Here is a 140349-nt window from a genome sequence, read left to right as displayed (position 1 = left end):
AAACAGCGGTGGGTAGTTTCGCCAAAACTCGTTATAAACCAAACATGAAGAGTAAACTGTTCTATGTTATTACAAATGTATTGACATAAGATAGCGTTATGCTGATTTTAATATTTATGAACAATCGGTTTAGTTACAAAAACTCAATATAAAACATTGTGATATAAACTATGATTAATATTTTTAGCGCAACAAACATCTGCTCAAGTCATTATTTCAGATTTATTAAGGGAGTCTTTAATAACTTGTCAAACAAACTCCACCTTTATAATCTTGGCATTTGGCAAAAATTTACACTTTACGTCTATGTGTTGTATTCACTTTTATATGTTTTGCTTTTGAAAACATCCTTATTTGATGTATCACATGTGATGAAATTTTATTACTCTTGTTAACACTTCCATAATCCGATTTGATTAACACATGGCATGGATTTTTCAAAAGGCTCGGTCAAATTAATCTCTATACTATGCATGTTGGTATTCTTACACACGTTAAATGACAGTGCATTGTTTGGTTATAAAATAATTTACCTTATTTGCAAATTCATAAGTTTGTAATAGCTCAAAGAGAAATACAATTTTAGTCATCTTTATATTTTGTAATCACTATCAATTTGATCAACATATGTCGCAACTTTTTTCGAAAGGCTTAGTCAAAACTAGCCCTATATTAATTAGGTTGGTATATTTACAAACGTTAAATTTCACTAATAAATTGTATGGTGCACATTTTATTTGCATTATTTGCACATACATAACTTTGTATTAGCTCAAAGACAATACAATTTTAGTCATTTTTTATTTTGTAACCACTATCAATTTATTCAGTATATGTCGCGGCTTTTTTCGAAAGTCTCAGTCAATACTAGCACTATATTAATCATGTTGGTATTTTTGCAAATGTGGCACTTTCAATGCATTGTGTGGTGCACAATGAACTTGCATTTTTCATAAAAACATTACTTTGAATAAGCTAAAACAATGAAGAATTGTAGTCCTTTTTTAAACTACCTTCTCTCCCATGTATATGTGTCGCAACTTTTCTAAAAAGGCTACGTCATAACGAGCTCTATACTTAACATGGTATTTTCCCGTGTATGTAAATTTGTGTGGTGCACAGTTATTTGCCTTATAAAAGGTCATTACTTTTTTATAAGCTCAACGGAGTGAGGCAATTTCACTAGGTTTTTGTGCAAATGTCGGTGGTCTTTTTTATAAGGCTCTTTTATAAAAAGCTCTACCTTCAACCTCTAATGTTTAGCTACTTAACATATTATTTTCACCTTATCTGATTTTTCAAATGAAGCAATCTATAACGGTTCCTTCCACTAATTCATTTAGATAAGCGTATGTGCCCTTTTTGTGTTTCTAGAAACTCTGTGAGAACTTGAATTTAGGCTATATACAAATATTTTAGACTGGCTACAACATGACCCTGAAATTGTTTGAAAAGCAGCAAATACTCATGTGATATAATAGTGTTTAACATTAAAAGTTGTTTGATCTATAAAATAATTTGATTGCTTGTGTACTAAGGACAGACACATGAAGATACAACAGACCTGTGAATACTTGTGTATGGTTGAATTAGCATATTTATCTTTTGTTTCAATAGTAGTCATTTTGACTTAATTTATATCGTTATATTGCAAATACTTTCGGTTTAAAAAATCATCTTGCTTTATATTCTCAGTGCGATTAAAAAAAGCAAAAATAGGGTCTCTTGCTCTTAAGACGGAATGTTAGACACCGCAAAGGATACAAGGCATGACGCCAGCGAAACTTACCTAACTTGTACAAACCCATGTCATTTCCACATTTAGAACTGATAATGCTTGCACAACATGGTATACTTGAAATAGTGCTGACATACATGGATGATCACAGCTATGCCAAGGATACTGATACTGATTCAAGACGTACCTTGACCATCCCAGCGCTACGATGATGATACTGGATAAATGTCTACTAGATTAGCAGTGGCGGACAACAAACTTTACCAACCTTGCCGAAGACCGAAGGGAAAAGAAATACAAATCTGAATTAGTTTTAAATATTCAATTGATTCAATTTAACTGTTTGCGTTTCTTTTAAAAAGAAAATATCCAGCAGTTTCTGCTTACCTCAAAAGTGACCTTTAGATCTTTGATTGTGTTCATCAAAAATGTGTTCCCAGAACCCATGATAAATATAAATTTCCAAACTTGTTTAAAAAGTTGATTTGGTATTTTTTTTTATCAGCTTTTTTGTATTGCTGTAGATTTTAAATAAATCTATTAAATCTACTGCATCATCAGCAGAACCTTAGTTTTTTGTTGTTAAAATCATACATAGAATATTGTTAGTCATATAACTAAGTTCTAGTTCACATTGAAAATAGTTACTTGTGCACAACCTTGTTAAAAAATGTTATTTGTTTCACATGCTATTGATTTGTTTTTAATATTTTCTTTAAATTTATTAATACTACAATGAATTCTCATTACATTTGGTAACATGATTTTATTGTTAGTTGTATAAAATGCTTATGCCGTGCTTGTGCACGTACGTGATTTTTATCAGAGCAACATAATTTCAACTTTCTTATGCGCGATGACATGAAGTAAATACTAGGATCAGCTTTCTTTATACCTTCTTGCGTACAAGATTTCAGAGCATAATTTAATACATATCCGGATGATCGATAAACATCTCCTAGTGAAGTCGTAAATCAAGTAAATAAAATTCCCAACCACATAGCAAAACATAAACAACGGAATTATATTTCGACAATAAACCTGTAATTTTATATGAGAACATGTATTATTTGAATATAAAGTTGAGAAACGTATTTACAATTTATGAACATATTAGCATTAACGCATTACATAAAGCTACGTTATTCGTTTTAAAAGTACATAATTAAAATTACAGACGTCTAGATTTATATATTGCAAAACCCCGTAATGTATCCGTCACCAAAGTATTAAAACAACCGATGTGTATATGATAAGGCCAGGCGATGAAAATTAAACAAATTATTGCTTTGCGTATAACGTTGTCAAATGTACTACAGAACCCCGCAAAAGTAAACATCTACAAATAGCATTAATTTATTATAATAGGGCCTGTTCACCGTTTTAAAGCACAGCCTATCCCATACACACTATATGGTTAATTGTGTTTATTTTTTTCGAATGCTATCGACAACATATGCAAGACGCTAATTTAAGTAGTTGATCTGTCAGTTACTGTCATCAGTATAGTTTGTCATAAAAACTAAACAAAACGTAAGTTTAATCGGAGTGGTATGAATATTAATAAATATGGCGATAATTACAGAAACCAAATCAAAAGGTGTAAACAGCCTTTATAAACGTGGACACAAAAAGATGATGTTATCGAGTTTTGACTGCGTATTAAAACAAGTATTCAGTTATGTTTTTGAGCGCGGGCCCTTCGTCCGGCCTTCATCATATTGAAAATATATGATGATAATACGCGATGACAGATAATGATTGAGGAATTGCCACATATTGTGACTTGGGATATATTTCGCCAACTAAAGTAATTACATTAGTGATATCTTGTTTTGTGCTCTCGCTCGAACTGGTACGAATTATGGCATAGCTAAATTAGTTGAACATGTTTTTATCTAAAAAAATTGACATCCGTATGTATGGTCAATTTAAAACATAACAACATTTAAATGTTATTGTGCAATCAAGCGGATTGTTCGTGCATTTGTTGTTTATTATTAATGTTACAATGTCAGGGTCTTTATGTATGCACAAGCCGTAAATAATCATAAACTAAAGAACGACGCTTCGTAGAAATATTTATTTGCAACTGGCAACCAAAATACAACAAATCTATAATTGATTCATGAATTGAAATTTTAAAGACGAAATTGCATCGATAATAATGCCTATAAAACAAATAAATTTACTAAAGCTGTTTTGAATTTGTATGATGAGCATGTTGTTTGCATAAGTGTTGGTTGGTTGTTGAAAGTGATGTACGTAGGTAAATCTTACAGCGTTTGTAAAATGTGTCATCATGCTATGAAAGGCCATCGTTTTCGTGTGGTATATTCCCGTATTTGTGCTGTAAAAAGTGTTTCATATACATCTTCACAGGTTGAGTGAAATCATTGTGGTTGTCATGTAAATACACATGACTGCTTTGGTTATCAAATATTTCGCATAGGTTTGTATATGAAAGTTACATATTTTAGAGTGAACCTGCACATTATGCTATTTATATGATATTACATAAACAATGTAACCAATGTTCGGAACGCTGCAATTCCTATCTCCATTGTTATATGCCCTTGTTTCCAGTATTTGACCATTTTTTTAAATGTAACTGTTCTCAATAACTGTTTATAGTATTTATACTCAGTTTACTTAATTGTCGTGTTCTACCCACTCTACTGACACAATGAAGCTGCTGTCATAAAATGCAACTTGCCAGACGACTATATCCCGGACGTACGCTACACGCAGGATAAAGGGCGGGTTGGCAATAATGGTTTATCCCTCCTTGATTTTTTGTAAATAAACCGTTTTATGTATTATTAATGGCAGATTTGATACAGATGTGCCCGGTAAATATACAAATGTTGGTTTTGTCTGAATCTAGCGTTGTTGACAATGTGTTAACTAACCTTTATTTACAATATTTCAGCTCGATTGCATTGAAAGCCTCATGCGTATGAAAATTCCCTCGAGTCAATTCCTGGGCCTATAACTAGTTCTTGCTCTCTTTGTGGAAGATCTAGATAACGCTCCCCCAGTGGGGATCAAACCCGTGACCTCACGACTGCTAGGCGGTCACCATATACATTACGCCCTGGCGAACATGGTATATAACAAAAGTATGTGTACATATTACAAATATTGTATCTGATCATTGTTAAGTACATTTTTCATTCTATTTATTCAGCCAGATTATAGTAATGTATTTGTTAATCAGTATCCTTCAGAAAGATGTGTTTGGAATAGCGATAATAAGGGTAGTTAAATAGATGAGTTGTCATCTGATAATGCCATGCATCAAATTTATGGATGGATTAATACCGTTCGTATTTTCAGTTCTTCAAATAAGAAAGGTTCATATATTTCACAATCTGGCGATTTTGTTGACGAAGTTTTTAACACTTCATTTAAGAGTACAAAGATGACAAATGCAAATTACTTTACCAGTGGCTAAATTGTTTACCTGCATTGTCACAGGTTAGTATTGATAGATGTTTCCAGCCAAAAGGAATAAAAAATGCAAATTACGTTCGCTAATGTGGAAATAATAGATGATTTTCTTCTGAGGTAAAGCAGAACCGTTATATGCACGCGATACAATTGAAACCCGATAGCGGACATGTCGTCCAAGGACATTGATAAGTGGACCCAGTTGCTAGATTGTTAACCTGCATTGTCACAGGAAAGCATTGATAGATGTTTTCAGCCAAAAGGAGTAAATGACTATTCGGCAAAGGTGGAATTACATATGTGCGTTCATTGCCATGCCATCAGCCTAACAGATAATATCAACAAGAAGAACTGAATATATAAATATTCTATTAAGCAAGCTCAACTTATATGATAATTTCTTCAAAAGTATTACTAACCCAGACAGCTTGTTCTTTTCTCTTGATGAAGACGTTGTGTACTTTAAGAAAGGTATGAACAGCATGAGTTTAGTTTTATGTGTCAATAGAGGAAATTAACGAGGCTTTCACGGAACTAAGCCCAAGCAAGAGTTCATGCCTAGATTAAGTATACACCATATTTACAAACGCTATTTAACAAATTATTTAAGTTTTAAGGGTATTTTCTTTAGGAAATGTAAGATGGTCTATGGATTCCTTTACAAAATACAAGCAGTATAAACGACATTTTTACATTTTTATTTTCGATGTATTTAAATGACTAAGAGTCAGATTTTAATAACATTAGCAGGTATTAATGTAAACGCTTTTTAAATATTCATATTTATTTATGCTTATGATATGATTATTTTTGGAAACACGGCGATAGAATTGCAAATAGGTACTATATTTACTTTAAAATTATTGTAAACGCTTGATATTTCATTGTTAACACAGAAAAAGAAAAATTCATGATTTTCAGAAAAGGTGGGTGAAACAGTTCTAAACAATTTTCAATATTTGTATATTGCTTATTTGTCCACCAACCCAAATATGAGGACTACCATGGACGTCTTCAAAGTCAAATTGAAGTAACGAAGTTGGAGGCATGATATCGCGAGTTCAACAACGCGGCATGATCCTTCAAATATTCTCTCTGCTGAACAACGAATTTTGGCCATATATATTTCTGGTCAGGGACCATAAGGTGCTTCACAGATGGCGAAGGGTCCCGCGGTTACCACACAACATAATATAACAGCGTTATCATGCTGAAGCACTTTCATTTGCCATGTCATCAGCCTAAGCAGTGCTTCCTTTTTTGCTTGCTTGAATACACGAATTTTAGTATACCCATCTTGTTTTTAGACCTTCCTTCATTTTTATGTCCCCAAGTCTATACTTGGGGACATATTGTGTTTGCCCTGTCTGTTTGTTGGTTTGTTTGCGTCAAACTTTAAAATTGGTCATAATTTTTTGCAAGATTTAAGAATGCAACTTGATATTTGGCATTTAGCATTTGGCATTTATCTCATGGAGCAGCACATTTTGAGTGGTGAAAGGTCAATGTTAAGGTCATCCTTCAAGGTCAAAGGTCAAATATATGGGGGGACATAGTGTTTCACAAACACATCTTGTTATTGTTTTTAGAATACGACTTGTTTATTATGCCTTCACTTTCTGCAATTGCTACTCCTGGTTTAAGAACCGGGATGATAATGATTGGAACTGCAGACTCTATCGTTTAAGACCGGTTCACAAAGCAATAAATCACTAGCGTAGTATTGATCGAATTTGCCTACTCTTTGCGTTTCGGATAAGGAGAAAGCTTGCCTTTATGCTCCGTCATTTTAAAAACTTACCAAGGTTTTATGATCTGATCTCACTAATAAATAACTGCCGAGCAGATTTTGCCGGAAGTCCGGAATGATATAGACTATCACGACAAGCTCTTTTTAAATAACGCAGTAGTTCCATTTGGCCTAATTCAATTGACGGATCTACTTATCTATGTAGTCCTATGAAATATCGGTAAGGGCTACATCCCATTCTTTATTTATACTAAACTATTTTGTTGTTTGCAGGCGGGTGTGCGCCATATCGGTTTTCTACGAGAAACACTTGTACTAATGCTCTTCATTTTATGTATGTTATTTCCTTTAAAAATGTCTTAAATACTTAATGCTAAATTACCTTACGTTTTGTTGCTTATGTTTGGAGTATGTATTAGTTTTGTTTTTGACAGGCACTGGCTATCTTCCCTCGAAAATTCCGAATGACTATCAATTTCTGAACCATATCTAAAAGACCGATTTCCAATGTCGAGTTGAGTCTATCGTTGTCGTATGAAATAGTATTAAACACAATCTCGCTATATCTGTCCTTTGTTATGACAGTTGACAAAGTGTGTACGTATCACGGATGTGTTTAAGTTGAAACAGATCCCAATTCAAACACTAAAATGTTGTTTCGGGTAAGGCTGGTCTCTGCACGACGTTTGCATACCTTTTGATGTCGTTTAATGATTACTTTCGCTACTAATTCTATTTCCGACGATGATAATAACAGCTGTTCAAATGTCGCTATTGCTACTGACACTTCTGCTTCTGTAAATGATTAGATTTTAAAAGTTGTATTGGCACGGTCGCTATTATCGCTGGTGATGATGAAGGAGGCAGTGTTTGGGTTGATACATCTTTCATAATTGATGGCGGAAGTACATAAATACGCTGCAGAGTTTGCTGTTGCTACTTTTTACGATGGCGGCGTAGCAACCGGGACTGCTGGTGTTTCTGCTGATCCTAATTATGATGTCGACACATTAACCAAAGTTACAGCTAATGATGATGATGATTGTTAAATGTCATGGTCGTCGTGTTTGTAGTTTGTAGTGTTTATAAATTGTTGATGTTGTTGATCATTCCAAGTCCAAAAGGATGTTCAGTGTAACGTTTTAATTAACTTAAAATATAAGATGGCATATCCAATCCACGAAAGTCACAAAACAAACAATAACAAGGTGTTATTTCACAACCTTTTAAGAACTGATGGTTGTCAAAAACAAACAAAGAATTCAAAGATGAATACATATGTAAATTAAATAATATTGAATGCGACATTTATGTTAAGATTCTCATTTAATACGGAAATTTTTTAAGTCAAATACGTTCCTATACAAGTTGTAATATAAAGATTGCTACGAAAATTACGAGCAAAATGTCATGGATTCTGGGCCTACAATGTCGGAGTCTACGTACAATCACGTGCTAGCTATTTATAAACCCATACCAAATTGTGTTGTGCCATATTTCAGTTTATTGTGGAATACAACAGACTCTTTTTGGACGCCTCAGTTTCTTGTTGCTTTCCACCAATATTTGTAGAATTACAGTTTTCTGTGGCGCATAAGACTTACACCACAACAGATTGTGGTACATATGTTCGCGTCAAGTATTATAACAATTACTCACGATACAAGTGATGTTGGGTCATTCGACCTTTCATTTGAAAATTTGATGATAGTGTGAAATAAATTATTTACTGGCAAATCTTGTGAATTGAAAAGATTGTTTCTTAAGTGTGTTAAAAAGTACTTCACTATTCTTTTGGTTCAGTCAGTGTCAATGACAACATTAAATAAAAATAAAAAGCTATAGAAAAGAATAAATTGGAAGGTAATTGGGTGACTGTGTTTAAAATCATGTATCTTCACTTTGACTCTCAACAATATCGTGACACGTAAACAATAGCGCATGTATATACGCAATTATAATACAAAACAATGAAACAAATATGTTAAGCAGTATTTGGAGTCTTGATAGTTCAGAGTGTGAACATTTGAATAAATGGCTATCCGAAACCACAAACGATTCATACAACTATTTGTTCGAAGTAAGAATGACCCAAAATATTATATTTGCAAATTATTTTGTATCGTCTACGACAAAATGTGACTACGACAAATGGACTTGTTGTTGAACAGAAACAGGCACACATGTTCATTTATTTTTGAAACGTAATACAAATGTTATTACATAATTAATTAATAATAATTGATTAACAAAATAATAATTATAAAATAAAACAGATTTCATTCATGTTTGGCTATTGCATTAACCCACCTGTGATTGCACAAGGGAAGATATCTAGTTTAAGAAAATGTGATTGTGATATTGTGTCCAACAGCCACAAATACTTAAAAGATGTCAACATGTTTACGGCACGACCTCATTCGATGACATCCGAAGGTTTGGCTTATGGTACGATGATGTGTACACATGCAGACGCTTAGTGATTTGCTTCATTTATTTGACGTTATTGCGCCTTACGATATTCAAGTCTTCAATTTAAGGACAAGTTTAAACGACAGAGTAAAACAAGAAAAATGAAACTATTCTTTGAAATATATGTACGCACACCAGCTAACAAAATTAACAGCATGTTTAGAATATTTAATGGAAATAAAGCTTATATTTTTTGTTTATGTTGATTAATAAATGAAATTGAATACAAAAAAAAAAGTTGTATAACCAGGTGTCGCCGACTGAACAGAAGTTAGTTTTACGCTCTATAATCCATTATTTGTATGTGGTATAAGATCAAAGTATATCTGGTATTCAAAACGGTCTTCCATCCAGTAATATTCTAAGTATTTTGATTTTATATTGGGCGACGTTTAAATGCTCATTTTACAAACTACACTTGTTCAGAACATGAGGAAATAACTCTGACAACGTTTCTTTACATCTTTCATAGAATCTAAATGTATTACAACTACAAACACCCAACAATAATAGGTATTGAAATAAAACCATTCATTATGCTTAATTATTATGTATTCGTTTTACTTCCGGCATAAAACTAGAGAAAAACTGACTTATGTATTCATATGTTTATTGTGTAACTCGGAAAACAAAATGATCAACATTGGGGTGGTTTATTGCCCCTTCCAAGGGGATTGACTTTCCTTGTGACACTGGAACAATATTGGGAATATTGTCCCACCTTTTGCAAGGCTTTCCGCAGCTTCATCGTAGGATCGTACGTATGCAGTTGCGTCTTCTGGTTTGATCCACATTATTCCTGTGCATGGTTTATACGATGGTCCGGTTTCAGTGTTGAAACACATTGGCTTGCACATAAGCCCGCATCCGTGACTTGCGGTAACCATGGAAATAGATGGCCCGACCTCTGGAGCTCTTATGGCAATGATTGCATTGGCAGATGGAAGAGTATTACTGATGTCTACTACGGCAAAGTCGGTGTATTCTCCCAAATAATTGAGCCCTTGTGCAGACACTTTTATAGAAGTAGATATTGCGTCAGATGGCAGACATTTCATACTCGGAGTCTGGGCATTGGTGTCATATCCAACAACGTTGTACGACAGATGAACAGGAGCAAACAGCCAGTCAGAGGCCGATGATTTTGTAATGTAAGAGCTAGGGTTTTTCATATATAAATCTAACGTATTCGATACCGGTACAGGTACTAGTGACATCGGTTGTGCGACTGGGAAGGCTTTTCCTGAGTACACGTCTTGCATAGAGCTATTATCATTTTTTCCTAAAAATACACCACTGGCAATATTCCTACCCAAAACATCGGATGTACGACCATCGGATTCTGGTGCAAGAAACTGTTCTCCTACTTCAAGCCGTTTTTCTCCATTTTGCTGTTGTGAATCGTTTACACCAGCTATGTTAGACATCTTATTATACTGCTTTAAGGCCCTCTTCCGACGAACCGCGCTTGCTTGACCCATCTGCGTTCTTAGTTCAGCTGGAGGAGCGTCGAAAACTGTGCCAATATCGAGCAATGCGACTTGCGCTCTTGCTCGAGAAACTTGCGGGGATAAGGCATTTCCATCAGCTGCCATAGCCATTCTAGAAACAGTCACTGCCTCGTCAGGAGCGAGCGTACGTTCAATAGACACGCACACTTTGCGAGCCGGGTTGCATGTTAAATATGGGGAATTGCAAACTGGACATGTTGGAGAACGTTCGTATCTGTACCAGTTTTGCGTCCAGTAGTTGCGATAACCATCAATATTGCGATATCCTGGCAACCCGTCCATAGCTCTGGTTGAGAGATGTTGACCAGTGACCACTGGATAATCTGAACTTGGGTCTACTCGACAGTCAAAGAATTGGTGGTTGCGAAACAGTTCCCAAATGTAGTCTACAAATGCGTGGTGTAGGAAAAATACGGGATCGTGGGCGGCTGTGTTCAGACCAGACAACTGCCCACCGACCCAAACATGAGGACCACCGTGGAAAAATTCAAGGTCGAACTGAGGTAACGCAGTAGGACGGGTGATATCGCGAGTCCGACAACGCGTCATTATACTTCGAATAATCTCTTTGGAAAACAGCTGACTTCCGCCGCCGATATTTCTTGTCAGCGGACCAATAGGAGTTACCCAGTTTGCGAATGGCCCCGTGGTAACCTGTCCGTCACCGTTTCCAAAGAACGCCGCTGAGAACAGGATTGTGTTTACCGGATTGTCCATATCAAAGTCAAGCGTGGAGTCCCAGTATGGAAGGGGAAATTTGCCTGTTAATTCTTCGTATTGCTTCCTCGAATCTGTTACAAACAAAATGCAAAGTGTTTAGGCATTGAGATAATTACAGCGGCGTTATGAAATAATAATATTACAATATGGTAATTTCATAATACCTTATATGAAATACTTTTTCTCCTTACAAAGCTAGATAGACTCTATGCCACCCGAGAAAATTTGGACCCCGATGGGCGGACGTTTCCACAATACCGCGGTGAAGGTTGGCGAACGTGTCATACTCACCATTCTGAAAGATCAAGTAAACACACAGGTAAAATATGAAAAGGATATCGTACGCAGAAATTAATGAGTACACTAATTGCTTTCCTTGAAATCTTACTAAGTGTTCAAGGAACGATTTGAACCAGAAATACATCTCACAGAACAGCATACGGTTAAACCTATTGGTTTAATGGCTACCGTTCACTAAACATTGGATGATTTATTATAAAAAGGCACGTGACCAAATGTCTGTAAAATACAGGTCAAATATAACACACACAATATAGCATAAATGAAATTGATTAATTCTTATGATCACCGTCGTGAAACGGTTCACGCAAATGTGTAAATATTTTTGGAAGGCCTGCTAAACTTAATATTTCTGTAGTCACCGCTTAGTAACGTTGAATGCAACACAATTGTTTCGGTTTTAACCGGTTGGATATCGCGGCGAAAAGCCATTTAGCTCAAAATGAATTATTAACACCAACGCGTTTTAATTAACATTAACATCAAAGTATATGTAATGAAATACAAAACAACTATAACAGATAATATTAACATATATTTTTGTCAGTGCACTTGTATTACTCGATGGTTTAATAAACAACAGAACAATAGAATCTCAATGTTTTTGTAGCACATGACAGAAAAGTATCGTCAGCGAAAAGACGGATAAAACTAATAACATTTTCTACAGTATAATTAACATAAATCAGGAAAAACAACGACCCTAATACTGAGGGAGACCGGTATTTACTTGTAATTACACAGACTATGCTGAGCCAACAAATACTTTTTGAGTACGGTTTGACAAGTAACTTTCTTTTCAGTGTGGTATATTTTCGCTAATGCCACTTTGTTTTAGTTTCAATAAGGCCTTACTGCCAAACTCGATCAACGGCCTTGGATATTCTCGTTTACATGAATTGAGAACATAAAATTATGTAGCACTAAGCTCAGATCAAAATAATGCATCTCAGCAGGAAGCCGTTATGCAGTTTGAAGAAATCCGGAATACAAGGCTTTAATATATATACAGCTTTAATATATACTATATTAATATACACGCAGCTTGTAATTTTAAATTATTCACAAATATACGTGAACAGTAATGATTCAAGTAAAACTTACTGATTAGACTTGAAGATTTGTGTAAAACACAAGCAATATCTTTGTAGATAAACTTAGCCCTGTATTGCATCCTTCCAAAGAATTTTTGAAGGCAGGTTTAAGCTCGATTGTCACACTAATCAAAAGCAAATGGGACAATGACCTTGTTATATTGAATAGTATGCTACATTCATAAATACCATACCGTTTTCATCGTCTGCAATACTGTATGAAATGCATTTCTTTCTCCGTCGGATATCCGTCTGTATTCCCGTCGAGTTCTGAATCCTGTCGGTGGAAATACATTTCCTGTACCATTGGACTGACTTGGACCATAGTACTGACGCTTGCTTCTTGCGTGCTTTACACCTTTTGGTTTCATCATCTTAACATGTAACATTTTTTAAATAATTTATTAATTCATTATAATTGTGTGTCAAAGTATATCAAATCGAATAGGGAAGTTGAATCGTGCAGAGAACCCTATACTAGTCCACCATGATACTTACACTCCACATTTGTTTTGAGTCAAACAAAACGCAAATGTTGTGATATTAACTGACCGTGATGAGATTTCAGTATATTAATACATTTATGGAAATGACAACTCATCAACACTATTGAATGTTAAACATGTTAAACATGTTATTGCAAGAGTACCAGTTGCGTTGCAAATACTACTACCGACTTTAAACAAATCATCTAATAAAATAAATAGTATTATGTAATTCGCAATGTAAATGGTGTATTCTAACCTTGAACAAATTCCTTGCAATAGCAATAGGATTTCTCATTGTGATGCAAATAATTTCAACTTATATTATTAATCTTACAACTCTTTTGAACTCCTAAGTAGTGTCTTATTAGTTTATTGGTATAAAATCATCGCTCATATAATTTAACTCCTGACTTCAATAGTAAGATGAGTTTCAATCAAGCTCTATGTGAATGACATGATTGAATACACTTTAAAATCTTGAGGCTGTCATGATCATGTTAGCTTACGGATTCAAGAAGGCCGTTCACGAAGTCTATGTCCGTCTTTGTGATGTTGTAGTCCTCCCATCGCACCATGTCAGCTTTCCACACGAACTGCTGAATACAATACATGTGTACATCTTCTGGCGTCTCCAGTCGTGGCACTTCGGTGCCTGCGTAGTCGATTGCTATTTCTAAGCCAGTCGGTTGTTCGGCATTTTCCCGTGTTTTGATGTCTAGAACGGATACCGGAGTGTTTGGAACAGTGGTTTTTACTAACGTTGAAAGACTTTTGACACAGTCAGCGAGCTCTGGTAGAAGGAAATTGTCGATCTGGGCAGCATCAGCATATGTGAAAACCAAAACACACAAGACCGCTGAGATTTTCTGAAAATGTATCATTGAATACTGACAACTTTTAATTTAACGCCAAGTTTTCTCTGTACGTGTTTCGTGTTCTAACAAAGGTTATGGTTTAAAAATGTGGCTGTGCAGAATGCAGCTATTCTCATAAAACGTGATGTCGTTTGAATCAAATTGCTAATAGTTATAATTCCTATAATTTAAATACCTTTCTTTCTTATGTTGATAAAAATACTTAGGAACTATGTTGATAAACTATCAATTATTGTTGTTAAAATGAAATGTTTTCGTTTTATATACATTGCATACATTATCAGAGTTACATCATTTTTTCTAAATGTTTTTAACAGAACAGTTCTGTTCTAATGATTTTAACAACCCATATGAAAGATAATTATGCTTATTAAAAATTTAATCACACAATCACACATAAGATCAACAAAGTCTATATTGCCATTAATTTACTTTTCCAACAAAATGTACATGTTTCGATCTTAACAATTTCTTAATAATAGTTTATACAATAATGACTTCATTATGTAGATGGCTAGGTCAAGTTGTTTCACCTAAAAAATTCAAAAAGTATACGATACCAATGCAAACAATTTATTTTTACAAAGTAACAGCTCGATTAAATAAACGGTTGATTCGTTGTGATCATCAGTTCTGTTTGATTATCGGAGAAACAATTCACCATTTCTCACCTGAACTAAGAACTACTTTTTGGAAATTGCAATTTGATTTGACTTTGAATTCCTTGTTACATTGACCATAGAACATCATCAAAACGAAGTTAAGAAAAATTGAACAAAATTTTAATAGTCTCGTCTATGCCTACAAATTAAATGATATATAATAGTCTATTGGAAAACGTTACATATAATTGTATTCAAAACCAACTACTTCTTCAATCCACTCGCATAGGCTTTCTCAATCGCACTAAGCCGATATGGCAATCAGACGATTTTTCGAGGATACTGTTGAAACCCACAAGACATTGATGCTAATTATCTAGTTACAAAAAAAACATTATTCTGAAGTTTATTATTATACTAATCATGTAGTTTTAATCCGAATTTGGTCTTATCCGAATCATGTTTTCTTAATCTTCTTGCTATAAATGTGCTTTCGCAGAGAACTTGTGCATTTGTTGTTGTCGTTGATTGTATTTCAATGTTTTGTTGAACGCGTATAACCAAAGCCATCTGTTTCCATATATTAATACTTTGTAATCTTTTATTTATATTTTGGCGCATTAGATATTCGTCATTACATGTTCCTATCATTATTCGCTGTGCTATCTGTTAGTAAAAAATACAAACTTACTTGCAACACATCCATATCAATAATGGAGATACTGCGCTTCGTTTTTTTTTGGACGACTAAAATTTAAAATCTTAGGTTGGGCGAAGGACTGGATAATATATGCGAAACACATCATTGTAAACGCCCCTTTTACACAACATCCAGTGGCATAGCCATGTTGGATATGTCGTGTTGTTTTTTTTTTGCAATTACGATACTCAACTCAATATAACAAAATGTAAATTGTTGCAAATGACATGAATGAATAAATGAGTATAATGTTTATGAATACTATACAATGTGTAATTTCGGAATTTCCGCTCCATGAAGAAATTATACAAAATAACTTAAGGCAATCTTAGGTATTTTCAATAAATATGAATCCTGAAAGTACAAACATAATATAAGAATAATTATTTGTGTTAACAATTCATAGAATGGGAACCCTTTGGCTATTACGATGTAGAACAATACATTTAAAACTACATAATGCATGAAATACAAACTACTTAATTTAGGGTCATCGCACTGGAAAGGTCCTTACAAAAAAATTGGTTGTCAAAAGGTTGAAAGCTATTTCGAACTTCACACTTAGCCAGAAAAATATTTGTCATACACAAGAGAAAAATATAAAATAACTAGATATCAATTTTATAGCATGGCAGTTATAAATACAACGCAATGAATGTTCTAAATCGAAATTTCATGACACAATTGTTTGATATTGAGCTCAGCAATACAATTTCACACTTTTGATACACGATTGAATGAAGTAGACACAAGAACCAGCTACATCCCTGCTGAGATGGTTTTATTTGTAAAATATTTGAATAAAACGTAATGACAGATGATCTATTAACTGCTCAAAAATGGCCGACCACATAGAAAGACATAAACAACGTAATTAATTTTGGCTGTTATTTTATACGCGAAAATGTATTATTCAGACATGCACAGATTTATCATTGAATAACCTTTTAACATTTACGCATTAAGGAAAGCTGCGATCTTGAAGTTGAAATTGAATGATTAAAATTACAGTTCAAGCTCGAACGAGTATCCTTTTTGCTCATAAGTTGACGCAAATGAAATAAAAAATAAAAAATCCAAAGTCATGTCATCTCGTCGTACAGGACTTGAATAAGACGTTAAGATTAATGTGGCAAACGCCGTTAAGTATCAGACACAACGGATTAAAGTAGAAAATGTGTAGAGAACTAAAGCAGTCGTTTAAAGATACAAAATGTTTGGCAAATAACGCATTAAAATATCAATACGAACAACAAAAGATACACTGAATCTGGGAAGAGCATTTATTCCTTTGTTTAGAACCCATCATTCTAGCCATCATATTTCATGGACATTGGACGGTTATTTTTTCTTGATTATTCTGATTCGCTCGAAAACATAAACACTGGGCTGATTCAAGTAGTGCATTTTTAAGTAATACTGTCCACAGTATATATGTCTTACAACTTAACAAAAAGTAAGTTTAACAATTGTGATATGACTTGATTACTGTTTCAGGCGGCGAAACGTTCATAATTGGATTAAATCTTTGAACAACGTAGATGCAAATACTTGTGGTCAAAGTATTTAATTTATTATCATAAACATTATTCAAAAGTGTTTATAAAAGTGGGTTCTTATCCGGTTTTTAACAATTAAAAAAATAAACAATAGGTGACAGATGAATGATGGTACGAATGATGAAATAGCTTACTCGCTTTGACATTTTCTCACGAGGAAAAGTCTATTATATCCGGTTGTGTGGTTAATTTAAAAACCAAAACATAGAAATGTTTTAAGCAATCGTTCGGATTGTTGGTGCATTTGTGGTTTACTTACGACGTCTCTAGACTAAATTATATCCGGGTTTATTTTATCTGGACAGGCTACACCTATATCATGCAATACACGTCGGGCCATAGTGGTTACACATTAAAATCCAGAGGGCGACGATGCGATAGTGCGATTGTACGATGGTGACAATGCGATAGTACGATGGCGACAACGCGATAGTACGATGGCGACAATGCGATAGTACGATGGCGATAATGCGATAGTACGATGGCGACATTTCGACAATACGATGGCAACAGTGCGATTGTACGATGGCGACAATGCGATAGTGCGATAATACAATGACGACAGTGCGACAATTAGATGGCGACAGTGCGATAGTACGATGGTGACGATGCGATAGTGTGATAATACGATGACGACAGTGCGACAATACGATGGCGACAGTGCGATTGTACGATGGCGACAATGCGACAATACGATGACGACAGTACGACAACGCGATAGTACGATGGCAACGATGCCATAGTACGATGGCGGCAATGCGATGATACGATGGCGACAGTACGATATGACTATCGCATTCTCGCCATCGTACTATCGCGACGTCGCATTGTCAGCATCGTACTATCGCATTATCGCCATCGTACTTTCGCGTTGTCGAATTTTCGCCGTCGTACTATAGCATTGTCGCCATCGTATTATCGAATTGTCGCCATCGTACTATCGCACTAACGCATTGTAACCCTCTGGATTTTAATGTGCAACCACGATGGCCCTAACGGTAATCCATACGTAGACGATTCGTCGAGTTGTATGTTTTTACAGCAGTCAACAAAAGTTAAACAAATACATATTATTGCGATTGGCAAAAAAAATCATTAAACGAATATTACGAAATGCAGTTACGCCTTTAAAAGAAATAAAGCGAAAGGTTTTAATGATGATTTCGAAATTTGTGTTGTGATGATTGTGGTAATAGTGGTGTTGGTATAAGCGATGATTGATTGTTGCGATGCTTTAATGTCGTTACTCTTATACTGGTTGTGGTTTGTGTTAAGGCGGTTGCATTAAGTTTGTTAATGCTGTGTAGTATCTTTGGTAGCAATTTTGTTTATGGGTATCGTTTACAATTTCAAAAGCGATGTACGTTTATTATGGATTTTTTGTACATATACATTAATGTTATTGTTGTTGTCGTTAAATATTTTGTCTTTGTCATGTCTGTGTCTTTTGCTACGCAAGGCTGATTTTAATACGTGTTAACATATAGTTGTATATTCATTTCAATTCATATTCAATATGTTCAGAGTAAACATGCAAAATATGCCATTTTATATCCTGGCATTAAATACAAATCAATCTCAACAATGCCTGATACTCTTCGATATTATTTCAATAATCGTCTCCCTGGTCTCCAGTGTTTTTTTATTAATATTTCTCAATTAAATTCAGTAAATGTGAGCTCAATGTTCTTAATTGTGATGTTCAACCATCGTGAAAAATATATTCCTCACCCACCCACCCCCACACATCCACCCCCGTGCGCATGTGTATTTCCAACCCTTTTAAAATATTGGTCACACTTTGTCATTAATGTATTTTCTTGTAAATACAAAAATACCTTACGTGTATTAATTGATTGTATGACGAAAGGATTCGTGGTCGAAATAGATGCTTTGCGTTCTTCACTGCTACAGTATAATTTCCTCCCTTAGTTTTAAATTTGCCAGGTAAACAATATGAAAGAGTAACTTGTTCTTCATAAAGTAAGTTAAGTGTATGGCTAAAAATAATGTATTAAGCATTTAAAGAATATACGATTTTTAAGGGATGTTTCTAGTAAAATCCTGCGTATATATTCGGCTTGTTTCTGTGTTAGTGAAGGAGAAATGCTGATCGATAATCTCCGTAAAGTGCGGAGGGAATTCGGAAACGGCGGTAGTTTCCAGATCGTGCCTCTCCGTTTGCTAGGTGGCGCTCTGTTTGCCAGTATATCAAGACGCGCAGATCGGCAAGTTGGTGAGTTCTCCTGTGTATGCGAGCGCATCAACATCAGAAGAAAAGGGACGTTACTCTAAAAGAACAGTGCTCTGAAGCATTTGGGTATTTACGTTGACTTCGAACGGTGCTGCCCGGGCTGCAGAATTCCTGTTTCTTGTAGAGGGTTTTCAGAGCGTTCGAGACTACGGACGTTGTACAAGGCAGTGACGGAAGCTTCACCTAAGGGGTGACGAAGAGCCAGTAGCTTCGCGGAACCAAGGAGCCTCACGGAAGCGGTAGCCAGTAGCTTCACAAAAGCCAGAGTGCTCGTTGAAGGCTCTTTGGTCGCATTGTAAATATTCGTAGCGACTCGATTATTTTAAGTTCCTAATCAAAAGGCAGGCAGCTTCAGAAAAATTCTAAATTATAGTGTACTCAAAGAAATAGTTAGCCTTCCGAGGGTTTCGGAATGCACATCGTGTGTTTGAGGTCGCGCACACAGCGCTCGGTGGCGGCCTCAGGAAGTCGACGGCTCGCGCTACATAAATTGGTGGCAGCGGTGGGATAGGGTACAGAAACTTATCGACAGTTCTAACCAGTCAAGTCCAGGCCTAAAAATGACTCAAGGTGGTAACTCAAGTCTTAGTGAAGCAATGGAGCGGTTGAAGCGGGAAAATGAGGCCCTCGTCGCAACGTGTGAAACGTCGACGTTGGAGAAGGAACTTGATACATTTGAACGTGACAGAATCCGGCTTCTCAACTCCCGGTCTAGAAACAGAGACGCCTAAGCTTCTATCAAAGTTATTTCTTCCCGGAGAAAACGTTACAACAAGAAAGAAGACTTTATTGAAGCCTTCAGCTTCCGTGAAGGCAGCTACGTATGATGGTCAATCAGCGTGGCGAGATTATAGAGCACACTTTGAGACGTGCGCTGAGATTAACCAATGGGACTACAACGACAGGGGATTGTATTTGGCAGTGTCGTTGCGTGGCCAAGCGCAAGGGGTATTCGGAAACCTTGCACAAAATTCAAGCGATTATAATTCACTATTGCAAGCCCTGGAAGAACGTTTTGCGCCCCTAACCAAACGGAACTGTACAGAGTGCAGTTACGCGATCGCAGACAGAAAGCATAGAAGACCTTGGGAGAGCTGGGGCAAGACATTCGCAGATTAACAAACCTGGCATACCCCTCTGTAACAGCAGATCTGAAAGAAGCATTGGCCAAAGAGCTATTTCTTGATGCCCTTCATAGTGCGGACATGAGACTTCGCATCCAACAGGCTCGACCAGTAAGCCTCAATGATGCCATCCGACACGCTGTGGAGCTCGAAGCTTTTAATCGTGCAGAAAGAGCGAAGTCCAGTGGCCATGTGTCTGCGGTAGCTCCAGACGGTAGAAAACCAACAAAGCAAATCGATGAGCTTCAAAAGATGGTTGATATGCTCGAAAGATGGCTTAGTCAGTTTATGGGCACTGCGGAAACCCCACAACCCAGAGATGGTTCAAGGCCAAGCGTCTTGGAACGACAGTGTTATACCTGCGGCTCAAAGATTCACTTGAAGAGGCAGTGTCCTGATAATCGACGAGGGCCTCGCGATGTAGGAAATACGATTTCAGAAGATCCAAGTGTTTTTGACGCAAATGTCTCTTTGCGGGAAAGCTCGTCATTGAAGCCTTTTAAGGTTGCTGGTGTAACAGGGTTTGATAGTCATGATTCTCCATCGGCCCATGCAGAATGTTTCTGTTCCTCGTCACAACAGATTAAGAAGCTGGGGATGGTGGTCGAAAAACTTGACCGAAGATTGAATGAGCTCGTGCGGAAGATTGGAAGCTCAAGCCCTCCGTATAGGCACAAACGAAATGAAAGGGAAAAAGATCGACGATGCTATCTGTGTGGTTCACAGAAGCATCTGAAAAGAAAATGCCCTAATTACCGGCGTAGGAAACACGGTCAAAACGTGACAACTTCAACGAAGCCAGGAGAGCTTCAAAGAGACATTGACCATACTGTTGGAAGCCAGATGGTGCCAAATATGGGTGCATCAGCACAGGAGAAACGGATCCGAGGGGAAAGTCGGATTGAAAAAAACATTCAAGAAGGCGGTTCAAAAGATAATAAGCTGAGGAAAACAAAGAAACCTCTGCGGTCTCAGCCGGCATATGAAACTGCCGATGCTGGTACTGCTTCAGTGAAGTATGAAGCAGGTATTAAGAAAAACACAGCGGTTTTGCTGGGTGATTTGAAGGGGAATCAAAGCATTGTGATTCCGAAAACTAAGACATCAGTACGATCTCCAGCAGACGTGCAATGTAGACACCTCCTGTGTATGCGAGCGCATCAACATCTGAAGAAAAGGGACGTTACTCTAAAAGAACAGTGCTCTCAAGCATTTGGGAGTTTACGTTGACTTCGAACGGTGCTGCCCGGGCTGCAGAGTTCCTGTTTTTTGTAGAGTGTTTTCAGAGTGTTGTAGACTACGGACGCCGTACAAGGCAGTGACGGAAGCTTCACCTAAGGGGTGACGAAGAGCCAGTAGCTTCGCGGAACCAAGGAGCCTCACGGAAGCGGTAGCCAGTAGCTTCACAAAAGCCAGAGTGCTCGTTGAAGGCTCTTTGGTCGCATTGTAAATATTCGTAGCGACTCGATTATTTTAAGTTCCTAATCAAAAGGCAGGCAGCCTGAGAAAAATTCTAAATTATAGTGTACTCAAAGAAATAGTTAGCCTTCCGAGGGTTTCGTACATTATTACTTCGTATGAACATATAAACATCAAACATTATATTTGATAAAGAAGATAGCTTAAGGGACTATGTTTAAGGGATGTTTGAGTGGAACAACCTCGGTAAAAATAGTAAAGTTTAGTTACTTACACGTATGTACTTTAGGGTGACCTAATTCATTCTTATCAAAATGAACAGGAGTCAGTAACACTTAAAGCGAGATTATACGATTTTTTCAAATATTTATTAATTTATATAAAATGTGTAAAAAATTATTAAACATATATTTCAATATAAAATAAAAGTTAAGAAGAACATGTGTCGAAAATGCGAAATAAGCAAGATATTTAATTCTGAAATCGAAAATGGCTGTACAGTCAAATTCGCCAGCATGTAAATCATGCATGTACGATGTGAATCTTAATTTAGTTTAACGGTTCTTTTTAAATTCCTGCAACGATATCTATTCAAACGACACACGAACACTAACTAAAAAGACGAATGCTTCGGTTATTGTTGGAAAACACGATCGAAATATCTTCGTCACAATCGGCTTGGGCGCTAATTTGTCTTTGCTGTATTTTATGAAATTCGTCTTCAATGTATAATTTGTCTTGCCTATTTTGTGTTATTGTAACATATTTTATCAATATATTACAATTTAACACATTTCGTATAATCTCCCTTTAACATGTTTTGTCTTGTTGTTCTTCTCCTTTAAAAAATGTTCTTTTGGTCAAATTGTGATTAAACTGTTTTAGTTTAGACTGAAAATATTCATTTTAATAAATATAAGTTAAAAAAAGGATTACATTTACTAAGAACCATAGACATATTAAGCGTCCACAACCAGACAACTGTGCTCTGTCTATAATTATATTCAGGCATTTTTATGCATTATGTTTGTTAGTTTGTTTAATAAGTTTTCGCCGTTTTCAACTGAGTTAAAGTCATATCATGACTGTCAGTAAACTTACTCAAACTTGATTGTTCTATCTGGTTTAAACAGTATTTAGAGCACATTCTACGCTACTTGAATCAGAGATAAATGTAGAATGGCCGTGTATAAGATTTCATGACCAATCACTAAACAAGATGTGTTGCCAACTGAGTAGCCAGATGTTGTAATACATCAGTGGACATGTTTCAGTAGTTGAAATACGGAAACGCAGTGAGTATAAATAGGTTAATTCTACATATTCTTACATGGGTTTTACCTTAATTATGCCGTCCATTTGACTTCCGAAGTATTCACGTAAGTGAAAGCTTCATTTTGCTTACAATACCATATGTAACGTAACTTAAGAGCCTGACTAAAATCTTACAACTGAAATGTTCAATCTTGACGCCGAAGAAGATAGGAATGAAGAATTTCAGCGCCATTTTCTTAGGAGCCTTAGGAGCGGTGAGGTTGAGGCGGAGGCGCCTTCGATAGTGTTGAGGCCATTTTGTTAGGAGCGGGTCAAGTTGAGGTCAAGTCAATAGTCCAGGTGTAAGGTGGTTTTCACCTGGTGCCTGTAATGCATGTATTCGCTTAGGGGTATGTTAATAAATCCGTGTTTATTGTTGTCGGTGTAATGAGCGTGAATTCACCTGCGAGTTATGCGAGACTTATTAGAAGCGATTCCATATCGGAGCGCTATCGATTTGGCGCTTTTTTTACGAACCCGATATAATTTTGAATGTATTTGAAAGCGAGCGGTATGGAACCACAGACGCGCAAAAGTTTTACATTATTTGGCGCTTTTTTTGCAAACCCGTTATAATTCTGAATGTATTTGAAAAGCGAGAACTTATTTGGTATAGTTTTCTACAATGTTTGTCAATAGTTATCCTTGATTACATTTCTCACAGTCTGTAGACAATTTTAAATTTTGTGAACAAGAAAGTACCCTTTCTGGAATAAATAGAGATTCCACAATACTAATTTTATTGTTATTTTCGAATGAGAAGGTCATGGTGGTAAATCACCATCGCAGATACAGAACCATTTAGATAAACATTACCTGTAGTCTAATTATTGGAGGCTAAATGTGACTTTGAACACAAAGATGATGTTTTACGTAAATACGGTAAAATCCGATCAAAAGTATGGTCACAACATCAAAATGGTCTATAAGTTAAATTATATTTACACTTCCATTAATGACCATGTTACTTTCACTTTAAAGCAATAACATCTGCTCAGGAAAGCCCTAAGGCTATATTTAGTTTACTTTACGAATGCCAACAGTATGATTTGAAGCCGAAATTAGTTCGTTCAGTTGTTTTATTCTTTTGTTAAGTCTGTTTTATGTTATGCCTCTAAAATATTAGAGTTTTAATAAATTACAAAATATCAAACGCATTTGTTTATTTTTGGCAAAATATTGTTTCCTATTAAAGTAAAAATATACAAACGTAATACTGCAATATATGTTGAGTTAGGCAGATAACCTTTATATGTAAATATATGTACGAATATTTTAAAAAGTGGTATAACATATAAATAAAAATACCATAGTACAAGCTCTTAGCATTTAAACAAAACATGATTTTTTAATGGATGCAGAGATTGGGATGACAACGTTCAATACTTACAAACAAATAAGGATTTTCAAACTTTGAATAAAACTAATGTTCTAGCATTTGTATGTGAGTTTAAATGCACAATCATTGTTATGTTCAAGCAGGATGTTTTTTCTTATATGAATATTCATTCTTTTTAATATAATGTAAAGGAATAATTACAACTTCTAAGTTCTGTATTACCTTTTTTAAAATGAACTAGACATAAAGAATGATTTCTATGAAAGGATGTAATGAAGCAATAAAGATAAACACAATTGATAATTAGCTGGTTAGTCCTTAAACTTGTAACAATGGCCCCAGTTTTAATTGTTTATCGGTCCCATTACAACTTTAAAGTCGATTGCTATGTTTGTATTAATTTTTATGAATAATCTTTTGAATTTATTCAATATGTGATGATTGTTCTGCTATTAAGCAATACGTAAAATGCATATACATACTAGATTAAAACAGAATTGATGCAGTATATAAACACGCAAGATGAAAATTATTTTTGTTTAATGGTTAAAACCTATTCGTATTCAGATATTTTCGTTCATATTAATAGTTATTGTTATTAATTTAAAGCTGTTATATCCGATTAAATTTAAGGTTGTAAGGGAGATAAGAATTCATAAAGTATTAGCGAGATTTAACCTTATAAGACCTAAATGCAATTATTCGACAGCTACAGCAAGCGATGTTCTCAGACAATTCTTCGAAAAATTATAAAAACAACGCCAAACAAAGAAGAGCGGATAGGAGTTTATTGTTTTGATATATACATTCCCACCATGATATGCATTACAATGTAATAATGCTTTCCTGTGTTCACTCGTGCAATCTTAACACTGCTCCATTTATATGCCTAGAATGCAATATGCTATCCAGTGATTAAAAATGTGAAACGTTTTCTCTGTTCTGTTCTTTATTAAGGCATTATGTAACTTATGTGCCGATTTTTAAAATTTAATTGTGAAAAATATGATATTACTATGATAATAACGAACTCTCAAACTTAATTTGTTAAAGCATGAAACGTGTGTTTTTGACAAAGTCCCTTATTTTCATACAAATACACTTGATAAAAAGCGAAACGAATGAAGGTGGTTGAAAATTTAAATGTAAAAATTACAAAACATTAATGAGGGTAGTTGAAAATTTCACAAACTGTTAAAATCGCACAACGATTTAAGAGACTTTAGGCCTGTGATGTACATATCGATAGATTATCGATGTAATTGTGTGTCTATTGATAGTTATTGTTGCCGAGAGTTTTCTTTGTTTTGTTTGCGCTCACTGGTTTATATTCGATCTTTCATGTTAACTAATACGCATGTGATACAAAACATGTTGTGATTGTAATTGCATTAAAAAGATATATTGTAATGTTTCGATATATTGTATAAATGTATTATTATCACTGTGATCTATAATAAATTTCATAGTATATGAGATAAAAGTAAAAAAACACACACGGTTAATTGGTTTTGTTTTGTTTTTGTAGTAGCCAACCTCTAAGGAAATTTAACTTGTACGTTTATTCAGTGTATCCCGAGCCTGCATTATGTGAGAACGATCTTCATGATTGACAAAATGAATGGTTTATATTATAATAACGTAATTTTTCATGATTTCAGACTTAAATTTATTTTTCATATGTATTTACAAGACGAGAATACGAACATATGCGATTGATTCTGTTTGTTGTGAGGTCAGAGAGAAAAAAGATGAAATCAGTTCTAAAATTGTAGTGTTTGAGGCATGCATAAACAGAAACACAATATGGAACTAGTTGCGAGCACATAGTATTTAACTAAAAACCAGAAGATGTATCTGTTGTTAAGTACTGAGGACAATGACAATGTATGCAAGTATATAGCACTTGAAATATAACAAACACGTGTGAGATCAATATTTGATCAGCAATTATCATATTATAAATATCCTAAACAACTTATCGTACAGTCTATTTTGATGAAAAATACATGACTAGTTCACAACGATTGGACTTGAACAAACAAATATGAGATCTTTATTTGATAAACAATTATCACATAATTAATATCTAAACAATTATAACTGGTTTTGACAGTTTATATCAAATAAAGATGAAACAATTTTAGAACATTGATTTGATTTGATTTGTACAAGATAAAAGTGAATTTGAAAATACCTGAATGAAAAATGTTAAGCAAAAAGTTTTGAATAAAATGTTTTAAAAAATTAGTATAACTCATTAAAGCAAAATGATTTTACGAAAATAATTTTACATATGAAAATAATTTTAAGAATTTGAAAAGTAAAAAAGAAAAAAAAAGTTAAAAGGAAATATTTTTAAGGTATTTGTTCTAGAAGAATGTTTTTGAAACTCTCTCTGATAGGCGTTTCTTGTTTGATTTAATTATTATTATATTTTTTTTAGCAGTCACATAAACAACCAAGCTATGTAATATGGAATTTTTACACCCATTATTGCTGCTTCTTCCTGTATTTGCGCGATGATTATCTGAGATATTAACTCCATGACGCTATATTCTCAAATCTTTTTCTATAAAGAAGGAATGTAGTCGACAATTGTTAATAGTTTTATTTGATCGTTCGTCAAAAAGTTGTAACTCTATTACTCTTGTATCTTCAATGCAATTGAGTAATTAAATAGTAATTAAATTGAATGCGTTTTAATTCCCTTTTATTATTGTTTAATTTGAGTTACAATGCTATGACGTTAAATTTTATTTACACTTAAATGCATTATGAATATTGCTGGGCCAAGTGTGAGGTTGAGCGCTCTATAAACAGGTTTAAACCCCCAATGCTTTGCATTGACCGTTCCAAGGCGGTGACCCCAACTTTATTCATATTTTGTGTTTATGTTGGTTTGTATTGTGCTGTATTGTGCTGTTTTGTACTGTTTGGGCAATCGGTCACTTGCCTTAAATAAAGGACCAACTAATTGTTTTTAATGAAAATTCAATACTGCTCCAGCAGCTGGAGTTTCACTTCTTTATATTTATTTACGAGTGAATTATTTTTTTTAGAAAAGCAATGTTTTAGGAAAAAGATTTTGAAAATAAGTTAAAGAACTTTTTTTAAGAATGAAGTTTAATAAATAATGTTATGACTAAGAAATAGTTTGAAGTAAAAATATTTTTGAAACAGTAGTTTAAAAAAATTAAGTTGTAGAAAATAATTTAGACACTCAAACAAAAGTTGACAAGAAAATATTTTAAGGTGAATGTTGTTGTTTTTTTTCAATAAGTTAAAGACATTTATTTAAGAGTGAAACGTTGTTTAGAAACACAATGTTAAAGAAATTTTATTTCAGTGTGAAAAGTTTTTTTAGAAATGTTATTGAAAAATCTGTTATAAAAAAGTTGTTAAAAGTATTTACAGAAGAAAAAAGAAAAGATTTGCAAAACAAAAACCAAACATCTATAAAGCATTAACACAAAAATTATTTAAGAGTGAAAAGTTTTATAAAAAATATTTGATAGAAAAAGTCTTGATGAAAAATATTTTGAAGCAGAAGTTTATGAATAAAAGTTGTGAAAAGAATTTTACAAAAAGTTCGTGCTTTTAGATTTTTATAATGGAAAACATTTAAGAAAAAAGTTTTTTTTCATAATTTGAATTTGAAAAGTTATGCACATTTTTTTAATATGAGAGACTGGTTTTGAAAAAAAAACAATTGAAGAATTAAATTAAGAATGAAAATTTAATCAATTTTTTTTTATATCAGATTAAGAAAAAATTTAAGATGACAACACTATGAAAAATATTTTTTTTTAAATGTTTTTAAAAATTTTAATTTTTGAAAAGTTAAATAGAAAAAAGATAATATGAATTTATTTTAAGGTGAATATTTTTGAATATTTATGTTCATGGAAAATATATTTTGAAAATAAGTTTAAGAAAGTAAGTGTAGTAGTTACCTGACACGCCACGCGGGTTTAACTTTGAGTGTATATTATCAATATTTGTACATCAATCGGCTCGTTCGAGTTTATTATGGCTACCAGCCTTTCCAGGGACACGCCGGGTATGCGAATACTTCGTTTACGGATGGCACTTCACATACAGAGAACAACAAACGCCACGCGCGAGAGGTGAGTTCTTCAGCTTTTTTGTATTTATGTTCTATTTATTTGGTTTTTAGACACAGAACATTGTTTGGGTGATTAATGGTATAGCACTTCGTATTGCGAAGAAAGAAATTCTCGAAAAACGGTGAATTATTTTTAAAAAAAAACGATAAAAGTCCATCGATAATCAGCATGAATTGAAAGATCAGTACATATTTAAACAAAATAAACATACTTGGAAATAAATCAAGAACGTGCTTACAATTCGAAATAAAAGATCAATATATCCAGTAATGTTACAACATGTTACATTTTAGTTTACTAATGTATTTGATAAAATTCAAATGTTTTAAGAGTCGCATGCACATTTTTCATCTGCACTTCGTTTACCGATCATCTAAAAAACAATGGCACTTCGTTTCCCGACATCTAGACACTTTTTTTCCAGATATAACACACTCGTTTTTTGTGAATCAAAAATGCAGAATTCGCTGTGGAATACGGTTAAAGTAAGCAGGCAATAAATAAAAATGTATGTACTAAGTACGCAAATAAAAAACGAATTACCGAAGCATGTTCTTATCCCTTTGAAATATGATTATGATTTGGTATAAATGTGAAAGATAAATGTTAAACAAATTGGATATGTCTAATGAGTAAAATCTATATGACCATATATTTTAAATTACGTTCTAAGCGGTTGATCTAAAGCATTTATCTTTATGTCCAAATGAAGGTACTAAGGCTATTTACTTATATATTAGATAGCATGTCATGAATAATCACTCTGCTTAAACTGCCTCTCAGAGATTAATATCAGCAGCGATGCAGGTTCGAAATTCTATTGGAACTTTTTGGCTCAATGCCAATAAACGAAAATAGCAATAAAAGAATGGGCGGGGTTGATATAATCACACGACAGTGGTGTAAAAATTATGCATATCCGTCTTTGTTTTTAATATAAACACAACACATGCTGCATATGAAGTTCTATCCAATATAGCACCCTAAACTTCGTTTGTGGGGGTATACTAAGTACTGACTCCATAATATGACATTTAAACATTTTATGTACGCATTCCTTTTTTCCATAATCAGTTGTTTTTACGATTTAATTTTAACCGTGATTCTTAAAACTCAACCTATACAGTGATTTAGGGTCAGGTGAATCGCACTTCGAGCAAACGTTAGCGTTGCGTAAAGGGAAGTGCTCCCTATAAGCATGGCTCAAAATTAAGGGAGTTTTACCATTCTCTTTTTAATTGTGTTGCTACGCATAAGTATCGTCTTGATGATGCGATTCAAATAAGCACAACCGACAAAGGAATTTATGAAGGACAAATGTGTATTTGCCTCATAAAGACCCCTTCACTACCGTTATCTAGAGCCCTGCTATAAGTAAAATTAAACACGATTGTGTTGATCCGCATTATCCGTACACATTTATTTAATAATAAATATTATCTTATTTGAAAATTGCAATTATAATATACATAGTATAAATTAATAGTAATGTGTTTTTTGAAAAATATATTTTCAAAATGTTTCGTATGAATAGCCATAATATAAATAAATGCATTTAAGATAGAAGATAAAACTCAGTTATAAGAGTGCCCGCTTTGTTGAAAGTCTCCGTAATCTGAAGTGCCCTTTATCGGTAAACAAAGTGGCTGCAACTTTATGTATGCCACCTTTTACAACATGCACTATCTTTGTTTATATTTCATTGAATGCTATCAAAATTTCAGTATTTGAAGCACAGTGATTACTCTACATGCTGGAATAGCAAACAATTTCTTGCAATAATTCTAAGTAGTTTTATTTTGTTAAAATGTTTACTGTTCATTCAGTTTATGCTGTTTTCCGATTGAATTTTCTATTTTTTTGGGCAAAACTGTACCATTCTTCCGTGAAATTGTGTATTCCCAATACAAAAGGATACACCATTTATCAACTCGACCATGTGTCTTGTCTTAAAAACTAGTCTTTAGGATATAACTTTAAATAAAACAGAGGAACTTACCTCTAGCGCGTGGCGTTTGTTGTTCTCTGTTAGTGAAGTGCCATCCGTAAACGAAGTATTCGCATACCCGGCGTGAGGGAGAACATTTCTATTAACAATTGTGAAAATCAAGCTCAGGAGTATGTTGACTAGGTATTGGGCCCTTCATTTGTGCAGCAAGTGTTAGATTTGGATTATTCTGTCATAGTGTCTCCAAAGTCGAGTAAGAGTCAGAAAAGGAAAATGGATGAGTCAGTTGATGAGGATGATACTTAACTAAAAAAGCCACGTAGAACAAGGTCTAAAACTATGAAATCGGGTGCTCAAACCAGTCAAGGTAGTGCAGGTAAACCACAGGAAAAGACTGTTGAAGTGTTGCTAGCTAACATGCACGCAGACATAAATATGCAATATATGGCATTGAACGAAAGATTTGATAAGTTTGAATCAGGCTTATAAACTAGAATATCGAACAAAGTGGCGCAGATTCTGGACAAGCGCATAAACAGTGTTACTGACAAGATGGAGAAGAAACTGACATTGGCGGTAGATAATAAGGTAAACGCTATGAAAGATGAAATAAAAGCTGAAATTATTCCAGAGATAGAAGAGTTAAAATCGTTTGCGAGTAGTCAGTCACAACGTAACAATATTGCGCTTAACATATGTATCAGAGACCTACCTGAAAATGAAGATGAGAACACGAAAAGTAAAGTGGATAAGCTTATAAAAGACGGTTTGAAAATCAAAAATGTAACTTGCTTGAATGCGGAAAGGAAGCCAAATAGATCTAATTCCAATAAACCTGGTGTTGTAATTGCAACAATGCGGTCACAGGATGACAAGAAACAGGTTTTGACAAATAAATCAGATCTGAAGGACAATAGGCAGTATGAGGATGTGTTTATTGGGCATGATCAGACTGCAGTGGAGAGAAAGATTAATGAAAATTTCAGGACGATATTCAGAGCCTTAAAGAATAATAATATCCAGATTCAGAGTACTCGGGGCGTCCATAATGGCTCACATCCTGGAAAAGGAGGGGGTAACCGTGGTTCGAGAGGTGATCATCGTACAGGCCATGGTCCAAGTCGGGATTTGGGCCATGATCTAGGAGGTGCGAGTGGGTGCAGGAGTTCGGATAGACGAGACAGTACGGAAAGTCGTAGTGGTCGTTCAGGGCCCAATAGTGATCAAGAAAATAGGAATCATATTCATTCTCCAAGTAGTGACCCTAGATCTAGTTCTACTAGAGAGAATGATAGAAAGACTAACAATTCTTTTTTCAGGCATAGCGATAATAGTGACTCTAGCTCAACCTCTAGAGGTTTTCAAGGAAACAGTGGCAATTCTAATCATTTCAGCAACAGGGGTCGTGGGAACAGACAAGGTGGCGGCTTTGGTGGAAACAGAAGGCACAACTACTAGATAAAAGCGGGTTTCTGGAATGTACGAGGATGGAATGCAAACCCTGACTCTGACAATTTTATTCTTCGTGATACATGTGCACAATTATTTGATTTTGATATCCTTGCTGTTGCTGAAACTCATTTATTGTATGAAAATGTTTGAAATGTAAATAATTTTAAATGGTTTGGCCAAAACCGTAGTAATATTCATAGAAATGCCAGATCAGGCTCTGGAGGCATAGGTTTTTTAATTAGTGATACTTTACTGAAGGATTTTAATGTTTCAATTCTAGACAGTTCAACAGAAGGATTATTATGGTTGAAACTGTGTCATAAACAGGAAATTTTTTGTATCATTCCATGTGTTTGCTATTTACCACCAGAAAATTTATCTCGTTTTTTTATGTTTCACTTTTCTATGATAATTTAATTGCAAATGTATATGAATTCTTAAACAAGGGTATTATGTATATCTGTGGTGATTTTAATAGCAGATGTGGTGATATGGATGACTTTATTGTTGGTATTGATTATATTCCACAAAGAAATGTCTGTGATTTTAAAGTTAATAGATATGGTGAATTATTAATAGATTTTTTGACAAATGCAAATATGTGTATGTTGAATGGTAGAAGTTCACATGAAAATAATGCTACATCAATTTCTGTCCATGGCTCGTCTGTGGTAGATTATTGTTTAGTTGCACATGATCAATTATGCAAGTTTAATGATTTTAAAGTTTCTCTTACTATTGATGTTATAAATAGATGTGTTAATTTAAATATGGGTAACCAAACTGCTATTCCAGATCATTCAATATTGTCTTGGTCAATACCATATAATGTGTGCTCTGCCGTGCTATGGATGATTTGGCATCGGAGGACGATGGATTTGATAAGTTTGATTTAAGGCAGATTCCAGATGACTTTTTGTCCGATCCATCGGTTCTTGAAAGTATAAATGATCTTGTTGCACGACTAGAGCAGGATACTTTAAATATAGAAAGTATAGACTCTATTTATAGACAGTGGTGTGATATGGTAAAAAGTGAGATGTATGAACATATTCCTCATAAAAGAGTAAATTTTAGTAGCTCGTTTAGGAAAAATAGAAGGGGTAAGCCATGGTGGAATGGTAAACTGTCTGAAATGTGGAATGAGCTATGTTTTGCAGAACGTAAATGGCTTAAATGTAATAATAAAAATGATAAAGTTACGTACAAATCTACATTTGTTTATATACGTATATTGTTTGACAGGGAAGTTCAACGCTGTAAGCGTTTACACTGGTATAATATGCAGAATGAAATTTTAAATGAGTGTAATGTTGACCAAAATAAATTTTGGCATTCTATAGGTAAAATTGGAGTTGCTCATACTAAGTGTAACAATATACCCGAGGAGATATTGCTCCCAAATGGTGATATTTCTACGTCATTGTCTGATGTATTGCAAAAATGGAAAAAGGATTTTAGTTCCTTGTTTCGCAATGAAGTACTGGAGGATGCTCAATATAAAGAAGTGAAACTCCAGCTGCTGGAGCAGTATTGAATTTTCATTAAAAACAATTAGTTGGTCCTTTATTTAAGGCAAGTGACCGATTGCCCAAACAGTACAAAACAGCACAATACAGCACAAGACAAACCAACATAAACACAAAATATGAATAAAGCTGGGGTCACCGCCTTGGAACGGTCAATGCAAAGCATTGGGGGTTTAAACCTGGTTATAGAGCGCTCAACCTCACACTTGGCCCAGCAATATTCATAATACATTCAAGTGTAAAAGCACTGAACCGCGATCCCTGTCAGCGGTGCACCTATGATTCTGGGTTTAACGGTAGCATTTCTATCCTAGAGGTGAGGAATGCTATCCATAAAGCCAAACATGGGAAGGCGGTTGGAGTGGATGAGATTCCTGCAGAGGTGTTGAAAAATGATACTGAAATATTTTTTCTTCATAGTCTATGTTTTGATAATGGAATAGAACCAACTATTTGGGGTAAATGTGTTATAAACCCAATTCCCAAATCGTCTACGTCTGATGCACGAGACCCGTTAGCTTATAGGGGTATAGCTTTGGCTTCAGCGGTATATACAATTTACTGTCGCATTATCAAGCTGGGCAGAGCGTGAAAATTTGCTAGTTGATGAACAGAATGGGTTCAGGAAAAAAACGTAGCACCATTGAACACATTTCCTCTTTAGTTGACATTGTTGATACACGAAAGAAGCAAAAACTTTCTACTTTCATATCTTTTATTGATTTTAGTAAAGCGTACGATTATATTACCCGTTCCAAACTTTGGGAACGCTTGCAATCCAATGGTATCTCAGGCAAAATGTTGGTGGCACTACGTTCACTGTACCACTCAGTTTCATCTTGTGTTAGAATAAATAAGCACAAAACAGATTGGTACTCTGTGCATTTAGGCTTAAGACAGGGCTGTATTTTATCACCTCTCCTGTTCAACATGTATATTAATGATTTAGCAATATATTTAAAGTCATTGGATATTGGTATTGATATAGGCAATGATAAGATCTGTATACTTTTATATGCGGACGATTTAATTTTAGTAGCAGAAAATGAGCAGAATTTACAAACTCTATTAAGTGCTCTCAATGATTGGTGTTCACAAAATGATATGTCTATTTATATTGACAAGAGCAATATAGTTCATTGTCGTCCACAATCTTTTGCTAAATCTGATTTTGTTTTTACTTGTGGTGACCACATTTTAAACTATACCGACAGATACAAGTACTTAGGTTTAGTTTTAAATGAACACTTGGATTTCTCTGTAACTGCAAAAATGGTGGCTCAGAGTGCTAGTCGTGCGTTAGGTTTAGTAATTGCCAAGTGTAAGCAAATTGGGGGTATTCCCTACAATGTATTTACAAAGTTGTATGATTCAGTAGTTTGGCCGGTTATAGCATATGGTGCGGCTATTTTGGGGGGACAAAAGTTTTGCTTGCATTGAGGCTGTTCAAAACAGAGCCATGAGATTTTTCTTGGGGGTTGGAAGGTATACGCCTATTGCAGCTTTGTATGGTGAGATGGGATGGATCCCCCCAATTGTCCGGCAATGGAAAGTTATTGCAAATTTTTGGGCACGAATATCATGTACCAATACATCTAGGCTTAACACTCTGGGCAGCAGGTAAACCTGATAGACTTAAAAACTGGTATTTCAAGGTTCGTAAACAACTGAAAGATAACAATTTAGATTGCTATTGTAATATAGTTATACCAATTTCAAAGTTGTTGCTCGCATAAAATTTAGAGCAAAGTATGTTTAATAAGCATAAGAATGATTGGTTTTTAAATGTTAATTCTGTAACTGGGCCCTCACAAAGAGGAGGTAACAAACTCCGAACTTATTGTATATTCAAAAAAGATTATAATGTTAAACAATATTGTACCATGATAATGCCCTTAAAGCATCGTTCATCTTTTTGTAAATTTAGATGTGGAGTCGCTCCTATAAGAATTGAGACCGGTAGATATGAAGGTTTACCGACAGATCAACGTTTATGCACTTTTTGTAAAGTGTTAGAAGATGAAAAACATGTCATGTTAGAGTGCTCATTATATGATGATATAAGATCTTATTTGATTGATAAGGCAATTTCTATGGTGCCTGAGTTTCAGGGTTTGCATTCTGTTGATAAAATGTCAACTTTATTCACTAATGTGTCACTTATAAGAATTTGTGCCAAAACCTGCTATTTGATTTTACAAAGAAGAAATTTTTATATGTGTAAATAAGATCTTAATTGTTGTTTTTTTTTGTTTTGTTTTTTTATTACTTTTTTCTTTTCTTTTTTTTCTTTTTTTTTTTGTTCGGCCAGCTATGGCATGGTTAAGTGCCACTGCTTAACATTTGATTTTACTATAATACATTAGACCTATGTAAATAAGACCTAAAGATGTAATATAGTGGAGAAGGATGACGTGGCATAGTCAACATCTATATTTGGTTTGTTGTAACTTTACTAGATGTCAGTTCACAATAATTATAGTTGCTTATCACCCTGGTATGTTCTAGGTAAATGATGTTTTGGATCCTGTGTTTATCTGTTTGCCATGATCTAGTAAACCATTTGCTTGGTTAAACCTGCTATTTTCTTTATTTATTTATTATTTTTTTTTATTTTTTTTTGGCAATGGCCAATTTGATCAAACTCGGTAATTAGTATACGTTTTATACAATATCCATGGGTGGATTGTAACAAGTCATCGTTCTTCACGAAAATAAAAATAATAAAAAATGAATAATTACTCTTAGCAATATGTGTAAATAGGTATTGGCATTGTTTTATACTTATTTTATTATGTATTTTGTGCAAGTTGTGTCAAGCAGTAAACAGCTCTCTATGTTGGGGCTATATAGTGGATGACATAATTTGTACAACACTACCATCTCTTATAGCTCAGAATGCTGAGCGGCAACACACGTGTTTTATGATTATATAGTAATACTCTGTGATGTGTAATATTGTGTTGATGAGATGTAAATAAACTATTAAATCTAAATCTAAATCAGGAAAGCATTATTACATTGTACTTCATATCATGGTGGGAATGTATATATCAAAACAATAAACTCCTATCCGCTCTTCTTTTTTTGGCGTTGTTTTTTTATAATTTTTCGAAGAATATCTGTGAACATCGCTTGCTGTAACTGTCGAATAATTGCATTTAGGTCTTATAAGGTTAAATCTCGCTAATACTTTATGAATTCTTATCTCCCTTACAGCCTTAAAAAATCGGATATAACAGCTTTAAATAAATAACAATAACTATGAATATGAACGTAAATATCTGAATAAAAATAGGTTTCAACCATTAAACAAAAATATTTTTCATCTTGCGTGTTTATATACTGCATCAATTCTGTTTGAATCTAGTATGTATATGCATTTTACTTATTGCTTAATAGCAGAACAATCATCACATATTGAATAAATTCAAAACATAATTCATAAAAATTAATACAAACATAGCAATCGACTTTAAAGTTGTAATGGGGCCGGTAAACAATTAAAACTGGGGCCATTGTTACAAGCTTAAGGACTAACCCGCTAATTATCAATTGTGTTTATCTTTATTGCTTCATTACAACCTTTCATAGAAATCATTCTTTATGTCTAGTTCATTTTAAAAAAGGTAATACAGAACTTAGAAGTTTTAATTATTCCTTTACATTATATTAAAAAAGAATGAAGATTCATATAAGAAAAAAATCCTGCTTGAACATAACAATGATTGTGCATTTAAACTCACATACAAATGCTAGAAAATTAGTTATATTCAAAGTTTGAAAATCCTTATTTGTTTGTAAGTATTGAACATTGTCAGCCCAATTTTTGCATCCTTTATATAAAATCATCTTATGTTTAAATGCTAAGAGCTTGTACTATGGTATTTTTTATTTATATGTTATACCACTGTTTAAAATATTCGTACATATATTTACATATAAAGGTTATCTGCCTAACTCTTCATATATTGCAGTATTACGTTTGTATATTTTTACTTTAATAGGAAACAATATTTTGCAAAAAAATGCACAAATGCGTTTGATATTTTGTAATTTATTAAAACTCCAATATTTTAGAGGCATAACATAAAACAGACTTAACAAAAGAAAAAAACAACTGAACGAACTAATTTCGCCTTCAAATCATACTGTTGACATTCGTAAAGTAAACTAAATATAGCCATAGGGCTTTCCTGAGCAGATGTTATTGGTTTAAAGTGAAAGTAACATGGTCATTAATGGAAGTGTAAATATAATTTAACGTATGGACCATTTTGATGTGGTGACCATACTATAGATCGGATTTAACCGTATTTACGTAAAACATCATCTTTGTGTTCAAAGTCACATTAAGCCTCCAATAATTAGACTACAGGTAATGTTTATCTAAATGGTTCTGTATCTGCGATGGTGATTTACCACCATGACCTTCTCATTCGAAAATAACAATAAAATTAGTATTGTGGAATCTCTATTTATTCCAGAAAGGGTACTTTCTTGTTCACAAAATTTAAAATTGTCTACAGACTTTGAGAAATGTAATCAAGGACATTACCATCCTCTATTGAGACTAATATCATAAATTTCCTATTCAGATGTACATGACTTAACACACGAGTAACAATTAGTATGCATATTTTTAATTATTCTAAATAATTTAATGTGTATACCATATTTTTCTTGCTAAGCAAACTTTTGAAAACAACAGGTCCCTAAAGTTTTGGATTGTATTTAACTTCTACAGCAAAGTTTCGGTACAGTTTACTCGGATATTTCCAATTGTCATTTAACATAAGAGAGAGTATCGTAACTCGGCTACTTAATATTACAATTGAGTGTAAATTGGACTGGGAATGATCGCTCTTCAAATACATACAGAAATATATCGGGTTTGCACACAAAAAAGCACAAATACGTAATGTGCTTACAGTTCTTTTGGTATATTTAAAGTGCTGAATATTTGCGTGTATTGTCTTTTTCCTCAATACTACCTTTATGTGATTAGTTTAATACTATGTGCTTGCAGCTCGCTTCCTGCATTCTCAACACATATCATATGCCTATTTATCTAAGGCTCAACAAATAAAACATAATCTGAATTTATCTTGTTTTTTTCTATAACTGTCCACTAATGACAAACATTGTAGAAAACTATACCAAATAAGTTCTCGCTTTCAAATACATTCAGAATTATAACGGGTTTGCATAAAAAAGCGCCAAATAATGTAAAACTTTAGCGCGTCTGTGGTTCCATACCGCTCGCTTTCAAATACATTCAAAATTATATCGGGTTCGTACAAAAAGCGCCGAATCGATAGCGCTCCGATATGGAATCGCTTCTAATAAGTCACGCATAACTCGCAGGTTAATTCACGCTCATTACACCGACAACAATAAACTGGGATTTATTTACATACCCCTAAGCGAATGCATGCATAACAGGCACCAGGTGAAAACCACCTTACACCTGGACTAATGACTTGACCTCAACTTGACCCGCTCCTAACAAAATGGCCTCAACACTATCGAAGGCGCCTCCGCCTCAACCTCACCGCTCCTAAGGCTCCTAAGAAAATGGCGCTGAAATTCTTTATTCCTATCTACTCGCCGAATGTTTGTCTCGGGACCGTTTCGGAATGTTTGCTAACAATTGCCAACAAAACGGAATGTTCTGGAACCCATCGATAATGACTCGGCCTGTTTGAAAAGCAATCTCCCAAATGTCTTAACATGTTATTCAACTTGGTTAGAACCTGCAAATCTTAATGCAGAAATTTAAATAAGGAGTCGAACGGAAGAGTTCTTTCTTCCATATAAACCACGAACGTTTGTCGCAAAGCTTGTGATGAAAGGTGCCGAAATCCATGCAATCGTTAGTGCAGTCGCCAAAACAACTATTGTCAGCAGAAGGAAAGCCGAAAGTTCAAAAATATTGAAGAAATAGATCGAGGGTAAAGCCGTTTGTAAACCGTTAGTTTACTTACTTACACAATCGACATCAATCGAATACTTATCATGATGCAGGGCATTGGTTACCAACTAAACCATGAACATTAAATCCAGAAGAATGGCATACTCGATAAGGTGTAAAGTACAATCCGAAATACTTAGACGTTATTAAAAAATATTGTCAGTGATTATCGAGCTCAGCCCCCTCTTCTATTGTTTAGGAGTCAACGAAAGTAAAATCAAACTAATGGTATGTGGGGTTGAAATTTTCTAATTTTTAAATTCTCCAAAAGCAACCAATAACAAATATGTTGCTTAACATCGTTTATATATATATATATCGATCATCAGATCGGAAACCTTTTCAAATTATGTTTACACCAATTCGATATATCTTAAGCATTTCTGCAATATATTTGAAACATTTCAGCACCAAGGATAATCATTCGGGAGCACATTCTGGAACCGTTTGCATAATTGCGCGTTTCGTTCGCTTCATTAGGGTTTGTGTTGTGGTTTATAACGCCCCTGACGACTCAGCACATAATGCCGAAACGCTTTTTAGGCAGCATTCACTGATTCTCAAAAAGCCCCCGCATAATTTTTTCGTTTAAATTGATAAACGTATGGGCTGTCGGGGACGTTTGTTTTAAGCTAACAACGTTGCGCATTTATTTGTACTCATTCGATTTAGCCACTGGGACCTAAAACCGGAATATAAATTGATTGATATTTCCGAAATACCGAGTTGTTTTATATTTTGTAGAAGGCCTTGCTTCCAAATTCTTACGAGTGCTTTTATAATATCGTTATTAACTACCAATTTTGAAATAACCTCAAAAAACAACATTAAAACGTTTTTTAACATTACATGTGTATATTATATGCAAATCGGACTATGTAATCCGTCATAAAAAGCAACCGTTCACCTAGTTTACCTTCTTTAATATTTCCAGAATAGAGTTTGGAAGGTATTAATATTGTTTTTATACCGCCATTCTAAACACCATGCATTTTTAGGACCACAGGAATTTGCTCAGACAACGTTTTTTCATTTCTTAATAACTGCCCATATGTATGACAGACACTCAACACTAACCGCTTAGGAAGCAATACTATTCAAATTTATTTATGGTATAGTAATTATTTGACATCAGGTTGAAAACTAGAGAGAAAATGGTGTAATTTTTATTGTAAATGCTCAACTAAGAACCGACAAGGCACACCATTGAGGTGGATTAGAGGACCTGCGGTAAGGCCCTTTTCTTACGTCTTTAAGCTGCCATGCCGGCCATGCTTGCCTGAGCCGCCTGCGTCCTTGGCTCAGAGGGAGGCCCGCGGAATATTCTACCGACGGGAAGCATTGCGACCTGAGCTCTTGCTCGAGCTGCGCTTGGGGATGCTGCCCTTCCAAAAGCAGAGAAAGCACCAATAGCACCTGGAGCTCCTTCATCGGGAGCAAGCGTACGTTCAACAGAAACGCACACTCCGCGGGCCGGGTTGCATCTTAAATATGGAGAGCCGCAAACCGGACACGAGGGAGATCGTTCGTATCTAAACCACATTCGCATCCAGTAGCTTCGATAACCATCAATGTTCACGTATCCTGGAAGTCCATCCATTGGTCTCATTGCGGCATGTAGAACAGGTGCGTCTTGGGGATAGTCAACGTTTGGGTTTACTCGACAGTCACGGGCCTGGTGCATGCGGAACATTTCCCAAATGAAGTCTACAAATGCGTGGTGAAGGAAAAATACGGGATCGTGGGCGGCTGTTTCAGCATCTCTCATCTGTCCACCAACCCAAAGGTGAGGACCACCGTGGAATCCTTCAAGGTCAAATGGAGGTAGCGCAGTTGGTGGCATGATTTCGCGAGTCCGACAACGCGTCATGATCCTTCGGATCATTGCTTTGGTGAACAGCGAACTTTCGCCACCTATATTTCTGGTCAGGGGACCATTCGGTGCTGCCCAGTTGGCGAATGGTCCCGTGGTAACCACTCCGTCACCGTTTCCAAGGAAGGCCGGTGAAAATACGATTGAGTTTGCCGGATTGACCATTTCGAAGTCAAGCGTGGAGTCCCAGTACGGCAATGAAATTCGTCTGTCAATTCTCCGTATTGCTTCCTCGAACCTGTAACAAAACACTTTAAATGTGCAAAGCCATCAATATTAAAGAAACGTAACATTAAAAAGTTTCATTTAAAAAAATGCATAACCTATATTGAATATAAATGATTCGTACATGCCTAGATAGACTCTGTGCAATCCAAGAAAGTTGGGACCCATGTGTGCAGAAGTGCAAACAATTCCTCGATGAAGAATGGCGAACAATATTATTTACAGAAAGATGACATAATAAAAACCGTTTCATTTCAGAAAATGCATAAAGTATATTAAATTATAATGATCCGTACAGGGCTAGATAGACTCTATGCCATCCAAGAAAGTTGGCACCACCGTGTGCAGAATCGGTAACAATTCCTCGATGCAGATTGGCGAACGTGTCATACTGTCCATTCTGAAATATGATGTAAATACGCAAGTGCACACGTGAATAAAATCGAGCATGCGACAAATCAGGAGAGGACTGTTTTTCTTAAAATACATCACCATAAATACTTGATGAATCGTTGGAATGATCAATACTCGGGTTCGTAACATAAATTTGAACAAATTGTAACGAAAGCCAAAGTCTGACTAAGTAAATTTCACTTTTTGAACAAACTTCGTTTGCGATATGCCTCCATAAACAGAATTAAATAGGCTACCACCATTAGCAAAGTTAAAAACGATGAACCAATTAACCAGTCGCTTAAAGCTTTGACCATTTAGTTTTCTTGAATACAACGCCCAATCCACGGCTTGCAAACTCTTTGCCTTTTTGCGGACAAAATTGCGGGGATAAACGGTATCTGGTTTGCTTATCAATCAGTTTAATGAAGAGTGGTAAATTACTGAAATGTTTCACCCATTTATAACTTTACCATTTTCAACATGCGCACTGCTTCGTGAAATGCATTCCTTCTCCGGTCGGATATCCGTCTATATTCCCGTCTGATTCGGAATCCTGTCGGTGGGAATATACCACCTGGACCACCGACCTGTCGCTTGCTTCTTGAGTGCTTAGTCCTTGTTGGTTTCATCATCTTATTCAACGATAATGGACAATGTCAAATCAATATTTTAAAACAAATTTGACCAGCATATACTAAAGTGACCGATATATTAATGAGGAGACATGCAATGATATCTTCGATATTGCACATTTCTGGCCCCTGCTTCGAGTTATTTATACATATAATAAAATCACTAGGTTGTATTAAATATTGGCAATATTTTGTTTTCGGGGAGGGGGGGGGTTAATTGCTTAAGCAAATGAAAACAATACTTCAACCTGATAATACATGTTGCCACCACAGAATTACATCGGCTGTAATTCATACAAATCAATCATAAAATAGAAGTATCTGGCAATCATATTCAATTCACAAAAAGGACTCGTAATGATGGACATGATAATTCATAAATTAAAGTATAAAATTTAACCAGTTAACGATTAATACCCGAAAGTTTACGTGTGTAAACCATAATTAAAACCTCAAAGACTTTCAGAAACGTTACGCGTACGGATTCAAGAAGGCCATTTAGGAATGCCATGTCCGTCTTTGTGATGTTGTAGTCCTCCCAGCGCACCCTGTAAGGTTTCCACATGAACTGCTGAATACAAAATAAGTGCACATCCTCTAGCGTCTCCAGTCTGGGCACTTCGGTGCCAGCGTAGTCAATCGCAATATCTACTCTACCCTGTAGTCCAGCATTTTCCCGTTGTTTGGTGTCAACAGCGGATACTGAGGCCGTTTGACCAGTGGAGTTTGCTAAAGGCGTTAGTCTGTTAACACAGTCGATGAGCTCTTGAGGCACGAAATTTCCGAGCGGGTCAGCATATGTAATCGCCGATACACACAACAACACAGCAATTGTCTGAAAGTACACGAATTCATATGAGATATACGTTTAAAGCAAATGTATGTCCTTCCAATATTATCTTGTCCCGCAAAAACGCAATATTACTGGGACGTGCATTTGTAGACCGCTGATTCGGGGATAGAACATGATGCCGCATGAGCAAGACCTCTAATACGTATACGTCAAATCATGTGCAAGCAAATATTGTAAATGACTTGCTTAATAAACTGGTGGATTGTGTTAATATACTTGTAATCCAACAAAAAATATTTGGAGTGTGAGTTTATTGACGTCTTATATTTTCATGACAAGCACAATCACTTCCGCTTACTTTTAAATGCAGATTGTACTTTTAAACTATACATACGCATGTATGAAATTCATATGTTAACATGCAAGAATGTTTTTAAGAAAATAAAATATTACATTTGACGTTAAGTATATATATCCAAACAAATAAAGAAAAATATGCATAATATTTCGAAGTCTTTACAACTTATTTATTGCATACGCCATATAAAAAAATAGTGAATAGACGGTACGCAATTATAATTTATTGTTTAAATTTATAACCTTACTAATTAAATATCATCGATTCCCGATATATTTCCACAAACATAATTTTGATAATGTTCTCGTGAATATGCGTCCTAAATACAACAATACGGAAGTAGTTCTCTGACAAATCAGTACAATCAACAAACAATACGTGCATTTTGACATTTACCAATCGAACAACTCATTAACAGTGCGTGAACAACCACTTGTAACATGTCACACTGACAGGGTCTATACATTCTGACATAAGTAATGCTGCGGGCAACATTTGAAATGCAACAAGCAATGTGTTTAACACAATGTTAGTCTATATAACAATCAATTGAAACATAATTTTGCACGGCATTCTTAAATAACCTGTATCTCAGAAATCGTAAACGTTTTATGCATAGCTATGCAATTATTATGAGAGTGTGTGTCTGACGTATGTGTTTCACTACGATAATGTAGACAATTCTATTCAAGTCTATACCTACAAACTTACGCAGGGATAGGTTCAGTCTATCACGATTCCTGTCAACATGTAGAGTTTGATGTAAATTGCAGTTTTATCACAAGTTATACAATAAACATCCATACAAACATAGCTTTTTAGATCATCAAAACATTAAACCTTTTATTTTTCGCTATGTTCATTTGTATACAGAGGTTTAAATATTTAACGTTGTGTTATAGAAAAATTACAAAAAGAACATCGCACCGTTTGGACAATAACAATCAAAATACAAATATTATGCAAATAAAACTGACAACGACGCTGTTGTTTCGTCATCAGAATTTTAATGTATGTACATGTGTGCATTGGCGTTTTTTCTTTCACCGTATTACCATCAACTCATAAATATACATAAACAAAACATTATCTTATTGTTAAATTTGATCAAGATTCAAGCAGTATATGTCTACAGACATGCACAGTTTTTTTATCCAACCAACTAGCGGATATTAAAAACGTTGTGAAATATCCCGTGGTCCTAAATGTCACATTTGTTCTTGTTTCTATTGTACAATTGAAAACTATTTACTTATAATTCCGTTCTTCCAATACTTGTATTTATAAATATGGTTTTCAAACGCTATTTTATTTGACTATTGCTGGGGGTTTCTAACCTTTTAAATTTTTGTCAACGTATTGACATGGCGCATTTGTTTCCGAAGAAGACATTTGTTCTTTACATGTTCGAATTACTGTATACGTTGACCTTTTATGATAAGATGTGCTTCTCTTAAATAAATTGTAATATAATAAGACTTACTTGCAATAACCCCATGGCAGAAGTGGAATTTAAAAATATGTGTTCCAGACGACGATTTTAAACGGTCTGGGGTTTGGCGAAAGGACTGGTTTATAAATACGTACACTATGATGGTACAACCCTTGTCCTCACATAGTCCAAAGGCATAGCCATGTCTGAATATGTTTTGAAGATGAAATAGAGAATGAAGATTACAAACTATCTTGGGGTCGTGCTATAAGCATTTATCGTTATTGGTTATTCATACACAAGAATAAGTATTCGTGTGTGCAACAATATTGAAAGTTGTTGTTCCAACAGCATTATTTAAATGCATGCAAAGTACAATTTTGGTTCACAAAAAATAATTTTCACTATATGAAGTATTTTCAGGACTTCACACCGGATTGATTGTTTGTCATAATAATAATAAGTGTAATAACATGTCCGAAAGAAGGTTATCCTAATATATCAGTAATTGATAAGTAAACAATTAATATGTTAGACTTGTAGCCGGAACTAAAGCTACGCACTTGAAATTGACAATGAACCATTAAAATAACCAAACATATGTAAACGTTGTTATTACTAAGGAGATGAACGGAAACACGTGTCATCTTGCTGCATATGACTGATTTGGTATTTGAAGTTAATATAATACTAAGATGGATAGAGTGACGCGCCAAGGGAGTTTTAAAATGTACGTTATGTTGTGTGCCTATTCTTAACAAGAACAATATTGTTTAAAAGATTCGGCCTTGGAACATGACAATTGAAAATGTATGCATAAATAATAACATAATTAACTACTTGAATATCCTTTTTTTACTTTTTTTTCTGCCGTATAGCAATTATCTTAGTTAGTTCATTGCGTTTATAATCTTTTGTGACGCGTGACGCCGCGTAGACGCGAAGGGTGTCGTCTATGCGGTGATTATCATCTCATTGACATGACCTCTTTTAAGCGTTAAAAATGCACACTTGAACCTCTGACACGTATACATACAATGCATACAATATTACATTACCATACTACGATAAAATTTAAAGTCGATAGGAATATCAATAGAAAATCACAACGTTATCACATATAACTGGCATTTTATTATAGCATTTCTGGAACGGTAATACCCTGAGGGTTGCATATAATCTGTGAAATAGATGACATCAATTTCACAGCAAACCGAAACTGTAAATAATATACTCACCACAACAATATATTTGCTCATATTGACTATCTGGTTTCGGAAAATTAAGTTTGTATAGCGTGAGACTGTAAAACAGGAAATTATTAGGTAGAAAACAAAACCGCCGCATTACTAGTGAGAGGATGTGGTTGTGCCCATATTTCTACGGATATAATACCTGCCTCTGATGCAAGGACGACAATGGCAAGATACCGGTTTAACCCTTTGAATGCTGGGAAATGTGTCGTCTGCTAAAATGTCGTCTGCTGAATTTCTAAAATTAGCCATTTCTTCGGAAAAAAATTCAAAGAATACTATCAGAATAGCAAACAGTTTGGATCCTGATGAGACGCCACGTTCTGTGGCGTCTCATCTAGATCCAAACTGTTTGCAAAGGCCTTCAAAATTCGGTTCCAGCACTGAAAGAGTTAAGAATGTGCACTACTAGCAGGTACACCGATTAGATGTCAAGCTTGTAACAGATACATAAATAAACTGACTATCGTTATATGACAGAAATGCTGCTAAACACGCCAAATCCCAACACACAATCATATTGATATATTTAAGTCTTTTTTCCTGAACAGCGCTTTATAAAAGCAATAAAAATACGCGGATATAAATGACTGATGAAGACACCATATATTCTTGTTTCGTATGGCATAATTCAGCAATTCACGGAATAAATATATCCTTGACCTTTTTTCTCGTGTCTCCATCTGGTACTTTTACAATGTCGTACAAATGTTGAACATAAGAACCCTAATTAAATCTGATAGCGGACAAATTTCCTTCGGTACATATACAATTAAGGTTGGTAGCGGTTTGGTTATTTTTAAAACATGTAAACAAATTCATTGGTGTGTGAACAAACATGTACATAACTAAAGAAAATAACAAGAACTCATAGAACTTGTAGATGTTTTTTCCGATGCTTTTCTTTTTCTTTGGAGCGGGTGGGGGCAACGATTACAGAAAGAAAGTACATTGTTATGATAAAAAAATCATGACCGGTTCTGCTAATACATTAATTTAAATGTTTAACATACGTGTTAACATAAGAAATAAATTATCGTCGTTAGATACAATTAGATACAATTTATACGCAAATCAGTATGATTACAAAAGCATGTTTCAAACAAAGAAAGAGCATTGTTATAATAGCATGTTTCTGTGTGTTCTCTCAATTACCCATCGAACACAGCTTAGAGAGCAGTTTTCAAAACAAAACAAATGAAATTAACTAATTAAATAAACCATAACATGCATGTTCAGCTGGTACTAAATTGACACGTTAATCAATCAATGGCTTTTGTTTGTAACTGCAATGATTTTTTATCAGGTTTGAGTTTAGATGTCATTATCCATCATACGTGAGTTCTTTTAAATTATGATACATCACAACGTATATGCGTTTCAAGACTGATGGTGTTCATGGAGATGACGACGCCATACATATATATTATTTCTGTATTTATTTATTTATTTAAATTCCGAACGCAAAATAACACGAAACACGAGAAAAAATATACGACATAAAAAAACAGTGAAATATGTCTAATTTGTTCGAACAAATATGCAATAAAGCAGTCAGTTTTTTTCTTTTGCCGCAGAAAAAAAGAATAGGTTCACATCTACACATTTTGTTTTGTCGAAACAACCAATGTCCACACCACACCAATTTGGCATATCAATACTATAGACTATAATACGATTTGACTGTTTTTGTACACAACTATAAAAAAATGTTACCTTTAATGACCCATATACACTGAAAAAGTCTTGTAACATGTATCTGTCAGCTGTCAGTTGGTCGTTTAATTAAGTTGTCCGGTTCAAAATTTCATTTGTCCTGTAATTTCTTTACATCAATTAACGATTCAACAAAGCCAACTCATAACAAAGTACCGTAATAACATTGAGTGATTAGATATCACAAATGTTTATCTTGTTCAATCAATTAAAGGGACTATCAACCACGAAGACGAAGAAAAGAAAAGTTGTAAAATACAACTCGAACTTCTTTCAGAATACATAAAAGATAATGTACTAAAACTAATACGGAGGAAAATATATCCATTTTATTGACACAACACTCATTAACTTATAAACATTAACATGTATATATGTTTAGAAAAATAACTAGCCTTGTTGTGAATTTAATAAATGTTCTAGACCAATGCACTTGTCTTTTTTAATTTGCTTTCATCCATCTGAACACTGTTCGTCTAATCATTTGTGTACGGTGTTTTATTGCCTCTTTGTTCAGCATAAACCGAGTTTCTCGTCATGATCAGATTCTGCCCAAACAATTACTAACAAATAACAGGTTGTCATAAACTTTTGAACTATTTTACTATGATAAAACAGCAAAGTAACGAGCTTTTCCTACTGTTCTTACGTTATACTCATCACTACAATCGAAATAAACGTCACATGATGCAGACCAATGTCTGGTCATAAAACACGTTTTATGATACTTTTCAGTCTTCTCTTGGTATTAGTAGTATTGAGCAGTCCTTTCGCGGAGTTTATTTAACGCCAAGATGCATACATGTGTCAATTACATATGCAACGCATTGTAAAAAAAATATATTATTTTTCCAAAATGGATAATCAGAAACTGAATATTGCATTGATATTGTGTTTCGAAGTTTATATATAAGAGCCGTTCGGGATATATGCTGCATTGTGTGAGACACGGAGTGTGTCTTAGCACTTCTACCTACTTACTAGACTTGCGAAAGTTGGGACGAATTTTGAATAATAGCTGCAATTTCCAGATATTTAGTTTAAAATGAAAGTTATTTGTTGTTGTTTGATCTTATGGCGGGGGACCGGAGTGCCCGGTTGAAACTCACTTACAATTATATACTAAACTGTTAACGTGTAAAGCTGGTAAAGGTACATTAAAACGCAGCGATGACGTATTAAGATTAACGTTACGGCAATGTACGAAATAGCATCATTAAAACAGGCGATCACGTTTGACTACAACCATAGGCGGATCCAAGGTGGTGGACGCAGCGAACGCCCCCCCCCCTCCCCCCTAAAATCGCCAAAGTAAAGGCGTAACATGCTCGAGAAATGATTGTCAAAGCCTTCACAATCACTAAAATCGTGGAGCTTCCGGGAGGCTGCGCCCACCTGGACCTCTAGCAGGCTTTGCCCTGCACCCGCCAGGGGCCATAGCGGCCCCACGACCCCAGCAAATCTTTCAATATCCCTCCCCAACCAGAAATCCTGGACCCGCCCCTGACAACGGGGGAAATATAATTATCAACAAATAAAACCAAAACAGATTTATGATATTGCTTAAATGAATTTCTGTAAGAAATATTTAAATATAGAAATACATAAACTAGACATCGCTAATTTTGGAAATAAATTGATCCAATTTAGAAGGATGGGAGAGTCCACTAGGCATAAATGGGTTAAACCTGACACGAACAATAATACGGCTAGTGTATAGCTCTGTTCTGTGAAATCGCCAATGTGGAGTCTCCAGACCATCTTTACTCTGATTCTAACAACTAACTTGTATATTTACCAAAATGAAATCAAATTTATAAATACGCAATATGTGTACACAATATAATATCTTTGAATTATTATCTAGGTTTCACAGAGTGTGTGTTTTTGTTTTTTTGTTTCTGGATGTCGTATCAATTTATTGTTTTCACACACACGTACATGTATTAATATGTTTAACACTACTCTAACCAGTGCTTTTAGAACAACATCAAGAAAATTAAATCGCAATTTAAAATATTCACCGTACAAACATAAATCAAGGTGCGTAACTGTTACAACCCTACAGAATCGCATAGTGATTGCCCATGGGACGTGGACTTTCAGGCAGAATACTGCGGTTTTCACACTACAAAAGCATATTGGCGCAGAAAAGTCCCATATGGAGTCAATTCAAAATAATGTAATTTGCACATTCGTGCGGTTTGACGTTGTCCATCCTGGTCGTTTGTTTATAAGACGATGCCCTACAAAACACAAAGACCACAGAGATTATAATGCAAGTTTTGTATCAAAGTTTAGTTTGCAAATGAATTGCATCAAAAGAAGTTCGTGTTTTCGTCCTCTAGACATTTCAACGTTAATACTAGTATTAACTTTTAAAGCTTAAGTCAGTTTATTGAATTAGCCCTACAAATAGTTCGTGATGTATTTACCGTTAATAGCAAACAGATGTATGAGATATCGCAAGAAAAACGCAACACATTCTAAAAGCAAGAGCAGGGTCCGCATGCGCAAAAATTACTTAAGTCAGTTTTAAGAATAACTTACTTTTGCCGCTTCTGTAATAAAGCGATCTTTGTTAAGTTAAAATACATTTTAAAGTAATATTTATAATTGTACGTGTAGTTCAACTACTAATGTCGTTAGATTGGTATTTGCATGGTCTATTTCGCACCTTTTGGTTGTACAGAAATCATTTTCAGGAACTTTCGAACGCAAATTCAACGTATTGATTCAGTTTTGTTTCAAAAATCTTGACAACATTACCATTCTAAAGAATAACTACCGTACCAATAAGCTCATATAGATAAGACGTTGGTTCAATGATGTTGACTTTGTTCAGAAAATATTTTTTAAATTCTTTAAACATGCATACATGTCTTTTTTTAATCGACCGCTGTTATTAACTATTTGCAAAACACAGTGGCCCGGTTTTGGCAAGGAAACTCTTGATTGTAAAAGCATGGCGAAACCGCAATTCACATAATAATTTATCTATTTGTACTTATCCGAGAACTAGAAATTCTCGAAAAACGCATTCATTATGAAACATGAAAAGCTATCTGGTTTCAAAGTTCTGTATTTTGATTCCGTAGGCTGTGCGAGCTAAAAATTGCTTGTAAATAACTATTGTATATTCAGACGAGATTTATGGCGCACTTAGACTTACGGGTATTTTCAGGTCATGGACATTAATGATTTGTAAAACGTGCAAAAGGTTTCTTAAAACACGATCGGGTGTGCAGTGAGAGGCAACAAAAGGTTCTTCTTTTACCCGAAAAAAATAGTGTTTACTTCTTAAAACATCGTAGAAACACATACATTATGATATTATCCACACGTGTAATCTGTTAAAATAACTGCAATCAATAAAATAACACCGCTACATTCTTATTTTGCTTTATAAAAGTCGACTCTAAAGGTCCATTGCCTGGGTTTCTCAAATGGAAACTCAAAATAGTGAGAAAACACAAATACATCATTATTAATCACACATATACAAGTTCAGGTCAATCCGACAAGAACAAATGCCACAAAAAGGCATATGAGTATGACGCATGATATGCCATCTGGCTTGCGTTTTCTGTACTTGGAATCCGTAGGAAGCGCTAGCTAAAATAAACTTTGTAAATCATACAAAAACGTCGAGGTGAACAACTATTTTTTTTATTATTTTCATTCAAAATACGTTAGTAACCTATAAAACGTTTAAATGGTTTCTTTCATCAAGATCCGATGTGCAGTGAAAGGTAAAAGGCGGGCTTTCGTAATTATTCTTACTTTTACTTGAAGAGGCCTTTTCACATGTTGGTAAATTACCAAAATTGAAAAAAAAGTTTCAGATTCGCATATTTTCGTTGTAGTTTTTACATTTGTGAGGAAACAGTAATACTGAAAATTTGCCATGCTCTAAAATATCCATTATAATATGTGCATTTTTGACGATTTAAAAACCTGAACATTAAAAAGCGTTGCAACGCACAACGATTGAGTAATTTGGAGAGTTCTGTTTTGTCGTTATATTTTGTGTGAGGATTGTTATGTATAAAAAACAACATATTATTGTCTATTAGCACGGATAGCCGTTATAAGCGTTAAGCGTTATACTTTTACTCCAGGGGCCAGTGGTTCGAGAACAGTTTCATTAATTTTGTTCTTGATTTTTAACCGGGGGGGGGGGGGGGTGGGTAACTTCCTATATACGGGTATATAGGGGTGTGCCCCGATTATATGGGTATGGTTTTGAGCATCTAAGTATAGATACAAATGTATATGCGTATTAGACTCAGAAATTTGCTTGTATATAAATGCATATAGATTTGAAAGTATCAGTATCAAAATGGTATGATAAATTTCATTCTTGTATAAAAATGGGTATCAAAAAGTAAATTTCAGTCGCGAGAAAAAAGATATAATAGCAAATTCAATAAGTATACTGTATTGATATGAAAGAGATTAAAATTCTAGTATGAAATGTGCCCACTTTATCAAATTCTAGTATTTAAATGGGTCCAGTTTATCAAACTTCTTGTATTGAAATGGGTCCACTTTCTCAATGGTATCGTATACAAATGGGTATGCTTTTTCAAAAATCTTGTATCAAAATGGGTCTACTTTATCAGAGTTCCGGTATAAAAACCCCTACCCTAAAATTTATTTGGGAAGTTACCCCCCCCCCCCCGGGGATTTTTACTGGAGCTTTTTAGATCCTATGTTTACATTTATCAATATAAAGCATTTAATGACAAACTTCAATACATGTGCCAAAATCTGTGAAAATGTCCCTTTCAACTGAAAAAAACATTTTTGATAATTGTAAAAAACATATAAGTTATCATATTTATTATATATTTTCCTTTTAAAATTAATAAATAAGCACCCCTGCATAGTGATTTCCTATAAAAGTGGACCATGCAGACCTAATACCTGGCTTTCTTTATATTGATTTAAACACGAAAATGTGTTGTCTTTTTTTAATAAGAATACAAATGATGTGTCATGCTACTTCGTAGAAAATTACATTTGACCAAATGCAGGCACCCTCAGAAAATAAAGTTTCGGCAGGAAATTTCGACAAAAGCACAGTACTTAAATTAACTCATCCAAAACGATCATCTTTAAACGAAGACTCAAAGAAAATGTATATATAAAAAATATTGCGTACATGCAATGGATACATGAAAAGACCACAGACGGTTTGAATGCCTTTACTTAATTGATTTTAAACCAAAATGGAAAACGATACCATATTAATTAGTGGAATGTATCCGATTAGTGAGTTAACTCCCCTTTTTACTCATTTGTCCAACGTGAAACTTTGTAAAAGTTTACTCTTTGTATCTATCACATGTATTGTGTACTGCATTCGACCGTTATTTTATATTCCGATGTTTATTTTATAGCTAACATATACTTATTTATTCCCATAACAAAATATGAAATTCAGATTGACATACTTGGAGGTATAAATATTTGCGCGCATGCGCATTGACTTTATGTGGCGGCTGTTATAGTTTTTCAGAAAATGGGTAATTTTATGTTTATTTTTTACTCTAGATGTACAGTAATTTTATGTTTTACTCCAAATATTTGTTTATGTATGCGTTCCTCAAATATGTGCAAGTGTATGTAGCGTCATTCACATTGTGCGAATGAATATGGGTATGAATTAGTCACCAATATTGATTTTACAACGAAAACAGATTATTTTGAGTTAAATGTCATTTCCTGGTGAAGCCTTTACAAATGTTAAAGCAATATGTGTTTTAAGAGTTCACATCCCTCTGTCATTCTTTTATTTAAAGACACAAAACGAATAAATACTTTATTTTGAATAAATGATTGACATCAGCAGGCATGTATTATAGTTTCGTGTTAGGCTTAATAATCAGAGGTTTAACCACTGGCACTGCTGGAAACTTAAATGCTACAGCCAAACAGAAAAAAACTTATGTCATAGTAATGACTGTTTTTAAAATGCAAATTTTAGCAATTTAACGTGGTTAGAAAAATATCAAATGTCAAATTATTAATGAATAATGTCAAACCTGAATGAGAAGAAAAAATGATATAAGTACCTAATAGTATTATCGAACAGTACCAAAAAGCATATTTCCATTTGCAATTTTGATTGCAGCAGACGCAGATTTTTTCGCCAAGTCCGGGTCACGTGATAGTCATGTGACTTTGTATATACTGGAGTAGTATTTATGAAGTGTCGGGTAATAGGTCATGTTTACATCGGCCGCCATTTTGTTTTGTTTGCTAGTGGTGACAATAATCAGGGAATCATTGTTATGAATTCTTGAAGGTAGTTTGCTGGAAAACTTTACAGATAAATCGTTCAATGATTGAACTGTTAGTCATTTGTTAAAACAAAATGTTTTTGTCATTTTAAGTGTTTCAATTTTAAGGTAAGTTAACATAATTTGTTAGTCGTTCGATAACTGGTTTGTCCACCATAGTTATATTAATGTATCAATGTTATGTTTTTCAAATAACAGTGTTTTCAGTGTTTCTTTCACCATTTGGGAATGGGGCCAGGTCCCTTTGGATTTGGAATAATCCCGGTGGTTCAACTTTAATTGTGAAATTATTGTTATATTTTGCATGAAGGCTTCAAATTTGAGAGTATAAGTGTTTTTAGCTCACCTGTCACAAAGTGACATGGTGAGCTTATGAGACCGTGTGATGTCCGGCGTGTGTGCGTGTGTGTGTGCGTGCGTCCGTAAACAATTTGTGTAGACAGTAGAGGTCGAGGTTTTCATCCAATCTTTATGAAATTTGGTCAGAATGTTTATCTTGATGAAATCTGGGTTGGGATTGTATTTGGATCATCTGGGGTCAAAAAATAGGTCACTAGGTCAAATTATAGAAAAGCCTTGTGTAGACAGTAGAGGTCACAGTTTTCATCCAATCTTTATGAAATTTGGTCAGAATGTTAATCTTGATGACATCTGGGTTGGGATTGTGTATTTGGGTCATCTGGGGTCAAAAACTAGGTCAATAGGTCAAATAATAGAAAAACCTTGTGTAGACAGTAGAGGTCACAGTTTTTATCCAATCTTTATGAAATTTGGTCAGAATGTTTATCTTCATAAAATCTGGGTTAGGATTGTATTTGCGTCATTTGGGGTCAAAAACTAGGTCAAATAATAGAAAAATCTTGTGTAGACAATAGAGGTCGCAGTTTTCATCCAATCTTTATGAAATTTGGTCAGAATGTTTATCCTGATGAAATCTGGGTGGTGTAATTGGGTCATCTGAGGTCAAAAACTAGGTCACTAGGTCAAATAATAGAAAAACCGTCAACAATTTGTTTGTGTAGACAGAAGAGGTCACAGTTTTCATCCAATCTTTATGAAATTTGGTCAGAATGTTTATCTTGATGAAATCTGGGTTGGGATTGTATATGGGTGATCTGGGGTCAAAAACTAGGTCACTAGGTCAAAAACTAGGTCACTAGGTCAAAAACTAGGTCACTAGGTCAAATAATAGAAAAACCTTGTCACAGTTTTCATCCAATCTTTATGAAATTTGGTCAGAATGTTTATCTTGATAAAATCTGGGTTGGGATTGTATTTGGGTCATCTGGGGTCAAAAACTAGGTCACTAGGTAAAATAATTGAAAAACCTTGTGTAGACAATATAGGTCACAGTTTTTATCCAATCTTCATAAAATTTGATCAGAATGTTTATCTTGATGAAATCCGGGTTGGGAATGTTTTTGGGTCACCTGGGGTCAAAAACTAGGTCACTAGGTCAAATAATAGAAAAACCTTGTGTAGACAATAGAGGTCACAGTTTTCGTGTAATCTTCATGAAATTTGGTCAGAATGTTTATCTTGATGAAATCTGGGTTGGGATTGTATTTGGTTAGTCAGGTGAGTGATTCAGGGCCATCATGGCCCTCTCGTTAATATATTATCATACATACCAGACGTTCTGATCTTGGTGGGACAGTCCTGCTTTTGGGGTGTTTGACCTGGTGTCCTGATGTGACACACTTTGACTCAACATTCGTAAAAACGACATAGTTCTATAAGATCACAATAAAATTCGCTATTCAAGCTCCGTCTGGCTCAAATTACCATCGCTTATCTCTTTGTTGCCCCATATTAACAAACCATATCTACTAGTTGAGTGATCCAGTGTTGTTTTTGACACCTTATCAGCGATTTATCTGCAAATGATTAATTTTATCGGGAATTCACACCATGGTGTTTTTATGATAGGGGTCGCTAATTGCTAGCGAGAGATGCATGGAAGTAAATTAAAAGCAGACTGCTTTTGTATTTCATGGCCAAAATCAAGTCCAAAGATACTATTACTATGTATTATACCACCTGGGGCTTAAACACCTGTAAAAAACACCAGTTTTGTATATACACTACGCGACCCGTGATTGTTGCCTAATTCGTGGAGTCAAGGCGGACAGTTCGCTTTTTGAGTGGAAAATCACAGTGATTTCACGTGATTCGTCACTCCGCCATCACACGAGAGCAAGATAATCTTCGCCCTGATTCCCCTCAGTTTTGCGGTGATTCGCCGCGATTCGCCGTGATCGCAGTGGATATCGGTGACATCGATGATTCGGCAATTCATGCATATAAACCAAATCGTATCGATAACTGTATACATAACGCTTTTCTAATGTTCACAATTATCAAATAATCAAACAAATTACAACATCATTTACGAAAAAATAATCTTAAACATTTATGTCAGTAAATATGTTTGAGAATTTCATTAACACAACCATATGACTACGCCATATTTCAGAAGTGTAAAGAGTACAGTGCATAATGTGGGACGAGCGTATTTAAATTCAGATTGAATGCAATACGATCTTATAAAAAACTTTTTATTGTGTCATACGCCTTCATGTAAAAAAACGTTTTCCTCCTGGAAATTGTGCTGTTAATGCATAATATTATCAAAACATTTTTTCGACACGTAAAGCGTTGCAACAAATTAATATACAATTCAAAACAAATATACCATAAGTATAAATGTTCCATTAAATTCCCAAATGAGAATAATAATTTATAATCCGAAACACACTTCCGATGTTTGAATGTTAACACGACGTTTACAAATGCTTTCAAACATCATGTATATATCCCGATAAAAGACCGCGAAAATTATGCGGCAATGTACAAGGTCAAGGTATACGAGCGTGCAAGTATTATTTTTTTTACAAACTGTGTAGCGCAAAGCATTGAATTCTGTTGATTTCGGTTAAATGTTTCTTTGGTATTTTTAATACAATTATATTGCCAACAATTTGATAAAGTCATTTCAAATCAAACACGCCGTATCTGTATCGTTACTGATAGAAGTAAAACATTATACCTTGACTTGTAAAGTTTTTTTGTTGTGAGAGACCATCTGAGTAAACGCCGAAAAATATATGCAAACTGTTATTTTTTGTCAATGCCCTTTGATCCATTCTCGCACTTAATTGGCAGCGCCATCCTGTTGTTTCTGTGATTGTCACATTTTATTCACAGTTTGAACTCGTACAAAGAGTGCCAATTAGACACTAGAACAAACACTATCACCTGCTGGGCAGTATACAATAAATAATCAAATGTTGAGTTTTTTTTTTTGTTTTTGGCGTGAAAACCCAGAGAAATGCATGTACATTATACATCATCATCAAATTTATTCAACTCTGCGAACGCTAAGTGCTACATTGATATTCTCGTTTTTTTCAGCAAAACAAACACAATGTTTAATGGCTTTAATATATAGGCAATGATGTAATAACAACATATTATATAACACGATGTCATAATAACATATACTTAAAAATATAACAGTAATGTATTTCCGGCTTATCAAGCATTGCGAATGTATGTACAACGCTCGGAAAGTAACGCGAGTAACACCAGTTATTCGCATTGGAGCCTGAAACAGAAAATAAATAAGTATAGCATAATTTAGTCCAAATAATTAGACGTAATCTATCGATGACATTTAACCTTTAAATGAAAGTGTTACGTAAACAATTTTCCGTGTCTTAATGCGCGAATATTTTGCTAAACACTGTTAACAAAAGGGCTACACATTATAATTCTGAATGAAATGCAAAAATAAGTCTTAACATAATTAATAACGTCAATAAACACACACGGTAAGATCAAAGTTTAAATGGAAAACTTATATCATATTTCTTGTAAATTACCAAATTATTAGTTTCGTCTAAATCAAATACCATGTATAGAGAAACAAGGTATTTATAACCGACCAATGACGAAACACTATGCAACTTTCAATTTACACAGTGCTACATGTATACAATTATGGCAACAATATGGACTTTGAACAGTGGTAGTGTATTCGGCAGGGTTGGCATATTGACCGGTCAATTGAGTATTGACCGGGCCGGTGGTCAATACCCGGTTAAAACCGGTCAATACTGGTCTTTACTGGTCAATACTGGTCGATTGAAAATTGTAGCATTTAAACATTACAAAGGAGCCATTTTATATTAAATCAATAATTATTCTGTAATTGATAAACTTTTTTCTGAGTTATTTATTGTAAAAAAAATCTTTAAAGCTGTAAAAAGTTACTTCTTTATCATTTATGGAAACAGCCTCAAATACATAAGGACTAAGGCAATATCTTTATCTCAGTGTATCACATCTGTTACTAAAGTATTATAACTATTGTAGGTACCATAGCATTTCACTTATCTATTGATATATCTATTTGATAAGCAGATGGACAAACAGAACTCTTGTGTATTCTAGGGTTATAAATCTGGCCTCTTAGTTGGTAATAAAATGCCTGCAGTGTTATGTCTCTGATATTGACAATTAAGCAAATCTGTCCTTAGGCTATCTCATATCACTCACACAAAACAAGATTACATTGTACTTGCTATTTTAATAGTTACTTCTAACTTGTTTCCTTTCTGTATTAAGAGGGTTTTTTCCCCTTGCATATTAAAAAGTTCAATTGGTATTCAAATGAATAAACAATCATAGTTCTTGATTTTGCCAACAAATAATGTTTTCCAATTGTGGGTCTACTCTTCTTTTCAATTATTTTTTTCTTTTAATAATTATTTCTTATTATGTTTTTTATTCTTATATCAATAAAAATTAAAGTTTTTTTCACAATTTTGTTTAAAAAGTATTTAAAGAAATCAATGCAAGAATACATGACAAGTAAGGATTGTGTCAAAAAGGTGCCATTTAACGATTTAAGGCCCTATCATCAGTTTTGGGTGCCCCAACCTGTATAGGTGAGAAGACTGTTAGAAGACTGTGGGGACAGTGGGATAATGAGGAACAACTCATACACAGTAATTGACAGGTTCTTGTTGAATCAAGCACAGAATTATCTGAGCATCATAATTCATTAGAATTGAAAAAAAGTTCAATCAACCAGAAAAATCCATTTGACCAACTTTGACTTATTTGCAAAATTTTGAGAGATTGGCCTACAAATTGCATGAACAGGTATAAAATAGTGGGTATTAATAGCTTAAGACATTATTCGCAACATGTCTGTTTAATTTATATTATCAATATTGTTTAATTAGGCATGGAATATAAATTAAAATTGGCGGTAAAGTTCAATCGATTGTCTGGAAGTACAAAAAACTGTACACTATAAAAAATATATATCATATAATGATAAGACAATTGTTATCCCACAATACATCCAAAAATACTTTTAAATTGCAATAAAGTATGTTATTGTGTACCAAAAATCAAATTATATTGTGTGTGTTTATTTTACACCGTGTGTGTTTTTTTGCTGATTTGGAGCCAACCTTAACCGCCATTCCCCTACTTAAAAAGAATATACCGTAGGTTTCCACGTATATAGCGCGCTCCCGTGTATAGCGCGCAGGCTGTTTTTTAAATGCAAAAATGGAGACAAAAATATTTAAAGACAATAACACCACCAAATCGGACCGAAAATGGCCGCTATTCTACTATTGCACAATCCAATAATCCGGGGCATTGGAAAGCTTAATTAAGCATTCAAAATAGGAAGCGTCATTTTGATTAGGAGCATGGGTTGCATAGCAGTATACTTTTCTGACAATTTTGTAATTTTCTAGCAAAAGATTAACAGTCCACGTGCATTTCGTGAAAAACATGAGAAAATAAGAATTAGTGTTCATTGTGTGATTTTTCCTCGGGGAAAGCATGGGCATTACCGGTAAATTTGAATGTCGCATGGGAGACAGGGATACAGTTGTTGAGGTACACCACTGTTGAACGTTCAATATTTATACACACAAAATGCAATTGCATATCTTCACGTTCTCAAGTGTTAATTAGTGTCTCAAATGTCAATTAGCATCTTAACAAGTCCTGGCACATATTACTCAATAACATCTGCCAATTACGAAGTGCAAAATGACTCCCTTTCACACCTACCGATACCCGCAAAAAAGACCTCGTTCGCAACTACCCTTGCCTGCTCTCGGGAATGTCGACAACAATCCCCATCGGAATTCATCAATAAAAAAGTGTAAAAACACAAACAGAGAAATGTCCGCAAGTTTATGCAAACAAATTTATTTTTGACCAAAACTTCTACCGCATTCATATCTACCAGTAGCGACTTCTTGTTGTTTCGACAATGCCCTCTCAGTCTGTAAGATTATAGGGTGGTAGTTTTCTTGAAAAAAACATGGCGGCCATTTTGATTATTTACGATTACACAACATATTTTTTACCAATTTAGCAGCCAGGATAGCATTGTATCAATGTATAGTGCGCACCAGCTTTTTTTATTTGAATTTTGGAGGTAAAACACTGCGCGCTATACGTGGAAACCTACGGTACACTTCCCCTGTCGTAACCTATCAATGTACCGTAATTACTGTATGTTTTCGAACATTTAAAAATAGTAAAAAAAATCGTGTCCAAAAACTTAGATACGAACAATATTCACAAAATACAGGTGTCCGAAAACTAAGAGTCGAAAATTGAAGTGTCCGAAAATAGCGTCAATTGTATCAACGACTACTGGTAATAGCACGCGCTTGTAAAATACCATGCTGTATAGTATAAATTACAGTTATATATGTTTGCACTGCATTTTAAATAATTTTAAATGCTTAATTTATTTCACAGAAAGTTACTACAAGGTTGTACTTTGACCAACGAGTTTAAAGATCAGCATGTGATTTACCAATACTCGCTAGTTAATGAACCTGTAATAAATGCAAAAAAAAAAAGCAAACTATGAATTCTTTGTTTGCTCATTTCTGATAGTTGTTGTCTTACACCTTCCATTGTTTGTAAAACTTGCAATAGGATGCATCACACTTTGAAGTGTTTAGTATTTGTCACAGTTATTTTACTGAGAAGGGGTAGTACCATTGCGGTAGATAATTAAACTGTTTATTGGCACTACCTCTGGTAATTGTCATTATAACGCTTATGCTATCGGGCGAAACCATTGTTTAATGCCGGTTTACAAGGTTACAGTACATTCCGCGCGTTTTCCCCCAAAAACGCGCTCACTCCGCGTTTTTATTCCTGCTAGCGAGTTTTTACGCGGAGTTTGAAAGCGAGGTAAAACATAGCGTTCCGCCGAGTTCGCTAAACCCGCATCGTGTATTACTTTAGCCTAATCGGTAAATGCAGACAATTTCCGTTCTTATCAGCGACCGCAGCGCAACACCGCGTTAGCAGTGTGCTACTGGGCATGCCAAAAAATATTAGTATTTAATTCATAACACATATAACACCAGAATAAATGTTCCGTTTAATTTCCAAATGAGAATAATTGTTTGTAATTCGAAACACGCTTCCGATTTTTAATGTTAACATGACGTTCACAGATGCTTTCAATATACAGTCATCATGTATATTTCCCGACAAAAGCGCGCAAAAAATATGCTACAATGTACAAGTTCAAGGTTTATGCGTGAAAAGCGTTGAAAGTGTGCGTGTATTGATTTTTATGCCCCCCTTCGAAGAAGAGGGGGTATATTGCTTTGCTCATGTCGGTCGGTCTGTCGGTCCGTCCACCAGGTGGTTGTCAGATGATAACTCAAGAACGCTTGGGCCTAGGATCATGAAACTTCATAGGTACATTGATCATGACTCGCAGAAGACCCCTATTGATTTTGAGGTCACTAGGTCAAAGGTCAAGGTCACGGTGACCCGAAATAGTAAAATGGTTTTTGGATGATAACTAAAGAATGCATACACGGCCAACAGGGCGAACTCTGAACAATATAACTGAAGCAACTGGTCTGTAATCCTAAATCTATAATTATCAGTCCAATATAAAATCATCCTTTGAGTAAAAAAAAGTGGATCAGTAAAAATATTATCAGAATATGAGATTTTTTGTATATTTTGTATATTAAATATTGTGTTAATGTTAAATTTTGTTGATTAATATAAATATAAGCAGGACAGGGGAGGTAATACACTATTATATCTTTCTTATATACAGGGGAAACAAATGCATTAATTTTTAATTTCATGTTTCATGATTAGAGGATATTTATCATGTCAGTGTGAGATCATTTGTTATTTTTTATGATCACATTTTATTATTACTTGACAAAACAACACTTACCTGAATACCACACTAAGATTCCACCCAAACAATACCCCACGCCCCTACCAGAATCCCTTCCCCCCCCCAACCTCACCCCCCTAATTTTTTTTAAACATCATCTAATAAATTACCACACCCCACATTTCACCCCCTTCTCACCCCCCCCCCCCACCTACCCAACCCCCCACCCCCCATTTTTTTTAAACATCTAATAAATTACCCCACCCCACATTATACCCCCCTCTAACTCCCCTATCCCCCCCTACCCCCCCCATCCCCCCACCCCCCACCCCTCCCAATTTTTATTTTTTTAAAACATCTAATAAATTACCACACCCCACATTATTACCCCCTCTCACCCCCCACTCCCCCCCCACCCCCCCCCCCACCCAAACTTTTTTTTTTTAACAACTTATAAATTACCCCACCCCACATTATTACCCCCTCTCACCCCCCCCCCCTACCCCCGCCCACACCCCCCCAAATTTTTTTTTTTTAAACATCTTATAAATTACCACACCCACACATTATACCCCACCCCTCAACCCCACCCCCTAACCACCCCCCACCCCCCCCAAAGATTTTTTTTTAAACATCTTATAAATTACCACACCCCACATTATACCCCCCCTCTCACCCCCCCCCCCAAAAAAAAAATTGTTTTTTTTTTTTTAAACAAAATATAAATTACCACACCCCACATTATACCCCTTCTCACCCCCCCCCCTCTACCCCCCCCCCCCCCCCCCGGCCGCCCCCCCAATTTTTTTTTTAACATCTAATAAATTACCACACCCAACATTATACCCCCTCTCACTCCCCCCAATTTTTTTTTTAAACAACTTATAAATTACCACACCCCACATTATACCCCCTTCTCACTCCCCCCTTGATCATGACTGGCAGATGACCCCTATTAATTTTCAGGTCACTAGGTCAAAGGTCAAGGTCACAGTGACTCGAAATAGAACAATGGTTTCCGTATGATAACTTACATTAGGTGAAAGGTCAAGGTCACAGTGACAAAAAACGTATTCACACAATGGCTGCCACTACAACTGACAGCCCATATGGGGGGCATGCATGTTTTACAAACAGCCCTTGTTTTATATAAACTAATGTAGTGCAGAGAACACTGAATTCTGTTGATTTCGGTTAAAAGTTTCTTTGGTATTTTTTAACACAATTATATCGCGAATAATTATATATTTCCTCCAAATTAATTTCAATTCAAATTAGAACACAACTGTGAATATTGAATGCAACTCTCAACTCAATAGTTACCACCTTCTTTTAGCAATCAATGGAATAACCTACCTACGAAGAGAAAATTAATGCTTTAGTGAGCAGTGAATTGACTTTGTTCCGACAATTAAAACCATTCCCTATGCATTCGTTGAACGTGTTTACTTGAGTAAGTTATGCATTCAGACAGGAAGCGGCTTTCCTTTGATAACGTAAAACTGTCATTTCAGACTTTTAATAGGGTCCTCAGTCATTTGTTTACATGTTCAGTATAGAAAAAACACCTGCGTACATGAAAACTTTGGATTAAGTTATCAAAATAAAAACAATGTTGCAAACTGTGATTATATTAATTAGTAAGTATCAGTTTAAAGACGACGTTTTGTTTGTTGTAAATCAACGAGTTTTCTATACAACTTCTTCTGCAACCATGTGGGGATCGATCTCAGGACCAAAATTTGGTAAAATAGCGCTGTAAAATATACTGTCCGAAAACTTAGAGACATTAATTATGGACGAAAACTCGTGTGTCCGAAAATTAAGAATCACGAAAAATAATTATTTTTCCATAATAAAGGGTGTCCGAAAACTTAGAGTGTCCGAAAACATAGAGTAATTACGGTAAGCTACATATTGAAAAAAAAAACTCAATAGTATGAAAATGTATAATTATACCCCCCTTCGAAGAAGAGGGGGTATATTGCTTTGCTCATGTCGGTCGGTCGGTCGGTAGGTCGGTCGGTCGGTCCGTCCACCAGGTGGTTGTCGTATGATAACTCAAGAACGCTTGGGGCTAGGATCATGAAACTTCATAGGTACATTGATCATGACTCGCAGATGACCCCTATTGATTTTGAGGTCACTAAGTCAAAGGTCAAGGTCACGGTGACCCGAAATAGTAAAATGGTTTCCGGATGATAACTCAAGAACGCATACGCTTAGGATCATGAAACTTCATGGGTAGATTGATCATGACTCGCAGATGACCCCTATTGATTTTGAGGTCACTAGGTCAAAGGTCAAGGTCACAGTGACCCGAAATAGTAAAATGGTTTCCGGATGATAACTCAAGAACGCATACGCCTAGGATCATGAAACTTCATGGGTAGATTGATCATCACTTCTGATGATCCCTATCAATTTTGAGGTCACTAGGTCAAAGGTCAAGGTCATGGTGACCCGAAATAGTAAAATGGTTTCCGGATGATAACTCAAGAACACATACGCCTAGGATCATGAAACTTCATGGGTAGATTGATCATGACTGGCAGATGACCCCTATCAATTTTGAGGTCACTAGGTCAAAGGTCAAGGTCATGGTGACCCGAAATAGTAAAATGGTTTCCGGATGATAACTCAAGAACGCATACGCCTAGGATCATGAAACTTCATAGGTAGATTGATCATGACTCGCAGATGACCCCTATTGATTTTGAGGTCACAAGGTCAAAGGTCAAGGTCACGGTGACCCGAAATAGTAAAAAGATTTTCGGATGATAACTCAAGAACGCTTTTGCCTAGGATCATGACACTTCATAGGTACATTGATCGTGACTCACAGATGACCCCTATTGATTTTCAGGTCACTAGGTCAAAGGTCAAGGTCACAGTGACAAAAAACATATTCACACAATGGCTGCCACTACAATGGACAGCCCATATGGGGGGCATGCATGTTTTACAAACAGCCCTTGTTATTTAATAAATTAATCCTAATGATCCTAATTATTTACTTTGTCAATCCAAGTTTAATTATCATCTAATTCAGCAATTGTATCTATTCAACTTGTGAAATGTTTCATAACAAAACTATTAAAATGTAATAATGCTTTTAAGAAAAATATAATTTTCCTCAAACTTTTCCTGCAGGGTGAAGAAATGCTTTAAAATAACATTAAGATAACCAATATACCCAGGTTTAATTTTTTGTTTTTTAAAAACAAAAAGTTGAAATGATTGTTCCCACCTGAAATATAAATAAATGAGTGCTGATAAAGGTACTTCCAATTAATTTTTGGATGTACTGAAGCCAAACTTAGGAATAAATTAATCCTTAACTTCTGTGTTTACTACCTCACTAAATTAATTTAGCTTTTGCAGAAATTATCTTTCTACTTTCTACTTCTTTTTTTATATTGAACCTCTGTTAAAGTAATTTCATGGTTATTTCCAAGGTGTCTCTGCTTAAGATATTTTCACCTACCAGTAATTACTCTGCACATTTGTGTACAAAAGATGTTTTGTATGGGAACTAGGGTGCCTATAACATGTGTACATATTTAACCCTTTGCATGCTGGGAAATTTGTTGTCTGCTAAAATGTCGTCTGCTGAATGTCTAAAATTAGCATTTTCTTCGATTTTTTTCAAAGAATACTATCAAAATAGCAAACAGTTTGGATCCTCATGAGATGCCATGTTCTGTGGCATTTCATCTGGATCCAAACTGTTTGCAAAGGCCTTCAAAATTTGTTTCCAGCACTGAAAGAGATACATGCCTTGTCTGTTTTACCCATTCACTTTTTGTGATTCCCACAGTAGGTGCATTTAGAAAGCATTTCTCCTGTATATTCATTAAATGCGTTAATTTATTTTAATGTTGCGGAACTCGGATCATTCATGGACAAGTGTGGATTGTAATTCACTGTGAGTTAAAATAATTAATGTGATCAGGTGGGTTCATAAGTTTTTTATGATTAATGGATCTGTAAGCCTGCTTCTTGTTGATGGTCCGAACTTAATACATTGGTAGTACTACGTGGTTGTATATAGGCCAATGTACATGATTCATTTTAAATGAAGAGTTTATTATTGATTTTCATCAGAATACTAATATTAAGGAAACAAACTTAAAAGCATAATTTTGTTAGGGAAATCAGTATTGTTTAAATTTAACATTGTTTAATTATATGTTTGAATTGCATTCAAATGTTGTTGTACATGATTTAGGTAGGTTCTGAAAATCTTTATGCACACCCATTTATGTAAAGTTTGTCGAATATCTTTAATTATATCCCAGCAATCAAAGTTTGAGATGGAGTAGATAAGAGTCACTCAGTTTTGTCAGTTGGTGGGTTTATTCTAGGGATGTCAACGAATATCCGAATATTCGGTCCCGGACCGAAGATTCGGATACTGTTTTCCGAATCGAATATTCGGAAGAAAAAAAAAAAAATCAAGTAATTTCAAAGACTTTGTATTCGTAAAATTTGTTTCAAACATTGTCAAAAAATTGTTCCTCGTGTCATAATGTTTATTCCGGTTGGCGCGATAATGCGTCGCTATGGTGATGACAGTATACCGGTCATAAATCCCGCTAACAAAGCCAGACACTTTGTGTCAAAATTATGATAGGTGCAAATCGCGTCGGCAATCAAAACACCGACCTGCACTTGATCCAATGACTCGAATTACATTTAAAATTATCAAAGATTAAATTAGTAAAGGAAAAGCCAACTTTGTGTAAAAAAACAAATAAGACCGTTTGGCAATTAAAACACCGACCCGTCTTGATCTAATAACTCGAATTACATTTAAAATGATCAAAGATTAAATGAGTAAAGAAAGACCCAACTTGGTGTGAAAAAAAACAGATCGTATGGTTATAATCACGTTGTCCAATCAAAAAAGCTTTTAGAAAATAATTTACTCAACCTCTAATGAGTATTTGCGTATCGTATGGTCCAAACATTAATTAATTACTCAATATTCAATCAGGTATTATACTTAAAGAAATGTTTTTGGTATTGCACCTTAATTGAAAATATTATAATAGCTACACGCATAAACTAAATATCTGTCCAAGCAAAATGCCACCCACGCCTTCCGCTGCTTGGAAGTATTTCACGACATCATCCGATAAGAAGTTGCCGATCCAAGTGTCTTTTAAACGTGGCAACTTTAAAAGACTGACTGTTTAGTCTGTTAAACAGGTTCAAAGTGTGTTGTGGCTATGTACATAATTCGTTTAAGTTCAGCTTTAATTATATGTAGATCTAACTGTTTTGTCATGTAATTATTTTGTCGTCATGTAATATTATGTTTCTTGTTCTATTGTTGATCTAGATATTAAAAGTTTAAAAACAGTTTTTGTCATTCAATTTTAACAATAAAAAGTAAACAACAAAATCAGCTTCGAATTAGCGACGGCAACTCTGTGTCAATATTTAGTTACGTCCGGTGAACTTCCGGTAAAAACAAAAGTAGAATTCATGGAGTAATGGTACAGTAAACAAAGTTGACTTTTTTCCAACAGATGTTGACCGAATATCGGAATATTCGTTCGGAAGGGTGACCGAATATTCGAATACCGAAATCGGTATTCGTTGCCAACCCTAGTTTATTCGCATAAAAATTAACCTTTCAAGTCTGTGGAGCAAGTCAACATGTTTCTGCAGTCTTTAAATCAAAGCTTCAAATATGTCATCACAATAAAGTGAGGAACTGGTGTAGATCTGCAAGACCCTTTTCATATGGGCGGTGCTCTGTGAAAAGGGGGTTTAATGCATGTGTAAAATGTGTCATCCCAGAGTAGCCTGTTCAGTCTGCACAGGCTAATTAGGAACAACACTTTCCGCCTAAACTGGATTTTTGCTTAGAAGAGACTATCTTTAAACAAAAATACCTTAAAAGCGGAAAGTGTCGTCCCTGTATAGACTGTGCGGACTGCAAAGTGTCGTCCCTGTATAGACTGTGCAGACTGCAAAGTGTCGTCCCTGTATAGACTGTGCAGACTGCAAAGTGTCGTCCCTGTATAGACTGTGCCGACTGCAAAGTGTCGTCCCTGTATAGACTGTGCGGACTGCAAAGTGTCGTCCCTGTATAGACTGTGCAGACTGCAAAGTGTCGTCCCTGTATAGACTGTGCGGACTGCAAAGTGTCGTCCCTGTATAGACTGTGCGGACTGCAAAGTGTTGTCCCTGTATAGACTGTGCGGACTGCAAAGTGTCGTCCCTGTATAGACTGTGCAGACTGCAAAGTGTCGTCCCTGTATAGACTGTGCAGACTGCAAAGTGTCGTCCCTGTATAGACTGTGCGGACTGCAAAGTGTCGTCCCTGTATAGACTGTGCGGACTGCAAAGTGTTGTCCCTGTATAGACTGTGCGGACTGCAAAGTGTCGTCCCTGTATAGACTGTGCGGACTGCAAAGTGTCGTCCCTGTATAGACTGTGCGGACTGCAAAGTGTTGTCCCTGTATAGACTGTGCGGACTGCAAAGTGTCGTCCCTGTATAGACTGTGCGGACTGCAAAGTGTCGTCCCTGTATAGACTGTGCGGACTGCAAAGTGTTGTCCCTGTTTAGACTGTGCGGACTGCAAAGGCTAATCTGGGACGACACATTACACACATGCATTAAACCCTGTCTTCACCGACAGTGCCTTCCCCAGGAATTTTTTCAGGCGCCCCGGGGCCAATCGGGGTGGGTTCGGGAGGGGTGTCCCCTCCGTACGTTGATTTTTTATTTATTTAACATGTCAATTCACGTTCTGTGGTGCGTTATAACTCAAAGAAAAACAGCGTCAAAAGACGTCATTTGGTGCGTTATGACTCTTTAAAAAAATCCCCCAGTCATTTAAAAATATATTTTTTTATATCGTTTAATTGTTTTAAAACTTTTCCGCACAGATAGTAAAATCCCGCCTCGAACGATTCCCCAATACATCCGTTTCAACCCGACTCTATTCCTGTATACTTACTATTTTTCAAGTTTCTATTTATTACCCGATAATCCCGTTTATTCCGTTGTTATCAATCTCTTTCTAGTAAATATTTACGATAAAAGCTTTCAGTTATTTCTTTAACACAAACCTTGCCATTTTTTAAGTGACTATTTATAGATTTGATGAAATATTGCCTCTGAATATGCCTCTGAATATGCGTCAATCCCCTGACCTGTTGTGTGCTTGTTAAAACGCTCAATACACGCCATTTGTATGCAATAGACGCGACGTTGTACATGCTGCATAATTTTCGCGCTCTTTTTAATTGAGAAAAAGATTCGACACAAAATAAATTTGCACTGCTAATTTGAAGCAAAAATATTTAACGTTGCGGTAACATTTACATTCGGAAGTGTGTTTCGGATTAAAAACGCGTTAACATCGACTTACGGGAATGGGTTTCGGATTACAAATTTAATTATTCCCATTTGAGATTTCAACAAATATTAACCGTTGCGTTATAAATTCAACGATAATTTGTTTAAACACTTTACGAGTAGAATAAATGTTTTGACGGAATAATGCATGAAATTCACGTTGTCCACGAGGATCACGGCCGGTTGCCATCATCAGCCTTCTAACTATTGATTATCAGACGAAACATTTACAAGTGTGCGTAATTAATTCAACGAAAATTTGTTAAAGCGCATTACGTGTCGAATAAATGTCAGAAAAACGAGGTGAATCAGTTCTATAAATGGACATGTTGAAATATACATGTACTGGAATTAAATAAATTGTTATCACATAATTGTAACCGGGAGTCATTTGCACAACTTACTCGCTATAATAATTAATTGTTTACCACTTGCAATTAATTTCTCGTATTAATTATGAGTCATAGGTAACACTTGTTTACAGTAAAAAGGTGTGATGATGATGCCCGAAACCGTCTTTAATGTTCTGTACTGTACTAATTACCCGTTTTATATTGCTCAAATGGTACAACTTCTTGCTAATCAAGCTGCGATAAACTCTTACTTCATGCCCGACGTCAATCAAAAATAATGGTCGATAGTTAACCCCGCCCTCATAAGCATTCGCGTAACCGATTGGACGATGAACTTCACAGTTTGACGACTGGAAAGTTACCAGATACATCCTTGTCAGCATTTAAATGACCGTGTAATGTGGCTAGAATAATCGATACGCGCGTCATGCTATTCTCTTATCAGTGGATTATCCATTACCCCATGTGGTGTTTATGGCGATTACTTGTGAAAGTAGGTACCGAGTGCTCTTTTAAAACAGGAAATATTGATACACTGATAGGGAAACCTTGATTTTTTTGGACAATCTCCACTTCCTTTTACTGAAGAATACACTGATCGGAAAATTTCAAGCGCCCCGGGGACTCTGATTTCGAAATTCAAGCGCCCCGGCAAGGGGCGCTTAAATGGCCTGGGGAAGACCCTGACCGACCGTGGCCCATATATTTTATCTTCTGTGATCCACATATTCCTGAGTTGTGATTAAAATGATTCCTGAGTTATTTTCCCTTGAATATATTGCTGGCAAGCAGTGGGGTCATGCTTGTCATGTTTGTGTCAAAGCTCTTGTTTGGCTTTGTTCAGTGTTCTCCATAAAATTTTAGTAACCAGTTAGATTTTCAAAGAAGCCAGGGACTAATCACTATTATAGGTTTTGTTTGCGTCTTTCGAAGTACTATTTTGGGGAAAAGTAGCCGGCCCCTAGATTGTTAGTAACAGGTGAAATTGCCGGCTGCCAGTGCGTCTAGAGAACACTGTTAAGAAAAATTTCAAAAAATGAATAATATTCTTTTTTTTTCAGCATCCCAAGGAGTTGGTGGCACAGTAAGTACCGTATTTACTTTAATTTTTTAATGTACATGTACATTTGTTCATGTACTATATTATAACATGACTTGTTGTAAATGGCGCCTGGCATTATAAGCAGATGATCAGAGTTCTTATGAGTGTTATAAAAAATCTGTCAGGGTAAACCTGTGTTTAGCTTATAGCCTTAAACCTTATTATGGAAAGCAACATCACCAGCATGTTGTTCGCCTCTTAGAGCCCTTTTGAAAAATGTTTTGCTTTTTCCTTTGTTTTTGTCATTGTTAATTCTGTGACAATATATGAAATAACAAGCGCCTCTTTTTGTAGCCAGTAAATAGTTGTACAGCAATAAACCATTCTGATATGAATATGAAAGAAAAACTTATTGTGTTTTTAAATATTACATCATACACATAGCCATAGCATAGGCCAAAAAAAATTTGGTTGCAAAGTAGTAAAACAGTTGTCTTTTCTTACTTTTGACCATATGGAATAATTATTTAATCATCACTTGTAGAAAATAATTTCATTTGACTTTTGTTGCAGTAGGCTGCTAGAGCTCTGCCATTACAGTACAGCCAAAGCGGAACAAACGTATTTTGCGATCCGCGGCGGCAAGGCGAAACGAGTCGATGCCTTGCAGTCGTTGAAGCCGCGTCAGTATGCGGCGGCAAGTCGCATTTCGCCGCGAAACTTCGCATCTGTCCGCCGAGGCATGCCGCGATCCGCGACATGATGCCGAGTCGATGCGAATCATGAAATAAAAAAACTTTTAAAAATTATTAGTTACATGTAGTTAACAAATTTTGAAAGAACAATTATAATAATAATTAAAATCATAATAAATTTATTGTGCGCGGATTGTATTAGCATATACATGTTAGCATAGTTAATGTGTCTGGCCAATTATTAAGTTTGTTTCCTGCCCGTAGCGTATGTATTTCACACATAAACAAGGTCACGTAATTATGTTTTCGCACATATAAGTGGTCAATGCTCCAGCATATGGTGGATTTATAAATTAATTGCATGTTGATTCCGCTATTATATTTTAGCTGAGAAAATTAGCAGTTTGAAGCCACATCAATAATCAAGACTGTGACGACGTATTTGTAGTTTTGTTAATTATTAGCTTATAATAACTATTGTTTGAATATGCGTATATAAACACGTTTTATTTTGTTCATATTATACACTTAATATCGCTACTAATTACCCGATAATCATGTATATTCCAGTTTTAAAGCAAATGCTGGTAAATATTTACGATACACAAACATTCTCGATATTTCCTTAAGTATCAAATACATTTTGGCATTTGTTACTATTTATAGAGATGATGAAATAACGTCTAATCGGGGCGTTTTTTTTCTCCACTGAACACGCGATTTACGCCTTACATGATGTTCATGTATTTATACAACACAAAATACACCCAAACTTTCCAAACGACGTTCTACATGTCTGCATAATTTTCGCGCGCTTTTTATTAAACAAAGGATATTTTAGCACTGTTTATTTGACGCTTGAATTTGCCAAAGGACGCGTTAGCATTAAAATTCGGAAGTGTGTTTCGGATTACAAATTTAATAATGATAATCGAACGAAACATAAACAGTTGCGTGTGATTAATTCTACGCTACACATACATGTATGTACATGTAGGTGGATATCTTTTCACTTGATCTGCCGCGTACGTATGCGGCGGATTTACTCCGCGAAAGTACGAGAGGTTAATACAGACTCGGCGTCGTTGCGCGGATCGATGCCGAGTGCCACGGCGATACGCCGCGTGAACACACGATTCGGCCGCCGCGGACTAATAATCTGGCCGTGGCGTAGCCGCGGATTATGTTTGTGCTGCTTTGGCTGTACTGTAGCATATTGATACATTTTTTGAGTCCGTTTGCTGGGTTGACAGGGGTGTGATTTTTCCGCGGATTTCCGCGGATCGGGTTGTCCCAGATGTCACTTCTGAGATTTGCGTTAATTCGTTTTAAAAAATGTGGGGGAGAGGGGCTACCACCGATTCCGCGGACGTATTTCATAAGCGGCCCGAAATATCCGCGGCCCGCGAAATCTCTCCGCATTTTACACTGGTAGATTCTGCCTAAGCATTTTTAAAACGAGCCATATAATTGGCTGTCGTTTCCCAATCTTCCAATTAAAATCGTGTTCTTAAAATGTGTTCTGTGATTTGTTTGCAAATGGCGCCGTTGTGAAGAGAAAATTAAGATTATTGAAATAACAAATAGCAATCGAATAAACGACTGACATCACCTAGTCTGATAGGAATAATGAAATGTGTTTGTCAAAAAAAAGACTACGTTTTAGATACAAGCAACACATATTTTGTTAAGAAATGTGCCCACTGAGTTTGTGTCACGGAAACCAGTGGCAGTGTTTGCAAATCGGAGTGTAGTCTACTCGCGAAGTAAAACAATTTAGAGAGTATCGTTCGAACATGGAAATAGACAAACATGATTTGATTTTTATATGTCTGTGGGTCTGTGTATAATCAGATTCATATGCATATTCTGCTTTATTATGTTTGTCACGCTGTTCAGTTAACTGAAATAGCTTTGAACTGAGTGAAGATGTGAAATGCAAGATATTGAAAGGTAAACAAATTAAATATATTAATTTAACTCAGTTAATACATCATTAACACCAGAAGAACACTCAAGTGTGTTTGTTTATATTTAGTCTATTAACTGTCATTCAATACATTGAAAAACTGCTGCTATTGATCACAATAAATACTTAACTGTTTACTTTGCATCCTCAGTATGATTAATGTGAAGTTTAACAGGTTTTTATAAAGAAATATTGTTATGAAGTTCAAAAAGTTGTTTATTTTAATGTCTGTTATTATGTTTGTCATTGCGTTATGCGCGCCATTCGCGTAGTCAAAATCAGTCAACAGAATTTTCCTCCCCTCTGACTTTGCCTCAATCACACCCCTGGTTGAACTAGTAATTGATTGTTTTTATACGCCCGTATAAAATACGGGACGTATTATGTGAAACCCCTTGGCGGCGGGCGGGCGGGCGGGCGGCGGGCGGCGGGCGGCGGGCGGAAGGCATCACTTTGTCCGGACTCTAATTCAAATTGTATTCATCCGATCTTCACCAAACTTGGTCAGCAGTTGCATCTAGTTGATATCTAGGCCAAGTTCGAATATGGGTCATGCCGGGTCAAAAACTAGGTCATAGGGTCAATAAGTGCATTTTCAAAGGGGCCACTTTGTCCGGACTCTATTTCAAATTGTATTCATCCGATCTTCACCAAACTTGGTCAGCAGTTGTATCTAGTTGATATCTAGGCCAAGTTCGAATATGGGTCATGCCGGGTCAAAAACTAGGTCATAGGGTCAATAAGTGCATTTTCAAAGGGGCCACTTTGTCCGGACTCTATTTCAAATTGTATTCATCCGATCTTCACCAAACTTGGTCAGCAGTTGCATCTAGTTGATATATAGGCCAAGTTCGAATATGGGTCATGCCGGGTCAAAAACTAGGTCATAGGGTCAATTAGTGCATTTTCAACGGCGCCACTTTGTCCGGACTCTAATTCAAATTGTATTCATCCGATCTTCACCAAATTTGGTCAGAAGTTGTGTCTAGATGATATGTAGGTCAAGTTCAAATATGGGTCATGCCGGGTCAAAAACTAGGTCACGAGGTTACTTAGTGCATTTCAAGCATTTAGCATGGTGTCCGCTCTCTAATTGAAGTAGTTTTCATCTGATCTTCACCTAATTTGGTCAGAAGTTGTGTCTAGATGATATGTAGGTCAAGTTCGAACATGGGTCATGCCGGGTCAAAAACGAGGTCACATAGTGCATTTCAAGCATTAAGCATGTTGTCCGCTCTTTAATTGAAGTAGTTTTCATCTGATCTTCACCAAATTTAGTCAGATGTTACATCTAAGTGATATCTAGGTCAAGTTCAAATATGGGTCATGCCGGGTCAATAACTAGGTCTTGAGGACACTTTCAAGCATTGAGCATGGTGTCCAAAACCTTCGAACGGGCGTATCTTGTGACAGTTTGGCACTCTTGTTTTAGTTGGATCTGTTTCAGTGATGCTGGTGAACCTTCTGATCACCTTATCAATTAACCAAAGCCGCATAATTATGTACCATAAATGGCTGCTACATGTGTTTAATGTACATTCTGAGCCTTCTTCTTGGGAAACAGGTCTTAATGAATTTATGATGGGCTGTCTTCATAGGCTAACCAGGGATGCTACTTTCTGCCTACACTTTTTATTAGAACAGACATCCTTTAAACGAAAATTCCATAAAATCAGAAAGTTGCGCTCCTGCATGCTGTTCAGACGGCTCAGACTAATCTGGGCTAGCTGTTTATGCACTTGTGTTAAGCCCCGTTTTCCCAGATCACTACTCATTTGTGTTAGCACATTTTCCATTTTGAAGTCACATCATACTCGTTTTGTTGATTTCTAAGAGTTATACATGTAAAATATTATTTATAAATAAAAGAAGCCTTATACAATTGGGCTAAAAAAAAGGGAACAGAGCTTGGAAATAGTGTTCTAAAACAAAGAGTTGAATGTTTAAGCCTAGTTGTTGTTGTCAATTCAGGAACTTTGGGGCACTGCTGCCCAGGTTTTGGATCAATATCTGTTGAGTTGATAATTGATTGAAGTTGTAATGGTTAATTTCTGCATCAGAATTAAAAGTTTCCATTTTTAGCTGGACTATTATATATGAAATATATATAGTGGAGCTATCCTACTCACCCCGGCGTTGGCGTTAGCGTTGGCGTGCAAATGTTAAAGTTTGTGTACTATAGGGCTGTAACGATACATTCGAATATTCTAATTACTCGAATACGGCTGTGGATGAATCGTATTCGTTATTCGCCACCTCCCGAACCGAATATTTGACGAATACAAACAACGTGGTTCGAGTTTGAACGTTTACTCATCTTACCTTACAAATGAAGGTTCATACAATTAACGGTTAACCCCTATACTTAAATGTTCTTCTCCTTATTACGGCGTTTTTCATCAAGTTTACCCCACCCATTATGTTACACAGTGAGATTATCAACAAAAATGGCGGGCACCGGTTAAATATTTATGACATTGAATTGAAATATATTTAGATGGTTGTTTAATGTTTATTTAGGTAAATACGAGTGATTTGATGCTTAAACATACACACAAAGGATAAGCAGATGGAATTTCTTTTTTGTTTATCTTTACGACAATGATTGTGCAACTTATCAACAAACATGGAGCCTTGCAAAGGGAATGCTATTGGTATCAATGACATGCCTGCCAAATACACGTTGTTTGTCTGGTGCTACTTTGGTTTCCCCAAAAAAGACGATGAGACGAAGACAATTTGCAGTGTTTTGTTATTTCAAAGTGTTAAATTTCATATTTTCAGTATGCAATGATACTCAATTAATCGATTGACAAATACACATAGTTTCATACTATATAATGTCATGTCAAGTTGTCAGTATAACTTTGGTCATTGAAATTCATATTCACGAATAAATATTCTTATTCGCTACCCTGTATTCGTGATACGTATCGTATTGGTCACCTAGTGTATTTGTTACAGCCCTAGCGTACTACCCCAAGTATTTCCTATGTCCCTTGACATATTGCTTTCATATTTTGCATACTCGCTTACCAACATGACCCCAACCTATAAACAAGAGCAGACCACTGTATCAAGCATTTTGACAGAATTATTGCCCTTTTTATACTTAGAATATGCATATTATTGATAAATCTATGTTAAAGTTTGCCTACTACCCCAAATATTTCCTATGTCCCTTGACATATTGCTTTCATATTTTGCATACTTGTTAACCAACATGACCCCAACCTATAAACAAGAGCAGACCACTGTATCAAGCATTTTGACAGAATTTTTGCCCTTTTTATACTAAGAATATGCATATTATTGATAAATCTATGTTAAAGTTTGTATATTACCCCAAATATTTCCTATGTCCCTTGACATATTGCTTTCATATTTTGCATACTTGTTTACCAACATGACCCCAACCTATAAACAAGAGCAGACCACTGTATCGAGCATTTTGACAGAATTATTGCCCCTTTTATACTTAAAATATGCATATTATTGATAAATCTATGTTAAAGTTTGCGTACTTATATATATACCCCAAATATTTCCTATGTCCCTTGACATATTGCTTTTATATTTTGCATACTTGTTTACCAACATGACCCCAACCTATTAACAAGAGCAGACAACTGTATCAAGCAATTTTACAGAATTATTGCCCCTTTTTTACTGATTGAACATTTTGCTTACATTGCCATACATACATTCTTTATTTATGATCAGATTTTATTAATACTTTGACAAAACAACACTTACCTGAATGCCGCAGTGGATTCCACCCAAACAATACCCCACGCCCCAACCCAGAATCCCTGCCCCCCCCCCCCCACCTCCAAAATTTTTTTTTTCCTTTTTTTATTTTGTAAAGATCATCTAATAAATGACCACACCCCACATTATACCCCGTCTCAACCGCCCTCCCTACCCCCCCCCCCCCCATCCCCCCTTAAAAAAAAAGTATTTTTTTTTCCTTTTTTTATTTTTGAAAGATCTTCTAATAAATGACCCCCACCCCACATTATACCCCCTCTTAACCCCCCTCCCCCCCCCAATTTTTTATTTATTTTTTTTCCTTTTTTATTTTTGAAAAAGCGTCTAATAAATTATTGAATATGAACAATTTCTCCTTGATGGCTTACGTTATACTGTCAAGCACTCAAATAGTCGAGCGCACTGTCCTCTGACAGCTCTTGTTATATTGTGTACTTAAATGCCACTTCAATTGAATTAGTTGCTGATAAAGTATTGCCTACATTACATAACAATGTGAATTTCAACAAAAATATATTAAATGTTAGAACAGGAAATTGAAATAAATAATATTTTCATCGTTGTAGGAGTAAATACAGAAGGGTAAATGTAAGTCATATTTATTTCTGGTACAATTTTACAGTCCTGAGTGGTTTGTTATCTAATATCCTTAATATGAATGAATATCCTTATTGCGCACTTGCGTTTTTCTTCTGCATATAATCTAATACTTCTCTAGAGTTTATCTTCACGTATATCAATATTTTGTTGTCATGAATGTCATATCATCACACAATCATCAACAATCATTTTAACATTTATAGAAAGTGCCTTCTAACACATATGCCATCATGTGTCTATTCTGTTTCTATATTATTATGTATGTTGAGAAAAGTTCTTTGTATGTCTCTGTTAACATTTTTCTTACGCAAAAACAGATACTAAATTGTTGTGTGATATTAAAATTAATATTTTGTAGTTTGCTGCTCTTGTTAAAAGATTTGTTATTGTTTGAAATTGTTAAATGGTTATCAATTTTTTAATTCCCCGCGATCATGTCAGTTAAAGAATAGTGTTAAATTAAGGTCAATTCTTTTATTTAAGTTTTTATGCTCCCCGAAATTTTTCGGGGAGCATAATTATAGTTGCCAGTTTGTCCTTCCTTACTTCCTTCCGTCACACTTTTGTTACAGTTTCTCATAGCACCTTCAATACTTTACCGATCTCTTTCATATTTGGCATGTAGGTACCTTGCATGGACCTCTACCTTTTGATGAGGTTTGAGGTCACTGGGGTCAAGGTCACCAAGGCTAATAATAGATTTATGTCACACTTTTGTTACAGTTTCTCATAGCACCTTCAATACTTTACCGATCTCTTTCATATTTGGCATGTAGGTACCTTGCATGGACCTCTACCTTTTGATGAGGTTTTAGGTCACTGGGGTCAAGTTCACCGAGGCTAATAATAGATTTTTCCGTCATGCTTTTGTTACAGTTTCTCATAGCACCTTTAATACTTTACCAATCTCTTTCATACTTGGCATGTAGGTACCTTGCATGGGCCTCTACCTTTCGTTGAGGTTTGAGGTCACTGGGGTCAAGGTCACAGAGGCTAATATTAGATTTTCCATCATGCTTTTGTTACTTTACCGATCTCTTTCATATTTGGGATGTAGGTACCTTCCACGGACCTCTACCTTTTGATGAGGTTTGAGGTCACTGGGCTCAAGGTCACCAAGGCTAATAATAGATTTTCCGTCACGCTTTTCTTACAGTTTCTCATAGGGCCTTCAATACTTTACCTATCTCTTACATATTTGCCATGTAGGTACCTTGAATGGACCTCTACCTTTTGATTAGGTTTGAGGTCACTGGGCTCAAGGTCACCGAGGCTATTAATATAATTTTCCATCAAGCTTTTGTAACAGTTTCTCATAGCACCTTAAATACTTTACCGATCTTTTTCATATTTGGCATGTAGGTACCTTGCATGGGCCTCTACCTTTTGATGAGGTTTGAGGTCACTGGGGTCAAGGTCACCGAGGCTAATAAAAGATTTTTTTAAGTGGTTATTAACACATAGATTGACAAAGCGCATCATTGGGACCGGGAGCAACTAACAGTTTCACTGATATTCTTGTTTTTTAGATGGTCGCTTAGCGACCGTCTAAGGTAGTTAGTCTAAAATTCAGGTCGATACGCCTTAGCTACTAGGAGCCCAATACCCGCTTACTACGCGTATCCGAGTGAGAAAGAGTTGTTTAATTTATGCAAGAGGTTTGAGTTCTCCTATTATATTCATTCACAAATGGAAACATGATATTAATATCGTGTTAAATGCAATAGTTTTGAACGGTGCTTTTATAGAAAAGAAAAATAAACAATGATCTTATTGTAGGTGTCGCGGAGGAGATTGTTAATGAATGAATAAGATTGTCCACTTTCTGCAGCGTCTTCATGACGTAGTATTTTTGCTCAGTCCATTCATAATATGAGGCTATTAATAGATGCGCCTGTCGATAAACAAAGGAAAGTCCACGGGCGATAACATAGCAATAGGTTTAGCTCTCACATACACCTCAATGACGTAGTACAGGTCATTCGTAAATTGAGGCTATTAATAGATTCGGGAAAAAGTTAACGCTTTTTTAGCTCACCTGAGCGATAGCTCGAGGTGAGCTATTGTGATCACTCAGCGTCCGTCCGTCCGTCCGTCCGTCTGTCTGTAAACAATATGTAAACATCTTCTTCTACTAAACCATTGAGCCAATCTCAACTAAATTTCATGTGGAGCATCCCTAGGTCATGGGACAAAAGAATTGTTATAAAAATTTGATCACATAACCAAGATGGCTGTCATGACCATATATGGTAAAAACCTTAAAAAATCTTCTTGTCAGAAACCGCTCATCAGATTTTCAAAAAATTTCACAGGGATGACCTTTGAAGGCTCCCCTGAAAAAGTTGTTCAAAGAAATTTTATTCGTCAAAAAACATGGCCGCAGGAGCTCGTTGAACTTTGCATGTTTATTCGTTTTTGCCTATTTTGTGAAAACTTTCGAAAATCTTCCACATTTTTTGTGCGATCCTTTCCAAATTTGCACAGTGTCTTTATATCAATGAGGACACGAACCCTACAAAAAATGAGCATTATTGGTCCATGAAGTACAGAATTACCTCCCCTTGAATTGAGAAAATGGTGTTTATGCAATGAAGTCCAAATTTTTCATCCAATTCTTTCCAAACTTGTAAGGATTTAGCATGGTTCAAACAAGGGAAACAACTACGGTTGATGCATGTTCTTTTTATTACTGATTTGCCTCCCTTTAATTCATTCAAAATCTCATTTTACAGCAGAGATTCCAAATCTGACCTGTAAATGAGCCCCATATTTACTGCCAGTGCTAGGTTACCTTTTTCCATTTGATCATTCTTAAGTATTGGTCTTGTAATGCTGCTACTGCTTCTGCTACTGCTACTGCTACTACTTCTACTACTACTACTACTACTACTACTACTACCTACTACTACTACTACTACTACTACTACTACTACTACTTCTACTACTACTACTACTACTTCTACTACTACTACCACTACTACTAATACTACTACTACTACTACTACTACTACTACTACTACTACTACTACTTCTACTACTACTACTAGTACTACTACTACTAGTACTACTACTACTAGTACTACTACTACCACCACCACCACCACCACCACCACCACCACCACGTCTACTATTACTACTTCTACTACTACTGCCACTACTACTACTACTTTTACCACTACTACTACTACTACTACTACCACTACTACTACTACTACTACTACTACTACTACAACTACAACTACTTCTACTACTACCACTACTACTACTTCTACTACTACTACTACTACTACTACTACTACTATTACTACTACTACTACTACTACTACTACTACTACTACAACTACTATTACTACTACTACTACTACTACTACTACCACTACTACTACTACTACTACTACTACTACACCACCACCACCACCACCATTCACAGTGACAAAAAACGTATTCACACAATGGCTGCCACTACAACTTATAGCCCATATAGGGGGGCATGCATGTTTTACAAACAGCCCTTGTTTCTATGGGATTTTAACCACAACTGTTCATGTTTATCTCCGACACATATTTTTAGGTCACCTGTCATGAAGTGACACGGTGAGCTTATGTGATCGTGTGATGTCCGGCGTCCGTTGTGCGTGCCTGCGTTTGTCCGTGCGTCCATCCGTCAACAATTTGTTTGTGTAGACAGTAGAGGTCACAGTTTGCATCCAATCTTGATGAAATTTGGTCAAAATGTTTATCTTGATGAAATCCGGTTTGGGATTGTATTTGGGTCATCTGGGGTCAAAAACAAGGTCACTAGGTCAAATAATAGAACAACCTTCTGTAGACAATAGTGGTCACAGTTTTCATCCAATCTTTATGAAATTTGGTCAGAATGTTTATCTTGATGAAATCTGGGTTGGGATTTTATTTGGGTCATCTGGGGTCAAAAACTAGGTCACTAGGTCAAATAATAGAAAAACCTTGTGTAGACATTAGAGATCACAGTTTTCATCCAACCTTTATGAAATTTGGTCAGAATTCTTGATGAAATCTAGGTGGGATTGTATTTGGGTCATCTGGGATAAAAATTTAGGTCAAATAAATAGAAAAACCTTGTGTTGACAATAGAGGTCACAGTTTTCATCCAATATTTATGAACTGTGGTCAGAATGTTTATCTTGATGAAATCTGGATTGGGATTGTATTTGGGTCATCTAGAGTCAGGAACTAGGTCACTAGGTCAAATCATAGAAAAACATTGTGTAGACAATAGAGGTCATAGTTTTCATCTGATCTTAATGAGTCAGGTGAGCGATTCAGGGCCATCATGGCCCTCTTGTTATATTCTCAATTTATAAAACGTTGAACATAAGTTCAACAATAACTTCAGCGATACGATAGACAAAAACAAAAAAATGTTTCATAATCGCTAAACCCGAATATAACAAACAGTTTATAATAATAATACGAATGACCTGTTTCGTAACCTTGTTTATGCTACTACAGGGTTTTTTTCTGGAAAACGTTCTTTGGTTCTCAACAGATAGCGGCGATCTTTTGTATTTACAGGTGCTAGCAACGCAATAGTAGAAGGTTAGTAGAAGGTTTAGCTTGTTTATATTCACAGTTCTCAATACATAGACAGTTGGATATGAGTTCATCAATTGCTACAGGCATACTATAGGCAACCTCGAAAAAGCTTTATAATCGCTTAAACCGAAAACAACTAAATATATTATATTATATATATTTATAACAATAAATATCTTTAAAAAATGTAGTCGACGTATACGCTGACTTTGAAATAAAGTTTGCAATTTACTTTTCTAAATAAATAAATACAATAAAACAAAAGTTAAACTATTGTGTTTTGTTTTTCACTTGTAAGTTGCATATTCACCACATGAAATGTGTGTGAGCTTTGTCAAACCACACATTAGTGTGAGTAGATAAAAAATATACTACGGGAGAGCACTTCATATGTGTCCTCATATGCCTTGTTATGAGTATCTTTCTTCACTATCAAAATATATTGTATGTTGATATTTGATTTAAACGCAGTTTTCTTTCGATACATTTAAATCACGTCAATAGCGCCGTCATGCGAAAATGGGTCTTATGTGTTTGGGCAAGTGTTTGTTAAACCCAACATGTGCTTTTGCGCACTCAGGCCATAGGCGATGCTGTTCGCTATAAAATCACTCAATATGTTATGTTTCTCCTTACCAGAAAGAGAGATAGCTGAGTGGGCTATTTATATGATGGGCGCATATGGAATAAGACCCATTTTCACATGACGAGGGTCATTACAAATCTCATTGCGAATTGAAAATGCCACATTTACGAACAATGCTTTTTGATACAAAATTGAATTCAAAATAGCAAACTTGTTAATAATGGCAGCCTATCCACACATTAAGGAATGATTTCCAGACGTGCTGACCAAGTACGGCAAACATTGTGGTATGATAATTAAACGATTTTCTCTTATCGTGACACTATACTATTTCGCTAATGATTGTTTTCTCATCTTGGAGGCGAAAGTGAAATTCTGCGAGGTGGATTGTAATGCGTAATTGTAACAGGGCCACAATTTGTGTCGTTGAGCATACAGAGAACAGTGCTACATCCTTTGAATTGAGCACCTACGCAGTGATGTAGCAAAAATTCAGAGGTTGTATCTCGAATCAGCTTATTAAATATTCGAAAATATTCATGCGTGTCTTTTGGCATTATGTAAAAGTCACTAAGATGAAAACTGAGTAAAACAGCTATGCCTATAAGCGCATTAGTGCTCTATACCTATGTTTATGTCAGCATTACTGACACCGTGTTAACTGCTCGGGTAACAAGTAAAGCATAAACAGCAATGTTTATATACTTTTATTCCTCCATATACAAGATACGAAGATTATTGTATAATTTGAATTTGTATATGTCGTCAAAAATCAAAAGTTTTGTATACGGAACTTTCATTATGAATTTATATTTTTGGTGAGATAGTTATTTGATATTAGAAAAAATATTCCTTTAATATGATGGTGACTGCAAATTTTCTTTATATTAAGTTCTCATTACCATTTTCATCATACTTTCTATGCTTACAGAACGTCCAAAAAGCATGTTGTTTTTATTTTGTCTAAGTTATTTCTATGAAATAATAAGGATGATAAAAAGTGCACACAAAACTCGACCCGTGCGCTATGACACACACTTTAAAAAGTTGAATGGCGTTTGTTCATTTCAAACTTGCGATTGATTTTGAAAAATGAATTGCGTGTTAAATTATGCAATAGCGAACATCGTCTGTGCCTTCAGTGCTTTGATTATGTATGTCTAACAGGGCTTAGCAAGTGCCACCTCTCCCAAACAAAAAGGCCCATTCTCTTTAAGGAATATCTTTAAAATGATGCAATATCTCCAAAGTTCAAGCTTACTTTGGGAAGTTTCTTCTCCTTTTTCAGTTTTTTCAATAATTTTGTCCGCAAAATGGAAGCCAGGCCCTCTCCCCAAATCAAGTGAAAAAGCCCTTTCTAGTATTATTACATGTAGGTATTATTTTCTGACAGTACATAAAGGTAGACAACATACTGGTAACTAATTGGCACAACAGCTGTCATGTTGCAGTTACTTCCCTTCAATTTTTACTTTATTGTTTGCTATCATGTCTGGATTGGTAATTGAAATGTAATGTCTTTATACTTTACATTTTACAACCATGATGAATTATTGACATTTTGTACCTCTGACTTTGCAGAATTCAAATGATAGTATACAGTGCATCACTCTATGGTTAAAAGGAGAGGGTGCTGATTCGTCAACAGGGCCCTTGAGAGCGATCAGTGATATTAACCCTGATGCATATTTTGATATTTTGATTTTAGTATATGTAATATATGTATATATTTCATAATACCATAATACATGCATTTGGATTGAAATAATGTTGTTATGGTGAATAAAACAAGTTTCACCTTGGGACAGGATGCTGCGCTTTTCCCTTTACATGTTGTCCTACTAGGAGTAGGACTGTCCTAGCTTGAGCACCGCAGTGAATCAGCGAATTGGATTCTTATCAAATCTTTGTTTATCCGTAAACATGAGCTGTGCTCTGAGCAAAGGGAGTTTAATGCATGTGTGTATTAGTCCACACAGGCTAATCAGGGATGACACTTTCTGCCTAAACTGGATATTTGCTTAGAAGAAACTTTCTTAAACAGAAAATGTCTCCTGATTAGCCTGTGCAGTCTGCGCAGGCTATAATCTGGGACAACACTTTATGCGCTTGCATTAAACCCCCTTTTCACAGAGCACAGCTCATATGTATTTAGCATCTTTTAATGTAAACTTCATGGTACATCATTACCTGTATGTTGTACTTGTGCTCATGTTATGGCATCTTTAATGAGATAATGTAAGGACCACCCATTCTTTGCTAAAATGCATGTTTATTTAATTCAGGATCTAGCAAGAAATAGCCAATTTCAGCTGAGTCATCCTCGAAAATCAAATGGTTAAATTCTGTGGCTGCCCCACCAACTCAAGGGTTTGGTTCCTGTCAACATAAATGAATGCATCTGTTTTGAAAGCAAGACCCAGAGAACGGCTGATAGTACTAATGATTGGGCAGAGTATCCTGTTGTGCAGGGTTTCACATTCAAGTGTTAACCCTTTACCACTTAGATATGTATTTTGACACATATGTAGTCTCTAAGAAAGTAATATTTAATTTAACCCTTTACCACTTAGATACCTATATTTTGACACATTTGTAGTTTCTTAGAAAGTGATATTTAATTTAGGACCTTTCTTACTATATTCAAGTTTTTAAGGCTTCAATTCCAACATTCAGATACTGATGAGCAGCAAAAAGCATAAAACCTGAACAGACTATGAGTTTCTTGCAGGCTGTTCTGGTTTAATGCTATTTGCACATAGCAATTTTCACTTATTGATGGCATTAACTAGACTTATTATATAATCTTGTGCCGCTCGATTGGTCATTGTCGTCTCGGCTACTACTTACACTGTACCCCTTGTACTCTTAAGTATTCTTACATGTACCCCTGGTACGGTAAATGTACTTTACCATACCCATTATTACCCAGTCGATATTAGACTGTACCAGAGTTGTATTCCCGCTCAAAATCCGATGTCGTAAAACGTGCTAGTAGTTAACGGAAAACGATATTTTTAATCTAAAACAAACTTCTCTTTAAAAAAAAAAATGCTTTTTGAGTGTGAGTTTCAATAATATAGAGGCCATTTAACAAAAAATTGACATAAATGTGAACATAGTTAATTTTAAAAAATTGCAGACGACAGATTCAGCGTTAAAATTCCTGGGTACATATTAGTATATTTACTGTACCCAGGGTACATGTAAGTATACTTAAAGAGTACCCCTGGTACATGTAAGTAGTACCCGAGCCGACAATAACCAATTGAGCTCTTGTGCCAGTTTGTTCATGGACTAGTGATTCTATTCCCTGGAATGTTCCAGTTTAGCTCATTCCGAAAATTGTCGCATGATTTACTTTACTGAAATGTGTCAGCAACCTGGAGGTTCATAATAATAGCTGGGTGTTGCAATATTGCAACGACATAATAGTTTGGTTTGTGTTTCATCGCGCTATACATTGAATTCAATAGCTTTGCTAAGAGCATAAAGTAGAAAATATTAAGTTGTCATTTGTTCACTTTTTGTCCGATGTTCATGTTGTATACATTGTATTAAATACACCCAGTTGTGTCAGAAATGATTAAACAAAGGACTATAAACAATATAAATGTGAAACTACTTGCGCTTATTAAAATAATAATTTCCTGTAGAGAGCAAGTTACATAATGTGTTATAAGTAAATTATTTCTCTTTATTGCTGTTCTAAATACAGCGTTTGAACAAAACTAGTTTTTAGAGGATAGGTTATGTTTATTGGGAGTCTAACAAATGGTCTGAAAGAATTTATCAGTCACTACTAATGTACCAGAATGTATTTATGGAAGCTTTGAAAATGTCTGTGCATAAAAAAAGTTATAATTAATTTATGACATGATGCGTTTCTCGTATCTATATCTGATGAGATGCAGTGAAAACAGACAACAGTTGAAATAATATTACAATCTCAAAACATAGATAATACAGCACGATTTATCCAGCATTTTCCAGCTAATTTTATGTCTTGGGCCATTTAAAATGTGAAGAACATTCCTACCAACTGAATGCATCTATTCCACAGATTAAAAATGTCAAAGACAAAACTCTTGTCATAACTTAATCAAGATGTGTTTAAAGTGTTTTAGTTCCAGTGATTTGAAATTAAAAACAGATAATTCTTTGACAGAAAGCAATTGTCCTTTACCTTTTTTATGCCTCCGAAAGTGAAAGGTCAAGGTCATCCTTCAAGGTCAAAGGTAAAAAAAACATGTATCAAAGCCGCGCAGTAGGGGGCATTGTGTTTCTGACAAACACATCTCTTGTTTATCCTCCGCCTTTGGCATAGAATATCTCAGAAATTATATAGGATATCAGTGGGGTTGTTTTTTTCATTCTATATTGGTTCAGTTAAGTGGACTGTAACATAATGCACACAAAACGCACATTTGGGGCATTGTTGGATTTATATAATGATCGAAATTTGTACCACATTTCATACAATCTTAAATAGGCAGTCATCTGGATCAACAAATCATTAGTCTCAGGTTATAATTACCGGGCACGAATATTTGCTAACCGTATGTGTCAATATTCGGTAATTCCCGTATGTATTCGTTAAGTGTCCGTTGCATACGTCATATTTATGTTGCAGACACGTGACTTAACAAACGGCCAATCAGAATTGTACATGTAGACACGTGACGTTACACAGCCAATCAGAATTGTACACATAACAATTATCAAAGCTTTCGTTGTTTATATCTATATTTATGGACAGTCTTACTTAAACGGCCGAACATACTAGTCGCATTATTGCTGGCTTTCGCGGGATGGGCCCATTGCGGGCTTCGCATGTATCTTGTATTTGACAAACATTTTGGAAACGTTGTGTTGTGTTAATAAGCAGAAATAAAACGCCAAGAAATCAGAAATGAACTTTGTTGGTTACTGTGTATTATCAACGAACAATACGTAAATACAATTACGTGACAGGACCCTTTCCCAACTGAAAAAAGTATACATGTATATTTTTCCCAAATGGAAGCTAAATATTCCAAATGGAAGGTTTCCACACACAAAAAATATTAGTTGTTATTTTTTTTAGATCTCAATATTTTGTTCAACTTCCATCCATATAAGTTCAACCTTAGTAAATATAATACTTAAAACACTGTCTTGTATTCTCAATTTTTAAGCATTTTTAGCAAAACAACAACAACACTTACACTACGCGACCCGTGATTTTTGCCGCAATTCTCGCATCACCGCAATCGATGCAACGTGACAAATTGCGGTGATTCCGAGCGACAAGAAAATTTTGGTGATGTCTCGGCGACCGTCGCGCGATGTATCTCGCTGTTACGCAATCAGCGCGAATCACCGCGAACCGCCGTGGTTCACCTTTTTAAGAGATTTACATTAAGGGTTACACTACATTACATGTACATGTAAGATATATGTATACACTTACATTATACATTGCAATAATAAAGCTTTTGTTGTTGTTGTATGCAATGGGCGTATTAGCCAAAATATTCCCGTTACAACATGAACGTGATGAAGTAATGTCGGAAGCTTTAACGGCTCCAAATTAATATAACAGCGCAGAAGAATGATCAATAATAATTATTTAACATAACATGTAAACATTATTTAACTAATTGCATTAGCAGAATGTTTATTAAAACTTACAATCAATTATATTCCAGGCCCGAATACACTACCACTGTTCAAATTCCATATTGTTGCAATATACATGTAGCACTGTGTAAATTGAAAGTTGCATATTGTTTCGTCATTGGTGGGTTATAAATACCTTGTTTCTCTATACATGGTATTTGATTTAGACGAAACTAATAATTTGGTAATTTACGAAAAATATGATATAAGTTTTCCATTTAAACTTTGATCTTACAGTGTGTGTTAATTGACGTTATTAATTATGTTAATACTTATTTTTGCATTTCATAAAGAATTATAAAGTGTAGATCTAGCCCTTTTGTTAACAGTGTTTAGCAAAATATTCGCGCCTTAAGACACGGGAAATTGTTTAAGTAACACTTTTATTTAAAGGTTAAATGTAATCGGTAGATTACATCTAATTATTTGGACTAAAATATGCTATACTTATTTATTTTCTGTTTCAGGCTCCAATTCGGATAACTCGTGTTACTCGCGTTACTTTTCGAGTGTTGTACATACATTCACAATGCTTGATAAGCCGGAAATCGGAAATACATTACTGTTCTATTTTTAGCTCATCTATTTTTTGAAAAAAAATTATGAGCTATTGTCATCACCTTGGCGTCGGCGTCGGCGTTGGCGTTGGCGTTGGCGTCGGCGTCCGGTTAAGTTTTGCGTTTAGGTCCACTTTTCTCAGAAAGTATCAATGCTATTGCATTCAAACTTGGTACACTTACTTACTATCATGAGGGGACTAGGCAGGCAAAGTTAGATAACTCTGGCGTGCATTTTGACAGAATTATGTGCCCTTTTTATACTTAAAAAATTGAAAATTTTGGTTAAGTTTTGCGTTTAGTTCCACTTTTCTCAGTAAGTATCAATGCTATTGCATTCAAACTTGGTACACTTACTTACTATCATGAGGGGACTGGGCAGGCAAAGTTAGATAACTCTGGCATGCATTTTGACAGAATTATGTGCCCTTTTTATACTTAGAAAATTGACAATTTTGGTTAAGTTTTGTGTTTAGGTCCATTTTATTCCTTAAGCATCAAAGCTATTGCTTTCATACTTGCAACACTTACTAACTATCATAAGGGGACTGTGCAGGCAAAGTAATGTAACTCTGACTGGCATTTTGACAGAATTATGTGCCCTTTTTATACTTAGAAAATTGAAAATTTGATTAAGTTTTGTGTTTAGGTCCACTTTATTCCTACAGTATCAAAGCTATTGCTTTCATACTTGCAAGATTTATGAACTATCATAAGGGGACGGTGCAGGCAAAGTTATGTAACTCTGACTGGCATTTGGACGGAATTATGGGCCCTTTATACTTAGAAAATTGAAAATTTGGTTAAGATTTATGTTTTGGTCACTTTACCCCTAAAGTATCATAGATATTGCTTTCATACTTGGAACACTCACAAACTATCATAAGGGTACAGTAAAAGGACAAGTTGCATAACTCTGGTTGTCATTGTTACGGAATTATGGCCCTTTTTTGACTTAGTAACTTTTAATATATGGTTAAATTTTGTGTTTCGATCCACTCGAAGTATCAAGGCTATTGCTTTCAAGCTTCAAATACTTACATGCTATCATGAGGTTACTGTACCTGGCAACTTGAATTTTACTTTGACCTTTGAATGACCTTGACTCTCAAGGTCAAATTATTAAATTTTGCTAAAATTGCCATAACTTCTTTATTTATGATTAGATTTGATTGATACTTTGATGAAACTACTCTTACCTGACATACCACAATAGACTTTACCCAAACCATCCCCCGTGCCCTCCCCCCCCTCCCCCCTCCCCCCCCCCCCTATTTTTTTTTTTTTTTTTTTATAAGATCATATCACAAATGACCACCACACCCTCACACTATACCCCCACCCCACCCCCCCCACCCCACCCCCCCCCCCCCCCCAAATTTTTTTTTTGATTTTTTTTTTTTTTTTTTTTTTTTTTAAGATCATCTCACAAATTATCACCACACCCTCACACTATACCCCCCCCCCCCGATTTTTTTATTATTATTTTTTTTTTTTCGCTTTTTTGGAAGATAATGTAATAAATGTCCACAACCCCACACTATACACCCCTCTTCACTCCACTCCTCCCTCCTTTGTGATTGAAAATGAGAGTCCCTTCACCTTTAAAAAGAAAATAGATGAGCGGTCTGCACCCGCAAGGCGGTGCTCTTGTTAAGTACATGTTATAATGACATCGTGGTAAATTATTTGTTGTAATTACATCATTGCCTATATATTAAAGCCGTTAAACATTGTGTTTGTTTTGCTGAAAAAAAAACACGAGTATATCAACGTAGCACTTAGCGTTCGCAGAGTTCAATGAATTTATGATGATGTATAATGTACATGCAGTTCTCTGGGTTTTCACGCCAAAAACAAAAAATCCTCAACATTTGATTATTTAGTGTGTACTGTCCAGCGGGTGATAGTGTTTGTTCAAGTGTCTAATTGGCACTCTTTGTACGTGTTCAAACTGTGAAAAGATATGACAATCACAGAAACAACAGGATGGCGCTGCCAATTAAGTGCGATAATGGATCAAAGGGCATTGACAAAAAATAACAGTTTGGATATATTTTTCGGCGTTTACTCAGATGGTCTCTCACAACAAAAAAACCATACAAGTCAAGGTATTATGTTTTACTTCTATCAGTAACGATACGGATACGGCGTGTTTGATTTGAATTGACTTTAAAAGAAATATCAAATTGTTGGCGATATAACTGTTTTAAAAATACCAAAGAAACATTTAACCGAAATCAACAGAATTCAATGTTCTCTGCGCTACGCAGTTTGTATAAAAAATCAATACTTGCACACTCGTATACCTTGACCTTGTACATTGCCGCATAATTTTCGCGCTCTTTTGTCGGGAAATATACATGATGACTATATTGAAAGCATCTGTAAACGTCGTGTTAACATTAAAACATCAGAGGTGTGTTTCGGATTATAAATTTTTATTCTCATTTGGGAATTTAACGGAACATTTATACTTATGGTATATTTGTTTTGAATTGTATATTAATTTGTTACAACGCTTTATGTGTGCAAAAAATGTTTTGATAATATTATGCATTAATAGCACAATTTCCAGAAGGAAAACGTTTTTACATGAAGGCGTATGACGCAATAAAACGTTTTTTTGTAAGATTGTATTGTATCAATCTAAATTTAAATACGCACGTCCAATGAAAGCTGTGTCCCACATTATGCGTTGTACTCTTTACACTTCTGAAAAATGGCGTAGTCATATGGTTGTTTTAATGAAATTCTCAAACATATTTACCGACATAAATGTTCAAGATTATTTTTTTGATGTTGGATAATCGGATAATTGTGAACATTAGAAGCGTTATGTACATGTATAAAGTTATCGATACGATTCGGTTTCTATGCATGAATTGACGAGTCATCGTTGTCACTGCGATCATGGCGAATTGCAGCGAATCACCACAACATTGAGGGGATTTAGCGCGAAGATTATCTTGCTCTCGCGCGTCGTCGGAGTGACCAGTCACATGAGATCGCGGTGATTTTCCACCCAAAAAGCAAAATGCCCGCCTTGACTTCGCAAATTAGGCAAAAATCACGGGTCGCGTAGTGTATTTCCCAATTTTAGTCAAAACGCTGCAAATTTTCCCAATCCAAAAGGACCTGGCCCCATAACCAAAATGGTGAAAAAAAACACTGGATATCAACATGAATCTTCATGGGTGTATGCATATATCAATGGAATGGATATCAATTCAACAAATTTGCTTGTCTTTTTATAATTGGTACATGAACATCTTTTATGAACATCATAATATATCTTATCAAGGAAACACTCAATTAATGTTTATTTTAGTTTAAATGGTTTTATTTTATTTTAACTCGGTTGTATAGAAAGCCTAAGGCTTATTGATAATTGCGCTCTTGAACCAGTAGATCTTAAAACACTCCAACAGTGAAGGTCAAACTCGTGACTTCCCAATCTCTAGGGGGGACACCATATTCACTGAACATGTACAATTGAAAAAAAAATGTCATTCAGTTGCCTATAATGGATGCAAGCTCTAAAAACATAAGAAGACTTAAATGGAGTTTAATAATTTCATGAATATGAATATGTATTTTAATCTGTGAACATTTTGTGCGAATATTAAATGAAAGAAGATTGTTTTATGAAAGTTTATTATTCATTGATGTAACAACTTGTTCTGGTTCATTAGTGTGGTCTATTTATCTGGTCTGCAAATCATTGTTGCAGGTGATGTAATCATATATAAATACAAGTAGGCAGTTACCCAACATTGTGTGTCTATAAAGAAGAGAAAGTTTGTGAGTTACTCATTATCTTCTTGATAATCTCAAGATTGCTAGACACTTGATCATGCATGTTCAGGGCAGTGGAAATTGAGTCACTTCACATTGTGTTGACTGCTGTATTCTGCAGTATAATATTTCCTGGGCTTTGGTGATTTGTGGTTTGCGGTGGTGTGCTGTGTGTATGGTTTAAAAATCCAGTGAAAGTAATGTTGGTAAAGCTGCTGGGAGAGAGGATATTATCCAGTTGGTGTGTTTGTGTGTGTTTAGCTTTGCCAGTGGATGTTGTATATTTTCTGGAAAGAAATTAATAAATTGTGTTCTCAGTGTTTTTGGAGAGATCTGAACAGATAGGAGGTTGAGTGGATGGATAACGTAAACATGGCCGCGGCACAGAATTCTGGTGTTTCGCAGCCTCCAGGGAGCAGAGGCCCTGCCCCCCCTTTACCAGAAAAGCCGCCTTCTGTTGCGGAAAGAACAAGACTGTTGAAGTCAAGTTTTCGTAGAAATGAAGACGACAGACCGGAGAAGCCTGGTCCAAGAATTGTTGACGCCACTTTCGCTCGTTCGAGCCCACTTTCCGAAGTGACGAAGTCTGCCGGCTCATCAGTGTCAAGTTTAAACTCTAACCCGGGTAGTTTGGATTTGAGAGATGGGGAGGACTCCTTGTCTGGTTTCATAAACGGTCGCAGTACGCCGCCGTCAGTTGCGGGTAAGCAGACGGTCACAGTCACGACACCGGTCACACCTGTTACACACTTCAATGACAACAAAGAGGCGGAGCATCAAGCTCCAGTGAGTATATTGAAAGTGCAGGGATTTCAGTTAAAGAAGAATCCTGCCTTTTGATGCATTTTTTTTCTTAATTTTTACTTCTGCAAATGATCTACCTTGTATCATCTTGATGCAAATGTTACGGAAAGGCAGAAATGATATCATTTATACAATACAGTTTGTGTTAAATCATATAGTATTTGACTTAAACATCTACTAAAAAACATTTACAGACATTTTAACAAGTATGTACTAACCAAATGACTCAGTGCTTCAGTAGGTTGACCATTGAGAATTTCATTTTGACCCCTGCAATGTTCAAACATGGGATGGTTATTTGACCCCAGATTTTCAAAATGTTTAAATCCCTGAGTGCTTGATATGTATAATACAGTCCAACTCCTACTTCCGGTCACCCCTCATCGCCGGTCACCCCGTGTAGGCGGCCGGTCTGTGCAGCGACCGTCGATAAACACTATATAATGCACCCCTCTTAAGCGGTAACCCCGTTTCTCCGGCCAGCAGCCAGCAATTTTGCATCCCAAATGTTAAATTCCCCCCATATTAGTGGTCACGCGCAAGTAAGTCAGTCATGTACATCGGCAAAATTACACAGACGCAACGGCGAAAAAATCGATACGTACTTCCAGTCTACGGTTTAGGCTCTGTAGTACTGAAGCGTGATGTGTGATAAACATTTGACAGCCAGTTTGCAAATTGCAATTAATTAGCGGCGGATTATCGGGTTATCGGGTTAAAAGCAATATGCAACCGTTTTATCTTTTTGTTTCCGCACGTGCGAATATCACCTATTATTACTGGAAAGGAAAATTCTTAATTTATAATTTATTATTTGTAGCTCACACTTTTTCAAGCACACATTTATGACAATTATCGGCTAATTAAGAGTTAAAAAGAACAACAAAACTTTTAACCAAAATCAACTGATCTACATGTTCTCTGTGCTACAAAGTTTTTATCCAAAAATCAATACACGCATGCTTTCGAACCATGGGTATGGCGTGACATTGTACATTGGTGCATAATTTTCGAGCCCTTTTGTCGGGACAAAGGAAATAGACGATGCTAGAATTTGTAAACGTCTCGTTAACATTAAACAATCGGGAGTGTGTTTCGGATTACAAATTATTATTCTCATTTGGGAATAAAACAAAACATTTATATTTGTTTTATATTTACAATGATTTCAATATTAATTTTGATAAAACCCTTTACGAGATGAAAAAATGTTTTTATAATATTATGCATGAAAAGCACGATAACCAGGAGGATTACACCCGGTTGCTATTATCAGTCTCTTAACTGGCCATGATTTTATCGTAAAGGAGATCACTGTCGGGACGAATTCGTGTGGTAGGTATTCAAAGCCATAAAACTGCAATAAACCGATTAAATTATCGATTTATAGTGACACGGGAGTTATTCACGCATAACTGATTCACAACTGTTCCCATCTTAAGTGCATTGGGGCCGTACAACGCGCATTGTGTAAACAATGAATCATGAGAATGATTCTTTTTCATTGACTTGATTCTGATGATTAGAAAGATGAATAGAATATTTTTTTGAATGAAAATGTTGTCTTATAGCTGATTTTAGAAAGGAAGAAATAAAATTATTTTAAGTCTATACATTGTTAAGTACATGTACACATATTTACCATTTTGTTTATACAAAAATTGAACAGTTGGCCATGACTCATCAACTCCAGACTCCCTATATAATGACCCAACCCCCTCTTAAGAGGCCACCCCGCTTAAGCAGCCAATTTGGCTGTTTCCCTTGACTGGCTGCTTAAGAGGGGCTGTACTTAAAAAAGGATGCGTTACCAATCAACAATTAATCATTTTTATATTACATATTTTTAATGACTATGTATTATCATATTTTTTATATGTTGGCGGTAAATAAATAACAGCAGTTGGATGCTTAATCGGTAAAATTTAGTTTAAATAACATAAGAATACTCAGGTAAATACTATGTTTTTGCAAGTGGTTGAAGTATTCATTTGCAGTGAAAATTGCGCAACTGTCCTGAAATTGTCTGTATTTAGGAAATTTGAAATGAACACATTAGAGCAAGATGTGTTGTATCCTTCTTTCAGCTGATTGCTTCTATCCAGTTCCAAATTGTGTTGTTTGATACAGATGCACATCATTGGTTTGATTCTTACTTATTTATGATATTTATTTCATTTAAATGCAGAATATTTAAATATTAGGGACTATCAGACCCACTTGACATGTTGGACATGATCTAAATATTGAGAAAACTGAATTCCAGACATCAAAATTGCTCATTGAATAATCCAGTCTCAGGCATCTTGCTTTTCTGCCAATTCAAGTGGCCTTGGGATTTCGGAATTACATATTCAATAATTTGTAATCCAGTCTGTAGTACTGTAAGGACTATAATTACTTACATCCTCTTATTTATCTAGGTTGGAGTGTAAAACTGTATTATCTGCTTTTTATATATCAATCATATGGGCCGTGCATAAAGTGTCATCCCAGATAAGCCTGTGCAGTCTGCACAGGCTAATCAGGGACAACACTTTCCGCTTTTATGATATTTTTCGTTTAAAGAAAGTCTCTTCTTAGCAAAAATCAAGTTAAGGCAGGAAGTGTCTTCCCTGATTATAGCCTGTGTGGACTGCACAGGTTAATCTGGGACAACACTTGACGCACATGTATTAAACCCCCTTTTCACAGAGCACGGCTCAAATCAGTCATATATTACATGTTCACCCTCAGGGCCATTAAGTATAATATCGAGGTGGCTGTGCAAGTTTAGAAATGATGCATTTTGGCTTGAATGATTTTGATGATTATATTATAATTATTTAAGTAAATCAGTATTTGTAGGGGTAACTTATTTTAATGATTTGATAATTGATAATAATTATTCCATTTACTCAGTATATGTACAGGTCACAAGTTTTGAGCTTTATTCACTGGCAAATTATGATCTAGAACCTTTAAAAAGATCTCCTTCATAATGCAATAAAGTTCCCTTTCCCAGTCATATTAGTTTACCAGTATTATAAACATGGCATACACACATGCTCAGGAACATATTACCAATGAGTAAATGGTAGAGAACAAGAACAAAGGCATGAAAATGATTGTAATTACACTGTGCTTAGAGGCCAGACAGACTGCTTTGTTTTGTGTTATACAGACTAGAGAATGATTCAAGCCACTGAAGTCTATTGTTTGCATGCTTCCCTGTATCATACTTCATCAGGTTATGCTGGAAGTTCTCTTATTACTTAATTACTTAATGATTACACTATCACCCAAGATCCTCTATCAAACGGAGATCCACTATCAAACCGCTTTCACTCTTTGCACCTGCATTAACAGAACAATGCTGGGTCCCTGCAACATATTAATGCTTAAACCATTGAATTTGCAGTGAGTTTTCATTATTAATGTAAAGATATTTTGCTTGGTTTTATGATCTCAGTGAGGTAAATTCAGACTGCTGTACATGTAGTAGCTGTTTAGCGTATTGAAAATTTGGCAAAATAAAGTTAATACTTAGACCCTGCAATATGTAATAAATATTTTGTAAAATGTAAACAAAAACAGCTGTCTGTTCTTTGACCTATAATCTTACATACATGTATATTTGTGTATTTTAATATGTATAATACATTAATTTCCTATAAAAGTATTGTGTCATTCATTAATTTCCACATTTTCTGTATACAGTAACACAGTTTTATGTGTAAAACATAAGTCTTCTGCCTGATGTGTTTTTATGCCCCAGAAGGAGAGCATATAGTGATTGCACTGTCTGTCTGTCTGTCCGTCTGTCCGTCACACTTTGCGTTTAGGTTTGAAAAATGCGCATAACTTCTATGTCCCTTCAGATGTAACATTCATATTTGGTATGCATGTGTATATGGACAAGGCCTTTCCATAGGGACACAAATTTTGACCCCTTTGACCTTGAACTTAGGGTCCGCGTTTAGGTTTTAAAAAAATGCGTTTAGGTTTCGAAAAATACTCATAATTTTTATCAAAGCGTTTATGGGGGGCATATGTCATCCTTTGGAGACAGCTCTTGTTCTTTCTTGTACTGTTTTTGTCAACTACAGAAAAAAGAAAATGGTAAAAAAATATTTGATTATTATTAATGGTAAAAGGGCGGAAATAATAGGATAAATAGATTATGATTCTAAGCCTTGCATGATAAACTTGATCTTTATAATATTTATATTCTCTATGAACAAGTATATTCACACAAACCTTCCCTAATTACAACATCTTTACTAAAGTGGACCTCATAATAAATTACTCATCTCCAGTCCTCCAAACACCTCCCTCTGTTCAGTATATTTGCTTAAAAAAACAAAAGCTGAACATGTTTGGAATGTTGGAATGTGCCCTGGTTCCTAGGTTGATTGCCCAGCCAGTTTTGCATGTAGAAACTTCAATATTTAATGGCCATCTGTGTTGAGAACATGTTGCTGTATTCTTGGCCAGTTACTGGCTGATATATCTGTCAGAACAGCTGCAGGATCCTTGGTATTTTGACTTCTGACATGATGGGGGTATTCTGGCAGTTGGTAAAATCATAAGGGGCCAGCTTTCAAAAAAGAACTGCAGCAGGTTTATGTTGATTGACTTAGTTATTGACCTGGTTTTGAACAGAGAATTTCAGGTGATTTTGTTTTAGGAAAGCCAATGATGTTAGTGTGAAGTAAAATTTCAGTGTATACACCAATAATTATACTTGCATGCTAGTGTTATTTTATGGCCTTTCCCACTCAAAGATGCTTGCGCTGTTGAAATGACACCAGATCATTTATCAGCTATTACTTTCAGATAGGAAGTGTAAGCATACATGTGGTTTTTGTTCCTTAATCTTTTTTATTCTGGTACACCTGTCAGAATTATATAGCATGTGTGTCAAGTATAAGGGTATAAACAGATTGATTAATTCATGCCATGTTGTTTCTTGAATCTATCCATTCTGTAACCAGGACTAATATCACACTTGAAATATCACCAGTGTATTACCAGAATTCCTTGTCTTACCCCTTCTTAGGAGGCTGTTCAATCACACTGTCCCTATATTGATCAAATTTCGATTTTAACCCATTTATGCCTAGCGTTAGGAAAAAAGGCCTTGGCAAACGGCGTAGACCCATTAGGGTCTGCGTTGTTTGCTTAACGGAAGTTCTGTAAGAAATATTTTAAATATAGAAATAAATATACTAGACATACTTCTACTCATTTTGGAAATAAATTGATCCAATTTAGAAGGATGAGAGAGTCCACTAGGCATAAATGGGTTAAAACATAAATTTGGTACAAATATCAACCACCATAAGCTGTGTAACATCTGCCTCCCTTCCTCAAAGGTCAAGGTCACACTAAAGAGGCGTAAGGTCAAATATGGCCATTAAACCGCATGTGTTTGACATAGTGCCCAATTTGTGCTAAAAGGTTCTATTTCATATTGATTTTAATGTCACATAGTACCTTTTTGCTCCAATTGGGCGATAAGAAAGTTTTGAAATATAAGTGGAATGTGGGGGCATCAAGTGCCCTACCACAAATTTCTTGTTTTGTATTCTTTGAAAATCCATATTGTTTCCAGCTGCTTCTTGTCTGCATTGTCATTCAAATAAGTTTGTAATCAGTTTGTTGTCAATGCATTCCCCACATAATGTCAGAAAGCCATTGGTTAAGGGTAGCTAAGAGAGCGTGAATACAAGTGATGATACAATACAGAGCAAATACTACTCAATGCTGAAGTGGGGATGTAATTAAACCTTTCCAACATCATAAACAAACTGAAGATGGCTGTGTGCAATCAGCATAAAACCAGAACAGCTGCGAGTAACTTGCAGGCTGTTCAGGTTTTATGCTGTTTGCTGAACATCAGTATCTATGGGTTGGAAATGAAGCCTTTTAAAATTGAAACTAGTAAGAAAGGTCTGCAATAAAATTTAACTTTCTAAGGGACTACATCAAAATACATGTTAAAGTGGTTTCAGGGTTAATAAAGGCGACCAGTAGCAGATTTGATTAAAAGCTAAGGAGAGATGGAAGAATCTCATGCTTTACCTTTCATGACACATTATATATTGTCATACAGTGGGGGTTTTTCATTCGAAATCTGGTCCGATTAGGGGCCCCATTCCCAATAGAAAAAAGTATATATTTTTCCCAAATGGGAGCTAAAAATTCCAAATTGTAGGTGTAAAATAAAAAAATAAAAATAAATCTCAATATTTTGTTCATCTTCCATCCATATAAGTTCAACCTTAGTAAACATAATACTGAAAAAACATAGTCTTGTATTCTCAATTTTGAAGCATTGTTTGCAAAACAACAACATTACTAATTTCCCAATTTTAGTCAAAACGCCGCAAATTTTCCCAATTCAAAGGGACCCGGCCCCATTCCCAAAATTGTGAGAAAAAAAACACTGTTATTAAATACATTGTCATCATTGTCATGATCTAATGCAGCGTTCTAGATAAGCTGCGTATTAGCGTAATATACGCATTAGAAATATCAAGATACGCTCAATTTATCATTTCCGTGCGTACATTTATGCAAGCCAATCTGGACTTACGCAAATGACGTAAATTCTCTGCGTACAACGTAAACAAAAAATATAAACAGCTGATTGTCTTTCGCCATACTATGAGACTGGTTATCGTAAAAATTAGAGCCGATTTGTGCGCTGGATTGTAGAAATAGTTAGCCAGTCGGTATGTATACTCTGTATCATCAAGATGCATGGTAAATTTAGTATTGATTTTTAGCTCACCTGAGCGATAGCTCGGGGTGAGCTATTGTGATCACTCAGCGTCCGGCGTCCGTCCGTCCGTCTGTAAACAATTTGTAAACACTTTCTTCTACTAAACCATTGAGCCAATTTCAACTAAATTTCATGTGGAGCATCCCTAGGTCATGGGACAAAAGAATTGTTAAAAAAAAATTGATCACATAACCAAGATGGCCGCCATGACCATATATGGTAAAAACCTTAAAAAATCTTCTTGTCAGAAACCGCTCATCAGATTTTCAAAAAATTTCACAGGGATTACCTTTGAAGGCTCCCCAGAAAAAGTTGTTCAAAGAAATTTGATTCGTCAAAAAACATGGCGGCAGGAGCTCGTTGAACTTTGCATGTTTATTCGTTTTTGCCTATTTTGTGAAAACTTTCAAAAATCTTCCACATTTTTTGTCCGATCCTTTCCAAATTTGCACAGTGTCTTTATATCAATGAGGACACGAACCCTACAAAAAATGAGCATTATTGGTCCATGAAGTACAGAATTACCTCCCCTTGAATTGAGAAAATGGTGTTTATGCAATAAAGTCCAAATTTTTCATCCAATTCTTTCCAAACTTGTTTATATATCAGATTAAAGAGAATAAAATTTTCTTTATTATGGTTTTTCTTTCATGAAAATCCATAAAGGACAAGTGTTATTAATAGTTGCTTAATTAATGAACAATGCGAATTATCGGTATTGATTTTTTTCCTGACATGCCGTCCCAGATATTAACCGCTTTCAGCTGTAGACTGTGCATCAATACATCGCCGTGTTATTGACCTGAAAAATTCATACGCAGTCGGCATTAACACCGGTCATCGAGACAAATTACTGATGTGAAAACAAATCGTACATCGTAGAGGATTAAATAAACAATTACATTTGATTAAAGATTAAAGATTGCTGCCAATTTAAATCAATTTGAGTACTTTTTGCGTATATTTGATGCCGAATGGGAAGCTGTGTTTAGACTTAAGTTGAGAAAAATGGCAACGAGATACTTGCCTGTTGGTAGATAAATTTTTATTTTTATTATTAATTTTTTTTGTTCATTTCAAAAGTTCAGTTTGAGTTTTCTCCCTTTATCAGATTTTTTTTTCACAATGAAAACCTGGTTTTGTGACAATTTTGTCCCTTGTTTTAAACTAACACCCCGAATTTGGTCGTATTTTCTGTTGCTAAAGTTTACTGTTTAGGTTGTTTTGCATCACAAATCGGCAAGATAGATCTAGCAAATTTGCCAATTTTTTTTTTTTTTATAACGTATGATTCATTGATTGTGAGCTTTTAAAACATTTTGACCTTTGAATAAAGCATAAATCAGGAAAAGAATTTTAACAGTAATTGAAAATACGATCAAATACGCCATTTTTGCTGACTGGGACAGGTCTTTTTTAGTTAAATAAAATGTTTTATTGTCCCCAACATATGAGCCCAGCAGCAAGAAATGTTGTTTTTTTTTACTTTATGAAAAACAAATATGGGCAACCTACCGTAATCCAAATTCGCCGACACCTTAATTCGACGATGTTCTATTTTTATCGATTAAATGGATGATTATTGTCTTGGAATCATTTCAAAGTAATACAGCCGAGTTTAAAATTATTATTTTGTGCTATTAAACATTCATTATTTCTTAAATTATTTGCTAAATATTGCTTCATGTAACCATATATCGTCAAATTTGGGTCACACCAGGATACAAATATTTAGCATTCAAACAACGATTCGGATAAAAACTAGGGGAACCCATGCTGAAATTTTCAATTTTAACTGTTTAGCAGAAGCCACCATACCCAATTTTCTTCGGTGTATGTGGAGGCTTCTGGCAGCATGATTCTGTGAATATAAATGGTGACATTTGATTCTGCATTAATTAAACATGTATTATTGACTTTTTTAAAGTATGTGTGAAAAATATAATTTGTAACCACTGTTACAGGTTTTATCTGGTTCTTCAAAAGCAACACCTGCAGTCTAGTCCATGCCAGACAGAGGGTGCATGTGAATGAATTGCCTTTTGACTAAGTTTTGTGTGTTCCTTATCAAATACATGAAGATTTTTAAATATATGTGTATGTTGTTTTTTTAAGAAAATAGAATCACCAGAACAGGTACAGGCACCCTTTAAATGTGTCGAATCCAGGAGCTTCTGGGGGCCTCTGGCCCCCTTGTCCCCTGGACCCACCGAGTGCCCTGCGGCCCCCTGGCCCCCAGCTTTAAGTTCAGGATTTTCAAAATATCCAACTTTGACCCCTGCAAATGCTTTGCTAAAACTTTGGCTACAGTTTCTAAAATTTGGCTACACAAAATTCCATTTGGCTAAAATGTTGGCCACAGAAATTTTTTGGCAAAAGGAGCCCTGTTTGGATTGTATTTGGGTCATCTGGGGTCAGCAACTAGGCACTAGGTCAAATAATAGAAAAACCTTGTGTAGACTATAGAGGTCACAGTTTTCATCAGATTTTATTGAAATATAGTCAGAATGTTTGTCTTGTTAAAATCTGGATTGGGATTGACTTTGGGTCATCTAGGGTCAAAAACTAGGTCAGATTAAAAAAACAAACTTTGTAGACAGTAGAGTTCACAGTTTTCATTAAATCTTTATGAAATTTGGCCAGAATATTAATCTTGATGAAATCTGGGTTGGGATTGTATTACGGTCATCTGGGGTTAAAAACTAGGTCAAATCATAGAAAAACTTTGTGAAGACAATAGAGGTCATAGTTTTCATATGATCTTAATGAAATATGGTCAGAATGTTTATCTTGATAATATCTGATTTTGGATCGTATATGGGTCATTTGGGGTCAAAAATTAGGTCACCGGGCAAATTCTAGTAAAACCTTGTGTAGATGAAAGAGGTCACAGTTTTCATCACGTCTTAATGAAATTTTGTCAGAATGTATTAATTAATAAAATTTGGCTTGGGATTGTATATGGGTCTAATAAAATTTAAGTTCATGAAGCAAGGTTAGTCAGGTGAGCGATTCAGGGCCATCATGGCCCTCTTGTTTTTTAAACAGACAGTCAAGAGCTTATTTGTTTATTTACATGAGGGGGTCAGCATGGCTTCTTAGAAGCCAAAACAAATTACTTCTCAAAGTGTAATTGATTCTTTTTATACGGCAAAAGTTGTATCGAGTAAAAACATTGTACTGCCAATACTGAATGATTTAATTTCCTCTGTTTAAAATAAAAAAGGACACACTTAAACACTAATAAAAAAACTGTTAAAAGTTGGCAAACAAGTTTTCCGTGGCTCACGGGCCTATAAACCAAGGACAGTTAAAAAACAAAAACCACTTTTAAAAAATCCACTACTATGAAGGAATACACATAGTTAATGGTTTATTAGTCCCCTACCGGTTTCACCGGAGGGGACTTATGGTTTTGTATCTGTCAGTCCGTCACACTTTTCTGGATCCTGCGATAACTCTAAAAGTTCTTAATATTTTTTCATGAAACTTGAAACATGGGTAGATGGCAATATGGACATTATGCATGTCATTTCATTTTGTTCCTACATAAAAAATTGTGGTTGCTATGGCAACAAATAGACTAGAAATACTGCTGAAAATGGTGTTTTTTTCTGGATCCTGCTATAACTCTAAAAGTTCTTAATATTTTTTCATGAAACTTGGAATATGGATAGATGGCAATATGGACATTATACACGTCATTTCATTTTGTTCCTACGTCAAAAATTGTGGTTGCTATGGCAACAAAAAGACTAGAAATACTGCTGAAAATGGTGTTTTTTTCTGGATCCTGCGATAACATTAAAAGTTCTTAATATTTTTTCATGAAACTGAAACATGGATAGATGGCAATATGGACATTATGCACATCATTTCATTTTGTTCCTGCGTCGAAATTTCTGGTTGCTATGGCAACAAATAGACTAGAAATACTGCTAAAAATGGTGTTTTTTTTCTGGATCCTGCGATAACTTTAAAAGTTCTTATTATTTTTTCATGAAACTTGAAACATGGATAGATGGCAATATGGACATAATGCACATCATTTGATTTTGTTCCTACATCAAAAATTATGGTTGCTATGGCAACAAATAGACTACAAATAATGCTGAAAATGGTGGTTTTCTGGATCCTGCGATAACTTTAAAAGTTCTTAATATTTTTTCATGAAACTTAGAACATGGATAGATGGCAATATGGCCATTATGCATGTCATTTCATTTTGTTCCTACATCTAAAATTATGGTTGCTATGGCAACTAATAGACTAGAAATACTGCACGAAATTCAGTTTTTCTGGATCCTGTGATTACTTTAAAAGTTCTTAATATATTATGAAACTTGGAACATGGATAGATGGCTATATGGACATTATGCACGTCATTTCATTTTGTTCCTACGTCAAAAATTCTGGTTGCTATGGCAACAAATAAAAAAAATATTCTGACAATGGTGGAATTTCTGACAATGGTGGAGCCGGTAGGGGACTTTTATTGCTTGGCAATAGTCTTGTTGTGTTTAACATGATTAAAGGAGTGTGGCTGTACCCCGGCTATATTCTTGGTTTACTTTTAGCAAATTACCCTTCAAGCAAGGCAAAATTTGACCATTTACCCCCATGCTTTAAAAAGTTTGGGTATTTACCCCCATGGGTCAAAAGTTATCTATAACGCTGCTAATGTTCACATAATAATTAAAGGAAATTGTGTCATTGTTAAATGTCCTTGTATTTATTTAGCAAAAATTATAGTAAAGTGTTTCTATAAGTACATTAGAAAATGAAATCAAAACTTAAAATAGGCATCAATACATGTTAAAGAATGAGGAAATTTTATCATAATTGCTTGCTTTCATAAACAATTAATACTTGTAAACAACCGCCTATAGTATACATATATATTATGTTCATTAAATTGATTTCATACAACTATTTTACATGCATAATCTTGTTTTGTAATAAGATGTCAGGCCATGACACCTGCATTTTAATGTAACATTGGATTATTGTTTCCCTTGATCAGGTCAGGAATTGTCACTGCACACAGTTAGGTAGTGATTTGTTGCCGAGAACTCTTACCTTGAATTAAAGGTAATAAAATTGGGTATCTACTCCACATATCTCAGTTGTTTCTCACTGCAGCATAAAGCCTGGATTCTGAATCATATGCGATGATGAAAAGGCTTATCAGTTTAGATCCCAGATCTCACAGGCTCTGAGCAATCCCCAGATGTTTTACAGCTCAGCCACCTTCAATCCACATTCCAGTGTTAAAATAAAAATAAAGGCAAAGTATGCATGAGCAAACATTCTCTTTAAATAGTTTTGAGGTTATCCAGTCTTAATACCCCACCCCACACCCAAGCAATAAAGTACAATGGGGTGGTTAATACTGGACTTACAGTTGACCTCTGTCTTGTCTGTCTGTCGTTTCAGACAAAAACGCGCATTCCTTGTTAATTATGATATGAATTTGTGCATTTGCAATTGTTTTTGTCCTATGTTAAAAATTTGGAAAGTAATTCCTCTTTTTCAGCTTAGAATTTATGTCAGACTAATATGATTATTAAAATGGCGTTATTATTACATATGTGTCTGGGTACTTTGTTCATCACGAATATAATGAATGTAATGCACAGTTCAATTTAAAGATCTGAATGGCCGTGTAATTGCTTCATGGTGGGAACCCATAGTTAACATTCCGTTGTCAACACATCACATCTGTCATCTCCTCTTTGCCTGTAGTTCTGTCTGGAACATTATTAGGGCTGTCAACCTCAAGATGTCTCGGTTCTAGGTGAGTCTTCTCTAGCTTCCTAAACGTCTTGTCCATGTGCTTTCTATCTAATTTCATGTCTCTTGGCAGGCGTGTTCAGGCGCACTCCCAGGGGGGGGGGGGGGTTTGAGGTGAGAGATTGCCTTTTTGAATTGGCTGCAGGCTTGCGAAGGGTTAGACACCAACGTCTCTGAAGTATTCACCTTCCACAGGCTGACCAGTCAAATTAAACATCACATGCAGATACTCTTTAAATATAAATGAGATGCGCTCTGTGAAAAGGGGGTTTAATGGATGTGAGTAAAGTGTCATCCCTGAAATGTCAACCGTGATTAGCCTGTGGGGACTGTACAGACTTAATATCTGGGACTACACTTTATGCACATGCATTAAACCTCCTTTTCACAGAGCACGGCTCAAATAAAGTCAGGACTAGAAATGGCGCGGCAGAGGCCGACGCGTATCCCCACGCCGAATGTTTGACCTAGGTGTGCCCCAGGGTTGGTAATGGGGCCATGCATAGCTGAGATTGACCGTATTGTCATAAGAGAAGTTCATCATCAATTAGAAGTGAATTGGTGTAGAAATGAAGAAGTTATAGTAAAAGGCAATTTTGGGTGGGTGTGACATATGTGGGCAGGGCGCCCCAGGGTTGGTAATTGTGCCATGCATAGTTGAGATTGACCGTATTGTCATAAGAGAAGTTCAGTATCAATTTGAAGTGAATCGGTGTAGAAATGAAGAAATTATAGTAAAAGGCAATTTTGGGCGGGTGTGGTCTATGTGGGCGGGTCCCCAGGGTTGGTAATGGGGCCATGCATAGTTGAGATTGACCGTATTGTCATAAGAGAGGTTCAGTATCAATTTGAAGTGAATCGGTGTAGAAATGAAGAAATTATAGTAAAAGGCAATTTTGGGTGGGTGTGGTCTATGTGGGCGGGGCGCCCCAGGGTTGGTAATGGGGCCATGCATAGTTGAGATTGACTGTATTGTCATAAGAGAAGTTCAATATCAATTTGAAGTGAATCGGTGTAGAAATGAAGAAATTATAGTAAAGGAAATTTTGGGTGGGTGTGGTCTATGTGGGCGGGGCCCCAGGGTTGGTTATGGGGCCATGCATAGTTGAGATTGACCCTAATGTCATAAGAGAAGTTCAGTATCAATTTGAAGTGAATCCGTGTAGAAATGAAAAAATTATAGTAAATGGAATTTTTTGGTGGGTGTGGCCTATGTGGGCGGGCGCCCCAGGGTTGGGATTGGGGCCATGCATAGTTGAGATTGACCCTAATGTCATAACAAAAGTTCAGTATCAATTTGAAGTGAATCCGTGTAGAAATGAAAAAATTATAGTAAATGGAAATTTTTGGTGGGTGTGGCCTATGTGGGCGGGGCGCCCCAGGGTTGGGAATGGGGCCATGCATGGTTGAGGTTGACCGTATTGTCATAAGAGAGGTCCAGTATCAATTTGAAGTGAATCGGTGTAGAAATAAAGAAGTAAATGTAAAATAACCTAAAAAAATGAGTGATAATTTCTGACGCGGCCCCACCCCAACCGCTATAACTTTTGACCCAGGGGTCAGATCAAAATTCCAAATAGTGCAGGGTCGCACATATGCTCATAGCTACCATGTGTGTAAGTTTCAAGGTTCTAGTGCTTTTAGTGTAGGAGGAGATAGTGGCCAGGACGGACGGACAGACAGACAGACAGACGGACCGACGGCGGAGATAACCACAATATCCCCACCTTTTTTTCAAAAAGCGTGGGGATAAAAAGCAATATTTATTTTAGCGGATAACAGTAAATATGACAACAGCAAACAAATAAGGCAAATATGGGAAAGCCAACACCGCCTACGGTTGTAACTGTTTTGAAAACGTGTTTGATCAGTTGAATTTCCCATCAGAAATGGACACAGAAGCGAATGAAAAGCCTCAGAATGAAAAGCCTCATTTATTACGTGTGTCCTATGTAAATCTCTCCAGCCTTATCTTCCAGGGTAATTCAAGAATAATGTGTGTTCCAACTTTGCAATTTCATGTAGTTTGCCTAATTCTTTAACATTGATAATTATTTATTGCTTTCACTTTCATGACATAAGTGAGACGGTCATTATTATGCCCCCCTTCGAAGAAGAGGGGGTATATTGTTTTGCTCATGTCGGTCCATATGTCTGTATGTCCGTCCCCTATTGATTTTCAGGTCACTAGGTCAAAGGTCAAGGTCACGGTGACCCGAACTAGTAAAATGGTTTCCGGATGATAACTCAAGAACGCTTATGCCTAGGATCATGAAACTTGATAGGTAGATTGATCATGACTCGCAGATGACCGCTATTGATTTTCAGGTCACTAGGTCAAAGGTCATGGTCATGGTTACCCGAAATAGTAAAATGGTTTCCGGATGATAACTCAAGAACGCTTATGCCTAGGATCATGAAACTTCATGACTGGCATATGACCCCTATTGATTTTCAGGTCACTAGGTCAAAGGTCAAGGTCATGGTGACCCGAAATAGTAGAATGGTTTCTGGATGATAACTCAAGAATGCTTATGCCTAGGATCATGAAACTTGATAGGTAGATTGATCATGACTCGCAGATGACCCCTATTGATTTTGAGGTCACTAGGTCAAAGGTCAAGGTCACGGTGACCCGAAATAGTAAAATGGTTTCCAGATGATATCTCAAGAATGCTTATGCCTAGGATCATGAAACTTGATAGGTACATTGATCATGACTGGCAGATGACCCCTAATGATTTTCAGGTCACTAGGTCAAAGGTCAAGGTCACGGTGACCCGAAATTGTAAAATGGTTTCCCGATTATAACTCCAGAAAGCTTATGGCTAGGATCATGAAACTTCATTGGTACATTGATCATGACTCGCAGATGACCCCTATTGATTTTCAGGTCACTAGGTCAAAGGTCAAGGTCACAGTGACAAAAAACATATTCACACAATGGCTGTCACTACAAATGAGAGCCCATATGGGGGGCATGCATGTTTTACAAACAGCCCTTGTTTCTATTTTAGTGATATTTTATAAATTGTTCTTTTGTTAACCAGGGGCCCGTCTTATCAAACATCGTGCAGCATTCTCACCTTACGATGCAATTTTCGAAGCGCCATATATACATACCCGTCACATTTATAATAACTCGTGTTGGACATTTCCATTATTTTCCAAAGAAGCTGTCAAATATCCATTATATTTGAAACATACAGATCATAATCGCTTTTATTTTTAAATAAAAAATAATAATCGTAAGCTAACAATGTCGTACCATCTTTGATAAGACAGACCCCTGGTTGTTAACCAGATAGTTGATTGGGTTGATGAATGATTGTAAAATCTTCACAAATTTGAAACCACTTTCCCCTGAAGACCCTATCTTGGAAAATCCTGTTGCTATCTAGTTCTTCATGAGATAAATTCCATGTATTAATCTTGAATTGTTTTTTTAACATACGATTATCCAAAAACCTGGGTGGTATTGAAGATTTGGTCTTGTGATGTACGTTCTTGAAAATGGTTGTACTGTGATTCAGTGGGTCTCCATAAAATATGATGTACATATATGTGTTTACATTGAATTAACCATTTTATTGCCATAGCTCTAGAGGAAGTAATGAAGGGTATTAGATTAATTGTTTTGTATAGCTTATTGGTGCTGTGGTAAATTGTATAAGTTTAGTTGCACTATAACAGTTACCTGTCGAAACCCAACACTTTGAAAATCGAATCGCAGTGAAAACTCATGAATAAGCTAATCTTAAAGTCCGTCCAGATTTAAAATGTGTCACCTGGTCCAAACTGAATACTGGTAAACCACTCATATACATGTACGTATTTAACCCTTTACCACTTAGATACGTATTTAACCCTTTACCACTTAGATAGGTATCTAACCCTTTACCACTTAGATACGTATTTAACCCTTTACCACTTAGATACGTATTTAACCCTTTACCACTTAGATACGTATCTAACCCTTTACCACTTAGATACATATTTAACCGTTTACCACTTAGATACGTATTTAACCCTTGACCACTTAGATACCTATTTCACCCTTTACCACTTAGATACGTATTTAACCCTTTACCACTTAGATAGGTATTTAACCCTTTACCACTTAAATGCCTATTTTCACGCATTTGTAGTCCCTTAGAAAATTAAATTTAATTAAAGACCTTTCTTACTAGATTCAAGTTAAAAAGGTTTTATTTCTAACCCTAATAAACTGTCACTGATGAGAAGCAAACAACATAAAACCTGTACAGACTGCGAGGTTCTGATTTTATGCAGTGTTTTCATTATTATTTGGAACAACAGATTTTTTTTATAAAGCAACAGATTAGGCCGGGGCTCTAGGGGGCCGCTAAGGCCCCTTGTGGGTGCAGGGCAACGCCCTTGTAGGGGGTTCAGGGGGCTACCCCGAGAAACAAATTAATATGCAATTTTGACTAATAGATATCAGTGCTCTGGCTGAAATTCATGATTGACAAAAAAGGAAATAAGACAGGATAATTATATTATTAAGTTACTTGAACAGATCACCTTCTATCATCATTATGTAACCGGACCGGGGAAATCTATGCCCTTGTTATTAATGGCATAACATAACTCGCTTTCTGCGTTAACTCTTTTATTAATTTATAGTTCACATAATTTTCAACAAATTCCATCTTCCTATATTGCATTCTTAAGCATTCCTTCTTAACTCTATTACATTCTTATCAGATCTTATTTAACAAATTCCATCCTCCTATTTCCAACTGTCTCTCTCTAACTTGTAACTCACTTTCTAACTTTTTCTTACTGACCTCTACTTCCTTCCTTCATAAAACTAACTTGTCACTCTTTTTGAAACCCTCTCATCCCTAATACCAAGTCACACCCACACATCTCACTGACCAATCCTATCTCTCATTCATCCATCAATCATACAGATCCTTAATGACAAGTCATACCCACACATCTCACTGACCAATCATATCTATCTCTCATACAATGTACAGTACCTTACTTCCTTACTTCTATAAGACTGTTATTAATTAGCACCTAGTCTAAGAATCTTTAGTCACAGTCATTATTTATAGCTAGAACTGATAAGCATACAGTCAGCATACAGTCTGCATATTGAGTGTGAATTTAACATGAAAAGACTTCCAAGACTGTAACTAACACAATGTAATCAATATCAAGTTAAACATGTGGTTCCAAGTAACCTTCTACTGCAATTCAGTAGACAAAGAAATCATATTCAAACATATTCACTGAAATCAATTCAATATCTTTAAAACTGTAACTATTGTATTGTATGAATTTATAATGTACTCAATCAAAAATCCCATAATAATATAATAATATTTGTAACTCTGTGACAATTATAATGTTGAGTTTTTGGCACAGATAAATTTACTCATAAAACAAAAAAAATCAAACTAATAATTATATTGTAGTAATTTATATGACAGGTCCAATTACAGACAATTGAGATTTTTCCCTATGCATTAAATTTATGAAATGAAAATTGTCCTCTGCTCCATTACAATGGCAAAACGAAGTTATATTGTAAGAAGCTTTCAATCCTTACTATATTTAAAACTAGATCTATATGAACAAAAACGCAACAAAGAAATAACAAAAAAATATCAACTTCAAACAAGGGCGGAAAACTATAAAAAGTTTAATACAATTCGAAAGTTCAATTCTGATAATGCGGAAAACTTACCCTCTTTTCAGCGATAAAACCATTACAACAAACGGCACTAAGAAAAGTCACAACAATGGTGAACGAAGCCGATCTAAAACAGCGCAAAAAAGATAAGGAGAAGCAAAACAAATATAACAGATAGTTATTGAGCAATAACTAACAATATAAACAGGAAGAAAAATCAACTGTGTCATTTGTCTTTCTTACCAGATTTAGCTTTAAATCCGAAATCTAAAATGTTCATTTTTCTTTTCTTTCCACGATCAGACTCCATGCTGAATCTACATTGGTTTCTTTTACAACGCTTCTGATTGGCTTTTTCCTTTTAGACCGACCAATCGTCAACGATGTTTAAATTAAAATGGCGCGGTGTGAAATATTTCTGTTACAATGCTTCTGATTGGCTCTTTCGTTTTAGACCGATGAACAGTCAACGATGTTTCATAAAAACCGTGCGGTGTGACACCACTAAATTTATTTCACTATCGGATAAAACACAACCGATTTTCCAAGATTTTCAACGGATGATATGGATCGCCGATCGGTTAATAATGAAAACACTGTTATGCTGGTTGCAAAAAATTTTCACTTTGCTTCTTATGGGGGAAAGGGTTAAGGATAATTTATCACAATACGCAATTTTATCTTATCCTATGTAAACTGAGCTGAGCTTACATTTCACTCAGAGATTGTAAATAATGCTACTTAGAATAAGGTTAAATGCTCTTTTTGATTTCCTTTCAAACAAAAATTTGTCCAGTTTGATGTAAAGTGTCATGTTGTTTTTTGTGTTGTAACATTTTAGAGACATGCTTTGATGATTGCTAATTTCTCTAACATGTTGATTTGGTGTGATATTGATATGAGGGGCATAAGCAAATAATCCATCATGTTGTCAGAAAGCTGTCAGCTGAAATAATAATCAATCACTGATCTCAGCTTTCTTTCTTCTCTATCATTTCTTGCTAGGGGAAGTAACTTTGTATGTGCAGGGGACAAAAATATTTATAAATTGCACTCGTCCTGCAGGACAAGTGCATTAAAATTTTCACTCGTCCTGCAAACACATGCACTTGTCCTTCAAATATGTGTGAAAGAAAGATTGCAAAGGACTGATATGACAAACAATGTTTCCTATATCACTGCTAAAATGCTGCTTACTTAGTTATTCATGCCAGCTGATCACAGAAGAAATGTTAACTTACTTTATTTATGAGGAACACAAAATAAATAAATGAAGACAAATTTGTTTTTTCCTTTTTCTAATGCTTGCATGCTTTCCATTTCGGATGGTTGAACATCGCTCCTGCCCCCTTTAAAGAACGCTCGTATGTCAGACATTTTTCAGATGAAATTCAGACTGGTTAAAAACCGTACTTCGCAGTAAAATAATTCTTTAAAAAAAATCAATACTTACAGTGAATGAAGTCAGATGGCTCCCTGTCAACATGGACACGCAAAGTTTACACCAAAAAGCCAATATTTACTCGGGACACAGTCTCGCATAACAAGGCGCACCTGCTGTATGAAATTTACAATTACGATTTCCGGTTCATTCGCGATCTATTTTCGGAATAGATATGCTTTAAGAAATGATTTTATTTAATGAAAAAGAGTCTTACTGGTCAGAAAATACATATTTTAACATCAGTTTTTTTTCACTCGTCCTGTAGGACGAGAGCTTTAGGGAAATTCACTCGTCCTTTCAAGATTTCACTCGTCAATACGAGCGGACGAGTGGAATTGTTGTCCCCTGATGTGTATTTTCATCTTCTGACATGGTTACCTCCCTTTTTTGCCAGTATGGATAGTATTGGCATGGAACATATTAAATGCCTTGTAAAAACAAACAAATACTACAAAGTGAATTTGCTAAAGTAAAAATTAACACAATGTGAATATTGCTTTGTGTTTGAAAACAATCTTTGATATGTACATAGTCAAAAGAGACCTGATTGACAAGCAGCAGTTTACAATATTGCCAACCATGTTTAACCCTTACCCACTCAGAAGCAAATTAAAAATGTCTATGTGCAAACAGCATAAAACCAGAACAGCCTGCTAGTAACTCGCTAGTTCATGTTTTATGCTGTTTGCTGCTCATCAGTATAGATTGGAAATGAAGCCTTTAAAACATGAATCTAGTAAGAAAGGTCTGAAATCAAATTTCATTTTCTAAGAGACTACAAATGCGTCAAAATACGTATCTAAGTGGTAAAGGGTTTAAAGCAGGGTTAAACATCGATCAAGGTTTACATTACACAGGTTGAATGATTTGAACATGACAAGTCAACCAATTTTTTCTTTGGTTAAAGACAATGAAGTTCATGAACAGTAGCTCATGAACAATAAAAAACATTTATTGATCATGATGTCTGGAGGTGGTAAGTTTGTGAACAGAACATGTTGAACTTTTTTTTCAAATCCTTTACAGAGGCCGTCTACATTTCTTCTCAGGGGAAGTAACTTCCTCTGTGTATTTTCATCCTCTAACATGGTTTTCTGCCTTTCTTTGCTTGCATGAAGTGTATTTGCATGGAACATACACACATGTATTAATGCCTTGTAAAACAAGGAGAAAGACAATGTGAACTGATGATATTATAATGTACATATAATATATAAGTTAATCAATTCAACATTTACTGGCATTGTATTTTTATGATATTGTTTTTGTTTGTCATCTTTGTCCAATTTTTTTTAAACACTAAGTTGTAGTGTAAATAATAAATTGTAATTCCTTTTGTTTTCAAGTAAAAATGTGTTAATTTAGAGTTTATAATCATAATTTTGTGATGCAAAAAACTATTATTACAGACTAATAATTTTAGAAGACTTCTAATATTAAAGTATATTGCTTGTTTGGATTAATTTAATATGTAAGCAGAGGTCCAGATAAGATGCGTATTTGCGTAAAATACGCATGAAAAAGAAGAAAATACGCATGGCTTAAAATTTTGTTGAGTAAAAAAACTCCTGGCTAAATTCGGATTACGTATCGTGTGCAATTTCAATGCGTATTAGCCATTTATACATAAAAATAAGTTCATGTAATCATAACTGGTTCCCGTCATTGTGTCCACACCAATAAGAACGTAGTGACATCACCATCTATGTACATAATGTGGTTCCCGACCTAATTTACTCCTCAGTCAGAACGGTATCATTTCATTTTGGCCCACGATAAATGCTGATGTTGACACAACGGACTCTCCGCTGCATTGTTGAAAATCGATATACGCTAATGGTGAAAACATTTGACATCACATTCGAAAAAAAAAACCAAATCGCCCGACTTCAAGCATATAAGTTTTGCTATCAGTTCATCTCTTGTGTGGCACTATGGAAACACCTTTTTCCTTCAAGAACTTTTTAAATGGCAGCCGTAATACACATATATAATTAACAAGTTTTACGGATACCACCCCCTTACCATTCAGATAATTTGACTAAGCACATGTTTAAACTGTTAGATATATTAAAATCCGGTTTGCAATCAATATAACCACTAGAGTCATTATGTAATGCGAAAACTTGCTGCTTGTTTGTTTTTCATATGACCGTCACGATCTGTGCCGCCCTGACCGGCAGTCCCTGTCCCGAAAGCGCTTTTCTTTTTGTGACATGTTCAGCAGCGTCTGCATGTTTTGTGTTTTATTGTCATGTAAATAAAACAAAAATTAATGACGAGCCAGTTATAAATGGTCGATCTCTATTAAGTCGACATCGTCATTAGTAACACCAGAAAAAAGTGTATGCCCTATTATTGACAGTATATTAAATAAAACAAAAGTTATTGCTTTATTGTGTACAAAACTGCTTGTAATAGCAAGTTAACACTACAAGTACAATTTATTATTAATTGAGGTCCTTTGAACATAAACACTCGTTAAAATTATCGGATTATGATTTTTACTCATCAATTAAAAAATTCATGAGTGAAATACCCCTCGGCTGAAAAAATTATCTGGAGCTCTGTATGTAAGAAAGTTTCATATTTTCCAGTCAACTGTATTTGAACCTTCAAATATTTGCATAGATTAAAGTTATACAAAAACATAGGGAAGGTCAGTGCCTTCATTCATTTACATGATTGAATGATGGGGCTGACCCTGGATAGAGTTCAAGTTTTTCGGCGTTAGCTGAATAAGCCAGCTTTTCACCCTGATTTGACCTTTGTAAGTGTCCAATAATACTCAAATAAAATTTCCCGCGGCTAGGTACGAATGAATACACTTCATTTATTCCATTGGCTGATTTGAGTATAACACCATAACATTGGAAACATATCCGCGTCTTTGTAACACTGTTTTACTGCATGAAACAATTTTATCTCTAATGAAAAGGCTCAATAGATAGAACAGTTTTACAATCAATTTTCGACATAAATACAGTTTGTGCGTTCACCTTTTATTTTCAGAGAATTACCAGCGCAAAAAGCGTTTATACTAGTAGCTATGTTGTCATATTTAGTACTTACTTGCATTGCATTTCAACCCGCGAGGTTTCGGGTCAACTCCCGGCCATTTGTGAAAGTCAGAGTTTATATACAGTTCATCACCGGAGTTCGCAGAAGGGGTTGCGATCATTGTGTTACACCGGTCTTGCTGACAATAACGTACTGACTGTAATGCATTGCATTCCAATCCGCAAGGTATCAAGGTCAGTTTGCGGTCAGTTGCAGAAATCTTTATATAAACGCCGTCTCGTAAACTTTGTGCACTTGAAGTCTGTTTTGATCAGAAAGATACTAAATAAAGATATTCGGCGATATTATTGTGGTATGTCAATCATCGATTTTTAATATGGTTTTAACATTTGCATGATAAGGACCAATTTTGATAAAAATAATTAGAAATATTTATCCATTTAGACCAGTTTATTAAGCATGAGCACAATAATTCACTATACTATAATTATGCAATTAAATAAGATTCGAGTATTGCCGGCTGACCTATATGCAATCGTTTATTTTCATGTTTCTTGTGTTTTTCTATTCTGTAAATATAGATATCTGAGTAATAATATCACATAAAGCAAAATAAGCCACGAAATCTGGCGCAACACCCCGTAATTGATTTGCTTATGATGTAGCTAAGAACTGCGCAGAAAAAAGGCATCCGCTACTTTTTATCTCGTAGAGATAACTTTTGATCGTTCATAAACATCGACCACAATCAACGCCGTATATCTTTTTAAAAGATATTTCTTGTTACAAGTATCTTCAAATTGTAATTTATTCTAGATATAAATCACAATTAAATGTAGTGAGGAATTTCAATATAAACCTCTAACAGTTTTTTTTATGTCAGCAATTTTCAGAATATTTCTTCTGTAAAGTGTTATTTATTTGTCATAGAATTTTAATGCTTCCAGAGGTATAGTAGCATTTTTTATAAATATTAATGATTCTATTATGAACATCTTATGTTATATATAAGTGGGGTATGGTACACTTGTACAAGTACTTTCACAAGTTTCTAGATCCCATTCCCTCCCCCAAAATCATGTTGATAAATGCTACAACTTATATATTAGCTGCTTAGTGGGAAAACTGGGTTTTACTTATATGTGTAAAGTATCATCCCAGATTAGCCTGTGCAGACTGCACATTCTTATCTGGGATGACGTGCAGACTGCACATTCTTATCTGGGATGACGTGCAGACTGCACATTCTTATCTGGGATGACATGCAGACTGCACATTCTTATCTGGGATGACATGCAGACTGCACATTCTTATCTGGGATGACGTGCAGACTGCACATTCTTATCTGGGATGACGTGCAGACTGCACATTCTTATCTGGTATGACATGCAGACTGCACATTCTTATCTGGGATGACATGCAGACTGCACATTCTTATCTGGGATGACATGCAGACTGCACATTCTTATCTGGGATGACATGCAGACTGCACATTCTTATCTGGGATGACGTGCAGACTGCACATTCTTATCTGGGATGACACTTCACGCACATGTATTAGGCTGAGTTTTCCCAAAGCGTCTCATATATATTAAAGAGCAAGTCTATACAGAAACACTGATATGCTTACTTATGTCTGACTTTTACATAAAATACTATAAGAACATTATCTCTGTAACAATGATTGTAGAGATTTACATGATGATAATGTATTTTGCTCCTACAAATTTTGATATTATCAATTGTCCAAGTCACGCTTCATTAGATTTTCCAGCGATAAATCAGCTCCATAAAATCAGCTGATAACGATCTTAATTATTCACCATCAAAGGCATTTGATACAACTTTTAAGTATACTTTATTGGTGTACCCCAAAAAATGTTAATCATTGGTCATATCAGGTAACTTTATGTGTAGTTAAGTTTTCTACTGTAATAAAAGGGCAGTCCGCTTTATTAATGTAAGGAATGTCGCTAGGCCGTATAATTGTTTGCGGGAAGGCGTACTTACAAGTGCATCCTATTCTACTCCAGATGAAATTTTTATGATTTGTACAAAATGCTTAGTTGTCAGCCACAGAAATTATTGACTGTAGTGTAAAAACGTAATAATGAGTTGAGAGCGTATAAATGAAGTGTCAACATTCAAGTAGGTTGCAATGAATATTTGTGTCACGCGAGTATTGTGTAAGTGAAAGTAGACATAACATTGTTGGAGTAAAAGATTATTAACAGCAAATCAAGGAAGAATATTGTGCATGCAGTATTTTACAGTGTTGAAGTTTTGGATGTTTTAAAATCGTTAGATTCAGGACCTAAAAGTTAAAGGTAATTTTTGTTTTGTTGTTTTTTGCGTTCATTATTTGAATTTTACCTTTTTTGAAATGTAAATTATTTCAATTTTGTTACAAAAGTAGTTCATGTTAAATAAGCTATTATGATTATATCTGCCTTTACTGGATTTTTGCTGCAAAGAGACTTACTTTAAACGAAAAAAAATCATAAAATCGAAAATTGTCGTCCTTGATTAGCCTGTGTGGACTGCACAGGCTAATCTGGGACAAAATTTTATGCACATGCATTAAACACCCTTTTCACGGAGCACAGCTCATTATATTATATATTAATTAATAAGCATATCATCCAAGGGCCAGTTTTTTTTATCTAATATCAAGTGGAAGGAATTAGCCTTATTGTAAAAGTACACATTTAAGAGGGTTTATTAACCAGGTTTTCCGAAGGAAAAAACTGGTTATTAGATTGGCGAATGCGGGCGGGCTGGCTGGCTGGCGGGCTGGATGGCTGGCTGGCTGGCGGGCTGGCGGAATAAGCTTGTCCGGGCCATAACTATGTCGTTCATTGTCAGATTTTAAAATCATTTGGCACATTTGTTCACCATCATTGGACGGTGTGTCGCGCGAAATAATTACGTCGATATCTCCAAGGTCAAGGTCACACTTTGAGTTCAAAGGTCAAAAATGGCCATAAATGAGCTTGTCCGAGCCATAACTATGTTGTTCATCGTCAGATTTTAAAATCATTTGGCACATTTGTTCACCATCATTGGACGGTGTGTCGCGCGAAATAATTACGTCGATATCTCCAAGGTCAAGGTCACACTTTGAGTTCAAAGGTCAAAAATGGCCATAAATGAGCTTGTCCTGGCCATAACTATGTCATTCATTGTGAGATTTTAAAATCATTTGGCACATTTGTTCACCATCATGGGACGGTGTGTCCCACGAAAGAATCACGTCAATATCTCCAATGTCAAGGTCGCCACGACTAAAAATAGATTTAAAAAAAAAAAAAATTACAAAGGGGGTTAATTTTTTTTGGTCATTTCAAAAGTTCAGTTTGAGTTTTCTCCCTTTATCAGATTTTTTTTTCACAATGAAAACCTGGTTTTGTGACAATTTTGTCCCTTGTTATGAAACTATTTTATCTTCAAAATATTGTGGGATTACAGTTTTACGCTCGCCACTTGAATCACAATTGTATGCTAATGGTTTTAGTCTATATTTAAGTTCTAAATTTCCAAGCTCAGGACTCAGCAAGGTTTAGACACCAAATGTGTTAATGGATGTGTTGTCATCTGCCAATGTTTTTAAAAAGATGAATGCATATGATACTAATTTACTACACCAGCTGCACAAAAAATAGACCACAAATTTGAGAATTTTATTGCAAGCACTCAAAATGACAACAATGGGTTGCCCTGATAATATTTCATAACTCTAGGTATGACTGAAAACGGGTGTATTTGCTTATAATAATAGAGGAACAATGTTTCAGTTTGTTTTATTGGCAACTCGTCAATAAAAGACTGCTTCCGGCCCGTCTCCAATAGTTCTATTCCGCTTTAACACTTCAAATGCAAAAAAAAATGTTCGGCAACTAGATTGAATTGATTGCTCACTGTATGTGTCAAAGTTACATTGTTTCTGTAAAACCACTTACTGGCATAAGCACTTTCACATGACAATTTTACAGTGAATTATGACAAGACCTTAAATATAAGTCGGTGATATTTAAACTGGAAACTCTTGCCATGCATCATGCACTGTACTAATTGCACTAATCAAACTCCCAGCTATTGACCCTCCGGGTCGCTGGGATTTGCAACTGGCAACATGTTTTTCATGGAAACTCTGCCGCCTGGATTCCAGGCTGCAGTTTGACTGGTAAAATGAGCAACATTAAATATTTTCTGTCATAAATGAACACAAAACGATAATAAATTTATCCTTAATGCTTAAATTAAAACAACTTACTAGTCTTGATGCGGTGCGCTTGCAGAATAATGATATTAAGTCTAAAACACTTCAACTGTTCACGAAAATGAGTAAGTTTTTGAAATTGAAAACACTGAGTATTCAGAATTTGAAAATATGCAAATGTGTTCATCAACTATCTCCGGAATCCACGTCAAGATAGATCTCATGTCTAATCAATCAATGGTGCTTAGCACAGACTTATAATCTCCGGAATCTCCATAAGATAGATTGAATCTTCACTACAAAACTTCCGTTTTCGGTTTGATTACGGTTTTTATCAACTTTTTGTGTTTAGCATTTATCCACAAAAAACACGCAATGTTGATGTGAATAGATATTGTGTTTGTTACAATGTATAAGGTGGATTGAAATCGATTTTATAGACACATTTTATACTGAATTTTTATGTCCCCCACCACTATAGTGGGGGACATATTGTTTTTGCCCTGTCTGTTGGTTTTTTTGTTGGTATAGCAACTTCATATTTGGCATGCTTGTGTATCTCTTGGAGCTGCACATTTTGAGTGGTGAAAGGTAAAGGCCAAGGTCATCCTTCAAGGTCAAATATATGGGTCAAAATCGCTCATTTAAATTAATAGTACACATTTGCAATATTGAAGATAGCAACTTTATATTTTGCATACATTGTGTATCTCATGGAGCTGCATATTCTGAGTGGTGAAAGGTAAAGGCCAAGGTCATCCTTCAAGGTCAAAGGTCAAATATATGGGTCAAAATCGCTCATTTAATATACACATTTGCAATATTGAAGATAACAACTTTATATTTTGCATGCATGTGTATCTCATGGAGCTGCACATTCTGAGTCCTTCAAGGTCAAAGGTCAAATATATGGGGGACAGTGTTTCACCAACACATCTGTTTACATGAAATTTGGTTTTATAAAAAAGAACTCTGATCAGTGCGTTTTACTCATAAAAGCTAAGAGCATTTAAGAAGAACTAGTACTGTACATGTGCCAACAGGAAGCACTTGAGAATACTCTCAGTTATGCAATGATTTTGCAGTATCATTTCTTTTTTTACCAGTAAAAAGATTTACTGATCTTGAATTTCATGTTTTTTCTTAAATCTGAGAACTTTGCCCTGCTCTGGCAGACATTCTGAGTTGCAGCTGGTTCATGTAGGCTTCTTGAAGATTAAATGAAAGAATTTAACGGACCAGAAGTTTTGAAAGCAAAATTCTGTATCAGTATGAACCTTGGCCAATAAGTAATGAAATACTTTGGTACCATAATTATTCAACCAAAGTTGTTACACAATTTTGAGAATGTGTTTTTGCAGAGGGTGTTCAAACATTATTACTAATAATAAGGTATTAAGTAAGTAAAGCAAAAATATAACAGCAAATCAACATTGCCTACAGTTTGTGTTTATAAAAGGTATACAATATGGTAAATACAGTAATAACTTAACAATTAAATAATATAATATTAATTATGGTGAGTTTGTGTTATTGTTTGTATTGTTCTCCTCTCTCACCCTCTGAGCATCTCTTTGTATGTGATAAACAGTGATTTCTTTGCCCAAAATTACATCCTCTTACCTCCAAATGTGCAGCTCCATCCCCTGGGAAACGTTTTAGAACTGTTCTATAAAATTTCTAGAATTGTACTGGAACAAATGACTAGAAGTGGTCTAGAATCATCCTTAAAATTGTCTAGAACGATTCAAGAACAGTTGTTGAATGTTAAATGAGAATAATTTGTAGAACAAATAGTTCTAAAACAGTTCTGAAGGTTTGTTCCAAAACAATTCTCGAACCATTGTTCTAGAACTATTCCAGAATTGTTCTTGTATATATTTCCAGAACTGTTTTAGAACAATTTTTCTAAGTAATTCTTTTTTTAAATAATGTGAATTTGGTGACAAATTATTGTCAGTTATATACATGTATATGTATGTGTGTACCAGAAGACTTTGTAAGGACTTAAAGGATAAGTACTTTATGGTATTTCAGGGATAATTTTCTCCAGTTCTCCATAAAAGTTTATGTTTAGATACTTATAAGAAGTGCCTCGTTATGTCGTTTCTAGTGAGTACCCACATAATGTTTTAGGATTAGAAATAAGACAAAGTATCCCAGACCTATCAACAAACACTCCTCCTTAACATTAGTCCTCTGTGTATGATATATATATCTCATGATATGACAGCAATATCTTGCAGACACCACAGCAAGCAAAGTTTCAATGTGAAAATTGTTTTGAAATCTAATTTGAAAGAAGTCAAATTATCATTGTCTGAATTAGTTTATTTTAAATATGTAGAACAATTGTAGACATTGGTTCTAGACCTGTTCTATAAGTGCTCTTATTCCCCATTAGAACGTTTGTAGAACTCACTGGTTCTAAAAGAGTTCTAAATGTGTTCTAGAACTACATTTTAGAACATTTTTTAGAAATTTCTTGAACTTATTTTGTCCTTGAAATGTTCTAAAAATGATCTTGTATATTATTGGGACAGTTTCAGAACTGAGCCTTGCTCTACAAATGTTCTAGAATTACTCTAGAAAACTGTTCTGGAACAATTCCAGAACATAAGTTTTAGAATGTGAATATGGAACGTTCTAGAACTGTTCTTGATGTTCTAGAACAGTTCCAGAACCGTTCCGATTTCTAGAACAAATTTTCGCAGGGGATGAGATACACATGCATGCCAAATATCAAGTCGCTATCATAAATATTGCAAAAGTTATCACAAAATTTTAACAAAGGTTTAAGTGTTGGGACAGAATGACAGACAGACAGACAGACAGACAGGCCAAAAACATTATACCCCCGATCATTCGATCTGGGGGCATAAAAATAAAAAAGGCTGTTTCCTAATGGCAAAATGTAACATTTTTTCTCCAAAATCTTCCCCAAAAATATACTGAACTTTTCCAATAAACTGACAATAATTGGTTTATTGAGTTAATTATTCAGCATTTTAATTCCTTAGCACTTAATAATATCAATTTTAGAAAGCAGTTAAACATGCACTTATAAACAATTGCTAAACTTTTATTTATTATCATATCAATTAATAATTATTAATTCTTCCCAATTTCATGGTCTATTGCGCTTTTGTTCCCAATAAAAAAGGCATAGGCTGTAAAATAAAAAGCAAAAAAGATCACTGTAACATGGTTGGTTATAATTTACTTAACACATTATGATAATAATCTTTACAGGTTTTCCCAATATGCGCTATAGTTTGGCAATAACCAAAGTAAATAGTCATTTCTCAGGAATGTTGACCCTGAGGGTTCAGGCCTGTCCATAGCTTGGCCATGCCAGGGTCCTGGGGCAATAATGTGTCGATAAAGAATAACTGTAACGTCATTTGTTAACAATTAAACGCACTTAGTGACTGGTGTTGAAGTGGTTTTGTTGATAACGTTCTTTTGTAATTAAATTTTGATGTAATAATATAATTACTAATATACAGTTGTTGGAATTTCTTGTGTGTTTGATTTTCATTAAATACACATTTATTGGATTTTACTCGCTATAATTTGTATGGATTGACAAGAACTTGGGTATTATGTTGGCTTCTACTGCTTTTAACAGTAAGATCTGTTGAATTTGTTACAATATTGCTGTCAAGTTGATTTCATGTAATTATGAATTGCAGTTTGTTTGCACCTGCCGACATACACAGTACTCACAGTCTTAACTTCAATTCAACAAAATTGTGAGAAAATTCTTCTTGAAAACTATCTTATATAGATAAGATACATGCAGCTGAGCACATGTGCTATGATAGGGGGGCTGTCAAGATGCTGGTAATGGATAGCCGACAGTTTTGGGGAAATATACAAAAATATTTCAAAACTTCTTCATGAGTCAGTAGTAGATATCTTGTAACAGGAGCAGCACTGAGGATGTTGGCAAAAAATTGCAAAAAAAAATAGATGAAAATCTGAAAATGGGTGCTTGTGATTGGTGAAGATCGGGGTTTCATTTCTTTCTAGTGCAATTTTTAATGTATTTTCTCTTAAATGTTGAACTGTATTCAGCATAAATCTAGAAAAACAGATTTCTCAGTGTTAATTTATATTGGGGAAACTTCATGATGGTACAATTTCTTTAGTTTGTTCTGTGTGTTGTGGACCTAAATTGGACATTTATATAACTGCAGTCTGGAAATACCTTATTCTCTATCATCTTAGCTTTCTGTATCATAGTGAGCATTATAATTTGCTTGAATTTTGACTTGCTTAAATATTGGAATAGCTCTAAGCATTAGGTTGTCTAAAGCAGCTTTATTTACTACTTTCTGTTTGACAACAGTTACAAACTTTCGTATGCATTTCTGATAAAATATTGAGGGATTTGGGCTCTACAAGGATCAATTTTCTTGTGCTTTCAGTGAGTCTGAAACTGCATGGCATTAATATTATTCTGCTGCATTTGTTTATCGCAATTTAGTAATATTCATATGTAAACAAAAGATAAATAAATACAAATGCATTGAAAAACATTGTTATAGAAAATTCATAAAAGACTATAATTGTCTTACAGCATTATATAAAAGAGCTACTCCAAATAAGTGGGGCTGTTACCTGTAACTAACCAGCTAATTAAAACTGATTAGTAGAAGCTAAAAACAGCGTCAACAAGAAAAGATACATTATTTTGTAAACGTAAAAATTCAATATGGAGGTGATTGACAACCGAATGTCAACGTCTACATTTCATCCCCAGGAAGGAATAAATCAGGAGGTAATCAAAAACAGCTTTCAGATTTATTTAGTTTGAAATAGCTTAACTTATAATGTGTTAAATTAATATAATATTGCCTCAATGAAGGTTGCGGTTTTTTAGAAGATTGTTTATATGGCTCATTATAGAGTCCTTATTGGCCTTCAATGTTTGTGAACTGCGATTGACAAGTAAATGGCCTTAAAGGTTTTGGGCAAGTGGCCTAAATGGCCTAGGTTTGTGGACTTGGACTCAAAGAGGTTTGGACTGGAACTTGGTCTTGAGGTTTTTGAGCCAGGGACCCATAATTCAAGGTTTCTGGGCCAGGGAACAAACTGACCTTCAAGATTTATGGGTTGGGGACTTTTATGGCCTTGAATGTTTTTGGACTGGGCTGGTACTTAAATAAGCTTGAAGGTTTCGCAGATTGGGACTTGCCTTCGAGGTTTTGGGACCAAAAATTGCCTTCAATATTGTATTAGCTGAGTCCTTATTGACCTGCCAATGTTTATGAGGCTTGTTCCCATATGACCTGCCAATGTTTATGAGGCTTGTTCCTGTGTGACCTGCCAATGTTTATGGGGCTTGTTCACGTAAATTGACCTGCCAATGTTTATGAGGCTTGTTCCCGTATGACCTGCCAATGTTTATGACGCTTCTTCCCGTATGACCTGCCAATGTTTATGAGACTTGTTCCTGTATAACCTGCCAATGTTTATGACGCTTGTTCCCGTATGACCTGCCAATGAGACTGGTTGCTACATGTATGTGATTGTGACCTGCCAAGATTGTATGTCGCTGGGTCCTATGTGACCTCCCAAGGTCGTCTGATGCTGGGCCCCTTTATGACCTGCCAAGGATTAATAAGTCTGGGCCCTATATGACCTGCCAAGGATTAATGAGTCTGGGCCCTATATGACCTGCCAAGGATTAATGAGTCTGGGCACTATATGAACTGCCAAGGATTAATGAGTCTGGGCCCTATATGACCTGCTAAGGATTAATGAGTCTGGGCCCTATACGATCTGCCAAGGATTAGTGAGTCTGGGCCCTATATGACCTGCCAAGGATTAATGAGGCTGGGCCCTATATGACCTGCCAAGGTTTTATGAGGCTGGGCTGTTAAATGGCTGTCAAGCTATAATGAATCTCAGCCCTATGACGTCGTTTTTATAGACACTTTATTGCAAAATAAACAATAATTATGGGGATAAAACAATACATATAAAATATATAATATATCATAACTTCATAAGTATACAAAAATGTATAATCGCCTGACAAGCCAAATGTGTTAAGAGATATCTTGTCATCAAAATTGAAATCTTGGGGTCAGTTAACTTTTGTAGGTTAAAGTTCTTCTCTCCTTAAGTTGTCTTGTTTGACCACTCGCTGTTGAATGCTGGACTCTAATGCGGATATTGTTACAAGACATAACTCTTCAGATGAACACCTGTGAGTATTTGTCATTTAACATTTATTAAGCTAGCAAATAATCCCCTGACATTGTACCAGACTGTTGATGAAACAATATTTTACTGTAATGGAGAAAATGGTCCGGAAAATGTGATTTTACTGTCATATTTATTGTCAAGAGTCTGAAACAGGTCATCAGAAATTTGTTACTACATGTATCTGATGAAAAATGTGTGTTTACATGATGTGACAGATAATGTATTTGAAATGTTAGAAGTTTACTGGTGGCCATTAAAAGTGTATTAAACCTTTAATTGTTGTTGGGTAAGTGAGCTTTAAACTTGAACTAGTTTGAACAGCTGACACTTTCTATTTGCAAATGTCAGTCATTTTTGGCCCTCCATATTAGGTGTCAGCGGTTAGGTTTAATGAGCTAGTATACCATAACACAGTAGTTCATACTTGACAGTTGTATCTGAGACTTTTATTAGTTGGTTGATCATTATATGGACATAAATTGGCAACATTTTTACTTGGGATGGTGTTGTTGAGCTGTTCATTCTTAACTCATCGTTTTGTTATGTCAGTTGACTGAACATTCTGTAAGCATTACGTCTTTTTTCTTGACTGTTTGATGTTTCTTGATAAAGCTCTTATTTTTAAGTCGGTATTTATAAATGTGCCATATAAAAGTGTGATGATGAAATAAAAAAACACATCAGTTATTAGAAATGCATTAAAACATATCTAAAAGGTCATTCTGAATGGGTTTTTTGCTTTATGGGCTGTACAGAATTTGTTTTTGCAAATATCTCATTTTATTGAAAATAATTAATATACATTTGCAAAGATCTTTAGTGCATAAAAAACAATTTTGCTTGCAGTCTGTGCTGATATCTTAAGATTTACGAATGAATCCTTGACTACTTCTGAAAAAGGTGCCAAAATTTCACGTTGTGTGCAGCATAACCATGTACATGAGTGCTGTACTCATGGAATATTTGGCCAAGAACACATGATTATTATATTAAGTGATTCTGATGTATTTAACTGGTATTTAACTGTCCATAAGCAGTATCAAAAACTATAATATTTTATGCACTTGTGGAAATTCTTTAGAAAAATGGTTTTAAAAGAATATTTTTTAAAAGCACCACTTACGGGTGTGTTTACATCCATGTTTACATCCATTTATGTTTTATTTGTAACCCTGATATTACACAATTTAAGCAACTTATGTCTACTAAGAATTGGAAGATATTAATTAACCTAGCTAAATTTACTAGAATTGCCTTCGATCTAAGATCAAGTCACAACAAGTATTAATTAAGTATATATGTATATATTGTTTGTTGTTGTTGTTAACCAGGTTTTCCGAAGGAAAAAACTGGTTATTAGATTGGCGAATGTCGGCGGACGGGCGGAACAAGCTTGTCCAGGCCATAACTATGTCATTCATTGTGAGATTTTAAAATCATTTGGCACATTTGTTCACCATCATTGGACGGTGTGTCGCGCGAAAGAATCACGTCAATATCTCCAAGGTCAAGGTCTCACTTTGAGTTCAGAGGTCAAAAATGGCCATACATGAGCTTGTCGGGGCCATAACTATGTCAATCATTGTGAGATTTTATAATCATTTGGCACGTTTGTTCACCATCATTGGACGGTGTGTCCAGCGAAAGAATTACGTCAATATCTCCAAGTTCAAGGTCACAATTTGAGTTGAAAACCTGGTTTTGTGACAATTTTGTCCCTTGTTTTGTAGTTATACAGAAACCAATGTCACCAAAATTGATCTGGTTTGTGTTGTCTATGAGCTGGTTTCACTTTCCTTATGTTATTGTGGTCAACATTTACACAACCATTAATTAATTATTATTGCATTCCCATTATATTATATCATACTTTTCATCACCATGTTAAATAATAATTTTTTATACCGCCATTACATGTCTTATGTATGTTGTTTGGCTATGTACTAATGTATTTGCCAATAAAATTGCCTTTACTAATGACTCAATTGAATTAAATAATAGATTGGGATCATGTAAAAAGCAAGCAGGGAGCATCACTTTGAAATTTTGCTGTAAATGATTTCCTCACTTATCTGGATATTGAACATCCGGCCTCCTCCGAATAAAATGGTTAAAAAACAACTTGTATACATGTACCTCAGAACTTCTTAGCTATTTACTGATGCGCTTATCTTTATCAAACACAAGGCTTGTATTCTGTTAGAACATAACACATGATGTGCAACGGAATCATATATGATTCTTTAGCTTGAGGAAAAACTAACATTGTATTCCCACGTGGCCTAACAAAAGATTTTGATATCTCATTATATTTATATAGTAACCCATACCCAAATACCTGGGCAATGTAAACCATAATGATTTTATGATGAAAATGTATCCTCTTGTATTTTATTACCACTTAATGTGGGTATGTATGTGAAGTTATGTGGGGTAGTGAATTGATAACAAGAAACAAGTTATTTTAGTTGGAAAACTATAGGAACATAAGTATTTGATCAATTTTATTGAGAATATTTGTTGTGATCTTTCTAATAGGTTATTGGTAGAGCCAGACTCTTTGATATTTGTGCAAAGCAGGTATAAATTGCACATTGCAAGGTTCTAAACAATACTTAAGTTGCCATAGGGATTAATCCAAACAGTGCTTTGAAAAGCATATATTCAAGCTCTGAATGAGTAACAAGCTCTAGACAGACCTGGGAGGAATAACTGATTCATAAATGTGAGCAAAGGGCACAAGACTAGGAAAAGATATTTGATAATCTAAGTAGTTTTAAGAGTTTTCAATTATCTCAGGCTTTAAGAGCTTTAGAGCTGGTTATTTGAAAAGAGCTATCAGGTCGATTGGCTATTAAATTATAGCTATCATCATTCCTAATCACAGTCAGTCTGTCATTAGTAAATCTGTTGTGATGTCGCTCAGAGGAAACATTGACATGGAATTTCTGCAGGTAATATTGCAACAACTTTCATTTTGGTCAGTTTTGTTAAATTTATATTTAATAATTGGTATGTTAAGGATTCTTTGCATTAACCAATATAAGATTGACATTTATTAATGTATGTGTGCTTGCTCACATTTTATCTTTATCCTTTGCACATGTATAAAAATATGTCTTATCTGTTGCTTAGTTTATTAGAATGTGGTCATATACCAAAGGATAGTAGAAATGATGTTATAGCAGACCAGAGAAATGGTTTCATTATAAAACTGTAAATAAAAATATTTAAAAATATGCAAAATTAATTCAGTCTGTAATATAATTTTTCTGTGGCTGGCTTAATACCTGTATATTAAAAGTGCATTTTTAGATACTTAGATACGTATTTTTACACTTTTATTTTAGTCTCTTAGAAATGAAATTTAATTAAAGACAGTTCTTACTAGATTCAAGTTTGTAATTCTTCATTTCCAATCCTTATATACTAATGAGCAGCGAACAGCATAAAACCCGAACAGACTGCGAGTTACTCAAAATCAAAGTGCTTCCACCTACAACTTTGAAACTTCTTATGTAGATGCACCTTGATGAGTTCTACACGCCACACCCATTTTTGGGTCACTAGGTCAAAGGTCAAGGTCACTGTGACCTCTAACAAACAAACAAAATCTGACAAGCTTTCGCAGCCGAGTGTTGAAACCGTTATGTAGTGCTCTTGTTTATAAAAGCTGCATCTCCCAGTGACTTACGGTTTACTAAAATAAGTCATTTTTTGTTTGGTCGTGTGCTGTTGGAGCAAACCAATATACCTGTAGAAAATCCCACCTGTAGGGCTTGTTGACCACCAACAAAACTCACATACGTCAGAAATGAGTCTGAACCTTTGAAGGGTGTCAGAGTAAAGGCCCCTTTTACAATTTTCAGACTTAAAAAAACTGAAACTGTCTTGCTTGTGTTATTTTACCCCTTAATTTTAAACGTTTGTGCTGGTGTTATTGTAACAGTTACTTTTGTGTCGGTGTTCTTTTACTCCTTAACTGAAACTGTTGTGTTCAGGTGTTCTTTTACCCCATAAATATAACTGTTTAATATGATTGTTTGTGTTTGACCTCTTAACTGAAACTTTTGTTATTTTACCACTTTACAGTTTAATTCTTATACCCCTTAACTGAAACAGTTTAATGTATTGTTTGTTTTTACCTTATAAATTTAACAATCTTGAGTGTTTTTTACAAATTAACAAATATATGCATAGGACTTAAAGAATTAGTTGCCTCATATGGTTCACTAATTTACTTGTTAAAACTCTTGTGTAAAATGACAAAAGGAAACATGGAGCAATGATATTGTTTTGCCTTAACTGTTGCAATAACCCCGACAGTATATACATACTTGAGGGTGACTGCTCGTGGATAAATGGCTCAGACATTAGTAATAAAATAACATTGTATCTTATTACAGTATTATAGTAACCCATCTGTCATGATCTGTCAGCTGTAAATCAGTGGTGTGGAGCCTGCTGGTGTATCACTTTCACACTTTGCCCACACACTGCTCATGTTATAACAATATTTCTTGACAATTACTGTGTTCTAGCCTGTCCTCTTTGCCCAAAAAGGGAATTTTAAGAAACCTCTGATGAATAAGTACTGGTGACTTTATTAGGAAATAAGTTAAATGAATTGGTTCAGTTTTATATAGATACATTTTGTTGTTAAATTGTTTAGTGTAGCTCAGTTTTATATAAAAACAAGTATTATGCTATTATATATTGTAACATAAAGTAAATTGCTTAGTGGCTGCATAAAAGTAGGTCTGAATTTAGTATAAAAATGTTAAATACATCAACTTTTGACAGTTATTTACTGGTATTTACCATTTGTGTTATGTACACAGACTGACAGAGAGCCACAGTGGTTGGTGATTGCAATTAAATTTAATTGTCTATTCACATATAGTACACCCATTAAGATATATTTTCACAAAAAATCCCTCTTGAACTTTGTATATCAGACTGGGATATGTTGAGAAAAATGTCTGGGAAAAATTGATTTCTGGAATAAGCATGGCAGTTTCTGAGGCCAGACCCAGTAGATGTAACAGAGGCTAGAAAGTGGTGTGAGCCAATAGGGGGGTTTGTGAGTTTAAGCTGTAGATATATTGTGCATAGGATAATATAAGATTTTTTTCTCCATAGTTAATGTAAATAAATATCGTAAGTGGGTGAGAGAGTGGACAAATATGCTGATGTAGCAAACACCTTACAGTGTGTCTATTAGTTAAATGAGATAGGTGGAAAACTATTAATGGTGAAGTACTTAATGTGACAATAGGATTATAAGACACGGACCTGTCTTTGTTGAGGACAAAAAGAAATAAGTTGAAATTGGGATTATACTTTGCATTCTGTGTATCATGTGTGGAGTGCACATGTAAGTGACATGAATATTTAGCTAAATGAGGTAAATTATGCAGTTAATTTGTGAAGAGCTGACCCTTGCAATTATTTTGTTGGGATTTATATGAAGAAGGATTCATAATTAATTGCATATATTGTTTAGCCAATTATTTATATTGTGTTCATTTTTGGCTAATTTTTTGTATAGCAGAAACAGTGAGCTGTTGGGTTTATGAAGCGACGGAATGTGATTTTTTTCAAAATGTTTCAGCTGCTTCATTTCAATATCAGTGGAAACAGCAAATTTAGGTTTTAAAGGTACTCTTGTTCACAGATTTTGGCATGTTTTGAAGTTTGCCATTAGATTCATTAAATTGATAAATGTTAACATCGGAACTTAAGTCAGCCCCAGTATTAAACAAAATTATAATTAAAGAAAGAAAAAGTTATCCACACTGAGGTTCCAAACGCTTTATAATTTTCAGGTTGTTAAATCGTCAAAAGATGCATATTTATAATGGATATTTTAGAGCATGTTAAATGTTCTGTATTAATGTTTCATTGCAAAAACATGACTTCAACAAAGGTTTGCAAATCTGAAGCAATTGTTTTTGTTTTTTCAATTTATCAAAAAGTAAGCTGGTCCCTTTAAAAGGTTAATATCTATATTGTTTGGTTTAACATATGGAGAGTAGACCATTGAATAATGTTAGCTGCTATTATATACATTTTCCTATAATGTTGACAGATATTAATCTGTGAATTGCAGATAAGTTCCGCAAAGAGAGAAGCGTTCTTCAAAGCAGCTGAGTTACCAGCCCCTACCCCTAAGTTTGACCCTAATGCTCGCTTCACAAGTGACCCGCCCTGAACGGACACGAGAACCTGTTAAAGATCCAGTACGAAACATGGAACCTGTCGACAAAGAAAAGGAACGGGACCGCAAATATGGGGACACTACCAAGGAATTAGAGGGCTACGTTGGATTTGCGAACCTTCCAAATCAGGTCTACAGAAAAAGTGTCAAACGAGGATTTGATTTTACGCTAATGGTTGTAGGTAAGTTATGGTGGGGAAGTTGGTGTCTGCTGCTAATTGTTGATTTTGTGTTTGAAGTCCTGTAGTTTTGCACTTGGACTTTATTATACCCCCACTTACCATTGGTAATGGGGGCTATATAGGAGTCACTTGTCGGTCGGTCGGTCTGTCAGTCTTGTCCCGAAATTTCATCAATCTTCACCAAAATTGGTCAGAAGTTGTATCTAGATGATGTCTGGGTCAAGTTTGAATATGGGTCATGCCAGGTCAAAAACTAGGTCACGGGGTCACTTAGTGGTGTTTAAAACTGAAAGTTTGTCCGGACCATAACCATGTCATTTATCGTTAGATTTTAAAATGACTTGGTACATTGTTCACCATCATGGGATGGTGCGGTGTCGTGTGTGAAAAAGTACGTCGATATCTCAAAGGTCAAGGTCACAATTGGAGTTCACAAGGTCAAATGTCCGGGCCATAACTTTGTCATTTATTGTGAGATTTTAAAATCATTTAGCAAATTTGTCACCATCATTGGACAGTGTGTCGCGCGAAAGAATTACGTCAATATCTCCAAGGTCAAGGTCACACTCTGAGTTCAACAATCATAAATGAGCTTGACTGGGCCATAACTATGTCATTCATTTGTAAGATTTTAAAGTCATATGGCATATTTGTTGTCCGAAAGAATTACATCGATATCTCCAGGTTCAAGGATACACTTAAAGTTCAAAGGTCAAAAACGGCCATAAATGAGCTTGTTCGGGCCATAACTATGTTGTTCATTGTGAGAATTTAAAATTATTTGGCACATTAGTTAACCATCATTGGACGGGTGTGTCGCGCGAAAGAATTACATCGATATCTCCAAGGGTCAAGGTCACACTTTGAGTTCAAAGGTCAAAAATGGCCATAAATGAGCTTGTCCGGGCCATAACTATGTCGTTCATTGTGAGATTTAAAAATCATTTGGCATATATGTTTACCATCATTGGACAGTGTGTCGCGCGAAAGAATTACGTCGATATCTCCAAGGTCAAGGTCATACTTTGAGTTCAAACGTCAAAAATGGCCATAAATGAGCTTTTACAAGCCATAACTATTTCGTTCATTGTGAGATTTTAAAATCATTTGGCACATTTGTTCACCATCTTTGGCCGGTGTGTCACGTGAAAGAATTAGGTCGATATCTCCAAGGTCAAGGTCACACTTTGAGTTCAAAGGTCAAAAAGGGCCATAAATGAGCTTGTCCGGGCCATAACTGTGTCGTTTATTGTGAGATTTTAAAATCATTTGGCTCTTTTGTTCACCATCATTGGACAGTGTGTCGCGCAAAAGAATTACATCGATATCTCCAAGGTCAAGGTCACACTTTTAGTTCAAGGTCAAAAATGGCAATAAATGATCTTGTCTGGGCCATAACTATGTCATTAATTGTGAGATTTTAAAATGACTCTGTACATTAATTTTGTTCGCAGTCATTTGACGGCGTGTATTATGAAAGAATTCAAGAGTTCAAAGGTCAAAAGGCTATAAATGATAATGGCTTAATAGTTCTTTAAAATTCCCATAAATTAGATTCTCTTGTTTTGTGAAGACAGCATGCAAAATAGTCTGTGTCAATGCTGCACGTGGGGGTATACGTCACGTCTGTGACAAAGCTCTAGTTTCTTCATAAAAGCAGTTTTACTTTTTTGTAGCAATTGTAAATACAAGCAAAATATGAATCTTACAGTTGTGAAAAAATAATATTTTGATCACAGTTTACAACCCTTGATATTTCAATACTGCTTGTGTAGAGGTAACTTTATGTTGACATACAATCTACAACATGTAATAGGGAAAGATCTGAAGTGAAATATTTGGTACTGAAGCTTTTTGTGCCCCCTCCCCCTCCTTTCCCGTCCCAAGTCTGCCGAATTGTGTCAAGCTTAATAGATGATTTATATATATGTATATATATAATACTCAATGGTAGCTTATAAATTGGCATTGCTTAAAAACCTAATTTACAAGTGTTAGACTAGATTTTGGCCTTGCTCTGTGGAAAGGACTCGTTTAATGCATGTGCCTCAAGTGATCTCCCATATTAGCAGTCTACACAGGCTAATCAGGGATGACACTTTCTGCTTTTATGATATTTATCATTTAAAAGAAGTCTCTTGTTAGCAAAAAAAGTTTAGGCGGAAAGTGTCGTCCCTGAATAGCCAATGAAGACTGCACAGGCTAATCTGGGACGACACTTAAAGCACATGCATTAAACTCCTTTTTCACAGAGAACGACCCAAATCCATGTAGAAATCTGTTAAATATTCTGTCAAGCTGTCCCGAAACAATATTTTGTAATTGTTAGCGTGCAGTCAAAGCCAGAAATTCTTCTTATAATAAAAGAGTATTATAACGGTACATACTTCTTGAATAATGCATATGTCTGGTTGCAAATTTGATAAACCCAATAGTAATATCATCCTGTATACATGAAGATCAATATTCCACAGTAGATATTGGACATTGAGAAATTTGTAACAATAGCAATTTTTTTGTCTGAATTGATTGACACCACTTGTCACTTTTTGAATTATTTGACATCTGAATTATTTAGCAAATATATATTTTTGTGCATAAATGAATTTGCATAATCTATGGCCATTTCCCCAGTTCGAATTCCTTTTAAACCAAGCTGACTCTGCAAAAATGTTTTGTTTTTTTTTTCCCTGTATCAAATTTAGTCCGTCACATATAGTTTTTGACATTTGAAAGCTGTCTGGGTTTCTATTTTCCATAATTTTTCTGACAAACACATCTCTTGTTTCATTCAAAATGGTGTCCGTTATTTGGCCCCTTTCCCAATGGAAAAAAGTGTATATTTTCCCAAATGGGACCTAAAAATTCCCAATTGAACATTCTGTTCATCTCCCATTCAGCCATATAAGTTAAACCTTTGTAAATATAATACTAAAAACGCTTATTCTCAATTTTGAAGCTTTTTTTAGCAAAACTACAACAAGATTAATGTCCAAATTTTAGTAAATTTTCCCAATCCCAAGCAACCCGGCCCCATTCCCAAAATGGTGAAACAAAAACACTGTGTACTTGCACATTTATATCATTTTATGATTTGAAAAAAAAATTCCATGTGCATGTTTTTGGGGTAATAACCCAAGGATTGGAATTCCATACTTTAAGGATTTAACCCCCTCCCACTCAGAAGCAAAGTGAAAATGGCAATGTGCAAACAGCATAAAACCAGAACAGCCTGCGAGTAACTCGCAGCCTGCTCAGGATTTATGTTGTTTGCTGCTCATCAGTATCTAATGGTCGGAAATGAAGCATTTTAAACCTTCATCAAGTAAGAAAGGTCTTAAATTAAATTTAATTTTTTTAGGGACTACAAATGCATCAAAATACGTATCTAAGTGGGAAAGGGTTAAACTGTGAGGCAAAAGTCCTTTTATTGGTTAACCCTTTCTGCGCTGGAACTGAATTTTAAAGGCATTTGCAAACAGTTTGGATCCAGATGAGAACGTGGCGTCTCATCAGGATCGAAACTGTTTGCTATTCTGATAGTATTCTTTGAAAAAAAAAAAGAAGAAAATGCTAATTTTAGAAATTTAGCAGACGGCATTTTAGCAGACGACAAATTTCCCAGCATGCAAAGGGTTAACTGATTTCCTTGATATAACTGAACTACTGTTGGACATTGGGAAAAATACTCAACCTCTGCTGCCAGTTGTAAATCTGTTGGCCATTAGGTATGATGATCTGTTCATGCTTACTGTTCATTCAGAATAATTGTTTTAATAGTGCATTCTCAATGCCAGCTTTTTTCTGAAAATCAGAGAGGCATATGGTTTTTTATCTGGTCCCTTGAGTGTTTCTCAAAACATACTTCTAAATTTAATAATAATTTACCCAGTAAAAGCTTTCAAAAACTGCACTTTTAAGCTGCTCCTCAGTTTGACTTTTCCCGAACATGAGTTCTTTATGATAATATAATAAAACATTCTGTCAATGGCCATATGGTAAACGTCGAAATCGCATAAGAATCATTCAGCTAAAGTCTTATTAACTTAAAAGAAAATAAGAACCTTATCATATGTCAAATGCCTCAAAAACATAAATGAACAATTTAAAACATTGTCTTAAGTGAGTGAAATCTTCCTTTAAAGATCCCTGCCTTGTTTAAATATAAAGTAATCATTGTTTTAGTTATGGCGGCTTTGTTCTTTCTCTGTTTTTCTGAACAGATACAGTCTTGAAATACATCTGCTGATGTAAAGGTTTTAATTGAAATAAACCAGTTGTTGGAAGGGAAAGATTTATACCATTCGGAATCTATGTGCTATATATAACATTTCTGTTCCCGTCTGCTTTTTTTTTTTTAATGTGAAATGTAGCCATCTCAAATTCTGCCTAGCTGTAGGAACAGAAAAATAATGGTGTGATTTAATATGGCCTATAATTTCTACCAACCCGTTTTCAACATAAAAATGACACAGGCAAAATAAATATTTTAAAGATATGGTTTTAATGCTATATTAAGGTAGTGATGTTTACAAGAACTGCATAATTTAACAATATAACATGTATAACTTAATTGAATTTTGCTAATTTGTTGAGTCATTCCCCTTTATTATCTGCATGACTGTTGTTGTTTTTGGAAACCATTCTAAAATCTCATTTTTGCTGGTTTTTTTTTTCGACTGAGTTATTAATGTGATGTAAATGAAATTTGACTTTTGTTATCTGGCCTTTGTTTATACAAAGCATTATCTTTATGGAGCAATTTTCAAGTATAATGATGCCAAGTGTTTCCTTCCATGAGGCTGTGCTTATCTTTCCCTCTAACAAAGGGTGTTGGCTGGGACAGATGTGGATATCAAGTTTTATTTCCTTGATATAGGTCTGAAATTCTAAATTGTAATTGTCAGACAATTGAGTTCTTTATAGAAAATGGAGTGTGGAATTTGATAAAAGAATTTGATAAACGAAAATAGAACAAATGAAATTGTTCATTCATTTGTGATAATGGTTGAATTGTTGTCTGCATTTAAGAATATATTCAGAATATGGAATTTAAGTTCTTTGTCTAAATTTGTGTGCAATTTATTCCTGAGATTTGTTCACCTTTTGTAATGCCATATTGTATGTCAATTCTGTGCTATGCAACCAAAACCTTCCCTAAACCATTTAGCGCTTGGTCTCTGGGGCTTGAATACTGACTTTTAACATATTTTGAGTCCCCAGGAATACTTTTTCACTTATATTGCACTTCTGAACACTGCTTTGTGCAGGCATAATTTTATCATTAAGCTACTATAACAGATGAAAATATTGCTGCCAAAGCTTGTGTATTACGTCACAAGGGCCTTTTTAGGTGGAGAAGCGGTAACACTCACGCCATCGCAACATTTTTTAACAACTTACTGTTAGTTCTTAGCTGCAATAAATCAAAAGCACATCATTTGGCAAGTACCTTGTACAAAAAAAAATGTTGGGATTGGAGGGTTGTTACTAATCCCTTTAAGGATTTTCCTATAAAAAATGGGAGGGCCCTGATTAAACTTATAGTACAGTCATTTGTTATTAGTTTTAGAGCCTAAACAGCTAATTTTTGGAAAAAAGCTGAGTACATCTTCTGCCACTGTGCCCAATTTATTTTTCTACAGATCTGGTGGTATGTTTTGTTAAAACGTCATGAGCAACACTCTGGAAAGACTAGGCTTAATGTGTGTGCTTTAAGTGTCGGCCTCTAAATAAGCCTGCGCAGTCTAATCAGGGACCACAGGCGAATAAAGAGGAACCACAGGCTAATAGGGACCACAGGCTTATAAGGGACGACACTTTTGGCCTTTATTGAATTTTTCATTAAAATAAAATCTTTCTTAGCCAAAATCCAGTTTATGAAGAAAGTGTTGTCACTATAAGGCTATGTGTAAACTGCAAGACTAATATGGGACAACACTAAGCATGTGAATTAAGCCATGTTTTCCCAGAGCATGGCTGACATTCATTGGGGCCGCCAACTTAAGATTCCAACAAATCAACCCAACTTTAACTCTAAACATTACATTAAATTATATTGTTGTTCTTAACAAATGGCCTT

The 140349-nt window shown here is 35.3% G+C and overlaps 3 protein-coding genes across 7 annotated transcripts; 1 reads left to right on the top strand and 2 right to left on the bottom strand.

The window, feature by feature from the left end:
• Window positions 1-9960: 9960 nt before the first annotated feature.
• On the bottom strand, window positions 9961-15709 carry LOC127854791 (uncharacterized). The gene is made up of 5 exons (XM_052389839.1): window positions 15695-15709; window positions 14033-14392; window positions 13233-13412; window positions 11836-11939; window positions 9961-11708 (listed from the first exon to the last, which is right to left on the bottom strand). The coding sequence occupies exons 1-5, from the start codon at window positions 15707-15709 to the stop codon at window positions 10067-10069; spliced, it is 2301 nt and encodes a 766-aa protein (XP_052245799.1). The 3' UTR covers window positions 9961-10066.
• A 7526-nt stretch (window positions 15710-23235) lies between these two features.
• On the top strand, window positions 23236-134263 carry LOC127856269 (uncharacterized). Of its 5 annotated transcripts, XR_008037928.1 has the most exons (4): window positions 53736-53954; window positions 71733-71755; window positions 78715-78736; window positions 133978-134263. XR_008037928.1 is itself a non-coding variant. In XM_052392377.1 (2 exons), exons 1-2 carry the CDS (start codon window positions 94286-94288, stop codon window positions 134077-134079), a joined length of 531 nt encoding a protein of 176 aa, XP_052248337.1. In that variant the 5' UTR covers window positions 93684-94285; the 3' UTR covers window positions 134080-134263. The 5 variants fall into 5 exon arrangements, 1 of the variants encoding a protein (XP_052248337.1); XR_008037930.1 differs by lacking the exons at window positions 53736-53954; window positions 78715-78736 and adding an exon at window positions 23236-23354; XR_008037927.1 differs by lacking the exon at window positions 78715-78736 and having other exon boundaries at window positions 53831-53954.
• LOC127856266 (tyrosinase-like protein) lies at window positions 40777-45571 on the bottom strand. The gene is made up of 5 exons (XM_052392373.1): window positions 45506-45571; window positions 43353-43706; window positions 42710-42871; window positions 42140-42243; window positions 40777-41856 (listed from the first exon to the last, which is right to left on the bottom strand). The coding sequence occupies exons 1-5, from the start codon at window positions 45518-45520 to the stop codon at window positions 40998-41000; spliced, it is 1494 nt and encodes a 497-aa protein (XP_052248333.1). The 5' UTR covers window positions 45521-45571; the 3' UTR covers window positions 40777-40997.
• Window positions 134264-140349: the final 6086 nt, after the last annotated feature.

The sequence above is a fragment of the Dreissena polymorpha genome, chromosome 13, assembly GCF_020536995.1.
Source record: "Dreissena polymorpha isolate Duluth1 chromosome 13, UMN_Dpol_1.0, whole genome shotgun sequence".
NCBI lineage: Eukaryota > Metazoa > Mollusca > Bivalvia > Myida > Dreissenidae > Dreissena > Dreissena polymorpha.
This window is presented reverse-complemented; position numbering and strand designations above follow the sequence as displayed.

Bases quoted from the DNA above. Each gene is read 5' to 3' on its own strand.
- LOC127854791 (XM_052389839.1), bottom strand. The intron at 13,413-14,032 runs GTAAGCTAACAT...TTACATGTTAAG, and splicing joins TGAACGGCCTTCTTGAATCC to ATGATGAAACCAAAAGGTGT. The intron at 11,940-13,232 runs GTATGGTATTTA...TTGATCTTTCAG, and splicing joins TATTGCAGACGATGAAAACG to AATGGTGAGTATGACACGTT.
- LOC127856266 (XM_052392373.1), bottom strand. The intron at 42,244-42,709 runs GTAAAGTTATAA...ATCATATTTCAG, and splicing joins CAGTGCGCATGTTGAAAATG to AATGGACAGTATGACACGTT. The intron at 41,857-42,139 runs GTACGGATCATT...GTTTTGTTACAG, and splicing joins CATAGAGTCTATCTAGCCCT to GTTCGAGGAAGCAATACGGA.
- LOC127856269 (XM_052392377.1), top strand. From the start codon at position 94,286: ATGGATAACGTAAACATGGCCGCGGCACAGAATTCTGGTGTTTCGCAG. The intron at 94,715-133,977 runs GTGAGTATATTG...TGTGAATTGCAG, and splicing joins AGGCGGAGCATCAAGCTCCA to ATAAGTTCCGCAAAGAGAGA.